General features: G+C 37.2%; 5 protein-coding genes and 3 long non-coding RNA genes across 24 annotated transcripts in view; 5 read left to right on the top strand and 3 right to left on the bottom strand.

Moving 5' to 3' along the window:
- The first annotated feature begins 17,155 nt into the window (after window positions 1–17,155).
- LOC136247988 (proteoglycan 4-like) lies at window positions 17,156–18,445 on the top strand. The gene has a single exon (XM_066039806.1). It carries the CDS (start codon window positions 17,156–17,158, stop codon window positions 18,443–18,445), a length of 1,290 nt encoding a protein of 429 aa, XP_065895878.1.
- A 26,962-nt stretch (window positions 18,446–45,407) lies between these two features.
- Window positions 45,408–63,519, bottom strand: LOC136247045 (uncharacterized). 17 transcript variants are annotated; one of them, XR_010697047.1, is made up of 9 exons: window positions 63,202–63,517; window positions 60,844–62,646; window positions 60,695–60,758; window positions 60,578–60,653; window positions 60,037–60,163; window positions 59,560–59,848; window positions 49,465–59,322; window positions 49,321–49,416; window positions 49,141–49,268 (listed from the first exon to the last, which is right to left on the bottom strand). It is a non-coding gene; the product is annotated as an uncharacterized lncRNA (long non-coding RNA). The 17 variants fall into 17 exon arrangements; XR_010697037.1 differs by adding an exon at window positions 45,408–45,497 and having other exon boundaries at window positions 45,560–49,268; window positions 60,561–62,646; window positions 63,202–63,519; XR_010697053.1 differs by having other exon boundaries at window positions 49,465–50,035; window positions 50,100–59,322; window positions 60,561–62,646.
- On the top strand, window positions 63,498–76,341 carry LOC136247044 (EKC/KEOPS complex subunit LAGE3-like). Its single transcript, XM_066038641.1, has 3 exons — window positions 63,498–63,608; window positions 70,217–70,345; window positions 76,162–76,341. Exons 1-3 carry the CDS (start codon window positions 63,562–63,564, stop codon window positions 76,289–76,291), a joined length of 306 nt encoding a protein of 101 aa, XP_065894713.1. The 5' UTR covers window positions 63,498–63,561; the 3' UTR covers window positions 76,292–76,341.
- A 6,379-nt stretch (window positions 76,342–82,720) lies between these two features.
- On the bottom strand, window positions 82,721–83,597 carry LOC136247043 (uncharacterized). Its single transcript, XR_010697036.1, has 3 exons — window positions 83,414–83,597; window positions 83,294–83,364; window positions 82,721–83,020 (listed from the first exon to the last, which is right to left on the bottom strand). It is a non-coding gene; the product is annotated as an uncharacterized lncRNA (long non-coding RNA).
- Window positions 83,598–85,021: 1,424 nt separating this feature from the next.
- On the top strand, window positions 85,022–103,103 carry LOC136247042 (uncharacterized). The gene is made up of 7 exons (XM_066038640.1): window positions 85,022–85,235; window positions 92,931–93,245; window positions 93,850–93,897; window positions 97,358–97,402; window positions 102,344–102,394; window positions 102,539–102,613; window positions 102,666–103,103. Exons 2-7 carry the CDS (start codon window positions 92,939–92,941, stop codon window positions 102,935–102,937), a joined length of 798 nt encoding a protein of 265 aa, XP_065894712.1. The 5' UTR covers window positions 85,022–85,235; window positions 92,931–92,938; the 3' UTR covers window positions 102,938–103,103.
- Window positions 103,104–111,617: 8,514 nt separating this feature from the next.
- Window positions 111,618–113,102, bottom strand: LOC136247046 (uncharacterized). Its single transcript, XR_010697054.1, has 3 exons — window positions 111,966–113,102; window positions 111,809–111,914; window positions 111,618–111,757 (listed from the first exon to the last, which is right to left on the bottom strand). It is a non-coding gene; the product is annotated as an uncharacterized lncRNA (long non-coding RNA).
- Window positions 113,103–128,220: 15,118 nt separating this feature from the next.
- On the top strand, window positions 128,221–132,255 carry LOC136247987 (EKC/KEOPS complex subunit LAGE3-like). Its single transcript, XM_066039805.1, has 5 exons — window positions 128,221–128,268; window positions 128,723–128,813; window positions 128,905–128,956; window positions 129,503–129,631; window positions 131,978–132,255. The coding sequence occupies exons 1-5, from the start codon at window positions 128,221–128,223 to the stop codon at window positions 132,150–132,152; spliced, it is 495 nt and encodes a 164-aa protein (XP_065895877.1). The 3' UTR covers window positions 132,153–132,255.
- Window positions 132,256–143,045: 10,790 nt separating this feature from the next.
- The window catches only part of LOC136247038 (death domain-containing ATP nucleosidase-like), a 103,871-nt gene continuing 102,737 nt past the window's right edge, over window positions 143,046–144,179 (top strand). Inside the window, exon 1 of the mRNA XM_066038637.1 lies at window positions 143,046–143,325. The gene's annotated coding sequence lies outside the window, so the exon portion shown is untranslated. The remainder of the gene's footprint in view (window positions 143,326–144,179) is intronic.

Below are 144,179 nucleotides of genomic sequence, written 5' to 3'. Positions count from 1 at the left end.
GAAGGTAAAACTTTGTATGATTTGGAATTATGGACAGCTAGCATGACTCCACCACCACGAGAGCCACGATCTTTGCGAATCAGTAAATAGTTCGAGGGTAGAATTTCATTATCATAAATTTTGCTAGACAGCCAGGTCTCAGTTATTCCTATAACATCAGGGGATCTTGAATAAACATAGTCCTGGAAAAATTTTAACTTATTTACTATACTACGTATGTTGATTAGACAGACATGATCTAGTCACTTGTCACTACTGACTTGGGTGGTGGTGGTTGACTGGGAGGGATCAGAGGTAACTAGATTTGGTGAACTGAGATTGATTAGTGGAGACTGGTCCATCTGTTGAGGATGGGAAGTTGTGTTTTGTGGAATTGGAATTGTCTGTGTAGAACATTGGAATTGGGAGTTGATAACTTTCCCATACATAATTTACTCAGTTATATTACATTGTAAGTTATTCTGTAGGGAATTCAGCTACATACAAGTCATCCTGTAGTCAGATCAGCTAGAAGAAGGTACCTAATAGAGAGTTCAGCTACAAAAAAAAACCATCATGTAGAGAGTTCAGCTCAAATAAATCGCCCTGTAGAGAATTCAGCTACAAACAAATTGCCCTGTAGAGAGATCAGCTAGAAGAAGTAACCTTGTAGAGAGTTCAGTTACAAAGAAACAATCATGCAAAGAGTTTAGCTGCAAACAAATCACCCAGTAGAAAGTTCCGCTATGAACAGATCACACTGTAGAGAGTTCAGTTAGAAACAAGTCATCCTGTAGATAGATCAGCTAGAAGAAGTCACTTTGTAGAGAGTTCAGCTACAAAGAAACTACCATGTAGAGAATTCAGCTGCAAACAAATCGCCCTGTAGAGAATTCAGCTACAAACAAATCACCCTGTAGAAAGATCAGCTAGAAGAAGTTACCTTGTAGAGAGTTCAGCTACAAACAAATCACCCTGTAGAGAGTTCAGCTACAAACAAGTCACCCTGTAGAGAGATCAGCTAGAAACAAGTCATCCTGTAGAGAGTTCAGCTAGAAGAAGTTACGTTGTAGAGAGTTCAGCTACAAATAAATCGCCCTGTAGAGAAATCAGCTACAAACAAATTACCCTGTAGAAAGATCAGCTAGAAGAAGTTACCTTGTAGAGAGTTCAGCTACAAACAAATCACCCTGTAGAGAGATCAGCTAGAAACAAGCCACCTGTAGAGAGTTTAGCTAGAAGAAGTTACATTGTAGAGAGTTCAGCTACAAAGAAACTACCATATAAAGAGTTCAGCTGCAAACAAATCGCCCTGTAGAGAATTCAGCAATTACCCTGTAAAATGATCAGCTAGAAGAAGTTACCTTGTAGAGAGTTCAGCTACAAACAAATCACCCTGTAGAGAGATCAGCTAGAAACAAGCCACCTGTAGAGAGTTCAGCTAGAAGAAGTTACATTGTAGAGAGTTCAGCTACAAAGAAACTACCATGTAGAGAGTTCAGCTACAAACAAATCGCCCTGTAGAGAATTCAGCTACAAACAAATTACCCTGTAGAAAGATAAGCTAGAAGTTACCTTGTAGAGAGTTCAGCTACAAACAAATCACCCTGTAGAGAGTTCAGCTACAAACAAGTCACCCTGTAGAGAGATCAGCTAGAAACAAGCCACCCGTAGAGAGTTCAGCTAGAAGAAGTTATACTGTAGAGAGTTCGGCTACAAAGAAACTACCATGTAGAGAGTTCAGCTGCAAACAAATCGCCCTGTAGAGAATTCAGCTACAAACAAATCACCCTGTAGAAAGATCAGCTAAAAGAAGTTACCTTGTAGAGAGTTCAGCTACAAACAAATCACCCTGTAGAAAGATCAGCTAAAAGAAGTTACCTTGTAGAGAGTTCGGCTACAAACAAATCACCCTGTAGAGAGTTCAGCTACAAACAAGTCACCCTGTAGAGAGATCAGCTAGAAACAAGTCATCCTGTAGAGAGTTCAGCTAGAAGAAGTTACATTGTAGAGAGTTCAGCTACAAAGAAACTACCATGTAAAGAGTTCAGCTGCAAACAAATCGCCTTGTAGAGAATTCAGCTACAAACAAATCACCCTGTAGAAAGATCAGCTAGAAGAAGTTACCTTGTAGAGAGTTCAGCTACAAACAAATCACCCTGTAGAGAGTTCAGCTAGAAACAAGTCACCCTGTAGAGAGATCAGCTAGAAACAAGCCACCCATAGAGAGTTCAGCTAGAAGAAGTTACATTGTAGAGAGTTCAGCAGTTTAGCTGCAAACAAATCGCCCTGTAGAGAATTCAGCTAGAAACAAATCACCCTGTAGAAAGATCAGCTAGAAGAAGCTACCTTGTAGAGAGTTTAGTTACAAACAAGTCATCTGGTAGAGGGATCAGCTAGGAGGATCACCTTGCAGAGAGGTCAGCTACAAAGAAATCATCCTGCTTCATCTTTTCTTCTTCCTGTAGTAAAGAAAAAAATGACAGGTTAAAAAGCCCTAAAGCCGGCCATAGGCTGGCTTTGGGGTATACAAATACAAAAAGAAGTGAAATCTAATCCAAAACAGTCAAGCTGTAAAAAAAGAGTGCGGCTCTGAGAAAGGCTATGGTGAAAAAAGATGTGAAATCCAAGGTGGCGGCCAAGAAATGGCTGTGGTGGTAGGTAGGGACCCACCGATTATGCTCATAATTTTACCTATTATGCTATGCTGCACTGCTCAAAAATCCACCTGTTATGCTTAAATTTATACTCAATATTTACCTATTATACTCGATTATGTTCAATGTTCATGCCTTAGTTCATATGCTTTGCTACTAGTAGGTATTCCAGTATCCGAGATCTTTTAATAAAAAAATTCTCCGTATATTCTCCAATAGAACCCTGGCACAAAATGACAACTCGTGTTTAACTTGGGATTGCTCCGTCGTCTGAGCTCCAATGAGGATGAAAATCGCTGTGGGGTTTGTCCACACGCTGATCATCATGCAAATCGTAGTTTTATCGTGCGCGTTACATATAAGTACGTTTTGTGTTGTTTTGTAATCTTTTCAAGCCTTGTAATGTATGTAGAATACTTTAAAACTTAAAAAAAACGTACTGTTGGGTGGAAGGTAGTCACTGGTGCTTACTTTAAAGTGCGTAGTTACTTCGCTCGGGTTAGCGATTTTCAGCTCCAGAGCAATTTTCTATTGGCTGAGTCATCAGCTCAAAAGTATGAACCACTTCAAAGTTGGCATAACAATGCCATAATTGAACCACAACTCCACCTTAGGTATTGTTGCATCATTGTGGCACCTCCACTTTAGTTGTTTACCTTTATAAGTTGTTAACGTGATGTTTTTACCAACTTGAGATAGCCACTTGCCTATATGGGTATACACCATTGTATTGAGAAGTGTGCAATAGGTGAAGCATATTTGCTCACCACAAAGTATACAAAGATCGCTGAGATCCAATAAGACCTGAAGTTACTCTCATTACATGTACAAACTTGCAGCTAGAAGCAACTGCAGTTTCAAGATAGTCCAGATTGTTAGATGGCTTCCTGGTTCAATTGTGCCATTTTCCCCTTTAAAATGTGTGGGGAGCCCTGGAGAAAAAATGTACCTTTTTTCAGTTTTTAAGCACTGTACATGCCAAAGTAGCTAATTCCAACCCAACAAACTATATATTTCTGAGATCGGCAATCGATCAATACTCTATCTATTGAGCATATAAAAAGCCCGTTTTTCCAAAATTTAAAAATCGGGCTGGAATGCCTACTGCTAGTTTAACACTATATAGAAACAAAAAAAATGAGCGGCTGGAACACAAATAATAAATTCTTGCTGCATGCCTGCATGTAAGAGACAAGATCGATATATACTCTAATAGAACAGTCAGTTTGATGATTGTTCTATTAGAGTTACTGACTGCTCTATTAGAGTATATCGATCTTATTTTGCAATTGTCATTTTTCCAGCAAGAGTTTACACTATCGTACAAATATTTAACCTATTATGCTGGCATTATGCTCAATGCTTTTATGTACCTATTATGCTCAAAATTATGCTAGCATAATCGGCGGGTCCCTAATGGTAGGTTAATGGTAAAAATTTTAATAACAACAATTCAGTGAATTTGGTGCCGCTTGGTCTTGGCACAAAATTCACCTGAATTGTCGTCATTAAAATTTTTACCATTAACCTACCATCACAGCCATTTCTTGGCCGCCACCTTGGATTTCACATCTTTTTTCACCATGGCCTTTCTCAGGGCCGCAGTCTTTTTTACAGCTTGACTGTTTTGGATTAGATATTATGACAGCAAATTATTGTAACACAAAAAGAAGTTAATATCCCTAGTGTGCATTTCAATTACGGAAATTCCACAGCACAGTATGGATATTCACTTCTTCTTGTGTTACAGTAATTTGCTGTCATATACTTGTTTCAGTACTTTTTTATTGGTGCACTATATTCTAAGGTTTCAATGCTGCCCTATTGTATTGTGCTGGATTTTGCTAAATGAATTTCACTACATGTATATCTGTGCAATAGTAAATCTCGTAATTGTTAACCTATTCATGTTAATTATTTGGTAAACAATTACTTACTTGTTTTTATTAGGGAAGCCATGGTTCTATAAGATATGTGTGATTGGAGCAGTGATCTGTTTAACAATGTATACAGGTAAGTCATTTTTTGACATATTATAGTACTATAATTTTGTAACTGGCCTGACACATTACTTAAAATTTTGAAGAAAGTAATTGAGGCTACTGAAAATCCATAAAAGTCTATACAATGCTTTTACATAGTTTGACAAAACTGAAGGCATAGGATGGGTTTTATTATGGAGTAGTCAGGGGTCAAAATATAAATGAGTTTTGCAGTGCAATTTTTGCTATCCAACTGAACAGTGTACTGTACAAAAAGTCAAAGCACTTCTACATCGGATAGAGCTCTGTATGATAAAAGCCTCAGTCCAGTATAATACTGCAATAGTGTGCCACATCATCAGCCTGCAATTGTAAACTTACTACCCTGCAACTTTCGCATTTCAACTGCAACTTTTGTATTACGTTGTAGCTGGTCATAAGTCATACCATTATTAAAATGTGATGCAGTATTCACGGGTTCACCAGTCATATTCATATTGATATTATTGTTGTATGGCTGTAACATAAAGTAGAATTTCACAGGCACCCCCAGAAGCTACAGGGTTTTTTCAATTTGAAAGCTTGAAAACAGCCTAAAATTTATGCTAAAATAACAATGCCAATCTATATTGCAACTTTTCCCCAAGATTTTTCAAAAGTTATTTGTGACCAAATTTGCAAAAAAAAACACATCCAATTTGCTGATTTTGGCAATTCATAACTTCCGTAAGGAATAAGCTATTCATTTAAAATTTGTGTAGTGGTGAGTACTAACATAGGTAAACCCATGGAGAAATTTCAGGGCTATGTGTTTTTTGAACACTAACTTCTAAGTTCATAGAATTGGATGTGTGTGGAAAACCCCTTTTCGCTTATCCGGTCACATTTTACAGCAGGGGCCATCCCCTCCCATATCGCCTATGCAACTCAGGAACCCCACCTTCCAAGCTGGCAATACGAGGCTCCTCGTAATTGCACATTCACTGTGCATAGAATGAACTGAATTCTCGTATGGGTGGTGCCAGCATGTGTGAATTCTGTTTATAAGCGTAAAATTGATTTAAATTTTGTAAATGCAGGCAGTGACATGACATTACAATCAAATTTTCTTGATTGATGGTAGCACATAATAACAGCTAAAATACAGATAAAACATTATGTTGTATACTATTGCAATAGTAGTGAACAGTTAAATAGGCTATAGTGCATGCAATGCTAGCATATTAGGTGAATATTTCAAAATAATTATTGAGCTTAACTCCTTGAAACTAGATCGATACTCCCTAACAGAGCAGTCAGCAGGAACTGCTAACTGCAATGGAGCACTCAAATGCATTGTTCATAGCTCCTTAGATCAATATTCTCTAATAGCCCAGTCTCTTTGCGGTAAATACTCTAATAGAGCAATCATTGATTAAAAAGGTTCCAAGACTATGGCAAGAAATGTTGTTAATCTAGGAGCATAATGCAAACATAACTGGGAACACTGAGCATAATTACAAGTAATATAGTTTTTGGATGCTGGCACAGGGTGCCAGTATTCCATCAGTGTAATTTTTACATTATGCAGTTAGTTTATTCCATTGTACAAACTTTCATCTGTCACTGCTTTTTACACTGTAAAGTCTTTAAATAAATGAATAAATATTTGACTCAGACCTAAGCATTAACTTCCTTCCATATGAATGTTTGGGTCATAATTTCTAAACTTTTATGTACTTATATACACTTGGCAAGGTATTAACTTCTGTGACAGCCTATGTATCATTGTGCATGCCTAGCTATCAAGTACTGATTCAAAAGTAAAGTGGCGATTCTGCTTAGCTTTCAGCTATGTTCAGCCTGTTATACAGTGCTACAACCAAAGAACAACAGGAAAAGCACCTCTGCTCATCATGACAAATATGGACGATTCGTGTGCTCCTATCAATTGCTGACTCAAAAGTTACACTTTGCTTTCAACTATTTTCAACCTGTTATGCAGCATTACAAACGAAGAACAGCATTAGAAGCACCTCTGCAACCAATCCAGTCACCACATAAAATATGGGTTATTCCCATACACAAATGTAGGGCATCGTGCTACTGTAAATTGACACCTTGGACAGTCAACAGAAAGAAATAGGACACAAAGGAGGACCATGATGCATGCATTGTATAAACTGCAGTATGCCAAAAGGCACATCTCGGGATGATATCGAACAGTGGAAAATCAAGCACGTAGGCTTTGCCGTTATTGTGTTAGGCTTGCCTGAAGGCATCAGTTAGTCAGTTTGAATAACCTTTAAAATGTCGTTACAATCTATTGGAAGAATTTAGGATCGTACTGGAGGCAATTTTTAGCTTAGTTGTACTTAACCAATACTGCGAAGGAGCCAGGATGGTATTATGAAGCTGTATTTTGGGTGATATTTTTGGTCAGAAAAACCCAAACCTCCTACATACCTGTTTTACCTTACTGTATCTCAAATCTTTTGTACTTTTAGCAACTTTGCACATAGAATGAGTAGTTAATTAGATAAGGGCTGCATATGTATATTAGGATACTGCATCTAGTTTTATCTTATGATGTGTTTTACTGTAATTCATAATTTGTGAGTGGGCCTGCGATAATAGGGCATGTGGGCACATAATTTTTGCCTACTTTTTCACACTTTTGTCACTCATAGCATTTTGTATCATTACGCTATGGCATTGCAATTTTCAGTTCTTAGTAAGCATTTAATTGGCATTATGATGCAAGTTACAGAATGGAAATACACTTTTCCAGTACTGAGATATGACCTGTAGAGTGATGGGGTGTAATTTGTGCCCACATTCCCTGTTTTCGCAGGCCCGGTCACATTTTATGTTGCAAAATAACTTTTGTTTACAAAAACTATACAACAATTTTGCAGAAGATCAAGATACTCCAAATAGAACAGTCATTCATGTAAATGATTCACAGGGCCTGCAAAAATGGCATGTGAGCACAAACTACATCCTGTCTATCAACTAGTGATATCTCAGCACTGGAATAGAATATTTACATTTTGTAACCTGTATCATATAAAGTCAATTAAATATAATATAGGCTAAAAATTACATGTCCATAGCATGATGGTATACAAATTAATGTTATGAGACATGAAGGTTTGAAAAAGTAGGCAGATTTTGCATGCACACATGCTCTGTTTTCGCAGGCTAAGTCATTTTTTTCCTCACAAGAAAATAAATCAAAATACTTGTCCACTTGCAGTTTTCTTGTAGTTATAGAATACATTGAGTGCATTGACGCATAATAATTATCTATTCAGTAATGCAATTTTATAGTATTTATTTTAAATGCAATGAGAATGGTATTTCAAATTTTACTGCTACTCATAATTTTCTTTGTTGATACCATTTCCTTTAGATTATCAAGGCAGTTTTACTATGATACAAATAGCAAAACAACCAAAGTAATTATTACCTTAGCAATGGTTGTTAGACAACCATCAACTTGTCATCACAATTGTTTCTAAGTTAATAAGCATTTTAGGCCATAGCAACTGCACATAGTAGCCATTGGTAAACAACCACAATAATTAAATAATGTGTAAATATGTAACATAGATTAATAAAATTGCAATTCCAATGCTTCACTGCTATCAGTGAAATTAAACATTAATTCCACAGCTGTAATAGAGATATAGTAAAGCATGATAATCAAACAGTACAGAGTGCTGTCTACGTAGGGATCGCCCAAAATGCCATCTTTTAAAAACCAACTTAGAAACATCTTATGCAATGAAAATCACTTTTACAGAATAATATTGGTCCATCTAATACCAAAATGTAGCATTAAAAACAAGAAAATGCTGACAGATGGCTGGATATAGGTTTTTGTCTTCTAAAAATCGTCAAAATTCAATTTCATCTGCCTCACTCACTCACTCACTGACCACAGTCACAAGTCTGGTGGCTAAATGAAGCAGCACACAGCCACAATTTTATGACACAATAACAAAAATTTTATGCCGCAATAACAAACTCACCAGTGGATGTACCTTTTGGGGTTCCAATGGGTGTGTGCCCTTTGCGCCTTGTCTTTTCTTCTATCTTCAATCAAGCTGCTTGTCTTCTTCATCCAATGAAACCATATCAAGGCATTAATTTTCCATATCACTACACATTATCCCTGCTGTTCATATTAAGAAAATGTGTAATAGCTACGTAATGGATTTTGGAAAAACAATCCACATAAGTTTTGAGATAAAAGGTTTAAAAGCCATAACAACTGGGCTAAGATAGAGAGTACTAGTATGAAATTTACACAAGAGATGTATCAATTTATTACCTTTCAGACATATCTTGAACCAGCTTTTCGGAGTGTGTCACTATTTTCATTGAGCTAGCATCATGAATGCATCTTGGCCATAATGAAGTGTGTCATCGTGATAGATTGGTAAGAAGTGTGGTCTTGGTATTAATCAATTAAGATTGTGTTAATAGACGTGGCATTGAACCTATCGTAAAACTACAAGTATCTATGAAGCGTAAGTGCTGAAATAAGTTTGCAGTATCTAAATAAACTGCTTAAAGAAAGTGTTGGTAAGGAAAATTAACACACCTCAATATGGCTTCATTGCATCAAGAAGATGACCAGTCCAATTAGGATAAAAAGATAGACAATGAAGAGCAGCGGCGGAAAGGGGGGGGGGGGGGGGGGGCTGAAGCCCCCCCTCAGAATGATATCACACCAAAATTATCTTTCTTGGAGTGGGGCTGAAAACTGTGATAAAGATCGAGATACTCTAATAGAGCAGTCACTCTAATAAAGTAGTCAATGTGTAGCGAGCTATGTAAGGATTTTTATGTAGTTTATCAGCTAGAAATGGTAGCTGGTGAGGTGGAAAACTCTTGTCAGTTGGTTGTGACCATTTTTTTTTTTGGTCTCACCTTACCAAACTACAGAAATAAGTCTGGGTCAGCCCAGCAGAGCCCCCCCTCATATCAACTACTTCCTAAGCCGCTGATGAAGAGGGAACACTCTCATCGGAACCCCAAAAGGCACATTCTACTGGTGAGTTTGATATTGTGGTGTAAAATGGTGGCCGTGTGCTACTTCATTTGGCCTCCAGCCTTATGACTGTGGTCAGACAGGCAGGTTGGCTGGCAGATGAAAATTTAGAGTTTCGGTCCCTAAATTTTATATCCAGCCACCTGTGTTTTCTTGTTCTTAATGCTGTATTTGATGTTAGATGGACTAATACTGTATTATTCCATAAAGGAGATTTTTGTCGTGTAAGATGTTTCTAGGATAATTATAAAGGCAGGCAGCGCATGTACAACCATACTATTTGATAGTGCAAGTTTGTCATACAGCTCTTTTGGCTACTTTTCAGATTTATCGTACATGATCAACAGTGCTGTATTTTCCATATGTAGTGCTGTATGGAAATAATAGCACTCTTATCAGTCTGATCTTTACCCACGAAAGTACATATATAGCACTTTACCAACTGCCTATACATACAAGCATTCTGAAGGTGTTCTGTACATCAATGTATCAATGAAATCCATAAAGACTAACTGCATTTACATACTCTAATAGAGCATTCACTGAAGTTGCAAAATTCTTCATGTTGTGACAATTGATAAGCTACTTTTGTATAATAACATAGATATATATAGCGTGTTTTACTTAAGAATGGTTACATCTATTTTAATATATACATTGATTATTTTTAGTAACAAACAACCAGTCTTTAATATATTCTGTGCCATTCTTCAAGCTGTGTCACCTAAAGCAAGTTATGTTGGAGACAATAAATGCCCCCTCTATTATGTCTGGTTATATGGGGATAGTATAAATATTTGTAGCAATATGGCTTCACTAATTCAGTATCATACGACTACAACCTTTTACACATTTCACTCTTGTGTCTTTCTTCAGGTTAAGTAATCCAAAGACTGCACAAATTGCTGTCAGACCTTCTGAATCAGTTCTGGTCACTATAAAGTAGGCACTAACAAGTTGTGCCACTGTAGAGCAAATCATGTGGGGGCAATCAAACTAGCCATTCTCAAATCATTCTCCACAAAATTTTTCACAAACCACACTGACCTTTATGCCAAGTGATGAGTTGCATAAAACAACTGTTAGGTTATCATATTTGGCCTCCAGGTTTACTGAAACTTTGTTTGGTACTCACAGTAAGACTGTATGGTAATGATGTTAAGTTGATTGTATGAATCTTGAGACAATTAAGCTAACATTGAACCGATGGCTGGGTATTGAATGTTCAGAATGCACAAATACACTGCAAGGTATGCATTACTGGTAACATGTAACCACATGTAATAAAAAAAAAACTACCCTGTCTTGATCTCAAAACAACTGCTTCATTGTGTAGTAGGGCTGTGCAAAAATAACGATAATGTGATTATTGTGACACCTACATATGTCATTACCATGATAAAGATAAGGAATTTTCTATTATCGTTATCTCAAGATAATAGTAAATCTCTGTAGACTATAGTACATTAAAAGCAGGCAAATGGTACTCTTGTAAGGTGATAATCAGCTGCTCAAATTTGTACTGCTGTACTGCTCAAATGTGCCAAGTACACATTGCTCAGGGAGTTGCCTCACCAATCAGTATGTTATTCATAAAGCTTGCCCCAAAAAACTGGACTACCAAATTATAATTTCAACACAAGCACTTAACAAGGACTGTAGAAGCAAATTTAAATTATAATTTTCATATGGTGCCTGCATCCATAAATGCCCAAATTTTAAAACACCCATAACTTTCTTCTAGATAAAGATTAGTACATCATTTTTGGACACCAAGTGGAAACTGACTTGACTTATAACATACTTTATATTTTTTATTATTTATTTATTAAGGCTTTACAGCATAAGTGCTGAAGGTCTGTAGGACACCTGGTCCTACAGCCCGTTCAAAGTTGTTATGTTTGAAAAGGTGGACAGGGTGAGGTCATGACACACACCCTGGAGGCGTGGTTGATTAAACATCAAATATACGTTTTGAGAATTTTCTGTGCTACAATTTATCTCAAGGTGCTATCCTTTCTTGCAGATTCCCACACAACTTTTCACAGAAGATATTTTACATACAGAACAGTAGCCTTGATTCAGTCGCATTTTTATAAAAAGAAATTTCAAGCAGCATACAAGAGCTATTGACTTATAATAAAGATTACAAGAATTTCAGTAGCTAAAATGCTCTTGAATCTCACACAAGATATTTATCTAACACAAAACAGTAGTATAGAAGTAATCCGATGAAGTTTGAAAGGTCTTTTTTCCTCTTCCATCACATGCGTAATTGACAAGATTCATTTTGCATCAATCAATCGCGTTTTCATCTCGCTCCACCATTTCATTAAGTTGCAATCACATGATACTACATACTGCATGATGTGCCATGACATGATGAGTCTTTTGATATTTATCCCAGTACTGTAGTGTAAACGGGGACGAAGTTACAGCAGGTTTTCTAAGTATAAATGTAGAATTTAGTTTTAAAGCGATCTTTTAACACCTTGCTACTGTTTAAGAAAGAAATCTCTGGTACCATCGCAATTGCCAATCTATAAGGAATAAAATGGCAGTTGATTCGTGGAAATAGAGCAAGTGAGTGGTGAGTTATAAGAATTTGAATGGAAAGGTGTAAAATCTAATGCGTAAGTCTTGGGCATTATATTATTTGTCTCACGTGAGCCTGATGGTTTATGCTAAAAACAGCCTGTATGTGATACAGCCAGTATTAGGTAGGTAAGCTACAGGAACATGCCACAGGATGGCGCTCCGTGTTGAATGTCTCCAACACTTCTGCCATTAATGTTGTATGTATTGTACACACATTACTGTGATTATGTTGTTTGTTTTAAATGAAGTCAAATCATTTTTAAAAGCTTTTGTTTTGAAGCTGTTTATTCCTTCTATCGTGAAATACCAGTGAAACTAGATCCTGAAGACATTGTGAATGCTTTGTACATAAGATACATGAGTGGAAAATGGTGTATAGAGCCTCATAGGCTACCGGAAACAACAAATTCCTTAGAGGTGAACAGAGGCTTGTCCCGCTTTTACTAGAACAAAATGGCCAAGGCTTTCTGTAAAGAATTTTGGTGATGAGAAAACATGATACACACAGTAAAGAAGATACTTCTCTGCATAACTTGTGGATTAAAGCAGTTTGCTTAAGTTATGCTAACAGGAATTTTTAACAAATTCCGAAAAATGAAATACGAAATACATTAATTTAAAAAGAAAATTAACGAGTATAAGTTCGATTAGGAATCATAAAAAAAAGTAGGGAAACAAGGGAGGTCATTAACACCTGCAGATATACTATAGTGGACATTTACTACTTACTACAGTCTATACCATGACTTTTCCCTGTACTTGCTTTTTTTGTAACATTATGACTACTGAACTCGTGCATACTGCACCCTAAGAACGGAATTTGTCTGAAAGCGAGCCCCAATTATCAATCACTGACTGGAAAGCATGAAGTGGCTTTTACTCTTCGCTTTTGGCTATGCTCAGCCTGTTACACAGTGCTACAAAGAACAATAGGAGAAATGTCCTGCAATCAATCCAGTCACCACAAAAAACACTCACAATCTGTGTGCCCCAATTATAAAATATTAAATTGAAAATGAAGTGGCCATTGCACTTTGCTTTCAGCTATGTTCAGCCCGTAACGCAATGTCACAAGTGAAGAACAATAGAAGCGCCTCTGCAATCAATCCACTCTCAATGGAAAATATGGATGATTCCTGTTAAAATACAAATATAGCCAGAAAGCCATTGTGATACTGCAAATCACCACCTTTACTTTTCAGCAAAAAGAAATGGACAGAAAGGAGCTGAAGACAAAGGTAAGTCGATGACAAGTGCATACTGCAGTACCTATAGGGCTGAAGTGATGTCAAACAGTGAAATAATCAAGCCTGTAACCTTAGCCAGTTTCAAGTTATGCACATCAGGCAGGCAGGCAGGCAGGCAGGCAGGCAGGCAGGCAGGCAGGCAGGCAGGCAGGCAGGCAGGCAGGCAGGCAGGCAGGCAGGCAGGCAGGCAGGCAGGCAGGCAGGCAGGCAGGCAGGCAGGCAGGCAGGCAGGCAGGCAGGCAGGCAGGCAGGCAGGCAGGCAGGCAGGCAGGCAGGCAGGCAGGCAGGCAGGCAGGCAGGCAGGCAGGCAGGCAGGCAGGCAGGCAGGCAGGCAGGCAGGCAGGCAGGCAGGTGCACGGCAGGCTGACTGGCAGCTAGTTACAGTAAATTATCAACTGCATGGCTTTTAGACATACTAAATGTCAAATAGTGTAAGCTACTGTTTACATACATTATACAGAGCCGAGCCTCCGGAAACACAACTTATAATCTGATTCAATAAAATTCATTTTGTGTGGCAATCAATCTTCTATGATTTTTCGCACAGTAGTGTAATGAAACTATTTATAGAACTATCAGGTAACTGGTAATGTTCACTTGTGTACCATCAACTATAGTTGGTTTTATTCCCATGCACACTCCTCACCTATAACTGATCCACCAGATTGTGGCACACTTTATCAGCAACAGGAATTAAATTAGATACAACTCTTCACCGATGAATGTGTATGTCAAACTCTATGAAACATGAAGACGTTTATTGAAATTTTAGTACCTCTTTTAGTGAAATAAAGCCATTGATTCTGTCACTGGTAAGAAACATGTGAAAAAATGTTCCCACTGGTCCTAATAAATTAGTACATAGTATCACCATACCACAAAAATGCCCAAATAGCCTACACACTTTCCTGTATGTGATGGAAATATACGTGACAGAGACAGCTGGAGTATGAATAATGTACCAGCTTAATGTGTCTACATTTTGGTTGTGTTTCATTTATCTCAAACTACACTGAATGTAGCTACTAACACAGCTCAACTCTCTACAGTTGCTTTTTTTTGTAGCTGGATTTTCTACAGGGTGATTTTTAACCATGGTGAAACTTAGCTGAGCTCTCTGTAAGAGATTTGCAATGTAGCTAAATTCTCTACGGGGTAATTTTGTTTTGTAACCGACTCTCGACAGTGACTTCCTGGCAGTTGAACTGGTGAATTGTAACATAACTGAACTCTCTACTAGTGGTTGGCAGTATTGAAATTTGATTACACAGTATTAGCAACAGGAAATTATCACGTTATATCAGTATAATATGGTTAGCTTGTTACAGTGACTATTGCATGTTTCTTGGACCTAACATAAAGTGGTATTGCATCATGAAAACCAAAGAATGTATTTCAGTGCAAGTAGACTGGTGCTTGGAATGTGGCAACCTCATTAATTAAACACCAAAGGCTGGGTTAAAAACAATCTGATACTGGTATTTTGATATACCGGTTATCTGTTACGGTATGACAACTCTAGTTATTACATAGATGACTGGTTATGGTACTAGTACAGAATTATTAAAAGATCCTTAAATCCTACAATATTTAAACTACACAAACACTGTTTACAACTAATGCTACAACAACATAACTATTATTAGGGGAATAACTACCACAGGGGAGTGTCATCATCACTTGTCCTGAAGAATCCATTACCTCAAGATCACTTTGGTGTTACTTAGCCACAGAGCAACACAAAGTTGCAAAGTACACATAGTTAAATATTACATTATAACTCAATTGCATTTCAGTGTGTCTTCATGGCCATTAACTCAAACCCACAATAGGTCTTAGGTTCGATAAGTAATTCAACTAAACAGCTTTCAGTTTTTTCTCCCAATTAATGATTAACCCTGTAAGTATCACAGATGTTATTTTTGTGAATAACTGAAAAGAATTCTGCAGGTGCTAATCATATTACACTAAAACTGGTACTAAAATTTGCATTTAAAACTTTCTTGAATGTGCCAAATTTAAAGACAATCAAATAACGTGTTTGCGTTTTACTGCAGCTTTAATTTTGTAAGGTACAAAAAAACATGAAAAAGTATTTACAGATTAAGCTGATTTTTGAAGGCTCACATTTTGAGAATAATTGTAGTGATTTGCTCAAATTTGGTATGCTGACTATTGAAGGGGGAGGACATTTCCATACTAAAAGAAATGATGTGAAAGTGTGAAAACTTTGCAAACGTAGCTGTAACCATTGTTGCGTTGGTTTTCAGCTGTCTTCATGGCTTTAACTCAAACCCACAAAAGGTCTCAGGTTCGATACTTCACTCAACTATACGACTTTCAGTTTATTCTCCCCCATTCACAGTATCATAGATGTTAATTTTTGTGAATAATAGTAAATAACTCCACAAGTGTACCAAAATTTGCATTTAAAGCCTTCTTGAATGTGCCAAATTTAAAGGCAATCAGATAAAGTGTTTGCATTTTATTGCAGTTTTAATTTGTATGGGTGCAACAAAAAGATGAAAAACTATTTACAAATAAAGCCGATTTTTACATTTTGGGAATGACTGTAGTGAATTTGGTATGTTGACTGAAGGTGGAGGACATTTCCATACTAAAGAAATCAAGTGTGAAAATTTTGCATATGTAGCTTTAACCATTGTTGTGGTACAACACACTAACTTCTTAAAACCAACATCTCTTGATCCACAATAAGACCGTTTCCCTAGAGACAGTAACATGTATGTATAAATAAAATAATGAATATTATTCTATCATGAACTCTGTAATCAATAAAAAAATAAAATAAAAATTAAAAAAAAGGTAACCAATAGCAATAATATTAAATGAACTATTAGCAATTTGCAGAAGAAGCACATCAATTTGTAGGTGGCTTGGGTAACAGAACACAACAGACTACATAGTGTGTGATCAATGTTGTCAGTGTGTGGGAGAATCAAATCAAGTTGTGTGTCAGCAATCAACAAGATGTATAAGAGAAAAGTTAATTCCATAACACATAATTAGATGCACCACTTATTTAATCAGTAATTATAAGTGTACTTAATACCACAATTGTCATTCTGTTCTAAAAATCGATTGATACTATTCTTTATTCAGATTACATTACTGATCCATTTGTCACATATTGTACCCTATTGATGTTAAGATATATACACTGCACAGTTTAAGAATTTGCTTTCGTTAAAAATTAGAAATGTACACAAGTTAATAAACAATTCAATTCATCATAGTGTACAAATAGAGTTCGTGACTGCAAACCATAAGCCTTGTAAAAGAAAAAAAGTAATATACACGGTACATTATTCAAACCATTTTTACCTCCTATATATGCAATGTAATTCTTCTGTGTTATTCAATTGAACCTACCACAACATCTCATGATGTACAGACAAACATCAGTTTACTACTTATCTAACCATTCATCCTGTACAACAGTTAGAACACATGTTTAAAATATTTCCAACTGAAGTTTTACCTCATAAAAATGTAATCAAACTTGTAGAGATGATACATCATTTGCTAGAGAATTTAAAAGAATGCAACATCAACTATCATGAGCTCCAGTAGAAATTCTCTTGTAAACTATATATGGGTGAATTATATTGAAACATGTGAAAGAAAGGAATGAACAAGAGAATTTCTACTGTAGCATTACACATACTGGTAACATACCACACTTCAATAGTAAAGCAAAAGCACCATTATTTTAGTAACTTGTTCACATTTACATTGATGCTCACCCTACAAAGCCAACCGAGCTCTATCCTACAAAGCCAACCACCCATCCACCACACCGAGCTCTACCCTACAAAGCCAACCGAGCTCTACCCTACAAAGCCAACCAAGCTCTATCCTACAAAGCCAACCGAACTCTACCCTACAAAGCCAACCGAGCTCTATCCTACAAAGCCAACCACCCATCCACCACACCGAGCTCTATCCTACAAAGCCAACCGAACTCTACCCTACAAAGCCAACCGAACTCTATCCTACAAAGCCAACCAAGCTCTACCCTACAAAGCCAACCACCCATCCACCACACCGAGCTCTATCCTACAAAGCCAACCAAGCTCTACCCTACAAAGCCAACCACCCATCCACCACACCGAGCTCTATCCTACAAAGCCAACCAAGCTCTATCCTACAAAGCCAACCGAACTCTACCCTACAAAGCCAACCGAACTCTACCCTACAAAGCCAACCACCCATCCACCACACCGAGCTCTATCCTACAAAGCCAACCAAGCTCTACCCTACAAAGCCAACCACCCATCCACCACACCGAGCTCTATCCTACAAAGCCAACCGAGCTCTATCCTACAAAGCCAACCACCCATCCACCACACCGAGCTCTCTATCCTACAAAGCCAACTACCCATCCACCACACCAAGCTCTATCCTACAAAGCCAACCGAACTCTACCCTACAAAGCCAACCGAGCTCTACCCTACAAAGCCAACTACCCATCCACCACACCAAGCTCTATCCTACAAAGCCAACCAAGCTCTACCCTACAAAGCCAACCACCCATCCACCACATCGAGCTCTATCCTACAAAGCCAACCGAGCTCTATCCTACAAAGCCAACCACCCATCCACCACACCGAGCTCTATCCTACAAAGCCAACCGAACTCTACCCTACAAAGCCAACCGAGCTCTATCCTACAAAGCCAACCACCCATCCACCACACCGAGCTCTCTATCCTACAAAGCCAACTACCCATCCACCACACCAAGCTCTATCCTACAAAGCCAACCGAACTCTACCCTACAAAGCCAACCGAGCTCTACCCTACAAAGCCAACCACCCATCCACCGTACCGAGCTCTACCCTAAAAAGCCAACCATCCATCCACCACACCAAACTCTATCCTACAAAGCTGCAAGACAATGATGATGATGATGACTCCTAAAGATTTTTTTATCATGCAATGCCATACAAATCTATTGAGAGATGTTGCATAATCCAGAACTACTATTGCAAAATCGACCCTACATGTAAAATAACTCACAGTAGTGGCGGCGTGTCTTTTATATGGGCGTGCGCTTTGTAGTTTCTTGGCCGCGCGACTTACTACCGTGAGTCTTGATATTGCATTTCCAAATATACAGGTTACACAGAGACCTTATCTCAATGTGTAAGTTGGAGTGACAATAACGGATTAAAATGTCACTACATGCCATGTGTCCTTGACTTACGTAGGAAAATCTCATGATTGTAAATGTCAAACTTCTGAATACATGCAGGAAATCTAACAACACGTCAAATTTTAGGCAGAGGAAATGTCCGGACACAATGTTTTAGGGAATGTCACAACATGTGACATTTACGGTATACAGGTTTACTCTAGGTTTGATATAGAAAATTCAACACTGACATTTCCTGTACATTTCCATACTGATTTTCAGTGTGGAAATGTACAGTAATATGTAACAGTTACTTTTTATTAAGTAACTAGTTACATATTACTTGTACCATGGTGTGTGGGTAGATCAAAGTGTGCCGCCATGGTATAACTAAGATACACCAATGGTTGATAGTTAAGCCATGCTTAGCTGGCAGTTTGAACACGAGTCAAAGTGAGGTGTCAATGAAACAGCGCCAGGTAAGCAAATATACGTAGTTGGCTTTGTGCTAAGTACTGTAGGAGCAAAGGAATGAATCTATGCTTCAACCATACCTTTAACTAGCTTCTATTGCTACAGCACACTACTAGTACCGGGTAGACTAGTACACATGGATACACGTGTGTACATATCTTTATTCTAACAAATTAGTGCATGCACAACTTGTGACTTGTAAGGAAGAGGAGTAGCAGCAGTAATACAAGAGAGAATGGGTTGAAGAAGCTATTTTCAGAACAACCCGTGAGTCCAGTCTGCCAGTGTGGTGAGTCATGGTACAAGCCAGTTATATCACATTTACTCGTATGATATCATACTCATACCGTGATATGACTAGAACTTGTAACAGAACTATTTAGTTACAGTTACATATTACCCAAAAATAAAGTAACTATAATAATATCTAATCCAAAACAGCCAAGCTGTAAAAAGAGTGCAACCGTCAAAAAGGCTATGGTGAAAAAAGATATGAAATCCAAGGCGGTGGCCAAGAAATGGCTGTGATGGTAGGTTAATGGTAAAAAAAATTTAATATCGACAATTTAGTTGAATTTTGTGCCAAGACCAAGTGGCACCAAATTCACCTGAATTGTCGTTATTAAAATTTTTACCATTAACCTACCATCACAGCCATTTCTTGGCCACCGCCTTGGATTTCATATCATTTTTCACCATAGCCTTTTTGAGGGTTGCACTCTTTTTTTACAGCTTTCATTTATTTTTGTATTTGTATACCCCAAAGCTGGCCTATGGCCGGCTTTGGGACTTTTTTAATTTATCTTTTTTTCTTTACCACAAGAAGAAGAAAAGATGAAGCAGATGTACTTTAAATATTTCTGATTTTATCAGTAAATGTACAAATTATATATATATATATATAATACACATATTTATTACAGAACTCTTCATGGTGGTTTCTTTGTAACTAAACACTCTATACAAGGTGACTTCTTCTAGCTGCTCTCTCTACAGGGTGAATTGTTTGTAGCTGAACGATCTACAAGGTAACTTCTTCTAGCTGATCTCTCTACAGGGTGATTTGTTGGTAGCTGAATTCTGTGCAGGTGATTTGTTTGCAGCTGAGCTCTTTACAGAATGGTTTTTTACAGAATGGTTTCTTTGTAGCTGAACTCTCCACAAGGTAACTTCTTCTAACTTATCTTTCTAGAGGGCAATTTGATTGTGGCTGAATTTTCTACAGGGTGATTTCTTTGCAGCTGAACTCTCTACATGGTGGTTTCATTGTAGCTGAACTCTCTACAAGGTAATTTCTTCTAGCTGATCTCTCTACAGGGAGATTTGTTTGTAGCTGAACTCTCTACAGGTGATTTGTTTGCAGCTGAACTCTCTACATGGTGGTTTCTATGTAGCTGAACTCTCTACATGGTAACTTCTTCTAGCTGAACTCTCTACATGGTGGTTTCTTTGTAGCTGAACTCTCTACAAGGTGACTTTTTCTAGCTGATCTTACTACAGGGTGATTTGTTTGTAGCTGAACTCTCTACAAGGTAACTTCTTCTAGTTGATCTCTCTATAGGGTGATTTGTTTGTTGCTGAATTCTCAACAGGTGATTTGTTTGCAGCTGAGCTCTTTACAGAATGGTTTCTTTGTATCTGAACTCTCTACAAGGTAACTTCTTCTAGCTGATGTCTCTACAGGGTCACTAGTTTGTAGCTGAATTCTCTACATGATGGTTTCTTTGTAACTGAACTCTCTACAAGGTGACTTCTTCTAGATGATGTCTCTACAAGGTCACTAGTTTGTAGCTCAACTCTCTACATGATGGTTTCTTTGTAACTGAACTCTCTACAAGGTGACTTCTTCTAGCTGATCTTTCTAATCATAACTAAGGGATTCTTGGGCCGCATGACAGGATATACAGTACTCACAAACAGAAAATTAGAATAGATTGACGATATGATAAGATTGAATACAGTATGCTAACAATTGGCTGTTTACAAGTGTTTAAATGCTGGGTTTGATAAGACTATTCTGTAAAGGTGATTTTCATTACGTGCGATATTTCCATGCAAATATATCCAATGTTGTTTTCCAATGATATATCAGAAAAAGTGGGTTGATGTAAACTATGCATTTTTTGTTGACAATGTCACACTTGATGACATCACTGATGCCTCACATAATCTAGCTACCATTACTTACAGTGTGTAGTTTGGCTATCACTGGCTCTGTTATTATAACCGTGGCTTGTGTTATCTCTACTACTAAAATTTCCACTTAAAATTGAAAATCCAGTGAGGTCTCGGTGTATCTGAAGATATAGGCTATTGTGATAGCAATACTGTATAAACTATAGGATTCTGCATTACAGTAGGACCTTGATTATCTGAACCCTCAAATATCTCCATCAACGTCAACCTACAGTATAGGTTTAATTTAAGCTTTACCGGCAGTTATTAGTGAAGCTATAAAAGCCCAATATACCAACCAACCAATGAATTACATTTGCAGCAAACACAGTTATTAGTCGCCTTGCCATATCAGCCCATGAGATTGATCACATAAAGGTTGTCTGGTAAAACATTAGTCCAACTATTACAAACATCAGAGGTACTTGATGTAACCTAGTGTTTTGGGACACTCTAAATGCATGTTTGGACCTAACCAATACTGCCAAGTTGTTGTTGTAAAAGGAAGGTATAGCTTCTTTCAATATATTGTGTAGAGGAAAACTTTGGCAGGGTAAACTTTGACGAATAGCAAACTAAACAGCACTTGATGAAATAAACTTTGGTGAATTCAAGCTCATTTTGAGAAACTAGTCTGGAATGGCCGCAAGAAGTGAGGAACGCTATCTTTAAAAGCCTATGAGTTTGTCCCCGAAGCTTACCGACAGAAATTCAGAGATTTCAGGAGGCAAGACGGCCAAACATATGTTGAATTTGCTTGAGAGAAGGAGGCTCTTTTTGACCGCTGGTGTACAGCTAAGTAAATAGACTATGGCTACCATAAAGTCAGACAGTTGCTCCTTGTTGAAGAGTTTAAGAAGTGTCTTCAGAACGATGTCAAGATGTACTTAGATGAACAGAAGGCAGACAACCAGCATCAAGCTGCTATACTAGCAGATTATTACTCTTTGACTCACAAGACTACATTTCCATCAAAATCTGAGCATTCTGGAACTTCTTCCGATCGTAAGAGTTTTGAGGTACGCAGGCAATCTCCACCAATTACTAGAAGCAGAAACCACAATCAAGGTAGAGGCCATTTTGACAATTTTCATGAGCTTGCAGGAGGACCTGCTTGTTATTATTGTAAGAAGCGTGGTCATGTGATGGCTGAATGCCCTCAAGACCTACTGTTCAATCTGCAAGTAGTGGAGACCAATACTATCCCTTCATTTCTAAAGGCTATACCTATTGACATCTTAAGGGACACAGGTGCAACCAAGTCTTAGTTAGTGATTGGCATTTTGCCCCTGTCAGACAGCATAGCTACCGGGTCTGTCAGATCCAGGGTATTGAACTGGGAGTTGTGAATGCGCCACTTCATGTTGTTTACCTCAACTATAATTTGGTGAATGGAGCAGTAAATGTTGGAATAAGGCCCACCATTCCTGTTGGAAGAATTTCACTAATCCTTGGCAATGATTTGACAGGCAGCAAGGTGATGCCAGATTTGTAGGTAATGAATGACCCTGATCCTGAACAAATATTAGATGATTGTGATGGCATTTCCCAGTGTGTGCTGTTACTAGAGCAGTGGCCAGGAGAGCAAGGACAGATGACAACAACAATCAACAGAATGACCGGATGCCTGATGTTACAACTAAAGATAGTGTAACCTACACGAGTAGTGTTACCAACACATTGACTGGCCCAATGATGGAAGACTGTCTCTCGATGACTTGAGAATGGCTTATTAAGGAACAGCAAGGTGATGCAGATCTGATGGAGGAAGCTGTTAATGAGGAGGAAGCAACCAGTATGCTAATTGTTTCTACAGTCTGTTGACCATTATGTGTAAAGCTACATGCTTCCCTAAGGCTATTCCGTTAAGAAATATAAAGCTCCGAAGATTTTAGAATCATTAGTGATAATCTTCACTTTGTTGGCTTGCCACATTCAGTTCAATCTGACCAGGGATCAAACTTTATGTCAGGACTCATGCAGCAAGCAATGTACCAACTTGGAATAAAACAATACAAGTCTTCTGCATACCACCCTGAGTCACAAGGTGCTCTGAAGTACTTTCATCATACTCTTAAGAGCATATTATGATTAAAATACTAGGTAAATGTAGAGCCTGTATACCAGGACTTATAAAGGCCTGCACTAAAGATGTTTATATTAACTTCAATAAGTATGTGTGAAAAGTAGGAGAATGAAGAAAAAATCCATGACTGGACCTTGGCAACATATTGTACAGAGAACAGCCGTGATTGGGATCAAGGTGTACATTTGCTTCTGATTGCTGCAAGAGAAAGTTTTCAGTTGTTGGGGTTTAGTCCCTTCGAATTGGTTTTGGCTGCACAGTTACAGTAGGGCCATAAAAAAAGTTTAAGCTCTGTTTGGTTTTAACAATAGTTAAAAGAATAGTGAAACATTGTCCATTTTAACAAAACACTTATGTAATTTGTCATAACAGTCTGTATTGTTATAATTCTGTTAATAATGATCTAATCCAAAACAGCCTGTAAAAAGAGTGCGGTCCTCAAAAAGGCTATGGTGAAAAAAGATGTGAAATCCAAGGTGGTGGCCAAGAAATGGCTGTGATGGTAAAAATTTTAATAACGACAATTCAGGTGAATTTTGGTGCCGCTTGGTCAATTGGCACAAAATTCACCTGAATTGTCATTATTAAAATTTTTACCATTAACCTACCATCACAGCCATTTCTTGGCCGCCACCTTGGATTTCACATCTTTTTTCACCATAGCCTTTTTGAGGGCCACACTCTTTTTTTACAGCTTGGCTGTTTTTAATTAGATTTCACTTCTTTTTGTATTTGTATACCCCAAAGCTAGCTTTGGGACTTTTTAAACATACCTTTTTATCTTTACCACAGGAAGAAGAAAAGATGAAGCAGATGTACTTTAAATATTTCTGATTTTATCAGTACATGTACAAATTATATATATATATATATAGTAGACAAAAAATTTGAATTTAAAAAAGGGAAGTAGGGATCTACGCCTCAAAAAGCACTGAAACAAGGGTAGTCTAGCTAAAATAGTGTAGCTAAAATGATAACATCAATCCATGATCAACTAATAAGACAGATGATCCCTACTGTGGTGAAGGCGCATATCATGTTGAAACTTTGCTAGGTATTTATACATTCACCACAGTAGGGATCATCTGTCTTATTAGTTGATCATGGATTGATGTTATCATTTTAGCTACACTATTTTAGCTAGACTACCCTTGTTTCAGTGCTTTTTGAGGCGTAGATCCCTACTTCCCTTTTTTAAATTCAAATTTTTTGTCTACTAGTGTGTTAACTTTTTTAGCTCAGCTATTATAGGTGGCTAGCTATGCCTACCTATAAGTGTATGTGTATCCCTGCATCTCTCAAATTAACTTGATGATTCATATTGTTATAATTTTTCTGTTTAGAGTAAGATGATATTAGCTGTGCTACTGGATAAGCCTTGATGGATCAGAAGACTGACGAGTCGCAATTAGTTAACTGAACACTTTAGAGTTACATTATGCATTGAACTTGTGTACCATTAAATATATACCGACTACCATGCATGCATGGCAGAAATTTATACTCAGTCCTAGAACATAAGTTATACCATATCATATAGTTTAGACCATAATAGGTGCTTATTCATTGTATGTATAGCACCTTCTCCTTTCCTTTGCATGTCACTTTATCCTTTGGAAAGTATGAGCGTCTAAGGACATAGCACTTAGTTTTCCAATGAATAAGCGCGTTGTGGATACCCTGCCTCATTCCACCAAGACTCTCCTGGTACAATCATGCAGCTGGCTCCTTTAGTGGAGATTGCAGCTGTGCCCCAACTTTTCTTCTTATGCCACTTGTAACTGCCCAAACATTTAGTAGACGTTGAGGCTTCAAAAATATCCCATACATTCAGGCATGCAAACATGTTTATAACACGAAAACATACTTGTTCCAGTACAAAAGCATTGGGAGTGAACACATGTTCACCTCTTTGATGTCAGTAGTTTTGGCGGGGGCTCAGGTGAACACATACAGACTATGGAAGGGATTTGTTATCACAACTTGTCCCCAGCCAGAGTTAGGGCATTCAATTTGCAACATGAATAAATTGCTAGTGATCCCCGGGGGCAAAATTTTCCCCAGGGGTCAGGAATTTGTTGCGCAGCAGTTACAAATCCCCATCTATGCCTAACCTGGGGTAGGTGGGGTGTGACTTTGACAGATGCATAATCATCAAGTGGCAACTTGACAGATAATTATACTTAAAAAAACACACTTACGTAGTCGCAGTGATGCTTAATCGAGCAACCGCATGGAATGAGCACCAACTATTCAATCCAGGGTATGGGTATTGTAACTATTTAATGCTTAGTTCTGGTGTTAAACTCAAGAAGAAAGTTCATTCAGCTTAGGAGTGGCAACTGCAACTTCAAATGCTGATAATTCACTGAACACTCAAACAAATATTGCCAATCAGTATTGAATATTTGGACGAACAAAACGATTCCTTAGGGTCGAGTATGAGCTCTCAGTACAGTAGTTCACGTAGTATAAGAGATAACCCTGCTTCGCGGACGCTGTTTCACTGTCAACTTCCAAATATACTTGAAAGCTCGATGAACAAAGAAACTCCTTCACTGAACACTCAAACAAATATTGCCAATCAGTACTGAATATTTGGACGAACAAAATGATTCCTTAGGGTCAAGTACAAGCTCTCAGTACAGTAGTCCACGTAGAGTATAAGAGATATCCCTGCTTTGCGGACGCTGTTTCACTGTCAACTTCCAAATATACTTGAAAGCTCGATGAACAAAGAAACTCCTTCACTGAACACTCAAACAAATATTGCCAATCAGTATTGAATATTTGGACGAACAAAATGATTCCTTAGGGTCGAGTACAAGCTCTCAGTACAGTAGTCCACGTAGAGTATAAGAGATATCCCTGCTTCGCGGACGCTGTTTCACTGTCAACTTCCAAATATACTTGAACGTTCAATGAACAAAGAAACTCCTTTTCCCAGAGTACTACCAGTCTGTATAAAGACTCAAATTATTCGCTGTTTCAGCAGCTTTCAAATATATTACGTTCACGTGAGAAAACATTTGATTTCAGTACTTCCCGTTTTATCTTGTAAAATTATTTCCGGTTACGTCAATTATCACCAATTACACAAGAAGACGGAAAGGCCAGTACTTGATGAAAGATAAAGGGAAAGAGCATAGCGCAGTCGCTGTATACCAACCAAATGGCCAAAAGGCACATGCCACCAGTGAGTTTATTGTTGTGACGTAAAATGAAACTGGCAGAACACTTCGTTTGGCCTGTAGCCTTGTGAATGTGGTCAGGCAAGCAGGCTGGCAGGCAGACGAAAATTTATGTTTTAACGATTTTTTAGAAATAGATTTTCAGCATTTTTCTGGTCATTTTCTGATATATAACGCTAGAAATAAAGTTAGAAACGTGAAGACTCTTTAGTTAAAAGTTTATTTGCTGCGTGAGATGTTTCTAGGATGATTTTTGAGCGATAGAAATTTGAGGCGCGCGCCAAATCCACCCCGATCCCTACTTAAACAGTACTATCGTACTGTTTGATATATAATGCATATGTTTTACAGAACTCTCCATGGTGGTTTCTTTGTATCTGAACACTCTACAAGGTGACTTCTTCTAGCTTCTCTCTCCACAGGATGAATTGTTTGTAGCTGAATGATCTACAAGGTAACTTCTTCTAGCTGATCTCTCTACAAGGTGATTTGTTTGTAACTGAACTATCTACAACGTAACTTCTTCTAGCTGATCTCTCTACAGGGTAATTTGTTTGTAGCTAACTTCTCTACAGGTGATTTGTTTGCAGCTGAGCTCTTTACAGAATGGTTTCTTTGTAGCTGAACTATCTACAAGGTAACTTCTTCTAACTGATCTTTCTACAGAGCAATTTGATTGTGGCTGAATTTTCTACAGGGTGATTTCTTTGCAGCTGAACTCTTTACAAGGTAATTTCTTCTAGCTGATCTCTCTACATGGTGGTTTGTTTGTAGTTGAACTCTCTACAAGGTGACTTCTTCTAGCTGATCTTTCTACAGGGTGATTTGTTTGTAGCTGAACTATCTACAAGGTAACATCTTATAGCTGATCTCTCTACAGGGTGATTTGTTTGTAGCTGAACTCTCTACAAGGTAACTTCTTCTAGCTGATCTCTCTACAGGGTGATTTGTTTGTAGCTGAATTCTGTATTTATTGGCGATTTGTTTGCAGCCGAGCTCTTTACAGAATGGTTTTTTTGTAGCTGAACTCTCTACAAGGTAACTTCTTCTAGCTGATGTCTCTACAAGGTCACTAGTTTGTAGTTGAACTCTCTACATGGTGGTTTCTTTGTAACTGAACTCTCTACAAGGTGACTTCTTCTAGCTGATCTTTCTACACGGTGATTTGTTTGTAGCTGAACTCTCTAAGAGGATACTTCTTCTAGCTGATCTCTCTACAGGGAGATTTGTTTGTAGCTGAACTCTCTTCATGATGGTTTTTTTGTAGCTGAACTCGCAACAAGGTAACTCTTTCTAGCTGATCTCTCTACAGGGCGATTTGTTTGTAGCTGAACTTTCTACATGATGGTTTCTTTGTAGCTGAACTCTCTGCAAGGTAACTTCTTCTAGCTGATCTCTCTACAGGGCGATTTGTTTGTAGCTGAACTCTCTACATGGTGGTTTCTTTGTAGCTGATCTCTATACAGATTAATTGTTTCTAGCTGATCTCTTGAATTCTCTTCAGGGTGACTGCTTTATTAGGATGACTGCTCTATTAGAGTATCTCGATCTCGCACTTGCTACACCAAGTTGGATTTCATGTTATAACTCCATGGCTTTATGTCTGATTCTTCTACACCATTGAAGAGCCTTTCTAAGATGATTACTCCATTTATACAGCGATTTTTAAAGCACTACCTCAAGCGGTTTATCTGGTAGGTGTGCCAAGCAGTCGTTTGTTATTAGCTAATCTCGATTGTGTAATTGTTACACACTATTGGTTTTTTCGTTGTATCTTCCAGGTTTTTAGCTCAATTTACAAAAGGTTTGAGGTTCAATAGTTAACCTATTCACCCACCGATTTTCAGCTTCTTCCATACGCGGTTTACCCTGTAGGCGTGACAACATATTGGTGTTATTTTTCGTGAATAATCGCTCATAACTCTTTGCCTGTTTATCGTATTCCTGCCAAAGTTGGTACTGAGATGCGCCTTTATACCCCCTTTCTGTGTGCCAAATCTCAAGGCAATCGGATATGGCGTTCGTGTTTTATAGCAGTTTTTGTAAGTGTGCGAAAAGAGGAAGAAAAAAACAACGAAGAAACTAAGCCAATTTTTTAAGTCGGATATCTCGGGAACGCTTGAAGCGATTTCGCTCAAATTTGGAATGTGTAGTGCTGAAGTTAGAGGGAGTGTCCACAGCAAATATTGTCTTGTTTCATCAAGGCAGCACAGAGCTGTTTTATCAAGGCAGCACAGAGCTACGGAGGTGCGAAAATTGCGTTTTCTTTCTTCCTGTCAATGTACTCACGGGTGTTGCATGCCGGCTTCTTGGGCCGCACCGTGTGTCTTGATATGAACTATTTTAACTCTCACAATTGTTTTGTTAAAACAATTATTTTAACAAATCCTATCATTAAAACAATTAGTTAAAACAATATTTTTAACAATTTGTATTGCTAAAACAGCCATTTTAACAAATCATATTGTAAAAACTATATACTTGATGTGCTATTTACTGCATGTCTATGGCTTTGCTATAAAGATAGTTACATTAAACTAATTGTACTTTTATAACCATTGAAATGGTTGAACTACTGTTAAAACCAAACAGAGTGTAAACTTTTTAATAGCGCCTACTGTAGAGGTCCTCTGAAGTTGCTGAAAGAGGCATGGCTTGCCGAGGAGTCCCCAATCAGTCTTTTAGAACAGGTAGCAGACCTGCATTACAGGCTTGTACATGTTAGACACTTTGCTCCAAAGAATTTGGAAGTTTCCCAACAGAAGATGAAGACTTGGTATGACAATAGAGCCAAGAGTAGAAGCTTTACAGGTGGTGAGAGAGTAATAGTTTTACTAACAACTTTTACAAACAAATATTTTGGTCCATATGCAGAACAAAGAAAGTTAGGGATGTCGGTTATATTATTGATACCAGCGTTGAAACTGGGTCGGGTCATCCGGGTCACATTTTCTCAGGGTCATCCGGGTCTGACCCGGTTTATAATTTATCCGGGTCTGACCTGGATTGGATGACGTGAGAAACGAAATTGTTCGTTTGACGACGTGGAACTTATAAACGCTATCGCGTAGCTCTTTTGTGAGCCACACCCACTTATCGCATTACCAACATATGCTCAGCCACGCCTATTTGTTAGTAAGTGCAGTATGTAGCACGAAACTGAGGGTATCTATGGTGAGGGATAGCTATTGTCAGTAGATAAAGACCTTTTTTTTTTTTTTTTTTGATCTTCAACCTACAGCTAGGCTGAAGTTGCAATATTTACTCAACACGAATCGAACGCTCAAAATGTAGACTCGTTCGCTCGCCCGAGACTAGCCGAAACACGTCTCGGCTTTAATTAATCCAGGTCAATCCGGGTCTGACCCGGATTGCTATCCGGGTCAGCAGTAGTGACCCGGTTTCAACGTTGATTGATACCCCAGACAGATGGAAGTCTCAACGGTTGTGCCACATCAATATGTTGAAAAAGTACCAGGGTAGAGAGTCTAAGTAAGCTTCTAACACTGCTGCTTGTTTGGTGCAGAGAGTGCACCAAGATGTCCAAGAGACTGTCTGTATGTGATACTGTGGTAAGCAATTTTGCGTTGTTGTGCAGCTCTGATGTCCAAGGCAAATTAGAGAAAGAACTGTGTCACTTAACTTCTCCAGAGAGGGAGGCCAGATGTGCCAGGCAGAAATAACTGTATGCTACACAATGATGTTGGTGATGCAGCCCCTATCAAACAGAATCTCTATCATGTAAACCCAAGGAAGCTGGAGTTTATATAAAGAAAGAAGTTGACTATATGTTAAAGCACAGAATCATAGAACTGAACTGGAACTCACCACGCCTATTGGTTCCCAAGAGCAATGGATCCTATAGCTTTTGTATGGATTACAGGAAGGTAAATTCAGTCACCAAGTCAGATTCATACCCAATTCCTACTGTTGAAGGCTGTATTGATAGGATTGGCTATGTGACCAAGCTGGACCTCCTGAAGGGATACTGGCAAGTGCTTTTGACTCCTGCTGCAAGAAATTTCAGCATTTGTGACACCAGAAGGGTTCTTCCAGTACAAGGTAATGCTGTTTGACATGAAGAATGCTTCAGCCATGTTCCAGCATATTATCAAGATAATAAGGGACCTGGATGGCTGAGAGGCTTTTATTGACAATGTTGTTGTGTTTGGGAGTACTTGGGAAGAACACTTATTTCTCCAGTCAAGAGCTGTTAACCTAACTGTGAATCTCATGAAAAGCGAGTTTGGTCATGCATACGTAACTTATCTTGGACACAATGTAGGCCAAGCCAAGTGTGACCAGTTACTGCCAAGGTGGATGTGATAGTCAACTATCCTGCACCAACTACTAAAAGGAAAGTAATGAGATTTTTAGGAATGGAAAGTTACTACCAAAAGTTCTGTCAAGACTTTGCTACATTGTGTGAGCCACTTACTAATCTCCTTAAGAACAGTGCCTTTGTTTGGAGTGATACTTGCCAGAGAGCTTTTGGCAGAGTTAAGACTTTGCTGATGTCAGCACCCATTTTAATAATGCCTGATTTTGGGAAACCATTCATCCTCACTATCAACGCTAGTAATTTTGATGCAGGCGCTTTGATGCTACAAGAAGATGCGAAAGGGATAGACCACCCTATTGGATATTTCTCTCACAAGTTTAGTGTAAGCCAGCGACTAGAAAAAAGAGGAAACTTTGGCTTTAGTGATGACTTTGCAACACTTTGACTTTTACCTTACCCCTGCCCAATTCCCAGTACAGGTGAAAACTGATCATAATCCTTTAGGGTTTTAAACAAGATCAAAGATAAGAACCAATGTCTTTGGGGATGGATGGAGCTTAGCACTCCAGTCATATGATCTTTGCATCAAGTATACATGTATTCCTGTTAAAGAGAATCTAATCCAAAATAACCAAGATGTAAAAAAGAGTGCGGCCCTCAAAAAGGCTATGGTGAAAAAAGATGTGAAATCCAAGGTGGCGGCCAAGAAATGGCTGTGATGGTAGGTTAATGATAAAAATTTTAATAACAACAATTCAGGTGAATTTGGTGCCACTTGGTCTTGGCACAAAATTCACCTGAATTGTCATTATTAAAATTTTTACCATTAACCTACCATCACAGCCATTTCTTGGCCGCCACCTTGGATTTCACATCTTTTTTCACCATAGCCTTTCTGAGGGCCGCACTTTTTTTACAGCTTGGCTGTTTTGGAACTTCTTTTTGTATTTGTATACCCTATGGCCGGCTTTGGGGCTTTTTTAACGTATTTCTTGTTCTTTACCACAGGAAGAAGTGAAAGATGAAGAAGTTTTTAAATACTTTAACTAATTCTGATTTTATCAGTAAATGTACAAATTATATATATAATAATACATTTATTACATGTTAATTATTCCCTACAGATAACTTGTTTGCAACTCTCTACAGGGTGATTTGTTTGTAGCTGAACTCCCTACAAGGTAACTTCTTCTAGCTGATCTTTCTACGGGCGATTTGTTTGTAGCTGAGTTCTCTACAGGGTGATTTATTTGCAGCTGAACTCTCTACATGATGGTTTCTTTGAGGCTGAACTCTCTACAAGGTGATTTTTTCTAGCTGATCTCTCTACAGGGTGATTTGTTTGCAGCTGAACTCTCTACAGGGTGATCTGTTTGTAGCTGAACTCTCTACAGGGTGATTTGTTTGCAGCTGAACTCTCTACATGGTTTCTTTGTAGCTGAACACTCTACAACGTGATACTTCTAGTTGATCTCTCTACAGGATGACTTGTTTCTAACTGAACTCTCTACAGGGTGATCTGTTCATAGCTGAACTTTCTACCGGGTGATTTGATTGCAGCTGAACTCTCTACATGGTAGCTTCTTTGTAGCTGAACTCTCTACAATGTGACTTCTTCTAGCTGAACTCTCTACAGGGTGACTTGTTTCTAGCTGATCTCTCTACAGGGTGACTTGTTTCTAGCTGAATGGTCTACAGGTGAATTGTTTACAGCTGAACTCTCTACATGGTGGTTTCTTTGTAGCTGAACTCTCTACAAGGTAACTTCTTCTAGCCGATCTTTCTACAGGGTGATTTGTTTGTAGCTGAATTCTCTACAGGGTGATTTATTTGCAGCTGAACTCTCTACATGATGGTTTCTTTGTAGCAGAACTCTCTACAAGGTGATTTCTTCTAGCTGATCTCTCTACAGGGTGATTTGTTTGCAGCTGAACTCTCTACAGGGTGATCTGTTTGTAGCTGAACTCTCTACAGGGTGATTTGTTTGCAGCTGAACTCTCTACATGATGGTTTCTTTGTAGCTGAACACTCTACAAGGTGATACTTCTAGCTGATCTCTCTACAAGGTAACTTCTTCTAGCTGATCTTTCTACAGGGTGATTTGTTTGTAGTTGAATTCTCTACAGGGTGATTTATTTGTAGCTGAACTCTCTACAAGGTGATTTCTTCTAGCTGATCTCTCTACAAGATGACTTGTTTCTAACTGAACTCTCTACAGGGTGATCTGTTCGTAGCTGAATTCTCTACAGGGTGATTTGTTTGCAGCTGAACTCTCTAAATGATGGTTTCTTTGTAGCTGAACACTCTACAAGGTGACTTCTTCTAGCTGATATCTCTCTACAGGGTGACTTGCATGTAGCTGGATTGTCTATAAGATTAACTGTTTGTAGCTGAATTCTGTACAGAATATCTTGCAATGTAATATAATTCAATAATGGAGTAAGTTATAAACGTAGCTGAATGCTCTATTAGGGTGACTGTTCTATTAGAGTAAATCGATCTCGCATTTGCTACACGTAGTTTCCTTTCAAATCATAACTCAGTGGTTTGTAAACCGATTCTTCTGTACTACTGCAAGGACTTTCTATGATGATTATTCCAGCTACATACTGATTTTCAGTTCGTTGCTCTAAGCGGTTTGCCTGGTATATGTGAAAACTAATAGTTTTCTTTATTCATAAAAATCGATCGCGTAATTTTGACACAGGTTGGGTTTTGTGTCATATCTCCATGGTCTTTATTTCAATTCCTTTCAAACCACAAAAAGGCACTCCTACGATGGTTACTACATCTACATATCAATTTTCAACTCATTCCTCCAAGGGGTTTACCCTGTAGGCGTGACAGACCTTCGACCTTATTTTACGCACATAATCGGTCATAACTCCGTAAATTTTCATCGGATTCCTACAAAAGTTGGTACTGAGATCCGTCTTAATGAACCCTTCAAGTGTGTCAAATTTCAGCCCTATCCGTGTACGCATTCGTGTTTTATGGCAGATTTTGCGAAATGAAGATGAAGAAGAAAACAAAGAACTTAAAATCAAATTTTGTTTGTCACTTACTCACTTATGGCGGATTTTGTTTATCACTTATGGCGGATTTTGTCAGTCACTTACTCTAGTACAGCAGTCAGGAAAATCTGATACCATACAAGTATGAGAAAAAATGGGGATTATACATTAGAGTAGGGACAGTGTATAGTGCTGCAATAAAAAGTACTGAAACAAGCTGGATTGTAGTACGTAATGTCCAAATACTGTAAAACAATAAGAAGTGAATATCCCTACTGTGCATTGAGTGTAGCACAGTAGGGATATTCACTTCTTCTAGCTGAACTCTCTACAGGATGACTTGTTTCTAGCTGAACTCTCTACAGGGTGAGCTTTTCGTAGCTGAACTCTCTACAGGGTAATTTGTTTGCAGCTGAACTCTCTACATGATGATTTCTTTGTAGTTGAACTCTCCACAAGGTGACGTATTTCTAGCTGATCTCTCTACAGGGTGAATTGTTTGTAGCTGAACTCTCTACAGGGTGATCTGCTCATAGCTGAACTCTCTACAGAGTGATTTGTTTGCAGCTGAACACTCTACAGGGTGGTTCTTTGTAGCTGAACCCTCTACAAGGTGACTTCTTCTAGCTGAATTGTCTATATAAGATTAACCGATTGTAGCTGAACTCCCTACAGAATAAATTGCAATGTAATATAATTTTTTTAATGGAGTAAGTTATAAACGTGTCTGAATGCTCTATTAGGGCGACTGTTCTATTAGAGTATCTCGACATCACATTTGCTACACGTAGTTGGCTTTCCAATCATAACTCAGTGGTTTGTACTCTGATTCTTCTGTACTACTGCAAGGATTTTCTACGATGATTACTCCATCTACACACTGATTTTCAGCCGATTGCTTTAAGCGGTTTTCCTGGTAGGTGTGAAAACTAAGTTTTTTATTCATAAAAATTGATTGCGGAATTGTGACACAGATTGGGTTTTGTATCATGTCTCCATGGTCTTTATCTCGATTCTTTTCAAACCACAAAAAGGCACTCCTACAACAGTTACTCCATCTACATAGCTATTTTCAACTCATTCCTTCAAGGGGTTTACCCTGTGGGCGTGACAGACCTTTGACCTTATTTTATGCGAATAATCGATCATAACTCCGTGAATGTTCATCGGATTCCTACCAAAGTTGGTAATGAGACCCGCCTTAATGAGCCCTTTAAGTGCATCAAATTTCAGTCCGATTTGGAGCACGGATTCATGTTTCATAGCGTATTTTGCAAAGTGTGCAAAATCAAGAAAAAAAAACAAAGAAATTAACCCCGATGGCCCAAGGCTGTAGCGTCCCGAGCGCGCTACTAAGGGCCAGAGGGGTGACTAAATCACTTAGTTCCCGTTGGTCGTGGTGTCTAACTTATTTAGACTATGGTTTAAGGGTGCTCTGTGCAGTTCAGCGTATGGCTTCTGAGGTTAGCACAGCTGGGGTTTACTAATGGATTCCCATGGTCTAGTGCTGTACACCAGTGTCCAATTAACCGGTTATTAACTGGTGTTGTCTAGGTCAGCCAATAACCGGTGAAGAAACCTTTAAACCAGTTATTGCCCACCCACTTGGTAAACCATAAATTACCCCTGCTGATAAGTGTTAACATCATAACATAACCTCAAAGAATGTGATTGTAATAACTGTTACTGCTAGACAAGATGTTGATGGTCACTTTGGTACCACCCTAAACCTTCCAGCAGGCTTGTTGACTCGCATTATGTCTGCCAATATACAAACAAACCAATTAACCGCCAATTATTGGTAGGCAATTAACTGGTGACAAAAATTTTGTAGGTGTACAGCACTACCATGGTCACCAGTAATTATCTAATTAGTCTGTGGCTTGTTTAACGCGTGGCGCGGCCAACGAGAAATGTATTTTATGATGAAATAACCTGCCACCAACGAAGAAAGAAGAGCGATATACATGAAGGAAGCGAAGTAAGTGTTGTATCTTCTTCATCGTGGTCTAATGAATATAGCGATCCGTAATTGAGCGATTATCTTCTGGTTATGCAATTAAGAAACAATAACTGTGGCCATAGAACAGCTGCGGGCGCTTCAGTTTCTACACCTTGATACTAAAATTAGAACTAGTTCGTCATTTTAGACCCGATAGGCATGAAAATTTCAGATTGGCAACCATGATATTTATGCAATAAAAGAGCGTTTGTCGTTTTTTGATAGCTCCTTCTGGCGAGGAATGGCGTGGAGGTAAAGAAGACTGATTAGTGCCAGCACAAAAGCGGAAGAAGAGTATCTGATGACTAAGAAGCCAGAGAACAAAAATAGAAACGCACGTTTGTTTGTACAGTTTTCAATAATATATTTTTAAAGAATCAAGTCTCTAGGGCATAAATTGTGGGACTAGTTCTGGTTTGAAGCAAAAATTTATAACTCGCCTTCTATAGTGAGTTAAGACATGGGATTTGGACTAAACTGTGCAGTAGTGATAGCTTATTGCAAATCAAAAGAGTTTAGCAGAATAGTTTAATCCGTTCATAAGTTATAGCAGAAATCATAATTTTACGGGAAGCCATATGCGCAACTGTACAGAGCACCCTTAAAGTACATACCTTTATAGCCAGAGCATTAGGATTGGGTGAAAGAGCAATGCAGAACGGAAGAACGGTTTTTCCTGAAGTCCTTACAGCACCCACAAAAATAATTATTCTACCGGTAACCAGAGTAACGGCTAGAGCTACAGTAGATACGCCGTTTAGTCTACTATTTGTCCAGAATTATTCACAGAACACGGAGAAGAATTGCATTACAGTATTATCAAGTACTCCAGTGTATCTTTCATGTTATAATTATTTTTCAAGTACAAAATTGCCTGAGGGCAGGCTACTAAATGAACATGTGTAGGTGACTAAATGAGCATGTCAGGTGACTAAGTGATTTAGTAACCCTCTAAATGAGCTGTACCATAGTCTAAAAAAATATGGACGATTTCTGTTACAAAGAAAAGCCATCACATGCTACCGCCAAATCGACACTTTTTCTGTCAGTAAAGATGAATAGGACACAAAGGAGGACAATGGTAAGTCCATTAAGAATGCATCGTATGTAGGGGTGGTAAGTATACTAACTTTTAGTTGGTGTTTTTTTAAAACCAAATTACTAAATGTTTACCGTTTAGTAATACCGCATACCGACCGGGAGAATACCAAAAATTACCGGTTTTCAAAAGCACTATAGCAGAACTTGTTAGCAAGAGTGGTAGCATGGGACTACTAGTAAGGTACTGATAGGAGACTTGTCAAATATGAGAGTGCTATTTGTTACCTCTGTCTAAAATATTTGTTGGTTCTGTCTAAAAAGCTTGTTGACTAATGCCCCCAATTTATTTTCCCACTTGAAGAGTAAGCACTGTATAGTCTACAATGAGGATATTGATGCAATGGAAGATTATACATATGTGACCGGATTTGTGAAAAGGTACCTTTTCCACACATTTGACATACCAGCAAACAAAATGATGTAACGCTTGACTCCTTATACTGATTAACTTGCTCTTAGTATCAAACTGTAGCCAGATACTGTAGCTACATGTATTGAAAAGTTCAAGAAATTATATGCCATGATCAAAAAGTTATGAAGCTTTAAAGTTCAAAAAATGGGTCAAATTTTGTGTGTGAAAAAGATACCTTTCCGCAAATCCGGTCACATATTTAGTGGGTATTTAGTAACACCACAATATTTATAATTAAAATACCGTGGTATAATATTGATCAATAGTGCCCACCCCTAATTGTACGTACTGTGGTATGCCAAAAGGCACCTCTCAAGTTGAAACGAAATTGAACAGTGAAAAAATCATACCCATTGCCTTAGCCGTTATCGAGTTACACTTGTCTGAAGGCATCAGTCAATCACTAGAAAATTCCATTTAAAAGTTCTATAGCAACTTGTTGAAAGCAATCTGAAGGCTGGTTTGGGCTAGTTTTACCTGTCTATCATTGTTTGGGAATTGTGAGGCTGGTTTTTGGATGATGTTTTGTCATGGGCCATACCTATACCTTTGTGGTCCTTACAATACAATACTATCATACTGTATGATGATCTCCTACTCAAATATAAAATTCTAGTTTCATAAGTTACATACTGTAGTACAAAATTCAGTTAAATAGAAATGTTTCACAATTTCAAAAACTTGTTTCAGTTGTTTGAAGGATTTTTGGGCTTGTTTATGTCTAACCAATACCATCAAGCTGTTATGAAGGAAGTGATAGGCTTCGCTCATGTATTTGTGCATTCCAAAGTTTGTGAGCTATGCATTCATTCCTTTTGGCTTATTGCAGTACTGTTATTGCAGCATATCACTACTTGCATGACTTTGCATGCATGCTCACTGTTGCATGTGTTGGCACGCATATGCGTGATGTTCTGCTATGAGTATGATCTGTTCACACCAGGGCTGGAGCAGTGAAATTATGTATTGTACCATACTCACAATGTTGGTTTCTACAAAATATTATGTCCTACAGAACACGTTGATTTCGCCGGCAACTTTTTGGCGCAATGGGTGGGTAAAAGCAATGAGCAAAATTCTGGCATAATAGGTGCAGTTTCTGTGAAGTGGACATAACAATTGCACAAAAGATCAAGACACTCTAACAGAACAGTCACAGGAGATAAAATAAACAATTCAAAGCTAATTGTTACAGGAAGAACAAGTAGTAATCGAGATACCCTAATAGAACAGTCACATATGTTAAACAATATTAGCTTTATGGTAAGCGCAAAACAGTCAATTTGAAGTGAAATTACAGTTTTGCACTTGAAAAAATAATCGGTTAAAAATAAAAGGTTAGGTTTGGTTAGGTAGTCCTAAGGCTGCATGCAGCACATGCTGCTGTCAGACCTTCAGTACTGGTCACTGTAAAGTGCTAATAACAATAACAATAATAAAAGAATTACTGATAAAAAAAAAAAAAGCTCATCCCTAACTGTAACTTAAAATCTAATCCAAAACAGCCAAGCTGTAAAAAATGAGTGCGGCCCTCAAAAAGGCTATGGTGAAAAAAGATGTGAAATCCAACGTGGCGGCCAAGAAATGGCTGTGATGGTAGGTTAATGGTAAAGACTGTAATAACGACAATTCTGGTGAATTTTGGTGCTGCTTGGTCTTGGCACAAAATCCACCTGAATTGCCATCATTAAAATTTTTACCATTAACCTACCATCACAGCCATTTCTTGGCCGCCACCTTGGATTTCACATCCTTTTTCACCATAGCCTTTTTGAGGGCCACACTCTTTTTTTACAGCTTAACTGCTTTGGATTACATTTCACTTCTTTTTGTATTTGTATACTCCATAGACGGCCTATGGCCAGCTTTGGGGCTTTTTTAACCAATCTTTTTTTTTCTTTACCACAGGTAGCAGAAATTGATAAAGCAGATATTAAATACTTTAAATATTTCTGATTTTATCAGTAAATGTACAAATTATACATATACATGTCAATTATTCCCTACAGATAACTTGTTTACAGCTGATCTCCCTACTGGGTGACTTGAAATGTAGCTAAATTCTCTACAGGGTGATTTGCTTGTAGATGAATTCTCTAAAGGTGATTTATTTCTAGCTAATCTCTCCTTTTTCTAGCTGATCTCTCTACAGGGTAACTTGTTTACACAGTAACTGAACTCTCTACAGGGTGGTTTGTTTCTGTCTGATCTCTCTACAGGGTTACTTTGTCTGGCTTTTGTCTCTAAAGGATGATTTGTTTTTGTAGCTGAACTCTCTACAAGTCACTGGTTTCTAGCTGATCTCTCTACAGGATAACTTGTTTGTAGCTGAACTATCTGCAGGGTGATTTGTTCGTAGCTAAAATCTCTACAGGGTAATCCTTCTAGCTGATCTCTCTACAGGGTGACTTATTTGTAGCTGAACTCACTGCATAATGGTTTCTTTGTGGCTGAACTCTCTACAAAATAAGTTCTAGTTGATCTTACTACAGGGCGATTTGTTTGCAGCTGAATTCTATATAGGGTTATCTGTTTGTAATTGAACTCTCTACAAGGTGACTTGTTTCTAGTTGAACTCTCTACAGGTGATTTGTTTGCAGCTGAACTCTCTACATGGTGTTTCTTTGTAGCTGAACTCTCTACAAGGTGACTTCTTCTGCTGATCTCTCTACAGGGTGATTTGCTTGTAGCTGAACTCTCTACATGATGGTTTCTTTGTATCCGAACTCTCTGCAGGATTGTTTCTTTGTAGCTGAACTCTCTACAGGATGGTTTCTTTGTTGCTGAACTCTCTGCAAAGTGATTTCTTCTAGCTGATCTCTCTCCAAGGTGACTTCTTCTAGCTGATTTCTCTAGTGGGTGACTTGTGTCTAGCTGAACTCTCTACGGTGTGATTTGTTTGTAGCTGAACTCTCTACAGTGTGATTTGTTTGTAGCTGAACTCTCTACAAGGTGACGTTTTCTAGCCAAGCTCTCTCTTGTTTCTAGCAGATCTCTCCACAGAGTAACTTGTTAGTAAAGCTGAATTCTTTACAGGGTGGATTTTGGTTGTTTAACGCTCTGCATGAACACTTGTTTGTAGCAGAATTCTCTACAGGGTGCATGACTTGTTGATAGCTGAACTCCCTTCAGTGTAACTTGTAATAATTATACAGCGATATATTTGTAACTGAACTCTCTACAGGGTGACTTGCTTGTAGCTGAACTGTCTACAATATTAACTGGTTGCTGCTGAACTCCTTACAGAATAACTTGCAATGTAATAGAAATCTATAGCGGAGTAAGTCATGAACTAGCAGAGTGCTCTATTAGGATGACTGTTCTATTAGAGTATCTTGATCTAGCATTTGCTATATACACGGAGTTTGCTTTACAATCATAACTCAGTGGTTTGTAATCCGATTCTTCTGTACTACTGCAAGTACTTGCTACCATGACTATTCCAGCTACATACCAATATTCAGCTCACTGCTCTAAGCGGTTTGGCTGATAGGCGTGAAATTATTGGTATTTTTATTCACGGATCTCGATTGCACAATTGTTACACACCTTTGGTTTCATGTCATATCTCCATAATCTTTATTTCGATTGCTTTCAAACCACCAAAAGGCACTTATACAATGGTTGATCTATCCACAAAGCGATTTTCAACTCATTCCATGAAGCGGTTTACCCTGTAGGTGTGACAACAAATTGATTTTGTTTTATGCAAATAATTGCTCATTGGATTTGCAATAAATTTGATACTATGATTCCCTTTCTGTGCGCCAAAATTTAAGGCGATCGGAATATGCATTTGCATTTTATAGCAATTTTTGCAAGTGTGCAAAGACGAAGAAAAAACACACCAAAACTTTGGCTGCTCATAACTCGGAAATGGCTTGAGCAATTTCCTTCAAATTTTGAATGTGGACTCCCCTAGCTGACAGTCTACTCTGCAGCAAATTTGGTTCCAATCAGATAAGGTATCACTGAGATACAATGGTGTGAAAATAATGTTTTCTTTCTTCCTGTCAGTATACCCACGATGTGGCATGCCAGCTTCTTGGGCCGCACGACATACTATCGTGTGTCTTGATGATGATTTGCTATATTGTTCACTGCACCAATAACAACAGAACCTAGTCCCAGACTTGGGCATCACTACATAAAATGCTCTAATAGAACAGTCACTGCAGTATAACAGGAAAGCAATAATGTTGGGGCACATCAAACCTATGGGCAAGGAACAGTGCACTATAAAAGTCACTATTAAAATAATTCTTTGTGAGAGTAAGGTACGACAGAAGAATGCTACCACAGGCATAGCAGGATAGCCATTCTACATTCTCTAGAGATACTAAGGTCCTCCGGCGGACAATTCCAAACTTTTCAACTCGAACACCCTTCTATCAAAAGTAGCTTTGCTGTGCCCCATTCTGTGTGTATCCCTATTGTGCATACGAATGATATAACCAGTGATATAACCAGTGATATAATATGTAAACTTCTTCAGTGACAGTAGTAAAGTGACAATACTACTTATCTGATCCATCTATTCATGAAAAGTTATGAAATCAAAGTGACCACAAATTTTAGGAGGCAAATTTTGTATAACAATACATAACACCTCACAACAGGATGTACTTTCCTTGTGTGTACCCACCATCCCATGGCGTTTATGAACAGTGTCTGGACAGTACTTAGTATACAAGTGCAATGAAAAATTAGGAATTTCAAGTTCGATCAGGGACCATAGAAATAAAAAGGAAACAAGGGAGGCTGCGGGTATACAAGTGGATTACTTCCTTACTTTTTATTTCTGTGATCCCTGATCGAACTTGAAATTCCTAATTTTTCATTGCACTTCTTTGTTTGCTTTTTTGGATTTTTTGTAACATAATTATTGACTGGTACACCTGCACATACCACATCAAAAGATTGAATGGCACCTGACATTAATAACGTCCAGATGTGCGCACCCCAACTATTAATTAACAAAAAGTAAAGTAGCTGTTACGCTTCGTGTCAAGCTATGTTCAACACGTTACACAGCGTTTCGAATGAAGAACAGTATGACAACTGCCTCTACAAGCAATCCACTCACTACGGCAAATACGGATGATTTTTGCGTAGCAAAGTATTGAGCGCATGCTACCACAAATTGACACCTTTCGCAGTGTCAGCGAAAAGAAATGGGACGCAAAGGAAGACAAAGGTAAGCCTTGATGTACTCATTGTAGCTACTGTGGTTGGCAAAAAGGCAAATCTCGGGAAGAAGCAACATCGAATAGTGAAGAAATTAAGCCTGTGGCTCTAACCAAAGTCAAGCTACGCTTGGCTGAAGGCATCAGTCAGTCAGTTAGCAGAAAATTTTGTCAAACACAAAATTTTAAAAATTTCATAGTAGCTTGCTGGAAGTGTGTCTGAAAACATTTTTGGGCTGGCTATGTCTACCCAATACTACCAAGCTGTTATGGAGGTAAAGTGAGGCTTGTTTTGGGGTGATATAATTGGGAAAAAAAACTTATTCTACATGATCCCAAACTTATTCTACATGATCCCTAATATACAGTACTATTGTACTGTATGATACTGTAGTGTTGCACCAATAATCAAATCGGTTATCGGAAAAACCATAATGTTACATCAGCTGTATTTTTGTGCATTAGTATTGGATCAGTATCACAATGTGAAAACCAGCAGTTACAGCTATACAGTTATGTGTTATACGTGGTCATGTGCACCAAATCATACACTGAGTTGCATCTCCTACACTACAAGATTGTCATTACTGCTTAGATGTACTGTCAGCTATAATTGTAGCACAATCAAAATTGGTCCTTACTTTGCAGGTAGGCTTGAGCCAATTATGCTTTTAAAAAATTGCCTATTATGTTTTGAGCAGTGCTCAAAAATTCATCCTATTATGCTCAAAATTATGCTTAAAAAATCAAGATTATGCTCTAGAGTTGGCTGTTTTATTAGAGTATATCAGTCTTTCCTTACTGTCGTATTAGAGTGACTGCTCTATTAGAGTTTCTTGATCTTATTTCCATGAAGTGTGATCAGTCGAGAAACAATAACAGTAATAACATTGCACATTTTCTTGATATACAATGCAGCATTAAGGCATGGTGTGTTCATGTTTTGCTGCATTTTTGGCATGTAAATTTAATTTAAAATCTTGAAAATGCCTCGCATAATGCTTTTGCTAGCCTATTGTACTCGAAGTTATGCTACCATAATTGGTGCAAACCTATTTGCAGGAAGATACACATGCAATACAGTATCGGATTGGCTACATTTATAGGCTTCAAAATATTATCCAATATTGGTTTTTGGAATATCGGTAAATTCTCACATCAATGCAACACTAGTAAAGTATCGATTTCAATGAAATTGGGACCAATGTTCTTAAGTGAAACAAGAGACATAATAACAGCTAGATAGCAAAATCTAACACTGTAGTAAGAGATTTTTCCACATAGCAGCTATATATGTTGTAATACAACCATATCTTGGTTTGTTTGCTTTTCAATTACACTAGTGGTATAGACACTTATCTCCACTATGAATGACTTTTGTATTAGGCGACTGCTTTATTAGAATATTCTATGCCACCTCATTCAATAAGGATATGGTCATATGGTATACTTTGTTTTGTGTAATGATTTTAAGTGTAGCTATTCACTCCCTTTTATAGTAGTGTGAGTGCTTCTGATAATTTTGAGGCATTTGCAATACAGTTGTAAGAAGGTAAAATGCATTTACAAAAGCAACCAAGCTTCAGTGTGGTTTGCTTGCATAAAGATGATAACAAGAAGAATCAGATATGAATGTTGTTACAGTACAGAATGGATATTTAAACTCCAAAAGCCAAATGCCACAAACATGTGTTACTGTAGGTTGCATAATGTGCTGTTGTTTAGTCTTTTGAAATTCAATATTTTTGTGCATCTGTGAAGGCTACCATGCTGAATTTGGTATCAAGAAGTTCTGTGAATGTTTTTATTTTTCTTGTGGTGCAAAATATTTTAACAGTGTATCTTGTCTTGTAAATGTCCATCATAGCAGACCTAACAACTAGAATTAGTTTGGTTATTTGTAGTGTAAAAATGTATAATGCCAAGCTCGTGCTCAGTGACTATTTCCATACATACTGTATAGAAAATACATACTCCTCCTATGCAAAGTACAATATTGTACATTTTGAGACCAGCCATTTAGCGTAAGCAACCATTTATCAGATGGGCTCAATTACCAGAAATACATGCTTCAATTATCAGACAAGTGTTATACTAATAAAAACGGTAAAATTCTGTGGTACAAAGAAGTGGCATGGTACATAAAGCATGTGTTATGTTTGTTAAAGGTTTTAATTGGACTGGACAAAGGTTAACAGTTCGTGTTACTCCCATATTGTAGATTTAGGGCTGTTTTTAGAAGCCAGTTCAGCCTGCACCATCAATGGGGCATTCTCTTCATCACTTTGAAAGCCCATGACAGTCTACTGTTAAACTCTACTTCACTGTTAGTCACCAAACAATAAAGGAAGCAAGCCAAGCCATGATCAAGGCAGCAGCCACTAAAACTTCCACAGAAAAACACGGTATGGCTAGTGTTGAACTTGGGAGTTGAACTGGCATAACCCAAGACAACGTGGCGGCTGCAATGAAGCTGAATATTAGTGAGAACATAGTCCAAAACAGTGTACTACCATCTAGCCAACTGTTGAGAAGCATACATATCAAAAAAGGCTACTGGAAATTGTAACATTTGGAAAATTTTACAAAGTACTAAATTTTATCCTTAATTCTTATAAAACTGCCTAAAAACTACTTCTTGTCCTTTTTGTAGCTTTATCTTGGTCCCACTGATCAGTTAAATTTTTTTTGAACCGCCATTGATTCTTGCCCAATAGAAAATACATGTATTTGCGTTATATACAAATAAGGCAAAAGTACCCCCATGAGAATCCATAATTTGCCCGACAAACCATACATAAACACAAAGCCCTTGAATTTCTCTATACAATGGCATCCGAACAATTGTTGTAACACTTTCATAGTGGCAGTTATTAACAGTTGACTCCACCATAATGCGCGCTCCATACAATTTTCTATGGGAGAAATTCGTTACTTCAGTACGCAAACCTTAAAAAGTACGGTGGGTTTCCCTTACCAAATTCGCTAAACTTGGTCTCATTCAATGAGTTGAATCGTACAGATTAAGAATCCACCCGAACAAATGGCTAAACTGACCATTCTACAAAGATACATCACGAAACATACGAAAAAACAAGGTTTTTCACAGTACAATTTCGTACCTGGATGCATAAATTCGCCATACAAGGCTCTCTCCTCTTTTCCATTGGTCGCTATACAAAATCTTACATATCACTTGATGCGCAATTTATCAATGACTCTGATAAATTCAACTCCATCTCCGTAAACTGAAGTATGCAGAAGTTACGATGCGTTGTTTAAAAGACAGTGTTATTTCCGTAATTTTAATTCGTAAAAAATTAAATGTACAGAAAATGCGACAAAGTTTTTGATATGAGGGAACCCAATTGTCACTATATACTGGAGTTCAAGTATGCCACTATAGTTTCCCTACAAAGCTTCTAGCTAGAAACAAAGAGAAGGATTTACAATTGGTTTGGAGCTGATTTAGTGTTGTAACTGTTAAACCCTTACTTGACCAGTGTGTTTAATTATCAAACAATTTATGTGCATTTTTACATCAAAAAATCGTAGCTCATACATTACACAATCTGACATGCTGAAATTTTGCATGGATGTCGGTCAGACCTTCATAAATATGCAGAATTTTTTCAGATTTTTGTGAGGTTCCAGTGCAAGGCCACAACCAATCATTGGACCAATGTCCAATAATTGAACTATGGAGTTCTGGTGATTGAGCCATGGTTCTGATAAACGATTACTTTGACTTTTCACGTTTTCAGCTGTTACTGGTCAGGGGAAGCATCTTTTCACACCAAACTTGATACACAGGAAGACAAAGTCAAGTGGAATACCTCTGCCAAAAATCGTGCTCCAGGAATGTTCACACGAGAAGGGACGTGTGGCAGGAATAAACATTCCGTTAATTGGTTGCTTATGCTATTGTGTGTACATTTTTGTACTGTTAAAAATGTGGTGTTTTCTTTCATTGATAAGACTGTACTGACACAGTTGGACTGTTGTATGTTTTCTGTACTGGCACATTTCAATAAACACTCATTGACTATACAATACAAGTTACTCAGTTCTATACACGTTGGTGATATGATCTGGTGTAGAGTTTGTCCATGTGGTCGGTTTTCACATAACTTATGATAAATGGTGTGGTCAAGAAAATGAATTGTGAAGTTGTAGTTTACTAACAGATATCCTGTGTATTGTAAAAATGAAATATTACTTTGTCTTGCAAAATTACATTCACGCTCAAAATCTAAGCAATTGAAAATAATTATTGTGCTAATTTGGTCACTACTCTGATTGCACGTGTCACTAACCTAGTGATCAAGACACCTGGTTGATTGTACCCCTCTCCAATTAACATGTTACATACAACTGAGGGGGATGTAATGTTTGCACAATACAGCTGGGCTTGTCTCGTTTTCACACTCTTTTGAATTTCCCGGTACATTTTACAAGGCATGCCAAATCACACTGTGTAAGCCTCACTGTACACTAAACCACTTGGCTACTATACCTCTACGTAAATGCTGTGGAATAACAATCTTTTCTAGGATGTTTTTGTTTACGTGAATAAAACCACAAAGTATTTACAAGACAACAAAATATGCTAAAAGTAGCCTTGAGAAACAGGCGGTCACAAATATACCATATACAAATAAGTGTTACAACATATGAAACTACTTTATAATGTCTCCTTACTGAATCATCCGTCTTCATGGCTGGTTTCTTTGAGTTTTATCACAAATCCAGTGTCACGCATATGCATGCGATTAAATCATGCCACATTTCTGAAAAACCATCAAAAGCCATTCGCCAGTTATTTTAACCTATCTATTACGATGTATCATTATTCAAAACGTAGCTATCAACTCAAATATAAACGAAACAGCCCTATATAAAATTAATTTGCAAAATTTGATTACACAGTATTAGTAACAGGAAATTATCGTGTTATATCGGTATAGATAGCTTGTTACAGTGACTATTGCATCATTTCTTGGACCTAACATGAAGTGGTGTGCATCCCGAAAACCAAGGAATGTAGTTCAGTACAAGTAGGCAGGCGCCTATAATGTGGTAGCCTCAGCGTTTGTTTAGGATATGGCTTGCTAAACCATTAATTAAACACCAACGACTGGGTTAAAAACAATTGGATACTGGTATAACCGGTATATTGCAAGCACTATTCTCTACATGGTGACCTGTAATGTAATACAGGCTGACATGTTTGCAGCTGAAGTCTCTCTGAACACTGACTTGTTGTATAGCTGATAGTTCTCAAGTTATTACATAAGTGACTGCTCTAATAGAGTTATGGTACTGCACAGAATTGTTATATGGTACTAGTACAGAAATAATAGATCCTTAAACCCCACAATATTTATACTACACAAACACTGTTTATAACTAATACCACAACTACATATTAACTACTAATAGGGGAATAACTACCACAAGGGAGTGTCATTAACACTTGTCCTGAAGAATCCATTACATCTAGTTTTACTTAGCCACAGAGCAACAGATGAAAGTTGCTGAAGTACACGTAGTTGAATATTACATTATAACTTAGTTGGTTTTCAGCTGTCCTTCATGGCTTTAACTCAAACCCACAAATGTCTCAGGTTTGATACTTCTCTCAACTATACGACTTTTAGTTTATTCTCTATTCACGGTTAATCCTGTAGGTATCATAGATGTTAATTTTTGTGAATAATAGTAAATAACTCCGCAAGTGTACAAAAATTTGCATTTAAAGCCTTCTTGAATGTGCCAAATTTAAAGGCAATCAGATAAAGTGTTTACATTTTATTGCAGTTTTAATTTTGTATGGGTGCAACAAAAAGATGAAAAACTATTTACAAATGAAGCCGATTTTTACATTTTGGGAATTACTGTAGTGAATTTGGTATGTTGACTGAAGGTGGAGGACATTTCCATACTAAAGAAATCAAGTGTGAAAATTTTGCAGATGTAGCTTTAACCATTATTGCGGTACAACACACTAACTTCTTAAAACCAACATCTCTTGATACACAATAAGACCGTTTCCCTAGAGACAGTAACGTGTATGTATAAATAAAATAATGAACATTATTCTATCATGAACTCTGTAATCAAATAAAAAAAATAAAAAAAATAAAAAAAACAGGTAAGTAACCAATAGCAATAATATTAAATGAACTATTAGCAATTTGCAGACAATTAAATATTGATTGACAATTAGTATCAATTGGACAAAATGTTTTTAGAAGGAGCACATCAATTAGCAGGTGGCTTGAGTAACAGAACACAACAGACTACATAGTGTATAAACTGATCAATGTTGTCAGTGTGTGTGAGCAATCAACAAGATGTGTAAGAGTTAGGAAAGTTAATTCCATAACACATAATTAGATGCACCACTTAAGTAATCAGTAATTATAAGTGTACTTAATACCACAATGATCATTCTGTTCTACAAATCAATTGATACTATTCTTTATTCAGATTACGTTACTGATCCATTTGTCACATATTGTACCCTATTGATGTTAAGATATATACACTGCACAGTTTAAGAATTTGCTTTCATTAAAATTAGAAATGTACACAAGTTTGTGTATTATTTTAATACACTACATTAATAAACAATTCAATTCATCAAAGTGTATAAATAGAGTCCGTGACTGCAAACCATAAGCCTTGTAAAAGAAAAGGTAATATACGTCAGTTTTATATTCAAACCATTTTTACCTCCTATATACACAATGTAATTCTTCAATTGAACCGACCACAACATCTCATGATGTACAGATAAACATCAGTTTACTACTGATCTAACCATTTATCCTGTACAGTTAGAACACATGTTTAAAATATTTCCAACTGAAGTTTTACCTCATAAAAATGTAATCAAACTTGTAGAGATGATACATCATTTGCTAAAGAATTTTAAAAGAATGCAACAGCAACTATCATGAGCTCCAGTAGAAATTCTCTTGTACACCATATATGGGTGAATTATAGTTATTATTGAAACATGTGAAATAAAGGAATGAACAAGAGAATTTCTACTGTAGCATTACAGATACTGATAACACACTACACTTCTATATTAAAGTTTTAAAAAATGCCATTTCATGTAACATGTTCACATTGCATCGATGCCTACCTTACAAGGCTCACCACAGAAAGTACAATGTCAATCTGTAAGCTCTATCCTACATATATAAAGCCAGACATCCTTCTAACACACCGAGCTCTACCCTACAAAGTCAACCAAGATTTGTCCTACAAAGTCAACCACCCATCACCAAATCGAGCTCTAACCTACAAAGCCAACCACCCATCCACCACACCGAGCTCTATCCTACAAAGCCCAACCGTGCTGTATCCTACAAAGCCAACCACCCATCCAGCTCACTGAGCTCTATCCTACAAAGCTCAACCGTGCTCTATCCTACAAAGCCTACCACCCATCCACCACACCGAGCTCTATCCTACAAAGCCAACTGAGATCTATCCTACAAAGCCAACCACCCATCCACCACATCGAGCTCTATTCCACAAAGCATACTGGCTGTGCTCTATCCTACAAAGCCAAACACCCATCTTCCGCACAGAGCTCTATCCTACAAAGCCAACCAAGCGCAATCCTACAAAGCCAACTATTCATCCACTACACCAACTTAAGTCGTCAAGATTGCCAAAAAGATGACATATTTAATGACATGGAGACAATATGAAAAATGCAATACACAAAATATTAAATCGAAAAGATTTATCAGCCCAATTATAGACAAACGTTGCGTACAAGTACTGTACTCTTTTACAAACCCCAATATAAAAACAACAACAGAATCAACGATCATATCTGTGAGTGTAGAAATACACAAATAAAACCAATACGTTACCACACAATCACATAGCTGAGAAGAGCTTGAAAGATTGTTGCATACGTTTGAAGGTTTATCTGATGAAGGAATGTGGTACACGTTCATATATACTTTCCAAGAAGCGACTGGAACATAAATCTGGCACATACCAATTTTGTTTCCACAACTAAACACCTTGGAGAAGACTTTTAATATATATATGCACACTAACTTGGATTACAGGGGATAAACTGATGACAATTATTACACTACAAATATCATACTATTCCACACACACACCAGAGTGACCACACAGGATCAAAACCCTTTAGAACTTGACCACAGAAATTGTACCGCAAAAAAATTCAGTAGCAAATTAATAATGACGCTGATGAAAAGCAAACATGCCATTAAGCAGTAAAATCACTTACGTCCACTATAATTCCCTTTCTGTTACCTGACCTTATACAAATAATTAATCGTCACCATTAGGTGTAACATAGACAAGACAAAACACTGTGACTGACATAGTAAACACAAGAGATACCATCTGAAGAGGCAATTGAAACAGCTCAACAGGTCAAGAAAGTCTCACAATCAATGAAACTAAGCATTTTCATCTTGCTAAAGGATGATAAGTACGCAAAAAAAAATATTAAAAATTACTTACAATAAAGGCCACTGTAGTAGATCGTGGAGAATATATGAGAATAATCCAATACTTTGGAACTTCATAAAGAACGCAATAAACAAATTCCAATATTTGGCCAACAACCTAAAATCTCATTAGATGTGTATGCATACAACTCACAGCAACCAGTAATAATAATAATAACAAGCATCACACATGAACTTGTTACACAAGGTGAGAACAAATACGCATTTCTTCCTTTTCCATAGCCAGACGCATTTCTTCCTTTTCCATTTCCTTTCCATTTTTGTGTATATCATGACACATGTTAACAGTGTAAGACAATGCTATGCTCTGTAAGATCTTGCAATCCTTGAAACAGCAAAATACCAATCTATACGATCACCTGTTATCCACACCTCTCAATGTAGAAATTTCACAACTGGATTTGATCACACTTTAAACTACGTATTTGAGCAATGAAGCAAAAAAATCAAACAAATTTACCTCAACCAAACCAGATCCTAACTGATTGTATCTTTACCGTTCTAACAAAACATCATCACTACAGGCCACATGTGTACTCTACGTGGAAACATAACATCTACTGTACAATACAAAATTTTCAATCTGGTTGTGTTAGATGACAATTTCAGCAATCCTAGAACATTTGCAATCATACACACAACGGAAATCACTCAAGGACATAAAATGCATAACAATTTCACATTAGTACGCAGTACTGAACAAGAGTGATGGAAAATCAACTAGAGGTGTACCGATATTGATTCACATTGATTCTCTAGTGTGTGTCTGTTCAGTGGATTATACAAACAAGCCTCAGACATCTCAAAGCAGGTACATCACGTTGGATCCTAGTAAACAAGCATGTAGCTGTCCACGAAAAGGCTTAATATACGAACAAAGAAACAGCACAAAAGGTCTGTTATGCAAAAAAAATGTGGATTAACATGAACGAGCATGATTAAACAATGAACAAAAGAACAAAAATGATGCTACAGCACGTCCAAAAAATCACGAGAAAACACAGTACATTGCAAATACACAGTTAATATTATATTTGCCAATATACAGGAGTCGCTTACTGAACACAAGTATTTTTTATAATTCGGTCAGTTAATCCTAGTGTTGATATCATTGAGGACGATAATTTCAAAAGCTGTTAAGTACTGAAGTACCACATTAAACAAATTTACCTCCATAAAACAAATCAGATTATGTATTATGAGACGAAACTATCACTTCACATGACTTTGGTTACTGTTGCAACATGTTAAACTGATCATCTTCCACTTCTAATAAGCACACCTAGAACCTTATACATGCACATACTGCTACATAAACACTCAATATTGATGCAAGATAAAACGTAACAAAGAATCACTACGCATAAGACATCTATTATTGTACAACAGTATACTCACACGTGAAAATGCACATTAGTATAGCGGAAGTATAACAGGTCGAACCATCAGTTTACTGGTGGATATCAAATGGTTTAACAATAAGATAACTTACAAACACCTGGCTGCTTGCTATAGTCAGCTAAAATCGCAATCGTTGGAGATGAACGTTGCCTTATACATACAGACACACGAACATATCAAAAGGTAATATTCCAGTAAAGATCGTTTTGCTTGTGAATGTAAATGTTTTATTTGTGGCAAAATTTAAAAAAAACAAAATGTTGGACATATCTCCATACCATGATCTTAAAGGTTAGCTCCATCATTCAAAAAAAATGGTAGATCCACATTTATAGACAAAATTAGGGTTGGAGATATTACTCACTGACATATTAAAAAGTGCTGCATTTCTACAAAGTCAGAGGAAGGATCACTATTCACACATAAAACTCACTCAATAACTGCTACTAATACCAGCCAGTGTGGTTGAGTTAACCACATAATGGTATGGAAATAATGGCTCTGGAATGTAGAACAGGAATTGAATACTGGTTAGGTTATTTCCCTACACTGAGGTATCTGCTATTAAAACATTTATCACATGTCTGACCATAATGGTCAATGGCTAGCCATATTTGTAGTAGTGGTTTGGTGATGTAGTTCACTGGTGTATCAAGTTGTCTTCAATAAACACCACAACAGTCTCCCAAGTATATCAGGTTGCCTTTAGTACATGATCACAAACACACAACACCTCACATGTTATATTTTAATAAACATGTATAGAACTGGTTCACTATATCTGATCTCACTAGTGACTTGCCACTGATCTGGAATACATGCACTACACAAAAGTTATAACCCTTACTCTCACACTTGGGGAACTACAGGATTAGTCTCTTTGTAGAAAAGTTCTCACAACTTGCTGAGGGCATACATCTCAGTAGTTTAACCTAATCATAAAGCAATGGTGTCCATGGTGTGTGTACTTACTCTTTCTGTAGCACTAGTTGATGAAGGCATTAGATCAAATATCAAGAGAACTTGTCACTACAAGTTTGGCTAGTAAACACCTAAGTATTACACCGAGTATGTATATGCAGTATATTTTATTATACAGATCAAGATTTACCAGGGACAACACTGTGACATTATGATTAGCATGCATTGTGCACTATAAGTAATAAATCAGTTAGGCTTAGAGTATGGAATAAAGATAGAGTTGTGTTGAACATTCCTAGAACTCTTACATCAACAAGGGCAAACAAATCATCCTACTTCATATATCACGGGCTGAACATCACACTAATCAAGGATGAATCTCAATGGTGGATACAGGATGGGGCATTTGGGGCAAATGTCCGGTAAACTGATTACATATAGATTGGTAATAGAAATCTTGTTTCAAAAAAAATTTTTTGAATACAAAGAATTGTATGATCCATTTGTTTTATGATTTCACCACATTGGTTATGAGCAGAAGATAACAATCACAACATTTTCACTACATCACATATCACAGTTACTACGACATCACTATCACGATCACAACCTCTCTAACACATAGAATAGCTGGTGAATCAAAGCTTGATACTAAGACACAGATCAAGAACTGCAAAATCAAATCTTCCTGTTGAACAACTCACATTCCATACAAGCTACAGCTACAAGAACATTTCTATGATGAATCCTTGGGAAGAGAATTGTATGAACGTGTGTATGTATTTTAACAAACAACAATGGCAAAATATGAAACTACATATGTAGGACAGAACAGGATCATATATGAAAATACTTTCAACACCAAACCAGTTGTACATTTTGTTGGGTATTTCCACTTGCTATAAACATTACCAGGAAATGGTGTAATGAAACCATATAGTATAGGTACAGTAGGATGGTTTAGATCATATTTGTTTATCAGTGAAGTGGCTTCACTTCATCCATATTCTATAGGTGAGATATGTACATGTACATCCTAACTATGACATAACAAGAGGAATCAAGGAAGTTAACACGTAGGTTAAAACTTTTTCCACTGTATCCACTCATTCCTTGCTATTTACTGATTAAAAATCTACCAATGTATATATCAAACTCAATGCATCTATATGATCACACTATCAAGACTTCCTGTTACACAACTCATATTCCATACAAACTGATATACTTACAACTACACCAATACAGCAGGTTATGGAGAATCACAAACAACCATTGACGTTTCTATTCTAGGTGGAAACCTTGGAAAGAGAATTCACATGCACACATACAATATGTGAACTGGGAACATAGAAGGCAAAACTATCTACCAATGTCGCAAGAACAATAATAAAGAATACATCAAGCTACAAGAACAAGAACAAGAAAACATGTATGGACATTGCTATAAACCTACACATAAAAATTGGCAGCCTAGCATGGTTTTGACAGAATTTATGATCATGGATTAAACTTCCAGCAGGTTGTAATCACTCCACACCTAGGCTTTAGTCATAGGAGCTTGCTTTTAACTAAATAGTTTCTTGGAAGATATCTACATCAAATGCATAACCACAGTTTCACTGTCTACACTTAACTTCTACACTAAAAATATCACTGGTACAATTACACATCAAACCTTGATACATCATAGATAGGAAGTGAATGAAAGCTTGAATTGAAGATGACATATAAAATTTCAAAGGCTTCCTGTTAAATAGCTCGTATTCCATACAGATTGATATACTTACAGTTATACTGATATGTTCAGAATCACAATTCTTAACTGAAAGAAACCTTGGAGAGAATTTCTGAAACCTTAATCATAACTGAAACCTTGGAGAGAATTTGCATGTATGCATACTATAGAGTGGGAACAAACCATAAGGTGATATGAAAGTCACAAGAATAACAAATTGAGTTATACAGCTACCAAAGATGTAAAAATGTAGTTCAGTGTTTCCATGAGTATAAAAACATTTACAGGAGATGGTACTTACAGTTGGCACAGGATATGTATTGCTGAATTTGGCCGTTCGTCATATTTTCTTTACTGATCTAGGGATTCTCATTAAGCATAGACGGACAACTGAGAATGTAAACATGCACATTGAAACAGACTGTATAGGTCTTTACAAATCAAACTTGGCCAGTACAATGTACATTTAACTTATCACTGATGAAAACTTGCTAGTAAAACAGGTTAGGTTAAACCAGTTTAAGATTAACCAGTTTAAGATTAAATTCTGCTAGAAAGTAAATACGTTAAAGTTCCTAATGTACACACAACCAGACCTGAGTCATACTACAGTGATCACTACTAATAATAGATATCACTCTTGCTAATAGGCAAATTCCTATATAGTTGATAACACACTTCCAACATGCAGGTAGAAAATGATCAATGGGACCAACAGATAGGCTAATACAATTTTACAGTATCCACACTTCACTGATCACAATTTCATTAACATGATCACAGATCAAACCTTGTTACCAACAAACTCTGTAAAATAGGTGATGAATCAAAACTGAATATCAGATCACGTATCAAAAAACTTGGGACAACTAATCAAGACTTCCTGTTAAACAACTCATATTCCATACAAACTGATATACTTACAACTATAGTGATATGTTGAGAACTACAAATCATCACTGATATTTCTATTCTATGAAGAAACCTTGGAAAGAGAACTTGCATGCACACATGGAACAGCGATGGAAATTATATAGATACAAGATGTCACAAGAACAATAAGGTGCTTACAGCAGGTACAGGATACGCATCCCTGACTTTAGGCACCCGTATTTCTTAACCAGATCAAGGGCTTCTCTTTGTGTATTGATACTATTCTATTGGACAGCTGAGAGAATGTAGTACACATTGACATTTGAAGGGATTTATCAAAAAATGGGCAGTAATATTATGTTGGTGAGGTCTTTTAACTTATCACTGAATGAAAACCTGCTAGTAGGACATGAGATAGTGTGGGACTAGTCTAAGGCTAAGCCAGTTTTAATTCCTTGTAATGTAAATAAAACTTGTTACCAATCATGTAAAATAGGTAGTGAATCAAAGCTGGACTTCTTCAGATCATGCATCAGAAACAAAGGATGACTCATCAAGACTTCCTGTTAAACAGCTCATATAAACTGATCTACTTACAACTGATATGGCGAGAACTACAAATCATCAATGATATTTCATCTCTATGAAGAAACCTTGCAAAGAGAGCTTGCATGCACACGTGTACATGATGATGATAAACTATGTACCAATTCACAAGAACAAGAGGTACACATCAGCTTACAGGCACAACAAAGTACACATACTTCTGAATAGGCTCAATCACTTTATATCACTTTAGTTGGATACTTCAAACTCTGACATGAGGTAGTATAGAAAAATGAAACAGGATGTGCATGGCTGGATTAGAGTTCTTTTTGTTTCTTTACCAGATCAAGGGCCTTTTGAGTTGGTATTCTGTTGGACAGCTAACATATACATATACGAGTTCCCTATACTTATACACTTTAGTGGATATTACATACTGACAGACACACTAAGTTGTGGTTGCTGTTGACTACAAGTCTCATGGAAGATCTATAATAGGTAGGTGATGAGATTCTCACGTATTATAGAATTTCTAATCACTCCAGTACTATACAACCACTATCAAATCTTGATACCAAACAATCTAAGTGAAGGCATAATTTCAGACCACACGTACATCACGTACAGAACTATGGAGATACTCTAAGGGAATTTGCATGCGCATAGATACAGGAAACAACACATCAAACTACATACTACAGCAAAAAGTACATACATACTGTACATATGCAGTTTGGTGATACCACAAGTATAAACATTCACAGAGATGGTGCTTACAAGTTGACACAGTATTGCATCACTGAATTTGATGACTCGTCATTTTTAAACAGCTCAAGGGGTTCTCTTTGTGCATTGATAGTATTCTCTTGGACAGCTGAGAATGTATGTAGATTTGCATGTTACGTGTTTGAAGGAATCGCTAAACTTGGCATGTAAATATGGGTTAAAGAGTAACCTATCACCGATGAAAATGTGCATGGATGTAGTTATCCAATACGTAGTTGGTTATCATGCTTTACAAAGATAGACAAAATGGGTTTACAAACAGGTTAAACAAACTTTCATAGTATCTAGTATCCACATTTAACTCGTACATACATGTATCACTATTTCACTTGATCAAACCTTGTTACCAATAAACCTTGTTACCAATAAACCTTGTAAAATAGACAGCAAACCAAAACTTGATATCAGATCGCGTATCAAAAACTTGGACAACTAATCAAGACTTCCTGTTACACAACTCATATTCCATACAAACTGATCTACTTACAACTATATTGATACGTTGAGAACTACAAATCATCACTGATATTTCTATGAAGAAACCTTGGAAAGAGAACTCGCATGCACACATACATACAATTGAAGTGGGAATAAACCACGATGGCAAAACTATACATAGATACAGTCACAGAACAAGAAAGAACACTTCAGGCTTATACAATACAGCCACAAATAAGTGAGTCGGTAAATGTGATCATAGATTAAACCTTGTTACCACGTAAATTGGTTGATGAATCAACAACTTGGTATATCACGTACATATTATGATGATAAATCAAACTCAAGACTTCCTGTTCAAAAGATTATTCCATACAAACTGATTTACTCACAACTATGCTGATACGTTTTTGAACTATGCATCATCACTGATATTACTCTATACTGTGAAGAAACCTTGGAAAGAGAACTTGCATGCACACACATGTAGTTGTTAAGTGGGAACAAATCAAGTTGGTACACTACATAGACACAGAAGTCACAAGAGAACAAGATCAGGCTTGCACACTACAGTCACAAATATGCATGATCACATACAGCTAAACACTTGATCACTACTACGCAGTAGTTTGATACTACAGGTATAAACAATCTCACAGGAGATGATGTGTACGGTTGGCACAGGATACATATCACTGACTTTTGACCACTCATCATATTTTCTTTACCACGTCAGCAGATTCCTTTGTGCACTGCTGGTATCTCTTGGACAACTGAGAATGTATGTGCCCGATCACACAGATTTATCAAACATGACTAAAAGTACTGCCTAGGATATAAGGCTAAGTCAGTTTTAACACCAAATGTAAACACATCGTAAGATTCAAGATCAGCAGGTTTAAGTCTCTAATGATACAGTGGAACCTCGATTATCTGAACTAATTGGGGGGAGAAAGGGTGTTCATATAACCAAAATGTACATAAAATTGAATATCCATTTATTTATATACAGAGCTTTGCTCAACTACTCTAATAAAGCATACACTTGTTGACAAAAATAGCCTAATTGAGCAGTCGATTTGGTGTTCGGATAATCAAAAGTTTGGTTTTATTGTTGTCAGTAACATCTGTATCTTCAACAATCACTAATATGTATCACTGTAATTCCTATGTAATTAGTTGGTTTTCACACTTCCAACATGCAGGTAGAGAAAGATCAATGGGATTTACGAACAGGTTAAAAACGCTTTCACAGTATCCACACTTCACACGTATATATACTGATCACAACTTCACTAACATGATAACAGATCAAGTCTAGTTACTAATAAAACATGGTAAACCAAAATTGGTATCAGATCGCATATCAAAATAACTTGAATCAATAATCAACATTCCTGTTCCAACAACTCATATTCCACACAAACTGATTTACTTACAACTATACTGTATAACGTTGAGAACTACAAATCATCACTGATATTTCTTCAATAAAGAAACCTTTGAAAGAGAACTTGCATGCACACAAACGTACATTCGGACAGGGAACAAATGACAATTGCAAACTATATACTGATTCACAAGAACAATGAAGAAACGTTGAGCAACAATACATACGGACATTACTTCAGAACACTTGATCACTATATATCACACTTCACTTGTATATTCCACGAATAACATTGATATGAGGTAGTATATAAGGATATGCATAGCCGGTCCTAGCTGTTTCTTTACCTGATCGAGGGCTTTTCTTTGTGACATAGTATTCTGCTGGACATTTGAGAATGTACACATGTACTGTGTCCTAACTATGTACGTATGTGGTCAACACAGATATGGGTTTACAAATGTGGGTCAACTTGGCCAGTAACTTGTGCATTTCAATTCTGAGTATACATCAGCTTCCTTACACCAGTTCCTACCAAGGATGGATCATTTCCGTGGCTACTACGTATTATCAGATAATCAACAGTTGATTTCAGATCATATATTTTATATATGATGCGTGATGAATCAAGATTTCCTGTAAACAAGCTCACATTCTATACAAACTAATGTACTTACATCTATACTGATATGTTGAGAACTACAGATGAAACCTTGGAAAGAGAATATGCAAGCACACACATACGTACATGTGGAGTGGGAACAGAAACATTATGTAGATACAGAAGTCACAAGAACAAGAAAGAATACATCGGGTTTACATACCACAGTGATGCCAGATATAAAAATTGTCGAGACTTAGCTTATACAGTTGGCACTTGCTGACTTAGGGCCACTCATCACATATTCTCTCTACTAGATCAACAGTTTCTCTTTGTACATTGATGGTCAGCTGAGAATGATGGATAAAACCATGATAAGGGCATTGTATTTATTGCAATGAAACTAGCTAGTAGTTCTACTAATACACTAGATCTAGCAATTTTAGGAACAAATTCCATTTCAGGATAAAGTTTCTCTATTAAATAGCATTTCATTTAGGATTGAGTCCCACATGTCAAGAATGTCAATACTGGGATGACCTTGATATCGATCAGACTCTTAATTTTTAGTCATATAAAATTATAAATATCTGCATCTAACAATCACTACTGAGTAATAGGCACCACTCTTGCTAAGAGGTAATTCCTATATAGGTGTTTATCTCACTTCCAACATGCAGGTAAAAAGAATCAATTGGGTTACAAACACTTTCACAGTATCCATGCTTCACTAACAATTTCACTAACATGATCACAGATCAAACCTTGTTACCAATAAACAGGTGGTGAATCAAAACTGAACATCAGAACACATATTAAAATAAATGGATAGATCACTTCCTATTAAAAAAGTTATACTCCATACAAACTGATTTACTTACAAACACTTCAAGCAATGGAGAACTACAGATCATCAATTTTCAACAAGGATCCATTGTTAAAGAACTAGCATGTATACATATACACTTTTGAGCTCCAAACAAACAACCACACCAAACAAAGTCACGAAACAGGAAAACACTGTACTTACATAATAGACTGAAACATGTGGCATGAACAGGATATGCATGATTGGTGCAGACACTTTACCAGGAGAGAATGGCTTCATTTCACTTTGTCATGTATTCTGTTTTGACAGGTGAGAATGTGGCACATGTACTAGCGATATATGGTATCATGACTGACTATATATGGTATTTCAGACTTATACACTAACATACATGTTGGCTACCATATGACTTTCATCATGAACTTCATCATATTGGAGCATTACATTTTCACACATCCAATGTTTACCAGAAGTATAGATCACCAGATACATGGGTCAGATTCTCTTTGACTCAATTGTCAGGTGTGGCACAACAGAGTAACTTTCGGATGGCTATCTCACTGGCTACAACAGATATTTTTGTGTGTGCATGGCACAATAGACACAGTGCACTGAAGGAAATAATATGGTCCATGAACAAGACATAACTATATGTACATACCAAATGAAGCAGAAACACTTCTAACCATTCATCGGGATCCTGTTTTGACTGGTTGAATATAGACGCATGTATGTATGTATGTATGTATGTATGCATGCAGTTTACAATAAGGGTTATTGTAACATCGTACTATAGTCTATTTTATATACCAATATGTAGTTACTTACACCAATGCAGGGCACATGTTAGTACTTTCACTATTGGTTGTTGTATGTACTATGGATGTTTGACTTGCTTGTCGGAGAGGCCAGCTTTTACTTCTCTACAACTTCAAGTGATAATAGATTCATTTTGTATTGCATTGATTCGTCCTGTATTATATTGTAGCATTGCAAAATTACCAATATATTTACCCATCTATAATAGAATTGTGCAGATTTGGGAAATCAGTGAGCACAAGTGTACTCGACACCACCTATATCGTAGTATTACATTCAACATTATTCAATTTTTTACCAGTTCTTTTTAGAAAGACATGATGAGAAACAAGTCATACAATCAGGTCAACAGTTTGTTGATCAGCGTTTGTCCTGTATAACACTACATTACCACATTGTCAATTTTTACCGTCTCAAAAAACTCAAGATCACAGGTACTAACGAAGAAGGCCAAAGGCTAGTCGTCCTCTGCAACAGCATTGCATCTATTCACCAGATCTAATACTTTACCACAGCATTCAACAATCAAGGACAAAATATCGAAGCATTCTTGTACCAAACAGGCTGGTGTATGCTATACCCATGAGGATTTTTTCTGTGGATATACTAATGTGGTTTACACAAATATTTACCAAATCAGGAACTAGAAAGATGTCATCGCATTTCAATCCTTGTTGGGGATTATATATTCTGATACTTCAAAGTTCGCACTATAGCGCTTCCTGGCATTTCCACGTTTGCATTATAGCACTTCCTGGCACTTCCATTATTGGGAAACAGATGCCATTTTCTACCCAAAACAAACAAAATATAACAAGGATGTAGACACCACATGGTAAACACTAAGGCACACCTGTATTATACTAATACTCAATTGTACAACTATATTATAATCCAATCTAAAACATAGTACGGTTCAGACAACACAAGAACACAAGAACTCTAGGCTGATGGATTAGCTTACAATATAATATACTAACTGATCTACCACATGGATATACATTGAATCCTAAGGAAAAATGTATATACTTGTGTACTAAGCTTTACCTACAAAGGTGAATCAGTGTTCGTGATATAATAATAGCATTAGATGATCACCACAACAGCTACACAACATGGCCTTACCTGACCATGGCTAACTCACCCACTTGTAAGTATGTCATACAACCCATGCATTTGAATAGCCTATAGGAATCAATACTACTTCATGATAGCATCTCTTATATATACACAGGGTGTGTGTCTGCATTTGCATGCTCAGCAACTACACATTACATCATCTACCACATAACTATAAATGGTTAACCACATTTCTTTGTCATTCCTTATATGTACATGCATTATCAACACTTAATGTACTGAGGTATGCTAACAGGATGATGCAACACATCATGAGGATGATGAAACATATCAAGTCATCATAATTTGATAACATTGTTGCTAAGTAACCGGAAATAGTATACACACATCAGGAACCATGCAGTCACAAAATTAGAAAAACCGCAAATAATTTTAACACCACCACAAAACTAGTCCAGCAAGTAAACAAAGACCACACCTAATTTTATACCTGTACACTCTTCATATTGCCAACTCTGCCAAAAAGCATTACATTAATTACTAAACTACACTATTTAGTAACACTACATCTTCCCTGGTGAAACAAAACAGCGAGATTTTCCCTTTCATAACGCTACTACCTACACTAACACGCTGTATACACACTCATTAGCTACTCACTTTATGCTGTGCCCGTTCCCACTATCTACCACCACAAAGAAGCGTTAACCAAGTCTGCGTGTCCACCAACCACGTCTCCGTATCCTTGCCACCGCGTCTTTTTAGTACACTTCCATTGACTCGCTCCCGTTCGCTCTGCCTTCACGCCGTCAGCACCAAATCTTTCCTCAGCCCTCGAGCGTTATCTCACTCGCCTTCACTCCACTTGTTCTGAACATCAGCAAGGTGACTGTTTTTATACAAGAAGACTGCGAACGTTAGCACCTGACGTCATGGTAACGATTACAGTAAACGTCCTAGTGACGTTGCAACTTTATTATTCTAATTAACACACCCTAACCAATGACTTAGAATACAACAATGGAGCAACGTGGTAAGGTAGAGACGCTGACAGACAGGCTCCACTGGTGAGTGTGTATATGTGTAAATTGTGTACTGCAGACACATATGAAGGGAAGGGGGGCCAATGTACACCCACACTGTGTAATGCGTCCATCAGTGTTATGCACTGATGCTGAGGGTGGTGAAAGGTCGGAGATGGTGGGGGAATTGATCGCTAAATTTCCCCGACAGTGGGAATTTGTCTTCACTAAAGAAATTCACTCTGACAGCAAAGATGTGTGCTTTCAGTTTAGGCCCCTATTTGGTGATTATTAGTTTCTCATCCACCGCTCGCATCCTTCTTAAGCTACCGCATGGTAAGCCATTATTTACTCTGCGCATGCTCAGAAGAACACGTGATACCAAACTGTTATAATTTTTTGTTGATGAACGCTACACTGCGCTATATATCGCCAGGAGAACTGTTGTTTTCCTTAACAAATTGCTGCAGTGTCAGTTGCAATCGTGCTCTATCAACTTCATCAAAGCAGGCTTTCAGTTGACTGTCGAAAAACAGTTGGCGATCACGAAAAGTAGAATCAGCTGGTGAAGGAAATGTTTGTAGAAGAAAGAAAGACAATTTGGACAAGGTCTGTACATTAGTGTGTTAATATTATAAAATAATGGCATAATGGTAATACCCTCCCGCCCGCATCACAATAATTAGAAAGGCTGGATGAGAAACTAATAATCACCGAATGGGAGCCTTAGGAAAGAGTGCCTCAGGTGCTAGCCACTACATTCATACTGGAATCTACTTGAACTAACTCATCACTAGACCAATGCCACATGACTGTACAAATTCCCTCCTACCCCCAGCATTCCCGGGGTTTGCAGGTTGAGACTTGATCAGGGTTTGCATCAACAATACTTCCCCAGTAGGTGGGGAATTGTAATTTTCAGTGATGCAAAATCCTCACCTTCCCCCACCTCAGTCCATATTAGTGGTAGTCAGGGATTACATTGATAGGTGCATTATGCTAAGTGCCACACAAGAGAGTTTAAGTGAAATGTATTCCACTGTACTTGTACAATACTGATGCCATGAAGTATATGCTTTGCAATGTATAAATGTCGTAAACTTATAGCAGTGCAGTGTACTCTTCATAATTATGCTACGTATCCTGATCATACTTATCTATAAGGTATTCTTGTTTATGATAATGACATTCATTACAAGTTATGTGAATCACAAGAGACTGGTAAAACCCATACGTAGTTGGTTACCATGTTGTGTTTAATGTGAAAATGCAGGGGTTACCTTTGGAATAATGATCCTTTAGTTTTGTAATCCATTGTAACTACCTGTAATACTTATAAGGTATCTGTTGAATTGGGAAGTTATTGACAAATCCTTTTCTGATATGATATGAAAGCCCCATTTGTAATGGTGGTATTGGGTGGATTTCCTTTTTCACATGTCATTAGAGAAAAAGGAACAACTGTTCATCTGTGAAACTGCAGTTTATAAGTGTCTACCTTTTAGCGTGCAAACTTTCAACAAAAGGAATAGAGACTGATTAGTGCCCTCAATGGTCCATAAACTCTCAAAGAATCCAAGTGTGATAATATACATGTATAGTCTGACTTTACTTTCTAAGAATTCAATAATACTTACATACATGTGGGAACCTTGGTTAAGTTTATTGTTTATTATAAGCATCTGGTATTCACAATAACAGCTGTGGGGGGCTACAGTACATGGATAGAAATTCTTGTACATGTTCATATACTGTAATATTGGGTCTGTAAACATGTTGCATGTCAGAGTTGCTGATAAAAATATTTTTACAGAAGAGTTGTCCGTAAAAGATATTTTATCACTTGTCCTTACTTGTATCAGCACATTTTGATAAGCAGTTTCAGTATTTTCAGGGCTTCACTGGACTCTAAATATTTGGTAGCCATTTCGTATATGTCCGGATTTGCGATTAATGTTAATTTTAGTTTTCTAGCTAATCCGACAGTCTACAGTATAGTTATTATGGAAGCTAACTGAAACACAAATGCACATGTACTCTGCATGTATGTATGTATGTCCCAGTCCAAATATGGCTCTGTTTTCCAACCCAGTCCATGTTTTATATCCTATTGAATGTAAAAGCCAGATGAAATTAACTGGCATTGATGTTAGAATGGTTTTAAAATTGAGTAAGCTTCATTGTGAGATGAGAGCTACACCACCAGTTAATACACAGTTCTCTTGTTATGAAACACTACTCCCTAGCTGGGCATGTTGTACTTTGGGATTAATGTTTACATTGTATGTGTATCATACACAATGACACTTATGAGATTGCTTGTGCCGTAAGACAGTAAGGAACACCTAACAATGTATGTTGGAAAATATGAAATGTCAGTCACACCACATGTGGTCATAGACATTACTGAAACCCTGTATGGCTGTGTTGTACTATATGTTCAACTACATCGCGCGTGTGTGTGTGTGTGTGTGTGTGTGTGTGTGTGTGTGTGTGTGTGTGTGTGTGTGTGTGTGTGTGTGTGTGTGTGTGTGTGTGTGTGTGTGTAATAAACAACAAGGAGCAGTTCAATGTAGCCAGTGTTGGAAATAGTTTAAGAGCAGAGGAGGACTGACTGTGCACAAATGTAGACCCAACCCGACTTCTTGATTTTTAACCTTTTTGGATTTGTTCCCGGCAGTGGTACAAAGGAGGAGGGTGTGTGTGCGTGCGTGCGTGTGTGTGTGTAGCAACTGCCTGCCACTGGTGTTATACCTACCATTGGCATTGATTAGTACAAGGGAGATATCAACACACATAACCCCACAATTAATTCTATCACTTCAAGGGTTGATTGAACTTTATTGCAGGGGTGAAGAGCTTTTAATGGGAATGTATTCATTTCAGTGATAAAATATTAACTTTCAATGGCACAAAGTTCATAGTGTACAAATACCTAGTCTAGTGCCTGGTAGTGCTAACAGTGTAAACACATCTGTGGATAATGCCCAGAAATCAGAGTACACGTATTGGCTGGCCAACAGAATCAACCCAATTTTTAAATGCAGGTACATGTATTGTTTGTTGTTTTTTTTAAACCCGGGGTTGATGGACTGCCCTTGCCTACCACCTCCAGCACAAAGAAAGGCACATGCTGGACAACTGTAAAAGACAATAGAAAAACAGAGTAACGCAGCCAGCATGTTACTCTGACAAGCGGGACTCCACTTACACTAAATCCATTGGTGGTGGAGCCCTGTATGTTGTAGAAGCCATTTTATTAGTACTTTTACACCTGTATGTTTGCTGCCAAGTCATCTCAAAATATCTTGACATGATTTGTGTATGTTGTCTGTAGTGCTGCATAACTTTATTCCAGGAATAGCCTTTTACCACTTTTGTCAACTTCTGATACATTCAACATAACTCCATGATTCTGATTGGCCAACCAATATTTTGATTGAATCACATTTCCAGGCTGAGCATAATTTTCACTTATAACTGCAGCCAGATTGACTGTACAACATTCAGTTACTGCAACATTAGTTTAAAGGTCACTGACAACCTCAGCACTAATCACAGCCAAATATGCTATGCTGAATTTAGACCCCACACAAAACATGCCACATTAACACATGCTGTGTACAAATCATGTATTGCATCATATATGGGCATCATTGCTGATCCAGGCCTAGAAACAAGGTGGACTGGCAGGGGTTGGCCAAGGATAAGATAATAAGGGACACTCAACTTTAATAATTTGCTCTCAGCCAGGATTTTGTAAGCTCAACAAGGCATTCTAGATACAATGTGACTACGACATACGCCACATCATTCTAGCAATGTATTCACATTTCTAGCAAAAAGAACACCCACCATGGGTTAAATATGGAGGATATTGTTCTACACATATTATTGCTGTAATTTTAAAAGCCTTTGATCAATCATTTCTGTGGCTCTTTTCTTCATACAACGAACCCTATTCCATTAACATGCATAGGACCAATAATTAGTCCTACAAGTGTTTCTGTCACATGTGAAAGTTTACAGTCTATTGTACTGAAAACTTATCCATTCCAATGAAACCATTACAATACTCATATTGGGGAACAACTATTGTAACACTGAAAGTAGCTCAAGTACAGTGTATCAATATGTGCATTACTACATAGTACATTATCAATGTGTAATTGAGTGAACTTCCTTTACAATGTATTGTGTCAAATGACAAAACATGTTATGTAATATGATGTCATGAAATGTTATGATAAGTGTTGATTAGGTCATCACTCTTAAATAGATTTTTTTTTATAGTATGTATACATTACAATATAGTGTTTTGGGCTTTTCTGGCCAAGAATATCACCAAACTAACCTCACAATATACCTTCATGGTGCCTTGGCAGTATTGGATTGGTGTAATCAAACCCAAATGTACTACACTGTACAACATATGTTAATGCTTTCAGACAAGCATAACTCAATTGCGGCTAATACTATGGGCTTGATTTTTATGTCACTTCAGCCCAACAGGTGCCTTTGGGCAGTACATGCAATGAATGCTTCATGGACTTTCCTCCTTTGTGTCCGTTTATCTTTAGTTTCAGTTGTGACTGGGAGGAACAACACTGCTTGTAGTGTTGTTTGTTTGTAATGTTGTGAACATAACTGAAAACAAAGTGTATTGACCACTTCACTAGTGATAATTGGGGCATACGTCCAGACAGAAACAATTAGCCTGGCACTATTCTTAGTTCTAATGTGGTATGCACAAGGTTCACCAGTCATAATATTGTTAACAAACAAGTACAGGGAAAAATCTTTTGTCCCTTAAAGCCTGTATGTAGGCAAATACCCATGGCTGTTAATGAAGCACTATATCTTTAGAAACATACTACCAATGGCTACTCAGTTTACTCATGGTGTAATAAGGAATAAAATGATACCTAGAGTTTTACCTCCGAGCTAATGCATGAGACCAAAATTTTCTGTGCAAGCAACTTATCATTAAATAAACACCCAAACCCTTGTGTGTTCATGAAAATATTCGTAACTCGATGGTGGGTGCTCCTATATCAACTGGCAATGGGTTCCATTCAATTCACCATTTTAATTTTATAAGACTCGTGTGGTCAAACCCACAGAACACGTGGTGAAAAGATTGAACCACGGAAAACTTGATCATTGTAGTTTATCACTTCATAACAAGTGAGCCTCTGTGGTTACAGCATTCATTTAAACTAGCCTAGTAATAGACTTTCAATTTATATGTAGTTTTAGGCTAAAGGAGTTAAGCTATGTACCCACCTAATGTCGTCATGTACATATTCCTGTATTGCACAAACACACATTACCACCCAAAAGTTTGTGCAACTTTACAAGTTAAGTTCAAAGAAATAAAAGAATTGGTGGAACAAGGGAGGTCACCTAGTTTCCTTTTGTTACATCTGTTGTACAAACCAACCGACTATACACTTGTAGTATTGTGAAGTCATTTAACTCCTTGTCAATACAGAAACACAACAGATAGTTATGTGAGTATGAACTTGTCATTGTTTTTAAATTCCCCTTACATTTAGTTTGGCCAGTTTAGTTAAATTGGGAATATTTCAGTGAAGTGAGTGGGTATAGATCTCACAGGATAGCACCTGTATGAAACAATAGGATATAAATTCTTTTTTTGTGTTGTACTTGGTTTCATGCAAGATTTCAGGTCAACCTAAACAGACTAACATATTGTCTTGACTTAAACATAGCCTATCATGTATGAACTCCGAACCCTGTTTAATCATTTTAAGGAAAACTAAGCATAGATACATACATAGTTAGTGTGCTTAAGGTAAATGCTGGTGTTGCACATAAATACTTTCCCGTCATACATTTGCCAGTTCCATTTAGTAGCCAGAATAAACAGTTGGTTGATAGTAATAAATTCTCTGACCATGATTTGAGGCAAAGTCCCATTGTGGGTTTAGATTGTATTGATACAATACATTGATGCTGCAAGTACATGTCCTGCTTTGTAATCATCTGGTACATGGTAGAGTACTATATGTACTGTATGATAGCTTATCCAGGAGTAGGAAGTTATTATGAAAAGATTATGATTCCTGGAAACCACCTAATGATTTGTTAGTCTTCCTGTATTGATGTGAAACATCATGGTCAAATTTCCTTGTAAGGAAATACATCCATGGTAGACATATCCCTAAGAGAGATACTATACATATTGTAGAAGGATCCATTACTTTAGAACATATTTTAGTAGTGCTAAGGACCTTACATAATTCCATTACTGATTAACGTGGGCTTGTAGTACTCCCCTGCTTTTCAGTGTTTAACCAAGGAAAAACTAAACACCAAGGAAATACGCTATATTTTTAAACTCTACACCAATTTACTGTGGGGAACATATACAGGTGTTCAGTACATAATTAAGTTGTATCCATGTATGGGTGCATGTGTTGTTTGGATGGAAAGTCCTCTTATATGTATGTAGCTTTTGTCATGTTGTATCATCCAGTGACTTGGTAACTTGGTTTTCCTCATCAAAATTGTTGACTATGAAGCTCTCCTGTACATGTTGGATATTTTAGTGGTACTAGTGGTGATATAATGTTTGCGCGCTATGTAACCTTTACTGTAAAGTACTTTTAAAACTGTTTGCCATATAGTGACATCACCATTCCATTCCCATCAACAGCGGAGGCGACTATTGCTTACAACTCACTCAGAGTAGATCCTGAACCAAGAAGATCTGTAGTGTCCAAGTTATTGTCAGTTAATCAACGTCAACTAACAGCGTAAGTTACTGTATAAATGTTACACATATCATGTGTACTGACTCTAGCACTCTCTGTGTACCTGTCTTTCTTCATCACTACTCAGTAATGGGCCTGAATAGTGATGGCTACAACAGACAGGGCTGGGTCCAGAAATTTAGTGTGGGACCTTAACTTGTGTATGTCAGAAGTGAATCTGTAGTAGTTGTTGAGTGGTAGTGGTGGCTATTTTATTTGAATGGTGGTGGTCGGTACTGACCACTGCCAACCACTACAGGAACATCCATGGCTATTATATGACCTTTTAATGTCGGTGTTATGTAGGAAATAACTGCAATTCCACAATTGATACAGTAGGGCCACGATTGGACCAAAATGTTTGCCTTAATAATTAGTTGGCCTTATAAACAACTCATGTAGTATATGTGACTGGATCTGCGAAAATCTGACACAATTACACATTTTCAAATTCCTGTTTATTAAATATTTACATATAATCTACTTAGCCAAGTGTATGCTCTGGCAAAGTTTCAGCCTCATACAGTATGCCAATAACTTGGTGATATGAAGTAGCAAAAGCAGAAAAATTGATTTGTACATCAAGTATAAGAAAAATAAATTACAGGTGCTTATGCTTAGTTATACTGTATACCAGTATGAGGGTGAGAACTAAGATAACAGTTTATTGCCCAAGTGTACTGGGTAAGTTTCTCCTTGTATGACTTACATACAAAGATGAACTAAGTACATAAAATTAATCACATACTATCATTTCGACATGATGTGAACAACCACGCATAACTTGTGTATCTTGGGTCTATTACAACAAAACAAAGATTTTTGAACTCCTCAAGTGGGCAAATAAGATGATATCTAGGTTTTGATGCTAGCCCTTTACTTCACTATGAACAAAGCATTATGTAATATGCAAGTACAAACAAACCATTAAAATTGTACAATTTGTTTTCACTATGCAAGTATTTTACTCATACTGTACATTTAGGCTTGCATGATTGCGTTGGGTTTTCGCAGATCCGTCACATGTAGTACCAACTATAGTTGGCCACCGTAATAGGGTGGTCTTGTTAAGAGGTGGTCAGTAGTTGCACTGTACCTGAACATTGATGAACTATTACCATAGTAATTTAGTACCTAGAGTTTGTAATTGGAGAGAGTATTTAATGCCATATAGTCCTGTAAAGAATGTAGCTTCCTTTCTGTGTAACATGTAGACTTTGAGCAAGGATATACAATGAACAGTGCTTTTTGATTACAGAATGCTTGAAGGTAAAGTAGGTTTTGTCTGTTAATATGGCAATACAGTTAAAAAATTCTGACCACCTTCTGTTACTTGTTTCTCAGACACACTTCTCATGTCTCAAGATTATCAGCCGTGATCTGTAATACAACAACTACTCTTGCTGGCTAAGCTGTGAACACACACCCTCATGTCTGGGATGATCTTTGTACACTAACCAGTCTATAGTGTACATTACAGAGAAATGAAGCTATTTCACTTCCATGCAATTACTTGTTAGAGGACTATGCGGCATTAGGTACTTTCCTCTCCATCTTGTTAGTACCCAGAGGAGATACGACACGAATTAAGCACTATTGAAAAGAATTTGCAGTAATTGCATTCTTCAAATGGTTAAATCGCGAAAATCAATCCGTAGACAAGATTTGATGAACTGCAAAGCTACTTAGACACTTGTGCAGTTGATTTTCACTGGTTTTCTCTTCCCAACTTGCTGCTTGGCCTTATTTTGTACAGTTAGTTATTCATCACGTGATTGTTCCGCCAATAGGCTGTGTATATCGAAACTGAACCACTGGGGTTGAATGGGGTAGACTGCACCATTGAATTAAGCATAAGAAAAGAGTTCGGTTGGCACATATTTTTTGTTAATAACCCCACGAAATAGCTTCCGTGTACAAAACATATGCGCTCACGTGTGCGTGTTGTACCTCCTCTGTATGTATGTTGTTCATATACAAGTACTATCTGTTCCCATCTATCGTGTAGTGTATCTGTCCATACAAAAAAAATTGCTAGTGCCTTTTCATGTGCTAAAAAGGTTACACCTTTATTGAAATACAGTACATAAGTACTGGTGGTCCTGTTTACTGGCCAGGCTGAAAACTTCCTTGATTGTTATCATTCAAGATAGTACACATAGTAGTTGTAACTGTGTTGTGTGGTCAGGGAGTTGGGGTATCAGGGTCAACTGGACTGCCTTTTATATAATACTAGCATTATTACCTGCTCTACGAGCAGGACTATTTCCAGATTACTGCTCTATGAGCAGGACTATTTCCAGATTAACTAAAATTCACACATTGATAATCACACATTCAACATTATACATGGCTAGTGCTATCACTTTATACATAGCATTGGTAGCTACCTGCCCTATGTGCAGTACCATCTATGCAATATGAAGTTTTTAAAATGGGAACCAAGATATCTATTTACAGTGCTAATTTCATGTACAGTATAATGTATAGCATATGCAAGCATTATTTTGTCACATTTAAAGTAGATATATTCTAGTACACTGAAATTATGCATGTGAACATGCACATATGTTGAACAGGCAATTTTATTGCTAGTACGTACTTTACCACTTGGTGTTTGAAGCTAGTGCAGAAGAGAGAACTGTGACATTAAGGAAACTCGATCTTATCATATACATGTGTGACTATTATAATACTGCTCTAGTCAGTAGCTATACTTTTTAACATGAGACTTTGAGACTTTGTATTAAAAAGTTTGGTAGCTATTTGTGCCATCTTAAATGAATCAATATTACATGTACGTGCAATGGACACAGCTATTATGTACAGTGACATAAAACTTACAAACACTGAAAACTGAAATGATGATGCAACGTTACAAGGTGTCAGTAATGCCATCATTATAGTACGTTCACGTTGAGCTGAACCCTCAAAAACATTTAATAACTCATGGATGCAATTACACACGATCTTGAAATTTGGCTCATTTGTAGTACTGCTTGACCCGCTAAAAATATTTCAAAATCTTTTTGTTCAAATGTTTGACATAATATTTATGGCCAGTCAAAATTTTCAAATACATTTCCTATGGGGAAGCCATATAAATGCAATGTCCATTACAGCCATTTGCCGAACTTGCAATGGAGCCAAACCACACGTGTCTGTTGTTGACACCTTTGCTGTTATCAATAATCATCTGGTTGGCTGAAATGTTAACTCTGCTGAGAAAAATCCACTTTCAATTTTTAGCTGTTTTTTCAGGATTCAGCTCAACGTGAACATACTATAGTAATGGTGAAGTACTGGTTTTATAGTGCATCAAGTGTGGCATTAAAGGTATTTCACTACATATATAGCATGATGGGTTGTTTACTTAATCAGTGCATGTGCACATTACATAGACTCACATCCATCCCTAGTCAGTGAACATGTTACATATCCAAGTACGGTGATAGAATGTCACCTGTGCATATCAATTTTATTGCCCATATAGTTAGTAGCACTGTGAACCTGCAGAGTTTACTAAAACCAGTTGTTGGATATTGACTGGTTATTGTCTGATGTAAATTTACAGACATTATGGTACTAAACATGCCTGTTGGGAGCCTTAGGGTGGTACCAAAGTGACCATCAACATCCTGCCTTACAATAACAGCTATTACAATCACATGTTTATACATTCTTTGGGGTTATGTTATGATGTTAACACTTGTGAGCAAGGGTAATTTATGGTTTACCAAGTAGGTGGGCAAAACCGGTTTAAAGGCTTCTTAGCCAATAATTGGCTTGACCTAGACAATACTGGCAGTTTTTCCATACTGGTTCACAACGCTAATAGTTAGTAGTTAACTATTTTAGTATACTAAGCAAACATACTAAAAAGCATGTGTACAGCACTGAACCATGTAAACTCCAGCTAATGCACTAAGGAATACTTATACAGTTCCCTACGCCCTACAACTGTAATGTCATCATCTTTCACCTGTATGCCACCATAAAAGCACTTGGTGAAAATGTTGGTATTTAGCCATAGTTACACAAACATGAAAAAGTACACATAACAATGCTGCTTCAAAGAAGGTGCATCAAAAAGCACAGATTAAAAGTTGTAGCCAAAAGCAATGAAGAAAAAAGGAGTAGCTAAAAAGATTGCTAAAGTAAAAAAAAAAAAAAAAAGAAAGTTGTTCCATCTGGGGGGTGTCTGTATTTAGCGGATCACGGATTGGCGGATCACGTGATATGCATGCTCAACTCGATTTTGAGCACTGGGAAATATTTATACCTAGTGTAACATACAGCATACTGTAGAATTTATATTTTATCCACAGGTAGGGAGCCCGAAGAGATTTCAATCGATACTATATAACTATAATAATTAGAGCGCGCGTGTATTAAAAATTTAACACACGTACAGAGTAAGATTATTTTAATTCACCTTAAAACTGAATCACTGATGTATTCTTTACACCAACACAATATTCAATAGACTAGTTCTGTATTGCAAAAACAAACGACAAAGGATACGCTAGCGCACTCACTTGTGAATAGGCTTCTAATATGTTGGCGTGTATCCTTTGTCGTTTGTTTTTGCAATACAGAACTAGTCTATTGAGTATTGTGTTGGTGTAAAGAATACATCAGTGATTCAGTTTTAAGGTGAATTAAAATAATCTTACTCTGTACGTGTGTTAAATTTTTAATACACGCGCGCTCTAATTATTATAGTTATATAGTATCGATTGAAATCTCTTCAGGCTCCTTCCTGTGGATAAAATATAAATTCTACAGTATGCTGTATGTTACACTAGGGTATAAATATTTCCCAGTGCTCAAAATCGAGTTGAGCATGCATATCACGTGATCCGCCGATCCGTAATCCGTGATCCGCTAAATACAGACGCCCTCCATCTGGGACTTGAACTCACTACCTAACTGTTATGAAGCATACGCCTTACCCATTTAACCAAACAACACTTGGGATGAAAGTTGAGTAAAACCTGGTTACAAAGGTGTGCTTAAGTTGAATGGCTTAGTTGTTCACCATGCAGTTTATAAAAAAATTACAGTGAGTTTTGCTCTATAGCCCTGCATTCAACGCGCTGTAGATGGCAAACGGTAGCAGTTACAAATGCCTTTTAACAAACTTGGTGAAGCTAGATGATGAGCGCTTCGTGAAGCAAACAAACCACTTTGATACGTGTGGTGGTTAGCGAGATAACTGACTGACCCGAATGGAATGTAGACAGATGGACGGATGGCTTTTCAGCTTTATATAGATAGATCCTGTAGATTGAAGCCTGATTTAAATGTAAGCACTGGAAATGCATAATCCAGAAAACTGGATTTTATGCAAGCCTTTTAAACAAACTCCTAAAGTACAAGAAGCATTAAAGCTATCTAACACTATGTTACTCACCGTTAAATTTTGGCCCAAATGGTGCTACAGTGTATCCTTTGTCGCATCCTTCCATCCCAGAACTTCACTTTGTGCCTTTAAAATACTAAAGAACTATAAAGACCATAATTCGACTATAGTTCATCGTATCATCCTTCTCTGTGCTTCATCTTGCTCGTCACGTGATGGTGATTCAGTTGATATACAAATATCATGTGATTGACAAAATGGCCGACAAGAATACTAACAAACAAATGTGAAAGGAAACAAAATGTTTCAATACATCGTAGCGGGTGACTTCCTTGTTGTTTGTTGTTTGTTTGTTTTACTTTGCTTGTTCATCCAGGTCAGCAGCACTGACCTAGTTTCAACCTTGGTAGAAACTTCACCTTATCTTTGTTTTTTTGTTTTTTTGTACCTGCAGGAATTTCACAGCCACAGAAGCCAGACTACTGAGGGTTGCAGTTGGATCATTTCTTGATCACCTTATATTGGTCGTTGACACTATGAACAGATTTGGACAGACTACATCAGTTACTGAACACATGTCATAAATACTGTTTTAGCATACTGTACTATATACATAGTATGGGCTGTGACTGAATTGGTTGTGATGGTTGTTGCTGAGGATGATTAAACGTAGGCCTATAACTGACTTTGACGTGACCACTTCTATTCCATGATCCAAGCATGCAGCTGTGCCAGACTGTTAGTATTATCATTGAATATATGTATAGTGTAGCAAATATAATATCTCATCTTCCACCAGGGGGTATTTTTCATCAATAATCAATAATTATACATATGTGTGCACGCAGTTCAGAAATTCATGTTAAACATAAAGTGTATAATCATATCCCAAAGTCAGCAATCTTTTTTAAACAGTAGTCCATAACAACAGTTGCTTATAGTTAATAAAATAAAATATTTAACCTGCTTTTATGCTGTTTGCGGTTGCTTAGCAACCACTGTCATACAGTCTCAGTAGGAGCCATAATATTATTTTGCTGGACAAAGGATTATCATGTAACCTGGAATCCAACATTGTACAATATCTAGTATTATTCAATGAATTACAGTTAAAATAAAGCACAAAACATTCACTAACTTTTGAAATTACAGCTCTTGTATGCTTTGGTTGCTTAAACGTTAATTTCTGTGATTGTGTTTAACACTGCTATTATTCTTTCGTTGGATTACAAAGATAAAAACAATGCATTTCCATATCTAGGGAATTAAATATTATAGAGTACAGCGGTATCAGATTACAGAGGTTGTTTAAAGTGTTAGTAAATGATAATCTGGTAGAGGATCTGGCCATGACTGTAATCATTTTGGTACATAACAAGAGTTACCTAGTAACATTCACTAGGCATACTATGGCACTACTAATTGTCAAGTCGGACTTGACTACTTGGGTGCATTGACTAATGCTATTAGAATATTTCAGCCAATCAAATGTGTAATATTATATCAAAATAAAATGTTTGTAGCTAACAATTAGCTATACCATATATGTGTTGGTATTAGAGATTTTGTACAGGACATATACCTTTATTTGAAGCAGGGCTGTGTGATTGTATTGCATGTTATGCCAGTTGTCAATTGCAATACTAATAATATGTAATAATCACAAAAATTTGAAAATAGTAGATTCTCCTTATTCAATCACCCGGCAGTGGTGATTCTAGACCTGACCTACAGGGGGACCAAGTATGGAACAGCGTGACTATTGTTGTATGGCTGTAATATAAGGTAGAATTTTTGGGGGTCTGGGATGCAACCCCCAAAAGGTACAGAATTTTTTTCAGTTTAATGGTTTATGCTAAAAACATGAAAATGCCAATACTTTTCTAAACTTATTTTTCAGCAGGGGGAGCCATGGCCCTCACTGTCCCCCCTGACAGCCTATGGCTATCACCCTATAGAACCAACCTGTAACGTAAGTAATGCTAGCCTCATGTCATAAAATAAAGACTAGTGACCATTAAACCTTTCTACATAAATGAAAGTATTCAGCTCAGAATATATATGTATACACTCAGAATACAAATCAATCATGACATCATGATTACTGGACAGTAATCACTTGCATTTGTAGTTACAATCATGAAGCCTTAACATTTACCATTGCAGGTCATAGAAATCAAATTTTCCTGTGTACAGTGTAGCTATAGCTAGTACCCAATTAGTATTATACTGTTCTTTGTAGAAGCACCCCCTGCAAACACGTTTAATTGCATACAGAAGCTGAAAGAAGATGAGAAGGACTAAGAAATTTTTGATGTACTCATACAAATATAATATTGCTTAAAATAGAATAATGTTGATACACATGTATGTGATTTAATGGAGGCCTAGACTCAGGGGTACCAAGTTAAGCCCTATATACAGCGAGACCTAAAACAAACATTCACAAACAATACAAAAATTTAGTCCAATAGATTGACAACGTCTACAGTCTAGCATTAAAATATGAATAGGGGATTGTATCTTTAGCCACTTGTTGAAAGATAAAATTAAGCAGACAGACCTTTTTGGTAGATTTTTAACTTTGATATTGTTGCTATCATAAAATGGCCTAAAACATCCAAGTCACAGATTCAGTGAATAGCATAGTAGCTATGTTGGAGGTTTTACAACAGAGGACCTCAATAATCTTGTTTCCTATGACTGACAGCTTTAAAATCATGCTTAGCATTAGTAAACACTGAGAGCTCTAAATATATATATATATATATTTGTGATGGAATCAGAGGAAACCAAAACCTAGTCATGTCTGCTTAACGATGATGAGAGATTAGATAGAAAGGTATACTTGCATGGTGGACTAACACTAGAGGGTAGCCAGAAAACTCAACATAAAGCTTATAACAATAATGAGGTTAAAGCTTTCTGAATATTGTGAACGAACACCTGCAAAACTGAATCATCAACAACCTTTTCTACTGAGGACAAGCCTGTCCCTGAAGTCAATTATATCCAGGAATTTATTCTACAGTAACACTGTCAGCGATTAAGCCTGGAATTCCAATAACCTACATAAAATGACTGCAGATTGTTGTGTGCAGCCTTAGCAAAAGTGACAGAGGGATTCTTAGATAGCAACAGATAGTACAGCATCACAAACAGCCTCAGACATCTTGAGAATCAAGGGCAAAAAGGAATGACACAATTCAACAATCAATGTCTGCAGAAAAATGTGAAAATTTCATTTTATATTGCTTTACAGCACAAGTACTAAATGTCTATAGGCCTCCTGGTCCTACAGCCTGTGTAAATATGTTATATATACATATATATATATATATATATATATATTAAGTATGTTTGAAAAGGTGCAGAAAGGAGTAAAATATCCATGACTGGACCTGGGCAACCTCAAACCTGCAGCCATCTGATTTTTGCTTGAATGCTTACAGGAGTCTACCAGGCTGCAGCTGTCAGGATGTTTTCTCTCCTGTTGTATCTACATATATTCATAGGAACTCTATAGAGTGACTTTGTTCTCAAAGTACCTCTTGTGGTACCAAATTAAATTTCAGCACTTGTGCTGTAAAGCCTTAATAAATAAACTAAGGGGTTCCACATGGGGTACTTTGAGATATAACAAGTCACTCTCTATAGAGTTGCTTGGATACATATATATATATATAGATACATGAAATAGACAAGGAGAAAACATCCTTACCACCTGGCAGACTCCTGTAAGCGTTCAAGAGTTAATCAGATGGCTGCAAGTTGGAGGCTGCCTAGGTCCTGTCATGGATTTTTTCTCCTTTCTCCACCTTTTCAAACACACTTTCTGTAACAACTTCAAACAGGCTGTAGGACCAGGTGTCCTACAAACCCTTCAGCACTTGCAATTGTGCTGTAAAGCCTTAATATAATAATAAATAAATTTAATGGACATTATTTTATTTATAATTGCTTTAATTTACAGCAGAAGTGCTGAAGGTCTGTAGGACCCCCCTGTGTAAATGTTGTGTGGACTACGTATTTAAAATAAGGTAGAAAAGGAAGCTGATCATGATCAAATACACTAAGATGATACTTCAATTGAACAGTCAATTACTGCAAAAATGTAACATAATGATCAGTGTGTGACAAGGTTGAAATTTCACATAATTGTTTGCATTGATCTATATGGATCGATTATGCTTTAACAGTGCTTCTGTCTTGTGGCTGCATATTGTGTGTGAAATGCCATCTGGAGTTATTTGATCAATCTCAAGCCATACCACCCTAATCTCTGTCACACCAAAAAACCTTCAATATATGTATACACTACAACTGCAATCATTCTTGTTAAACGTTTTCCAGTTATGGTGTTTTCTTGCTTGTTTAGGACCTAATGTGTCGTACAGGCACTTTTAAACAACGCATACTATATACGTGCAAGGACTTGTTTTTATAAACATCCATGTGAATGGTTACAGCACATGCAGGCCTATACTGATGAGTCTCATGCATGCATGCAATTGCTTTTCAAATTAAAAAAAAATACACCCTGTTTGAAGTCTGTAGCTTAAGCAGATTGTCAGTGTGTTATAGTTTCAGCCAAACATTAGCCAATGCAATCACTCATGCCCTTATCTATGTATATAGTCTTACATGAGAGGATGTAACAATACATACCATGTATGTATGCAATTTTAAGGAATATTTGATGTGTAAAGCATTGCAATAATATTAACTATTTTTATATCCCAATGAAGTCATGATTCAAACATAACAGTATGATAGTTATTGTCCAGTGACATGATCAGACCAAGTAAATTTACTGTTAATAGTATTAATTTTGATGGATGACATAATTATGTTTAATTTAGTGACCGTTTTAACTGTACTGTACACTTCTATCAAATGATCAGTGAGCATACAATGACAACAGCAGAGTAGCTAGCAGCAGAAAGATTCTTGTGATAGCAGTAGCCATACAAGCTTGGGCTAGTGACATGATCCACTGAAACACAGTAACAACTACATTAGCCACCTGAATTGGCTGCATGGTAGTATAGCTTGATTTAAAACCACACAAAGTATCCTAGCTTTATGTTTACAAATTTATATAAAACTGAACCTATATCACTGGACAAAGAATAGAAAAAGAAAACTGTAGTACAACTGAAGCTGGAGCATGACCCCTTAAAAGGATGACTATATAGAAATGAGAAGGAACAATTGCAAGAACCTATGATTCACAAGATGGCATGCAGAGTAGCTACTGTGATTAAAAAAAGGAAAAAAGACAAGTAAATACACTGTCACATGCGAGAATGTTTACACATGCAGATGACTTGCATATAAATCTACTAGACTTACCATATATAGATACAGTACATGCATCCTTGACATGTATGGGCAGTATGTCACGTAGCAAGTGTGCTGGACACTGTATAGTAGAGGTGTACCGATAATCGGATCGGCTACAATATCGGCCACCGATATGGCATTTTTTACCAATATCCGTATCGGTACAGAACAGCAGGAGGACCGATATCACTACCGATATTTATACAGTAGCAATGGTTTGTACATAAACGAATTGTGCATTGGTTTTCTACGTTATTCATGTGGCTCATTAGTGCCAGTGGCTTATTGTTCACTCTGCAACAAGCGCTACGCTACGAGAAGCCATATAAATGCACGCGATTCTTAGTGTTCAGTCTTTACAAATGAAGCAGTTATAGAGTACCTTTGTAATAAAAGAAGGGTCACAGGATAACCAAGGAAACTTACTGTATCAGCTTCCTCACAAGCCATTAGAATGCGGAGTAATGCAGAAATATCCGTTTTAGGCTTCATGGGAGTATACATAAAAATATTTGTGGGTGCCTAATTGTCTGGATTGCACAACAGAAACTCAAGCTGTATACCACCACAGGTACAGTATAGCAATGAATACATGCACATGTTGTACATAGGGTAGGTAATTGTACATTTTCGTGTACTTAAAATATTAATTCAAATATCGGATCGACTATCGGTTATCGGCTTCTTTGGTTGCATCAATATCGGATATCGGTACATGCCAAAAACCCATATCGGTACACCTCTACTGTATAGTGTACAAAATGCTCTTAAAAAGCAATCACCACAGGTTACTCCAGTTGCTTGTTACATGCCAGATGTTAGCTATGCCACATTCATGGGACCAAATTTAACAGCCCTCACCAAAATTATGTTGATCAAAATAAATTGTGCAACTTTTCAATTCATTAGACTGCCCTCACAAATATTCATTGCCCTATCAAAAATTAATCAGTGCGCAGTTTTAATTTATTTATACTGCCCTCATAAATATTCCACCACTTCTATCAAAAAAATAATTGAGCAACTCATTATAATTTCAGCACCCAGCTTCACCCACATCACCTTCACTAAAAATTACACCGTATACCATAAAAATATACTGTATATTTTGACACAAATACTATACCATAGTGAAGCTGCACAATGCTCCCGTAACAATTCAATTACACAGAGTTTATATAAACCACTAATGGTCTACTAGCCTCATCCAATTAACCTCTGGATGACTGGCTGTATAGCACCTACCCTATTGCTCTTGGATCCCCGGCGTTACCACTGGACCCATGAATTTAGTTATTGTTGATATTTTATTTAATGCCTTTTTGTTTGAAAAAATACTGTACTTGTGTGCACTAACCACTAGTTCCAAGAGTTACCATGCTTCTTACATTGTTTCTGTAGTTCTTGAAGTTTCCTACAAAGTAAGATGACATACCAACTTTCACCAATCACTACAGTTTACCACACTTGCTAGTAATTCCAAGATGTTTTCCCGAAATGTTGTGAGGGAGGTCCGTATGGAACTGTAATTCACACTGACTAGGAAAATTGGCAGGAATATTCCTACAAACAAGAGTATATACAAGTAAAGAAGCACAATAACAAAAAGCATGCAGTGCACGTACTATAAATCTTTTAGCTTACTTGGCTAGCTAGTGGCATATCAAGGAGATGCATCCCAGGAAAAAACAAAACTCTAAGTTTTTTGATTTGTCTGGTACACACAGGCCATGATGTTTATCTTGTGCACACAGAGTTGTCAATGCTTCTAAACGGGGGCATTAACATCTAATACAAGAACAATGTACAGTACAGTGAAAATACCTGTTTAATATCTTCTTTTCAAACCATTGTAAACTTCCACATTGTTATTATGAAAGGTGACCTTCAGAAAATTCAGCAGAAATTAGAATCTGTGTTGTGCTGCAGAATCATCAATATCTGTATCCAAGCAGTCCCTTAGAGTGCTGAACATGGCACAAAAATGATATTTGTGAAGAATGAGAGTCTAATTCAAATTATCAACCAAAAAAAAAAATTCCTTGATATGCCTAGAGTTTAACTTAACTACACCGTACACTGGCCAGTGCCCAAGAAGTTTAGCCAAAAGCTACACACTTTTCAGCAGCTTGACTTTAAACATAAATTATGTAAGTGCTGTCACCAAATATATACGTACATGCAGGTAAAGATCAAATTCACTCACAACCCATTAACAATAATATTGCATGACCACTAACCTGAAGATTTACAAGTTCTCTCTTGTAGTTCATTGTGGCTACTGATCTTGTTTTATCAAACTACTAGATCCCTAGAAATCATCAATTTAAAGTAGATCTTAGCACATAACCGATATGTACCTCAGGCATACTGGATGACAGCCAGCTAGACTCCAATGTTACCTAACCTATGTACTCCTTTATTGGTCTGCTTTCGATCTCTTGCAGATTCCAAATGTTTGATAGAGTCCAAAGGACACGTCAGCCCTAACAGCACCACTGTTTTAGTTGATTTTTTGTGAATCACTATATCAGAACGATAAGGAGTTAGCTATGTGATAAGTGATGGAGGGATGGTTGCCTGTGGAGACACACTACAAGATTTGAACTGCAGTGGTCAATGCGTTCCTCTATAGTCTGCGCTCCTTCATTATGCCACCCAGTAGGTCTAACGGCCCTCCAAGTGTAGTCAGCATTCAGTCTCTGGCTGCTTCTTTGTTCTTCACACTCACTTCCATAGACTGCAGTAAATTAACATGTACAAAAACCAATAGCGCAATGATGCGCTAATTACGTGGCTAAGCAATGTTGCTAATGGGTTTACACCAACACATAGGCTATTCTGGGCTACTGTGTGGTTACTGGTTAGCATGGAAGCTTTATGGGCTTGCAGCTGTCATCCAGTTTGTGTATCACCAGTGTAATTACCAGTCATATAGAATCCGTATTAGCTAGTGGTAAGCAGTGTTGACTGTAAAATAACACCGGCACCATTGGAAGATCACGGACACCTAAATTCTCTGTAGTCTTGGCAGCAGTTTGCTGAGTTTGTTTCTTCTCTTTTTGGGGGGGGGGGGGGGGGGGGTTTGTGGAATGTTAGGATTTGGCAAGTTAACCCCCACGCAGAACTACAATAGCCAATCAAAATTAAATTATGGCCGTTGTTATTGCCACTGGTGAGCTAAAAAAAAAAAAAACTTTGACAAAAAAGGTACTGTAAAACAAAAAAAAAAGTTGGGTGAAAGCGGATCCCCAACCCCAGACCCTCCACACTTGATTCAAGGGGCCTAGCTACCACTCAGCCACCGCTGCCAGCTACTGCCTTCCTTTGTTTTCTAGCTACATTATAAATGCAACTATAGTAGCAAACCACAAGGGTGTACCGACAAGGAACCAAAACACTAGTTGCTATTGTTATTATCTACTTTACCAGTTAGGCACTGGAGGGTGTACACAGAAGGCAGAGCCTGTTCGAGGTGTTTACCCATAGCCTAGGAGCCTAAGCGAAAATCTTTGAGCTAAATATCCTAAAGTGAAACGGGACAAATACCTAGAAGTTTTCGCATCCCCTAAAGTCGAATGCTCAGGGAACTAGACGAGTGCCCTAAAGTCGAATGCTTGGGGCATACACATCGGTGTCAATAGCTAGTGGGTGGTTCTTATTGCCACCGGTATACCGGTGGATATAGACACTCCGTTACAGTCGATTGCACGTGCGTTTGAACATTGCGTAGTGCGTAAATTCGTCTGATCTGCCTACAAGATCTACACAGTCACGCAAACAGCACTAGACAAGTTCAAATTCATAAAACAAAGAATAGCAAGTGTTCCGTAACATTTCAGTTATATACACCTATGAACAACACGGAACCACTTTTGCCTACGCAAAGTTCAAACGCACGTGCAATCGACTGTAAATTGGGCATGCGTTGGATCACGGGATGCGCGGTTTGCGTTTAAGGGGCGTTTAAGGGGCGTTCCAGTGCGGGTAAACACGAGAGTGAGCAGCACTGTATCCTGTTGCACATCGGAGTAGTTTAAAGGACATCGCTACAGACTATAGCTAGCTACGTAACTATCCAGTGTTCCCACGAAAGTGTCCATCAGCCCTGAGCTACAGTTCAATTAAGCCGACACTGAGAAAGTGACTCGAATCATTTATATCAGTACAATCAGTGGATTGGTGAGTTGTGTGAAACTGTATAACTTGTTAAATCGAGTGCTAATTATATAAATAGTGCAATTGTTTAATCAATCTCTGAGATTGGAGACAAGTCAATACGTGTATAGCTGCTCAAATTAGACTTATAGCTAGCCTTTGGTACAACATGCAGTAGTGGTGTGGCTCCATTTTTCAATAAGCGGTACATTAGGCCCCTATTCGGTGATTATTAGTTTCTCATCCAGCCTTTCTAATTATTATGATGCGGGCGGGAGGGTATTACCATTATGCCATTATTTTATAATATTAACACACTGATGTATAGACCTTGTCCAACTTGTCTTTCTTTCTTACTACAAACATTTCCTTCACCAGCTGATTCTACTTTTCGTGATCGCCAACTGTTTTTCGACAGTCAACTGAAAGCCTGCTTTGATGAAGTTGATAGAGCACGATTGCAACTGGCACTGCAGCAATTTGCTAAGGAAAACAACAGTTCTCCTGGTGATATATAGCGAATTGTAGCGTTCATCAACAAAAATTATAACAGTTTGGTATCACGTGTTCTGAGCATGCGCAGAGCAAATAATGGCTTACCATGCGGTAGCTTAAGGAGGATGCGGGCGGTGGATGAGAAACTAATAATCACCAAATAGGGGCCTTACATAAAGGCCAAGTAGGGGGTAAGTACTACATTTATCAATAGTGCGTCCCCCACAACTTATATGGGGTAACTTCTGGCAGTAAGCCAATAAGACCACCATGCAGTCTTGCTTCAATGCAAGAAATAACAATCTTGCTTTGTTAGAAAACATGCTAGAGAAGATCAGTCCTTAACTCAGCTGCAGGAGTGTTAATTATGCACCTATCAATGTAATCCCAGACTACCACTGATACGGGCTGAGGGTGGGGGATGGTGGGGGGATTGATCGCTAAATTTCCCCGACATAGTGGGGATATGTCTTCACTAAAGAAATTCACTCAGGCAGCAAAAGTGTGTGCTTTCAATTTGTCTGGGGCGCTAACTACTACATTCATTAGAATCCACTCGCACCAACTCATCACTAGACCAACGCCACATGACCGTTCAAATCCCCTCCTAGCCCCAGTTTCCCGGGGTTTGCAAGTTGAGGCTTGAAGGAGCTTGGTCAGGGTTTGCATCACCATACTTCCCCCAATTGCAGTGATATCCAACCTCGTATTTTTAGTACAGAGCTGTATAATATTCTTTAACAACCAATACTTACTTTCAACAAGTTATCAATAAGCGAAATTTCGTTCCTGGATGCTTGCGCTTCTAAATAAAGTTTAATTCAACTTAGTTTGTTTTATAATTACGAAGTTATTGTATTTCAAAGTCAAAAATACATTAAAATTTAGTCTTCGGATAATTAGGGACAAAATGTATTACGGCGATGGCACTAGCTAGTTGTTTCAGTATGATGGTATTTCCGCAACATTACAGCTGGATTTGAGGGGCCTACATGGTTTCGTAGGCTTTCAATAGTGCTGATTTCAAATCTGACAAGCGTACAAGCCAAAAATTCAAGGTACAGTTAGTATAGCAGCCGTTTATACCCAATTTTACTGTCTGTATGCAATATAACGCTATATTTTTCTCATGTACGGACTTCAATCGAGTGTATTAAGTTGTTTTTAATATATTTGTAATGTAGTTGAGCTGAGCATTGTGCATACTAACTCCGCAATCCAGTTTATGTGCTTTGTAGTGTTATTGAATGGATAGAATATTGGCATTGGACAGTTGTGTGATAAGATAAGGCTGTATGCTGAAATGATACAATAAATTTTAATGGAAATTATTGGTCTAAATGGGATTACTGAAGGTATTTCCCTAGAATTAAGGAAGCAGCAATTTTCCCTGTTTTAAGTTTGATACATGGTTGAAAGCACTATGTCCAGCTTTTTACCTGTAGATATATTAAGAATGGTATAAGTAGCTTATACAAACAATTTGAATCAGTATAGTTTTATTTAAAATGTAGAAATCACTAGCTAATTTTCCCTTCGGTGCCATTTTTCCTATGTAAAATGGACCTAATTTTTAATGACATTGTAGTAGCTGTAACTTCACTATAGAATACAGTATTGATCTGAAATTTTCAGTAGAGGTTGCATGTTAGTAGTGCTTTATATGGTGTGTGTCATATGTGCTAATTGAGAGGTGTCGGTTTTTTGTAGGACATCACTACCAATAGGTGGGGAATTGTAATTTTCAGTGATGAAAATCCCCACCTTCCCCCACCTCAGTCTGTATCAGTGGTAGTCGGGGATTACATAGAGAGGTGCATTATTATAAGTCACTATCCCACTAGTGACCTTTAAAGAAGGCTACTGAAAGCCTGTGTAGCAGGGAGTCAGAAACGTGATACTAAAACTCTGTTCATATCAAACCTTGCTATTGGGAATTGTAAACTGAAGTGGTCAAATAAAATCTTGCGTAACATCAAGTTTTACTATGGATTATATATTAGGTATTATCGACCAGCTAACCGTTTATCTGTTATAACTTCGTCACGCAACATCGTAGAATCACGAAATTTGAAAGGTGAATGGTACCACTCTTTACCATCCTTGCTATCAAAATACAAACCCACCATCAAAAGTAGCATAAAATGATTGGTTGTGGAGCATTGCGTAGCGATCCAGCGATTATCGACGGTCTCAATGTATTATCGACTTCTATGTATAAATTGATTATCAATTATCGACCATTATCAATAAACGGGGAATTTCACTAACCAAAGTTTGAAGTACCACTGATTCAATATAAACACTCTAATCAGCTGCACAAGAAAATTGTCTACAAGAAAAATGAATAAAATTGAATGTTCACACACAGAGTTATGCATACAAATATAGCTAGCTATCAATTAACATAAAAGCATTTTACAAAGTCCACACACATACATATCACTCAAACAATCATAGTGCATCCATTTCTTGCATGTCACCCTTGTGCACTGTATCCACTCTCTCTGTAACCTTCCTGTTGCTGAAAAATTATCATCATATAAACCGAAACAAAATGCACATTCATTATTAGAAATTTCATGGCTTTGTAGCCCACTGTCACTAGACTCTGGTTCTGCATCTGATTCATCAATGACAGGATCAGGATGTTCTACATCAGTTTGTTTCTTTCTAGTTTTCTTCTTTAAAGCCTTGTCTGTCTGCTTCTTTTGCCTAATTTCATCCTTCCGAGCCTTTTCTTCTTGTTTTTCAATTTTCTTTCGCTCTCGTTCTTCCCGTCTCTTCTGTTTAGCCTCCTCTTCTTCTTTTTTCTTTTCTTTCTCAATGAGTTCCTTTAAAGCTTCATGACTGGTCAACACTCAAGCTTTTCCTTTGCCTTTCCTATTTACATTAACTTTTGGAATTACAAGTCCTTTTAACTCAGATATAAGTTCTTTGGTTGATGACAAACTCGAAAAAAGAGAAGTTGACGAACCCTCAAGACTTTGATCTCACTGCTAATGAATTACCAGTAAGTCAAGAAGCAGCTACTGATGTAATTGACACTTCAGTGGCTAGTGGGTCGACATGTTGATTAAGGTGTTCCGGGGCCGGTAGACTGTCTGGATGTTCTTGCCTTAACCAATCTAAATACAATGGATCATCATAAATATCATATCCATTATTGAATCTCCATTGAAATAATTTTATGCGAGCATCCTCATCATGGTGCACTAGACCCTCCACATTACCCAGATACTGATTGGGAATGCCATTATCATCATGATTAAATGACCCACCACTGCTGGAAGATGGAATTTCATCTGATGCATCACCTACATCTATGTAAGGTTTGGTGGTGGTAGCATTGAAAGGGCACACTCCAACTTTACGAAAGCCAGATATAATTGTTGCTGGATTGATTGTCTGAAACCAAAAGAGTACAGAAAACTGAAATTTTGTCACTAGCCTTCCAGGGTTGTCACTCATGTAATCATTACACACCTTTGCCCAAAGCTGTTTAAGTGGGCCAAAAAAACTTACATCAAGTGGCTGTGCTACATGAGTTGTGTGTGGTGGAAGACAAAATATAATAATCTTTTCTTCAGCAGCTATTGCAATGGCTTCAGGATTATAATGGGAAGAGTGTCCATCTAAGAGGAGTATGACTGGTCGTGCTGGTGAAATACTGGGAATGAACAGTTTCTGCAGCCACTAGGTAAATAAATCCTGGTCAATCCATCCATTTGGTGACATCCCGAATACAGTGTCTGGCACCTCTCCTTTCATAAAATCATAGTTAAAGCGCTCCCCTTTAAATATTACCATAGATGGCAACATTGTTCCCACAGCATTTGCACAGGACAAAACAGTTATTTGTGTTTTGTTACCAAATGATGGACCATACACTTTCTTCAATCCCTTTGGAGCAATTCTCTTAAGCTGTTTGCTGTCCAGTGGCATCTCCGTTTCATCCATATTGTAAATGCATGTACTCTTATTCAACAAGCCATTTTTCTTCAATGTCTCCTTCAACAGTGAGTAATAGTAGTCAAGGGAAGCCTTTGTTACAGCATTTGATCGACAATTAGAGAGTGGGTCAGAGCATCGGAGTGACAATTCATTGTGTCTTTTCATAAAACCTTGCCACAATCCTTCTCCTTTAAAGCCATCCATATTATTATCAGGATTCTTTTTCTCCACAATTCATTTCACAATACGAAGAACTTCTTGCTTGGTTTTCTCATGCCCCATTTTGCAAGCAGTGATCAAAAAACTAGCTAAGCTACTTTCCTCATCGTTGGTTAGATATGGCTCAGGTCCTGGGTTCCTTCCGTGCCTTACTCGACCTGAAATCCTGTCTTTCAAGCGCAAAACTCCCTGGCAGCTTGATTCACCTTCAATTCACCTGACTTCACAGTGTCCATAGCATGAATCATCGAGGTTTCATCCCACTGCTTACGCTTCTTAGGCGGACCAGTCTCAGTGTAGTCACAGGAATGTCTACTTGAGGACTCATTGAATCACTAGCGTTCAACCTCGCCTTCCTGGTCTTCCACCCTTGTTTAGCAGCATCGCTTCGGGATCTAAATCCGTGAGATCGTTTCGGCATTGTAGCATGTATCAGCTAAACGTACGTGAATTTTTGATTCTCCGGAAAAGCTTCATCAATTAAATAGGCGATAATAAGTTAAATGTTTTGGTCGATAATAACTGATGGTCGATAATTGCTGAGTTATGCTATAACAGCTAAAAATTAACTCCATGTCATTTTGGCAGTCTTAGCTTAGTCAAATCAGTTGGTTGAAAAATGTTGTTGACAGCTGTCATTTCTTGTAAAATGCATGCATTTGTGCTCAATACAAAAAATGCAAAAAAGCAAGCATTAGCACCCATAATCTTTAGATTACATGATACAAAAATTGAAGCCCTTGAATCGCTCTACATGATTCCACACAAAGTAATGCTCTAGTGTTACCTGTTACCATAGTAACATTTATTTACTATTGATTACAACATAATTATTATTATGTATCCCCATGTAATTTATGTTGGAGAATTTAATTACTTGAGTGGGAAAATCCCACCCTAAACCGAATTAGCTAAACTTGGTATCATTCTACTGTATGTGTCAACACTTGCTGATTAAGAATCCACCCGAAGTAAGTGCCTAACCAATTATTATACCGAATTACATTGTAAAACATACGAATAAACAGGATTTTCCCGTTGTTTTATTACGTATCTGAATTCAGATTTTGGCAATACAAGGTTCTATCCTGCCTTTTCTCTTGGTCACTTCACAAACTCCTACAGTATATATCACTCAATTCACCATATTGATCGAGGGTTCTGATGAGCCATATCAGATCTCTGTAAATTAAAGTATGCGGAAGTTGTGGAGCCGTATTTACTAGGTGTCATTTCAACGTGTATTTTACATTAAAGATTTTTATATTGTACGGTAAAAGTTGACAAATGTTTTGATATGTCACATCAAAAACTTTGTCGCAGTTATTGTACATTTAATTTTATGAATCAAAAATTACGGAAAAATAACACTCTCTCAAACAATGCATCACAACTTCCGCATACTTCAGTTTATAAAGATGGGGTTGCATTTATCAGAATCATTAATTGTGTGTCAAGTGAATACGACCAATGGAGAAGAGTGAGCTTTGTATGGCAAATTTACACATCCAAGTACAATATTTTATTATGAAGAAACATTGTTTTTTTCATATGTTTTGTGTGTATATTTTTGTAGAATGGCCAGTTAAGCCATTCGTTCAGGTGGTTTCTTAATCTGTATAATTCAACTCATCTAATGAGACCAAGTTTAGTGAATTTGGGTAAGGGCAACCCACTGCACCTTTGAGGTTTGCGTACTGAGGTATATTAGTTTAACAGTACATAGAGTTGACATTAATATCAATACCAATATCATATGTGACCGGATTTCATATAACAAGGCTTCCACACACACAAAATCAAACTTACGTTTTTACCAGAAATGGATTGCTGGTCTAATACACTATCATATTCCACACTGTACTTCCTTCAGGACTGGCAAGTCTGGTTTCTGTAGCAGCTTTCTTCCGACCCTGTCAAAGCCACGAGTGGGAGATTTGCGCCATTAAATGGCCATGGCTTTGTGATAATGGTGTGTAGTGAGCTGGGACTTCACAGAGAACTCGCCAATAGTGTTCTCAGTCAATTTGGAGTGATTTGAGGGCCATGGAGAGCCCAAACTTGGCCTCTGGATTCCAATCGTCTTCTTATTTCATTCTATACCCCTATATTAAGCCCACCCACCACCCTCCCACCCTATTACTGCCACCTGTGATATTATTACCTGCTCGAAAAAAGCTTCCCAAAACAGGGCAAATTTTGGGTATCAGAGATGTATACACCCACTCAGTGATAGCTAGTAAATAGATGAATAATTGGTACAAATTTTGTTTGCACAGCTGTAGGCACTGGGAAGTTATTACACAATGATTCCTTAAAATCGCCATATCTTCTAACGAGGCTTTGTGCATCGAAGCCTTGTTTTGTCAAATTCAGTCACATATAATATCAATCAATCATACAGTATGATAGTAACTGTATAGTAGGGACCACAAAGGAGTAGGCGTAGCCCACAGATAAATATCACCGAAAAACAACTTCAATTTTCCCTGACGATGATGAGGCAGTATTACTAAGCCCAAACCAGCTTTCAGATCGACCCGAAACGCTTTCAACAAGTTGCTACAGAATTTTAAAAATTATTTATTTAACGGAATTTTCTACTGACTGACTGACTGATTGCCTGATGCCTTCAGACAAGTGTAACTCGATAACGGCTAAAGCTATGGGCTTGAATTTTTCACTGTTCAACGTCACTTTGGCCCGACTGGTGCCTTTTGGCATACCGCAGTACGTACAATGCATTCTTCATGGACCTACCAGTGTCCTCCTTTGTGTCCCATTCATCTTTGCTGACAGCGAAAAGTGTCGATTTGGTGGTAGCATTCCTTTCCCTGCAATTTCCTAATTTTCTCTTGTACTTGTGGAAACAGTACTTGTTAGGAACATTACAGTGTACCAAGAAACCATTAAAGGATTTCAATTAGAATGCAGAGTTACTTACGTACTACTTACGTACAAAGCATTCAAAACACAGTGTTTGTTTATGCATGCATGTGTACTGTATTTCATAATCTTTTTGTTACCATGGTTTGTTTCACTCCTACATAGATTAGAAAATGGCAGGAATGTCTGCAGAAAAAGCTTTTCGAAAATTTCAACCAGACCTATTGGATTTGCCAATGAATGTTGCAAAATTTGTGAGTAAGCTGGAATCAGAAAATTTCTTTGCTGGAAATCAAAAGGCTTCAATGATAGCAGAAAAGACAGAGCCAGACAAGGCATTGTATTTCCTTGATGATGTAGTGAAACGCAACATCGATATGTACTTTGAGAGACTTCTCAAAGTAATGAATGAATATGACAAGGAGATTGGTGGTCCAATGTCTAAACTGGCCTTAAAGATATGGGCAGCAATGGGAAAATGTAAGGGATATGTGTAAATCATAAGTTAGCTCATGTTACCGTGTAATAAGATTAATCATGGTAGATTAATCATGGTACAGCATTCTGTACGGCTTTTTTTGAGTTACTTGTTTGCCCCATGGAGAAGACAACTTTTCACAAAAAGCATATGAGAGGGAACTCAATCTGACCTACAGTTGTATGGATTACAATTGTTATTAACAACTGAACTGAACTGAATTAATTCATGCATACACATATTAGCTGCATCGCATTTGTAAACTTTGAACAAGGGAAAGTATGTAATAATTTAAATTTTAGTTTGTATTCTATAGTACACACGCACTCACTCACACACACCTATGCACACTCATATACACACATACGGACACACACACACATGCTCACACACTGTATTTCGGTGGATGTTTTCTTTAATATTACGTAGCAAATTTCTTTTTATTACATAAAAAATAAGTCTTAGCAAGCATAACAGCTATTTTAATTATTGTGCAAACACACATGATGCAATAAATCTGCAAATTAAAGTTTTATTAATAAAAGATAGTTACAGTTTACCTTTAATTTGATTGTGTAAATGTGTTGTTTTTATCTCATTCTGCAGCAGGTGAACCTGGGGAATCATCATCAAATCCTCCTACTCCTGAGCCAGGTATGATATTCCATGCAATATGGGTGATTGTACGTCTTGGTAAGCATGCAACTTTTACCAAGAATATGATTTGGCAATATGAAGAAAATTTGTAAATTCTGCTACCAATAAACTTTTCCATATTGGTACTTTGATCAGTGAATTTTTCCTGCATTGAATAATTAATATTTATAACGTACTTTTTGTACATTAGCACCGTGTGAGTACAATAATGTTATTACCAGGAAAATTTTTAGGCACAGATGTGCTACTTTGTCCATATTGCATGAACGTGTGGCTAACCTATTGGCTACAAATGAGGTGATGCCTGAGCTGGAGATACGTAAGTGCATATAGCTGCTTAAGTTTGAGGCCTCACTTGTGACTATGTTTCCCATTGCTTTATCCATACTGCACATATTAGTGTTGTAAAGTGCATAATTAACTTTAATTACATACTACTCCAATCCAGCTTGTTTCAGTACTTTTTATTGCAGCACTATACACTGTCCCTACTCTAATTTAAAATTCCTAATTTTTTTCTTATATGAGTAAACATTTTTTGCAAGCTCATGACCACTTAATAGCCTGCTTTTCACAAAGCCTATATACAATTATAGAGTTAATCACAGTACTATATACAATAACAACTGATTAGTGGGCACGGCTCTACATAAGCCTGCAAGCAGATGTTGATTCATGCATACCTACAGACTGATAAGCGGGTGTGGCTACCATATGCCTACAGACAGGTATTTACATAAGTGGGCGTGGCTCACGAAAGAATCAGGGCTATGTTATGATGTGTTACAACACATACACATCGTTACACTAGCACGTGATCCAATCCAGGTCAGACCAGCTTAATCTGCACCTACATACCAACTTTCTTCATTTTTGGTGTTGCCTAGGTGATACGTATGTACGATGTCATGTAGTATGTGACACTGTTTCAGCAAAACCCATACCATCGTAGCATTTCCAAACTCTCTTTATTGTGTATCTGCAATATTAGAAATTATAGTGTCCATTAACAGGTTTCAGCTTGTTGTATAACAGAAGTTTTTCAATTAATGTGCTGGATTTCAAGGAAATTAATTTGTACAGCAACTAAAATTTTAAACCAGCAGCTGTAACTTGCATGTGAATTGGTCTACAGAATTAAGACTTGGGTCAATGTATTCTTCATGATCAACAAATTAGGGATCAAATGAATAGTAGTTTACTGTATTGGAATATATGCTCAGCCCTTATGAAATTAGTCAAAACTGTAAGGTTTCATTGCTATGATTGCAATTCAGTAATTAAGGTGACCACTATTAAGAAACCTATAAATAACCACAAACAGATTTGTTGCTTCATATGAATAACTTACTGAGATAAAAGATACCACAGTACCTTTTCCATCACAGTGATACTGTGATGGAAAGTGTTTATAACAAAGTAGAAGTACCTGGAGTAAGCCACAAATCTATACGGAGTCTTGTATCCTTTCCTTTTTGTTGTTTTCATTAGCAACATCTTCTGCTTTGTTAATTGCTGACAGCCAATCATGTGTCACCACATAAACGATCACAACTACTGTTACCCACTGTTGCTTGTAGTTTCCTACTGTTACCTACTGTTGCCTGTAGTTACCTACTGTTTCCCAATTTACCCACTATTAACTACTGATACGTACTGTCACCCACTATTATGCACTGTTACCTACTGTTGTCTACTATTACCCACTGTTACCTATACTGTTGTTGTTATATTGTACTTAGCCCTGATCCTCTATACTTCTATGAGTAAAATATTGCTCACTTTAAATGTAAGATATCTGTTACCCTGTGATCACTGTAACCAGTACAAATAGATTGAATTTACATTATGAATACTAGAGGTGTACCGATAATCGGATCGGCTACAATATCGGCCATCGATATGGTAATTTTTACCAATATCGGTAACAGTACAGAATAGTAGGAGGACCGATATCGCTACCGATACTTATACAGTAGCAATAATTTGTACATAAACAGATTATGCATTGGTTTTCTACGTTATCTATGTGGCTCTTTAGTGCCAGTGGCTTACTGTCAAGCTTATTGTTCACTATGAAACAAGCACTACACTACGAGAAGCCATACAAATACACATGATTCTAGTGTTTGTTGCTGGAAAGCTTATCACAGTCTTTACAAATGAAGCAGTTATAGAGTACCTTTGTAATAAAAGAAGAGTCACAGGATAACCAAGGAAACTTGCTGTTCCAGCTTTCTCACAAGCCTTTAGAATGCAGAGTAATACAGAAATATCCGCTTAAGGCTTCATGGGAGTATACATAAAATGTTTGTGGGTGCCTAATTGTCTGGATTGCACAATAGAAACCCAAGCTGTATACCACCACAGGCAGGGTATAGCAATGAATACATACACATGTTGTTGTAGAGTAGGTAAATGTACACTTTTGTTTGCTTAAAATATTACTGCAAATATCAGATCGACTATCAGTTATCGGCTTCTTTTGGTTGCATCAATATCGGATATCTGTACATGCCAAAAACTCATATTGGTACACCTCTAATGAATACCTCATTTTAAGCCACATATGAATTTCTGCATTAGTGCTAGAACATACTATCCAATCTGTAAACTCAATCACAGCTCTTGCTGTTCTTGTTTTTTTTTCTGTAGTTGCTTTGTGTTGTCCTGCTTACATGAACATTTTGCTGATTGTTGAGTGGTTAAAATTATAATCAATCAATCAATCAATAGGTTTGAGCCAATTACGCTTTGAAGATAACCTATTATGCTTTTGAGCAGTGCTCAAAAATCCAGCCTATTATGGTTAAAAGTATGCTAGCTCCCAATAATCAAGATTATGCTCTAGAGTTGGCTGTTTTATTAGAGTATATCAGCCTTTACTGATGACTGTTGTATTAGAGTAAGTGACTGCTTTATTAGAGTATCTCAATCTTATTTCCACGAAGGGTGAATAATCAGCCAAAGAAACAGTCAAGTAATAGCATCATACAATTTCTTGGTATGAAATGCAGCATCAAAGTGTAACGTACTCACGTTTTGCTGCATTTTTGGCATGCATATTGCACATTTAATTAAAAATCTTGAAAATTGTCCTATTATGCTGGAATTATGCTTGATGCTTTTGTCAGCCTATTATGCTTGAAATAATGCTGGCATAATTGGTGCAAGCCTCTCAATCAATCAATCAATCCTTTATCACAATATTTTAAACTATTTATATTTATAAGATCCATATTCATACGTAACCTATTCAGATTCAACAACATAATATACATCTATTCATCTAACACATTTATTTGTACAATATAACAGTTTGATCATAATCACGTTACATTGATCTATGTACCTAATATTGTAAATTAAGAAAATATTTTTGCTTTGATCTAATTAAAGCTTAACTTGATATATTTCATACACATATGTACATAATTTTGCGCTTCAATTTCTGTAGAAAGAGAACCAAGGAAAAGAAAAATATCGAAATCTGATAGTCCTAGTAAGTATATATGATTGTTGTACATACAGTTTACTTACACACCTAATAAACTATTTATTATATTATACAACTGCAGGTGTTTGCCAGCATTGAAACTGGGTTGATGGTGCTTGCCCGAATAACCCACTAACCTACGCAATTTATGCAATATAGCAATTTGAGTCAGACCCTGATTTTACCTAGATGTGACCCACTTTGCTAAATACTTATGTGTACACCAATATCTACATTTTGGGTTCACCACTAGCATACATATTTAGTTTTAAGCAAACAGGTATATAGCTATATGGAGTGATGGGGTCAATACTGTTTATAACTTGTTACTACCAGCCAAAGTAATACGTTAGAGGTACATACATAGTACTGTAAAATAAAAGTAACTAGTAATAAAGTAAGGTACATAATTTTTGCAAGTATGTAAGGTAATTACAACTTAAAACAAAATTATCATTGGGGCTGTAAAAGAAGGGTGCTGCCAAGCAAAGTAGGATCAACCAAACAAGCTTATTCAACACGACTGGTAAGAACAAGGACTGATATCAAGTTGCAGCCAAGTAAATGCAGTATTACCCATTTTCTTTGTATCTAGCTATAGCTATATGTGACTGTCTCAGTGAAAACCCATCTAGTTCACACAAGCATGCGTATTGAGAAAACAAGATTTTGTAAAAAATAGATGAAGTTATACGTGCTACAAAGAAAATTTTACACAAGTTTTAATTGTGCCATTACTCAGGAAAGGAAGTGTTTAAATTGATTAAACCTATTATATGTCTTATTTGCATACTCATGGGGAGTTTGAAAATCTTTGTTTCATTTCTGTATAGCTCCAATGGTTTGCATGTCATGTGCGTTTGTTTATGATGCGATAGGCGTAAACAAAATCATTGCCATATCTTCAATAAAACCGCCTTAATACGCCTATGCGCAAATACTGCAAGGCTAAAAATATACCTTGGCTGATCTGCCAATCTATGGTGATGCTGTAAGCCAAATCCCAACTTTGTAGACTAATCCAAACGGAAGTTATGGCTGCTAATGTAAGCTCCTGTAGTTTATTTTTAGTATAGTCACTGTACAAATCAATTTCCTTGCTTTTTCTACTTTCTATCGTAATTTCAAAACTACTCACCATAATTGATCGAAATTTTGGTAAACCATTCCTTGGACTATGCAGATAATGTTGAGAAAATAAAGAAATTCGGAAGTTGTGTGAACTAGACGGTTCTTTGTTGAGATGGTCACTTATCACAAAACTAGAGCAAATACACAAGCAACTGTTATTAAATTGTTATTTGGCTGCTTTTTAAAATCACACACTACAAAAAAAGCAGCCAATTAAATGACAATTTAATAATAGTTGCTCTAGTTTTATTATATAGCTATAGCTAGATACAAAGAGAATAGGTATAATACTGCATTTACTTGGCCGCAACTTGATATCAGTCCTCGTTCTTACCAGTCATGTTGAATAAACTTGTTTGATTGATCCTATTGTGCTTGGCAGTGCCCTTTGTTACAGCACAAGGCTGTTTTTGTATTAGGATATCACACATATTCATTACTGAGCAAGACAAAAAAAGTATTGCATAAAGCTAATAGTTTCATACAAGCCATCTTTGGTTATCACAAAAGCTTCCAGAGTTATTGTGTGTATTGCACCATAGCTTGGGACATGAAGTGGCACAACCAAAGATTGTAGTTTGGTACAAGTAGGCAGGTACATTTTGGTGTTCCAACCTCAATAGGCTATGGCTTCTATAGAAAAACCATCAGTGAACAGATTGAGTAAAGGACATTTCCGGCAGGTGAGAATGTGTACTGGATTGTCCCTTGAAATGCACAAACAAAGCTCTATTGTGGGGTGTGTTACTGCTACTTCAGAGCCATAAATAACAAGTGAATAACTAACACTTGCAAGAATAGCACGTGATAGCAAGTTCATTAAGCTCACCATACTGATCATGTTCACTGAGCGTTGACGCTTACATCCAAATTTGCACCGAATTCACCGACTGTAAATTGATGCTACTGTAAGTAGAGGTGTCTTAAATTTATGATAGAGTTCTAAAACACTGCAAAATTAATCAGCAATTAGCATAGGCGACGTTATTATCCTATGAACACACTTATGGAAATTAACTCACCACTTCCCAGAAAAACAGCAGGTCATAATCGAGCAAACCTACTCCATATGTTTAATTACGTATCAAAGATTGTTCCATGAAGCACAAGAGTGAATGAATCAAACTTTGAGAAAATCACTAATGGTGGCTCTTGCAAGAGAGGTGGAGTTCCAAGATTTGTACTGAAGAAACTTAACTAGCCAAAGAACTTGAGATAGTAAATCCGAGGCTATGAAACTATCACAGTCTAAGATATGAGTCAAGTGGCTTGCACTAACAAGTATGCAAAGGAGAAGGATTCAACATTTTCAGCAAAATTTCATGCTGTGTTACTAAAACATAACAGGGATTACTTACTTAGTAATACGCTTATTATAATTATAACAATATACCAAAGGTTTTGTTGCATCGCAAGGTTATTATTATTATTTTTTTTACAAAATAATAATTTTAATGGTTTTAGGTATGTGTTTTATTCGAGTTAGTCGTTCATGTAAATAACTGAGGTGCCCTACTTTCCTTGGCTGTGGACTCACCACCGTGAGTCTTGATGTACATACTGATGAATGCAGAATGAAAATATTCCATCCCAATACTGAGATATGACATGTTAGGTGATGGGGTGTAGTTTGTTCCCACATGTCCTATATATAGAATAAAACTTGTGAAGTCTATGTAATAGTTAGACTTCAGACCACAGGGGTCTAAGTAATTTAGTAACCCGATGGCCCTGTGTCGTGGCGCCTGAGCGAAGCGAAGGCGCTACTACAGGGCCTGAGGGTTACTAAATTACTTAGACCCCTGTGGTCTGAAGTCTAAGTTATTTAGACCCTTTATGTAGTTGTTGTACCTTAACATTGTTGACAGCTGCTTGTAACAGAGAAATGTAGCGTTCATTAGTAGAAACAAGCCATTACTGCACCCGTAACAACAGTTACGGGTTTAAAATTAATTTTCAGGTGGCGATGCGTTGCCAACGCTATCAGTCCGGGTGCGCGTAATAAACATGAAAAGGGTCTAAGTAAACATGAAAGGGTCTAAGTAAACATGAAAAGGGTCTAATAAGTGTTTAGTATGTTATTGGACCATAGCATAATGGCATGGAAATGTATGAGTCATGAAATATGAAACACACACAAACCACATAGCGTAAGCGATCGAATGTCGACTGGTATCTTATGTCGACCACAGGTGTATCTAAAGTCGAATACTGGAATTAAAAGAAATTGTCTGGATAATTACTACGGTAAGGATAGTTGGTGAGAAGTGCTCCAAGAAGAAACCCAAAAAGTGTGACAAGCCCTCAGGAATACCCGTATATCCAAATAAGGCAAATGGCGACCGAGAAGGCAACAACACTCAGAATGAACCTGAAATCACACTCTGGATGCGAAAGTAAAGAAATTGTATCAAGCAATAATACTTGGGTCAGCTAAAACACTAAACAAGTCTTCTTTGTCCTCCATTTCACTCGCATTATACGAAAATTATAGAATACAGTGTTACCGTGGCATCGTATAAACATTACCATATATGGATATTAACCTTACAATTGTGGCATCCGATAGTATACATTACTATTCTCCTCCGTAATTTAATTACCATGGCAAAGGGAAAAACCGAGGGTGGTCGACTTTAAGATATTGAAGAATGTATTGCAGTCGAGTTAGAATACATATGGTCGACTTACGATATGGATGGGACGAAAAGGGAATTGTCTTTACTTCTTCTTAACACGCACTGAGGGTTAGTTAAGTACATACACGGAATCTGCTTGTACTTAAGATGTTGCTAAACTAATAAGCTTTGGCGTGCGTTGAATGGTGTTGGCTTGGTGGAATATAATTGAAAAGCGGTCGACAATCGATCGCTTACGCTACATAGTTTTTGCATGGCTGTAAACATTTAAGTTATAGTTAAAGCACTGCCATGTGTGTGTACAGAAAATACAGCATGAGGAGACATGTCGAGAGGCTAATACTGCAATTTGCTTTTTTTTGTTGTAAAATAATTTTCATATGCAAAATTGGAAAATTTCTTGCATGAAAATATTTATACAAGATCAAACTACTCTAAAAGGGCAGTCATTCATGTAAATCATATGAAATATTTTTTTACACACAAATTTTTTTGCACGAAAATAAAGTGAATTATGGTACAGCACAAGGTGAAGCCGAGTGCTGTGACTTTATGCATAAATATTTGGCAGACTGTGCATACAAGACAGTGTACTGTATAATTATTTGATACGTACAACACCAACTTGTATGTGTACAAAAGCACAGCACGAGCTAGGGGAGAACTGAGGGACTAATACAGCACAAAGTTAAGATGAGTACTGTATTAGTCATAAGACACCCCAATTCCCTAGTGCTGTTTCTTTTACAGATAGAAATACACTAGCATTTTGTGAGTCCTGAGTGGTCTCAAGCTGCTTCAGTTCTTCACCATCAGACCATTAAAAACTGCCCATAATATCCGTTTCAAGTCATAGAACTAGCAAATAGAATTAGTTTTGCTAGTTTTAGCAATTTAAAATGCAACATGATATCAGACAAGTTAGGTATTGCTTTTGTACATGTAAGTGAATTAGCATACTTTTCATAGCTGTACAGCATTGTTAGTCATAAAGAACACCATATGGCTAATAAAGCACTCTTTAATATTTTGATCCTACCATATGAATACATAAAGTAGCATACAAAACAGTAAATAAATGCATATATGATTTATTACACTATGAAATTGATACCACAATACATTGTTACATTGCAGCTTTTAAATGTTCTGCTATTTACATTTAATTTTACCGCAGATGAAGACCCTGATACAAGAAAGAAGTTTTTAAAAAAAAGAAAAAGATCTGGTAAGTGTGAGTATCATGGCTGCCTTATGTATTAGTTTGTTTTGATCTGTGTGAATATTGACTTTGTGAAAGTGACAACTTATTATACGCAAGTGTCCTCTGTAAATTACTGGTTTATGTACGTATAATAATTATTTACAAAAGGTGCTGCTGGCAGTAACTTTGATGCTCCTAGTACTTCAAAAAGTGTCCTATTAACTGATAAAATATTATCATCTAGTAAGTCTAGTAAAATAATGTGATACATTTTCAGTGAATAAATTTACTGTAGAGCCAGAATTCCCTGCACTACTGAAGGAATTAGAATCTGTTGCTGAGTGGGAGACAGTGGGTGCATATCTCTTAAATGACAAAGATGGGTCAAAAATTGAGCAGATAGAAAGTTCATGCAATGGTGATGTTAAAAAATGTCGCAGTCGGATGATCCGGGAATACTTGAAAAGTGGTGATGTATCCTGGCAAAATGTTTTGACATCTTTGAGAGAAGCTGGTTACAAAAACTTGGCTGATCGCTTGGAGAAATCCCTTTTATCAAAGAGATGATTGTAGCTTTATTACAATTAATATAATAAACTAAGTCAAAAGTATTGAATGTATACAAGTAGCTACATTTATATGAATTTACAGCTATGTTTGAATGGCTTGCTTTGTAGACACTGATACCTGTATTCTGAAACAACTGATTTAATTAAATGATTTATACATCTTATATGATTTAAGACAAGTGTACAGGAAATAAATAAGCAATCTAGATACAGGGGTAACAAACTTTAAAGCATCTGGAGCCCTGGCAAGACAAACACACACACACACACACACAAGAAACAAAACACACACATACATCAATACTTAATTAGATCCCACAAATCTGAGGAGTGAGCAGTGAGCACTGAAAATTCTGTCTGTATGAGCAAGATATTGCAATTCTGGCAGTTTGATCAAACAATGGCTTAATGGTAACTTGTGTACATGAGACAGGTTGGTCAGCATCACAGGTGTAAAGTGCCCTGAGCAACCAATCTCACTATTGTAACAAGCTTGGCATACAGGCCAGTATATCCGTGTTCGTACAATGAAATAGCTTAGTACAAAGAACATACACAGCAAAGCAGCACGAAACCGTGCCAACTAATCAGCACCAGGCATGGGGCGAAGTACTTTGCTACTTGTACTTAAGGACACTTAAGTACACCTTCTTGAGTACTTGTACTTATACTTAAATACTTTTTGTACAAATGTAATGTAATGTACTTGTACTTATACTTAAGTTCTAAGTGATGTACTTAAGGTACTTAAAGTACTTTGAAGTACAATGAAGTCCTTCACATATGTATAAGTGAAATAAGTTGTAGCTATATATATATATATCTAATCCAAAACAGCCAAGCTGTAAAAAAAGAGTGCGGCCCTGAGAAAGGTTATGGTGAAAAAAGATGTGAAATCCAAGGTGGCGGCCAAGAAATGGCTGTGATGGTAGGTTAATGGTAAAAATTTTAATAACGACAATTCAGGTGAATTTTGTGCCAAGACCAAGCGGCACCAAATTCACCTGAATTGTTGTTATTAAAATTTTTACCATTAACCTACCATTACAGCCATTTCTTGGCCGCCACCTTGGATTTCACATCTTTTTTCACCATAGCCTTTCTCAGGGCCGCACTCTTTTTTTACAGCTTGGCTGTTTTGGATTAGATTTCACTTCTTTTTGTATTTGTATACCCCAAAGCCGGCCTATGGCTGGCTTTAGGGCTTTTTACCTGTCATTTTTTCTTTACTACAGGAAGAAGAAAAGATGAAGCAGGGTGATTTCTTTGTAGCTGACCTCTCTGCAAGGTGATCCTTCTAGCTGATCTCTCTACCGGATGACTTGTTTGTAGCTGAACTCTCTACAGGGTGATTTGTTTGTAGCTGAACTCTCTACAAGGTAACTTCTTCTAGCTGATCTTTCTACAGGGTGATTTGTTTGTAGCTGAATTCTCTACAGGGCGATTTGTTTGCAGCTAAACTGCTGAACTCTCTACAACGTAACTTCTTCTAGCTGAACTCTCTACGGGTGGCTTGTTTCTAGCTGATCTCTCTACAGGGTGACTTGTTTCTAGCCGAACTCTCTGCAGGGTGATTTGTTTCTAGCTGAACTCTCTACAAGGTAACTTCTTCTAGCTGATCTTTCTACAGGGTGATTTGTTTGTAGCTGAATTCTCTACAGGGAAATTTGTTTGCAGCTGAACTCTCTACATGGTGGTTTCTTTGTAGCTGAACTCTCTACAATGTACCTTCTTCTAGCTGAACTCTCTACAGGGTGACTTGTTTGTAGTTGAATCCTCTACAGGGTGATTTGTTTCTAGCTGAACTCTCTACAAGGTAACTTCTTCTGGCTGATCTTTCTACAGGGTGATTTGGTTGTCTCTACAGGGCAATTTGTTTGCAGCTGAACTCTCTACATGGTAGTTTCTTTGTAGCTGAACTCTCTACAATGTAACTTCTTCTAGCTGAACTCTCTACAGGGTAACTTTTTTCTAGCTGAACTCTCTACTGGGTGATTTGTTTGTAGCTGAATTCTCTACAGGGCAATTTGTTTGCAGCTGAACTCTCTACATGGTAGTTTCTTTGTAGCTGAACTCTCTACAATGTAACTTCTTCTAGCTGAACTCTCTACAGGGTAACTTGTTTCTATGTAGCTGATCTCTCTACTGAGAGAATTTTTTATAGCTGATCTCTCCACAGAGTGGCTTGTTTCTAGCTGAAAAACTCTGGCTGAAGTTTCTATAGAGTGAATTGTTTCTAATTGATCCTTCTACAGGGTGACATGTTTCCAGCTGAAACTTGTTTCTAGTTGATCTCTTGGCAAGGTTATTTATTTCTAGCTGAAATCTCTACAAGGTGACCTGGTCTCTAGTTGAACTCTCTACAGGGTGACTTGAAATGTAGTTGAACTCTCTACAGGGTGACTTGAAATGTAGCTGAACTCTCTACTGGGTGACTTGATCAAGCTGATCTCTCTATAGGGTGATTTATTTCTAACTTATCTCTGCAGGGCAATTTGTTTCCAGCTGATCTCTCTCCATGGCGACTTGCTTATAGCTGCATGAACTCTCCATACACAGTGACTTGTTTCTATCTTATCTCTCTACAGGGAAGCTTGCTTCTACTGAACTCTCTATAGGGTGACTTGAAATGTAGCTGAACACCCTGCAAGGTAATTTGTTTTCTAGCTGATCTCTCTACAGGGTGACTTGTTTCTAGCTGATCCCTCTACCAAGTGATTTGTTTCTAACTGATCTTTCTACAGGGTGATTTGTTTATAGCAAATCTCTCTTTGTTTTTAGTTGATTTTTCCACAGGGTGACTAGCTCTACAAGGTGATTTGTGTCCAGTTAATCTCTCTACAGGATGATTACGTAGCTGATCTCTCTACAAGGTATCTTGTTTCTAGCTGAACTCTCTATAGGGTGATCTGGTCTGTGACCTGTTTCTAGCTGAACTCTCTACAGGATGACTTGAAATGTAGTTGAACTCTTAGTGGGTGACTTGATTAAGCTGATCTCTCTACAGAGTGATTTCTGGCTGATGATCTCTCCATAGGGCGATTTGTTTCTAGCTGATCTCTCTTCATGGCATATTAGCAAACATCAGACCTGGCAGTATTTTAAAAATTAACATGCTCTAAAAAGTGCATACAAGTTATGGAGCAAAGTTAATCAGCAAAGCTAAGCTTATAAAGAGTGAACTACTCTGACTTCTTTCTTACATTACTTTGTTTTGTATATTAATTACAGACCTTGTTAGTGTCCAGGAGTATTTTAATAACTTTAGTATACAGTGTATGGAGCAAGTACAGCTTGTAAAGATTGAACAACTTATATCTTTTCCACATTACTTTGTTCTATATGTTGGTGCATCATAGAAATTATCAGACCTGTTCAATGTCTGGAAGAATTTTAAAACTTAACATGCTCTAATACAGCATACAGTGTATGGAGCAAAGTTGAGTTTCTCTTCAAAGGGTGAAAAATGCTAATTTCTTTCAACTTAAAAAAAAAAATAGTTTTTTTCTTTTTATTTTATTACCACATTACTTGCTTATAGCTGCATGAACTCTCTCTACAGAGTGATTTTTTTCTAGCTGATCTCTCAACTGCATGAGATTTGTTTCTAGCTGATATCTCTACTGTGTGAATTGTTTATAGCTGATCTCTCTACAGGGCAACTTGTTTCTACTGAACTCTCTAAAGGGTAACTTGTTTCTAGCTGATCTTCCTACAGGGTGATTTGTTTATAGCTAATCTCTCTTTGTTTCTACAAGGTGATTTGTTTCCAGCTGATCTCTCTACAGGATGACTTGCTTCTATATAGCTGGTCTCTGTACAAGGTGATTTGTGTCTCTACAGGTGACTTTATTATAGTTTAGTTCTGTATCACAATGGCTTATAACTGAGTTTAATTCTCTACAGGACATAGTTGAATGCTTAAATAGAGTAATATATTTTTTTAGCTGACTGCTTTATTAGAGTATCTCGATCTCTCACTTGCTACACTGAGTTGGATCTCGTGCTATAACTCTGTTGCTTTAAGTCTGATTCTTCTACACTGTTGAAGGACCTTTCTAAGATGAATATTCGACCTGTACACCAATTTTCAAATGATTCCCCTGAACATTTTTTAGTTGGTGTGGCAAGCGAACATTTTTTTGGTAGCTAATCTTGATTGCATCATTGTAACACACTGTTGTTTTTTTGTTGTATATTCATGGTCTTTAACTCAATTGTTTTCAAACAACAAAAGGTTTGAGGTTCAATAGTTAACCTATTCACCTCAGATTCTCCCCATAAGCGGTTTACCCTGTAGGAAAGACAACATATTGGTGTTATTTTTGTGAATAATTGCTAATAACTCCTTGACAGTTATCCTATTGCAGCCAGATGTTGGTGAAGCAAAAAATCGTCTTGTTTTGTAAAGGCAGCACAGAGCTGTGGAGGTGCAAAAATCGCATTTTCTTTCTTCCTGTAAATATACTCACGGTGTTGTGTGCTGGCTTCTTGACCAGGGCATGACACACTACCATGTGTCTTGATACATATTGTCTTCCCTATTTGCTGACTTCCCTATACATATTGTAATTTAGTACATTACTTTTGACTTCCTTATTTGCTGGCAAAGCTTAGAAGGGGCATCTTGTTTCATCGTCTACATTGTGTACACTTGCATTTACTGTTACATATTTTGAGTGTAAAAGTTAAATTTGTACATTGGACATCCTGTGAAAAGAGGCACTTGGGTGTAAATATCTTGTACATAGAGCTATTTCCTGGTAGTACATACAATGCTCACAGGGTGTTTGTGCAATGAAACAGATTTTTACTTCCAGTAGCTTAGCATAGTTCACCATTAGGGGGGTTGACATGCTGGCTAAGACTTGGACACAGCAAGTCCAAAGATTCAAGAGGGTGTTTAAATTATTGCTAATGTTTAAGCAAGCTGCAACTAAGCACTTGGATGAACACGGTCTGTCATATGTTAGGACAACATAAATTGAAATCAAAAGATGAATATAATTAAGTATGATAGTACTTAATAAGTAGGGATTGGTAAGAAATCATAAGGCTTCATAACTTTTTTGCTCCTTAAAAACATCCTTGCAATAAGTTTTACCCCAAAAAAATACCTGGAATACATTAGCACTGTTGTAATAATGCTGTACCTTGGCTAAACTAAGCAAAAAGTCCAATGTTTTGATGTACAGTAATTTTTAAAAATTTTGAAATTCACCAGGATTTCGTCCTGTCTGCTATAAAGACCCAGTTAAGCTAGGTGTAAGGCTCCAGAAATTTCAGACAGCCAAGTTAATGACTGCGGATTCACGAATCTGTTCTGATTACATTCTGTCTGCTGCACAATGCTGTTTGCTTTCATCATTCATTCGCTTCTTTGTTCTTCTCAAAGGATAATTAATAGTTGCGGCACTCAATTGCTGTGGCACACACCCCAACTCAAACAGATGACTTTAACGAAGTGTGAGTACGTGTGCATAAGACGAGGGTGGACGAGTGTAGTACCCAAACAGTTGTCACTAGCATTTTTGACCATCTCAGTGAAAACCCATCTAGTTCGCACAACCTCCGATTTAAAAAAAAAATTCTCAGCATTATCTGCATTTGTCCAAGGAATGGTTCACCAAAGTTTCGGTCTTCTGTGGTGAGTAGCTCTGGAATTACAGCACTAGAAAGTAGGAAGAATAAGGAAATTGATTTGTACAGTGACTATGCCAAAAATAAACTATAGGTGCTTACATTAGTAGCCATAAATTCCCCTTAGTCTACATAATTGGAATTTGGCTTACAATGTTCACCATGGATTGGCAGATCAACCAAGGTATAGTTTTAGCCCTGGAGTCACTTGTGCATAGGCGTATGAAGACGGTTTTCTTGAAGAAACAGCAACAATTTGTTTACGTCTACCGCATCCTAAACAAACATACGTGACACGCAAACCATCGGGGCCGCAGAAATGAAACCAAGATTTTCAAACTCCCCATGAGTAGGCGAATAAGATGGTGTATAGTTTTAATCGATTTGAGTCTTCCTTCTTTGAGTACTGGCCCGATAAATACTTGCATATTTTTCTTGTAGCATGTGTAATTTTACGAATTATTTTTAAATTTCGATTTTCTCAATATGCATGCTTGTGTGAACTAGACAGGTTTTTGCTGAGACAGTCACATTTATTAATGCTGGGTAGTCGCTCAACTTTAAAATAGATTATGCCATTTAATTTTTTTTGTCGCGCATCCAAAAATGCTTTCACTGGTCCTAATGAATTAGTACATAGTATCACTATGACACAAAAATGTCCAGAGTCTACAGACCTTGTGATGAAAAATACATGCCAGTGACACTACAGTGTGAATGATGTAAAGGTTTGATGTGTCTACAACTTGGTAGTGTTGCATCTGGAAAGTGCCTCAAACTACACTATACGTAGCTACTACAGCTCAACTATATAGAGTCACTTTTTATAGCTGAATTGAGGGTGACTTCTAAACTTCTGCAGGATGACTTGCAACATAGCTGAACCCTCTGTAAGAGATTTGCCATGAATTCTCTACAGGGTCATTTGTTCCATTCAACAGAGTGACAGTTGAATTCTCTGTGAATTGTAGCATAACTGAACTCTCTACATGATGACTTGTAATGTAACTGAACTCTCTACAGGGTGACTTGTTTGCAGGTGAAGTCTCTTTACAGGATGACTAGCTGAACTGCACTTAGGGTTATACTTGAACATTGACTTGTTGCTGAAGTTACTACATAGGTGACTGCTCTAATAGGGTTATGAACTCTTAAATCTTGCACGTATTAGCACAGAATTGTTAAATGATGGATCCTTAAATCCCACAATATTTTGTACACAAACATTGTTTATAAATAATGCTACAACTAGATAACTACTATTAGGAGAATACACCAAATAAGAGTGGAGGCAAGAATTATCATCACTGTCCTAAGGAATTCATTACCTCAAGATTAACTTAGTGTTACTTAGCCACAGGAAGTTGCTGAAGTACACATAGTTGACAACTACATTATCACTCAGTTTTCACAGTGTGTCTTCATGGCAACCCACAAATGGTGTCAAGTTCAATAGTTCTATAATGACTTTCAGTTTTTTCCATTAACAGTTAACCCTGTAGGTATCATAGTTGGCCTGCACCAATTACACCAGCATAATTGGGGCATAATAGGTAGCGAAAAGCATTGAGCATATAGGCACAATTTCTGTGTATTGGTTATCAGAGAAGCTGAAAATCTGCTTATTTTGAATGGGATAGTGTACAAACATGGCAAAAATCAGATTTACAGCTACGTTGTGAAGAAAAGATTAGTTAAAGATTGATATGCTCTAATAGAACAGTCATCGCATGTTGAAATATCCTAATAGAACGTTCACAGATGTATTAGTTACTCTAATAAAGCAGTCAAGACACAATTTTATATGAGCATATTTGGAGCATAATGGGACACAACTGGTCATAATTGGAGCATACTAGGGGAAATTTTGGCTCAGAAACATAATAGGCTCAGGCCTATATCAAGTTATTTTTGCAAACAATTGTAAATAACCCTGCAAGTGCTAATCATATTACTGGTACCAATTTTATTAATTATCATTTGAAAAGTGGAGTATCCATTATGCTTCGCTGTTGGCTATGTTCAACCCATTACACAGCAATACAAATCAAGAACTATTTGAAAAGCACCTTTGCAATTAAAACAGGCACTATGAAAAATACGGACGATTTGCATTTCGAAGGGAAGCCGCACCAATTTTGTGCTCGCACCAAATTGACACCTTTCCCTGTCAGCAAAGATGAATGGTACACAAAAGAGGACACTGGTAAGTCCAATGCATTGTACGTACTGTGGTATGCCAAAAGGCACCTGTCGGGCTGAAGCGATGTCGAACAGTGAAAAAACCAAGCCCGTAGCCTTAGTTGTTATTGAATTACACTTGTCTGAAGGCATCAGTCAGTCAGTTACTTACATAGTCAGTCAGTCAATCAGTAGAAAATTCTGTCGAATAAATTTTTTTTAAATCCCGTAGCAATTTGTTGAAAACATTTCGGGTCAATCTGAAAGCTTGTTTGGGCTTAGTTTTACCTTACCAATACTGCCTCATTGTCATAAGGGAAAATCGAGGCTGGTTTTTGGGTGATATTATTTTGTGGGCCACGCCTACTCCTTTGTGGTCCCTACTATACAGTTACTATCGTACTGTATGATTATTCTATAACAAACTTCATAACCAAAAACAAAACAAAACAAAAAAAAAGGATTTTAGGTAACCAATAGCAATAATAATTAAATGAACTAATTAGTAATTTCCAGACAATTAAATATTGATTGACAATTAGTATCAATTGGACAAAATGTTTTTAGGAGCACATCAATTAGCAGGTGGCTTGAGTAACAGAACACAACAGACTATATAATGCATAAACTGATCAATGTTGTCAGTGTGTGTGAGCAATCAACAATTGTGTGTAAGAGCTAAGAAAGTTACTTCCATAACACATAACTAGATGCACCACTTAAGTAATCAGTAATTATAAGTGTACTTAATACCACAAGGTTCATTCTGTTCTACAAATCGATTAGTACTATTCTTTATTCAGATTACGTTACTGATCCATTTGTCACATATTGTACCCTATTGATGTTAAGATATATACACTGCACAGTTTAAGAATTTGCTTTCATTAAAATTAGAAATGTATACAAGTTTGTGTATTATTTTAATACACTACATTAATAAACAATTTAATTCATCAAAGTGTATGAATAGAGTCCATTACTGCTAACCATAAGCCTTGTAAAAGAAAAGGTAATATACGTCAGTTTATATTCAAACCATTTTTACCTCCTATATACACAATGTAATTCTTCAGTGTTATTCAAGTGAACTGACCACAACATCTCATGATGTACAGATAAACATCAGTGTACTACAGATCTAACCATTCATCCTGTACAACAGTTAGAATACATGTTTAAAATATTTCCAACTGAAGTTTTACCTCATAAAAATGTAATCAAACTTGTACAGATGATACATCATTTGCTAAAGAATTTAAAAGAATGTAACAGCTACTATCATGAGCTCCAGTAGAAATTCTCTTGTACACTATATATGGGTGAATTATAGTTATTATTGAAACATGTGAAGGAACAAACAAGAGAATTTCTACTGTAGCACTGATAACACACTACACTTCTATATTAAAGTAAAAACACCATTTCATGTAACATGTTCACATTTGCATTAACGTCTACCCTACAAAGCCAACCACCCATCCACCACAATGAGCTCTATCCTACAAAGCCAACCACAATACCCAACTTCAGACAAACATTGTGTACAGTATTAAAAAGCCAATGCCAATCATACGCATATCGCTAAATAAAAATTGTAGATGCAAGGAATTAATTTACACACTGATACTAATTAATTGCAGACATGAAACACAGGGATAGAAAAGATGCTTGTACAAATCCCAATACAACAATAGAATCAATCAACGATCAAATCTGTGATGTAGAAATATGCAATTAAAACGTTACCACGTATTCACATATAGCTGAGAAGAGCATGAAACAGATCGTTACATGAAGGTTTATTTGATAAAGGAATGTGGTACAAGTACATATATATAACTGGAACATGAACCTGGCACATACCAACTTTCATTTCCACAACTTGCTAATTACTAAACACCGTGGAGAAGGCTATTAATATGCACATTACATTAACTTGGATTACAGGGGTTAAACTAACGACAATTATTACATTAACTATTATAAAGCTCTAAACATTGCAATACGCTAGCATTACCAGTTGAAGATTACACAGAACTGGTGTTGTTTGGGAATCAATCCATATAAGATAGATGATAGGGAATATGTAAATTATCTTTTATAATGTTCTCTTGCTAATCTAGAATTTCACTAATATGTTGTTGTGTGTGTACATACAATATCAGGGTAACAAACACAAGTCATAATAAACACAAACAATTGATCGACACTGTGACACAGTAAACATAGAGATACCATCTGAAGAGGCAATCAAAACAGCTTAACAGAAATAGTCTCAAAGTCAATAAAGCAATTTCATCTTGCTAAAGGATGATAACCATGCAAAAATAGTTAAAGTCACTTACAAGATACTGTAGGCCACTGTAGTAGATTGTAGAGACCATATGACAATACTCCAATACTTTGGAAACTCCATGAAGAACACAAATAAACAAATTCCAATATTTGGACAACAACCTAAAATCTCATTATGTACATACGCACACATCTTACAACGAGTAATAATAATAAACATCAAACATGAACTTGTTACACAAGGAGAGAACACGCATGTATTTCTTCCTTTTACTTTTCTTTAGGACCAGTAACCTATGGGTGGTACTAATGTGTACATCCTACAATAACACGAACACAATGAACAAGTCAAATGTGTATATCACGATATAGATAACGCTGTGCTCTGTAAGATCTTGCTTTCCAAAAATTTATACAATCACCTGTTACCCACACATCAAACAGATATCAAAATAGAAATTTCACAACTGGATTTGATCACACTTTAAACTATTTGAGCAATGAAGCAACAAATCAAACAAATTTACCTCACAGATCCTAACTGCTAGCATCTTTACCGTTCTAACAAATATCTTTGCTAGAGGCACACATGTGTACACCACGTGGAAACGTAAACATCTATTGGACAACACAAATTTTTTAATCCGGTTTTGTAGGATGTCGATCTTCAGCAATCATAGAACATTTGCAATCATCACACAATGGAAATCAGGAAGAACATAAAACGCATCACAATTTCACGCAGTACTGAACAAGAGTGATGGAAAATAACAATGATTCTCCAACGTATGACTGTTCAGTGGACATGCCAAACTCAGGAGTAATCACAACCATGACAGAAGTAGGCTAGTTACTCGATAGTATGCATGAGGTACTACTATTCATTGACATAGTAAACAAAGTACTGCATTCTACTAAGTCTCCTTAACCGAGGAAGAAACACTATTCACACATTTAATACATAAAACTCACTCAATAACTGTCACTATTACAAGTGTGGCTTGAGTTAACCATATAATGGTATGGAAATAATGGCCCTGGAATCTGGATCAGGAATTGAACACTGGTTAGGTTATTTCCCCACACTGAGGTATCTCCCATTAAAACATTTATCACATGTCTGACCATAATGGTCAATGGCTAGCAATATTTATAGTACTGGTTTGGTGATGTAGTTCACTGGTGTATCAAGTTGTCTTCAATAAACACCACAACAGTCTCCAGAGTATATCAGGTTGTCTTCAGTACATGATCACAAACACACAACACCTAACATGCTATATTGTACCTGTAGAACTGGTTCACTATATCTGATCTCACTAGCAGTAATTTAAACTTGCTGGAATACAAGCACTACACAGGTTATAACCCTTAGTCTCAGACTTGGTGCATTACAGAATTGCAGATTCTTTATAGTAAATTCTCACAACTTGCTGAGGGCATACATCTCAGTAGCTTAACCTAATCACAAAGCAATGGTGTCCATCGTCTGTGTACTTACTCTTTCTGTAGCACTAGTTGATGAAGGCATTAGACCAAATATCAAGAGAACATGTCATTACAAGTTAGCCAAGCTTGGCTAGTAGATACTAAGGATTGCATTAAGTACGTATGTGATGTGTATATCATATGGACCAAGATTTGCTACCATGCCAGGGACAATGCTACGACATTTCGGACAAGCAATAAATCGATAGGCTAAGAGTATGGAATGAAGATAGATAGTTGAACATTCCTAGGATTCTTACATCAACAAGGTCAAACAAAATCATCCTACTTCATATATCAAGGGATGAACATCACACACTAATCTTGGAAAATGGTACGTTAGCAATACTTTGAAGTTTCATTAAAATAGAAGTTTCTTATTCACAAAGAGACTCCACCATAAGTCTCTTAGTACTAACAGACTTGCAGCTAACCATGTTAATTAGTTATCCACACAAGAATTTATTGTTAACCACTAAAATATTGTCAACAACAATAGAACAACTGACCAAACCAGCATGTTCTTCACCACCCTATTATGGTGCTGGAAGGCAAACTGGAGTGCCAAGGCAGGTAGCTTTGGTGTCTTAGTCATAGAAAATGGGCTGTGTCGCCACGACAAGACAAGCCAGTGCCAATATACAGCAATTGCTAGCTGTATTCAAATTTGTCCACTTTAACTGCCAATCGATTGATTATCCCTCATGGTATAGACTTGCCTTGAATAGTTGTGAGGATACTCCAGCATCTAGTCAAGCGTCTTACACCAATCGCGATACTACTACTTACACTATACTGTCACTAATTTTTCACAGATTTCTCAAACTGATGCAATTCAGTGCCAGTATAAAGGATTGTGTAGGATCAATTTCACACATTGACTATAGGCAAATGTAGTGATCACAACATTTTTACTACATCACATATCATGTTAAGTTACTAAAACATCACTATCATGATCACATCAAAACCTCTCTACCACATAGAATAGCTAGTGAATCAAACCTTGATATTAAGCCACAGATCAAGAACTGCAAAATCAAATCTTCCTGTTGAACAACTCACCTTCAATACAAGCTAGTTGTTCACTTACAACTACAAGTTAGATGAACATTCAATGATGAAACCTTGAGAAGAGAATTGTATGCACACATGTATGTATATGAGCCAGGAACAAACAACAATGGCAAAGTACAAACTGTACATATGTAGGACAGAACAGGATCATGTATGAATATACTTTAAACACCAAACCAGTTGTACCTCTCTCTAGGTGGGTATTTCCACTTTGTATAAACATTACCAGGAAATGGTGTAATGAAACCATATGGACATGCATTGATGAGTTTAGATCATATTTGTTTATCAGTAAAACGGCTTCACTTTATCCATATTCTGTAACTATGACATAGTCAGCGTGTAGGGTTTGTGACAAGAAGAATAAACAGGTTAAAACTTTTCACTGTATCCACTCATTCCTTGCTATTTACTGATTAAAAATCTACCAACGAATACATCAAACTCGATGTAGCTATATGATCACAATCAAGACTTCCTTTTACACATTCCATACAAACTGATATACTTACTACTACACCAATACAGCAGGTTATGGAGAACTACAAACAACCATTGACAATTCTATTCTAGGTAGAAACCTTGCAAAGAGAATTCACATGCACACATACAATATGTGAACTGGGAACATAGAAGGCAAAACTATCTACCAATGTCGCAAGAACAACAATAAAGAATACATCAAGCTACAAGAACAAGAAATCATTACCAAGAGTTAATAATAAGAGAGGCTCTTGATATTACTATAACCCTGTATATAAAAATTGGTAGCCTAGCAAGGTTTTGACAAGATTTATGATCATACTCCACATCTAGGCTTTAGCCATAGGAGCTTGCTATTGACTAAACAGCCTCTTGGAAGATATTTAGGTCAAAGGCATAGCTGTTGACAATTGGCTAGGTTTTCACACAGGTACAGCAGTAACAACACAGTTCCTCTGTCCACACACATTTCACTTCTACACTTTCACGGGTACAATCACACATCAAACCGTGATACAATTAAACCGCAGGAGATAGGTAGTGAATCGAAACTTGAATTTAACATGACGTATGTAAAACGTCAAACACTGATGAATCAAGACTTTCTGTTCAACAGCTAATATTCCGTACAGATTAATATACTTACAATTTGTACTGATACGCTCAGAATCACGAATCATAACTGATATTTCTATTAACCTTGGAGAGAATTTGCATGCATGCATACATATAGAGTGGGAACAAGCCATAAGGCAATACGGGGAGGTCACAAGAATAACAAATTGAGTTATACAGCTACCAAAAATGTATATATGTAGTTAGGTGTTTCCACAGGTATAAACATTCACAGGAGATGGTACCTACAGTTGGCACAGGATATGCATCACTAAGTTTGGCTGCTTGTCATATTTTTTTACCAATCAAGGGCTTCTCACTGAACATTGATGAACAACTGAGAAAGCAAACATGCACATTGAAACAGATGCTATAGATCTCCTTATCACTGATGAAAACTTGCTAGTAAAATATCTAAGGTTAAGCCAGTTTTGAGATCAAATTCTGTCGAAACGTAATATGTTGCTAAATTCAAGAACAGGATAAGTTCCTAATGTACACACTTCCAACATGCAGGTAGAAAATGATCAATGAGGTCAACAAATAGACTAATACATTCTCACAGTATTCACACTTCACTGATCACAATTTCATTAACATGATCACAGATCAAACCTTGAAACTCTGTAAAATAGGTGATGAATCAAAACTGAATATCAGATCACGTATCAAAAACTTTAGACAACTAATCAAGACTTCCTGTTAAACAACTCATATTCCATACAAACTGATCTACTTACAACTATAGTGATATGTTGAGAACTACAAATCATCACTGATATTTCTATTCTATGAAGAAACCTTGGAAAGAGAACTTGCATGCACACATACGTAGAATGGACAGGGAACAGATCACAGTGGCAACATTACACAGATACAGAAGTCACAGAATAACAAGAAAGAACACTTCAGGGTTACACACTACAGTTACAAATAAGTAAGTTGGTTAACATGATCACATGAGATCAAACCTCGTTACCATGTAAATTAGGTGGTGAATCAAAACTTGGCATCACGTACCAAAAAAAGAACTTGAAACACGATGATAAAATCAAACTCAAGGCTTCCTGTTCAAAAATTTATTCCATACAAACTGATTTACTTACAACATGATACGTTTTGAACTATAAATCATCACTGATAATCGCTGATATTTCTATGCTACGAAGAAACCTTGGAGAGAGAACTTGTATGCACACTTTTAAGTGGGAACAAATCAAGATGGCATGCTACATAGATACAAGATAACAAGGTCAGGCTTGTTGATAAAAAAGATCAGGCTTGCACACTACAGCCACAATTAGGTACTCACTTATACAGCTGAACACTTAATCTTCACCAGACAGTAGTTTGATTAGTTCACATCTAGGAGAGGTTGGCACAGGATACGCATCACTGACTTTTGACCACATCATATTTTCTTTACCAGGTCATTGTCAAAAGTACTAACAATGGTGGAGAGTACTGAAATAAGGACATTCAACTTATCAACTTGCTAGTAGAATAGAGCAGATAATGTGGGGCTAGACATAATGCTAACTAACATCAAATTCTCTTGGAATGTAAATACACTGTTAGATTCAAGAACAACAGGATAAAGTCTCTAATAATACACACGTCGCAGAATTTGAGTCATTATACATACTGATCACAATTTCACTAACATGAAACCTTGTTACCAATAACCCATGTAAAAGAGATGGTGAATCAAAACTTGATATCAGGTCTCATATCAAATAACTTGAAACATAATTATAGGATGACTAATCAAGACTTTCTGCTCAACAACTCAACTCAATCTATACAACTAGTTCACTTACAACTATACTGATGCATTTTGAACTATGAATACTCACTGATATTCCTATTCTATGTAGAAACCTTGGAAAGAGAACTTGCATGCAGACATGTGTACACACGTACTGGGAACAAATCACGATGATAAACAATGTACTGAATCACAAGAACAATGAAGAACACGTTGAGCTTACAGTCACAACAAACACATATGGACTGAAAACTCGATGTATCACTTTAGTTGAACAACTCCACTATAAACATTACATGAAGTGGTATAGAAGATTCTTACAATTGAAACAGGAAATGCTGTGATTGCTGATCATCTTTTTATCAGGTTAATTGTGTTATAGTATTCTGTTGAACAGATGAGAATGTACACATGTACTAACTATATATGTGGTCAAGTGGGATAAACTTCAGCCTATTGTGGTTTATAATAAATGATAACACAAAACTCTGAATAGATACGATGCATGATGAATTACAACTTCCTGCTAAACAACAAACTGATACACTTACATGTATACTGATATGATGGATAAGAAGAAACCTTGGATGGAAAATATGCAAGCACACATACGTACTGAGGACTGGGAACAACGTTCACGATGGCAACACATAGATAGATACAAAAGTCGCAAGAACAAGAACACATACTACAGCTACAAATATGTAACACTTCAATAATATCATAGGCATAATAAAAGATGCTTAAATATGGCACTAGCTGACTTTAGCCACTCATTTTCTTTTACAAGAGCAAGGGCTTCTGATGGACAGCTGAGATGTACTGATCAAACTTGGCCAGTAGCACATATATCGAGTACAGAAATTTTATTTATCAAAATGAAAATAGAACAAAAAAGATCCAAGTCTAAGCCAATTTCACAATCAAAATCTCTTATGATGTAAATACATTGAGTTCCTATGCCCACACTAGTAATTGATCAATTTTAATTATTGTTAGTAAATATCTGTATCTTCAACAATCACTAATATGTATCACTCTTGTATTCCCATGTAATTAGTTATCACACTTCCAATGTAGGTAAAAAAAATCTGTGATTTACAAACAGGTTAAAATCATCTTCAAAGTATCCACACACTGATCACAATTTCACTAACATGATAACAGATCAAATCTTGTTACCAATAAAAAGTAGCAAACCAAAATTGGTATCAGATCACATATCAAAATAACTCAATAATCAACATTCCTGTTCCAACAACTCATATTCCATACAAAACTGATTAACCTACTACTATACTGTATAACGTTCAGAACTACCAATCATCACTGATATTTCTATTTTATGAAGAAACTTTTGAAAGGGAATTTGCATGCGTACACATGGACTGTAAGTAAAATCACAATGGCAAACTATGTACTGATTCACAAGAACAATGAAGAAAATGTTGAGCAACAAATACATACGGATGGACATACTTCAGAACACTTGATTACTATGCATCACACTCAGTTGGATATTCCACAAATAACATTGCCATGAGGTAACATACAAAAGCCCTTGTAGGATATACATGGCTGGCTCTGGCTGTTTGTGTTTCTTTACCAGATCGAGGGCTTCTTCGTGACAAGTATTCTGTTGGACATTCAAGAATGTACACTTATACTGTGTCCTAACTATGCATGTATGTGGTCAAGCAGATATGGATTTACAAATGCAGATCAACTTGTAACTTGTGCATTTCAATTCCAAGTATATATCAGTTTCCTTAGACTAATATATCCTAGGCTTGAGCTCCTACCAAGGATGGATCATTTCTGTGGCTATTACATATTGTCAGATAATCAGTGCTTGATTCCAGATCATATAATTTTATATAGGATTCAAGACTTCCTGTTAAACAACTCACATTCTATACAAACTAATGTACTTACATCTATACTGATATGTGGAGAACTACCAGATGAAACCTTGAATAGAGAATATGCAAGCACACACATACGTACATGTGGAGTGGGAACAGATTACAATGGCAACATTACGTAGGTACAGAAGTGACAAGAACAAGAAAGAATAACATACCACATGCAGTTTAGTGACACCAGATAAATATTGTTGAGACTAGATCAACAGCTTCTCTTTGTATATTGATGGTCAGCTGAGAATGATGGATGAAACCATGATAAAGGCATTATCTATATCGCAATGAAACTAGTTAGTAGTATTACTAATAAAGCTAAAACAATACACTAACAGATCTAACAATTTCATTGGAATACTTTGCGTGAGCATTCAGGTTAAATTTTCTATCATTTAGACTTGAGTCCCACAGATCAAGGATAGGGTGACCTTGATATCAATCAGACTCTTTATTTTTGTCATATAAATATCTGTATCTTCAACAATCACTACTGAGTAATAGGTACCACTCTTGCTAAGAGGTAATTCCTATATAGGTGTTTATCTCACTTCCAACATGCAGGTAAAAAAGAAAAGAATCTACTGGCAAATACTTTCACAGTATCCACACTTCACTAACAATTTCACTAACATGATCACAGATCAAACCTTGTTACCAATAAACAGGTGGTGAATCAAAACTGAACATCAGAACATGTATCAAAATAAATGGATAGATCACTTCCTATTAAACAAGTCATACTCCATACAAACTGATTTACTTACAAACACTTCAAGCAATGGAGACGCACAGATCACCGGTTTTCAACAAGGATCCATTGTTAAAGAGCTAGCATGTATACATTTACTTTTGAGCTCCAAACAAACAGCCATTGCAAACAAAGTAAAGATACAGAAGTCTCGAAACAAGATAACACTGTACTTACATAATACAGACTGACCCTTATACCAACTTACCAAGTATGAATAAACATATGGCATGAATAGGATGTGCATGACCAGTGGTGTTAGCTTGATCACAATATTTACCAGGAGAAGGGTTTCATTTGCAATTTGTCATATACATATTCTGTTTTGACAGGTGAGAATGTGCACATGTACAGCCTAGCTATATAATGGTATCATGTCTGACTATATATGGTATTGCAGACTTGTACACTAACATACAACAGTTTTACATGTTGGCTACCATATGACTCTCATCATGGACTTTATCATATAGGAGCATTACATTTTCACCAGAGGTTTAGATTACCAGATACATAGGTCAGATTCTCTTTGACTCAACTGTCAGGTGTTTGTGGCACAACAGAGCAACTTTCGGATGGCTATCTTGTTGGCTACAACAGCTACTGTGTGTGTGTGTGTGTGTGTGTGTGTGTGTGTGTGTGTGTGTGTGTGTGTGTGTGTGTGTGTGTGTGTGTGTGTGTGTGTGTGTGTGTGTGTGTGTGTGTGTGTGTGTGTGTGTGTGTGTGTGTGTGTGTGTGTGTGTGTGTGTGTGTGCATGGCACAATAGACACAGTGCACTGAAGCAAATAATATGGTTCGTGGATAAGACATAACTATATGTACATACCAAATGAAGCAGAAACACTTCTAACCATTCATCGAGATTCTGTTTTGACTGGTTGAGTATTGATGGCTTGTATGTATGTATCTAAGCAGTTCACAATATGGGTTATTGTAACATCATTGTATGGTCTATTTTATATATATCAACACATACTTACACCAATACAATGCAGGGCACACGTTATTTCACTTCCACTATTGGATGTACTATGAATGTTTGACCTGCTTGTCAGAGACCAGCTTTTGATTTCTCCAAAATTTAACATGATGTATCGATTCATTTTGTAGTGTGTTGATTCATCCTATATTATATTACAGCACTACACAATTATCAATGTATTTACCCATTAATAATAGGAAACTGTACTGGGATGAATTTTGATTTGGGAGATCAGCGAGCATAAATACACTCAACACCACCTATATCGTAGTATTACACATTCAACATTATTCAATTTGTTTACCAGTTCTTTTTTGAAAGATATGATGTAAAACAAGTCATACAATCAGGTCAATGTTTTGTTGATCAGTGTTTGTCCTGTATATAGCACTACATTACCACATTGTTAATTTTTAGAGAACTTAAGATCGCAGGATACGTAGTAATGACAAAATCTTAAGAAGGCCCAAGGCTAGTTGTCTTCTGTAACAGCATCGCATCTATTCACCAGATCAAATACTTTACCATACACTCTTGGACTAAGATCAACAGTAGTCAACAATCAAGGACAAAATACTGAAACATTCCTGTACCAAACAGACTGATGTATGCTACACCCATGAGGACATTTTTCTGTGGATACACTAATGTGGTTTACACAAATATTTACCGAATCAGGAATTAAAAAGATGTCATCGTATTTCCTTAAGTTGGGGATAAAGGCATATCCTGAAATTGGCACTACAGCGCTTCTTACAATTTCCACATTTGCATTGCAGCACTTCCTGCACTTCCAAGGTGTATTGTTGGGAAACAGATATCACTTTCTATCCAAAACATACAAAAACACAACAGGGATGTAGACACTGAAAGGTAAACATAAGGCACACCTGGGTACTCAATTATACAACTATATTATAATCCAATCAAATAGCAGACTCAAACAATACAAGAACTCCAGGCTGACGACTAACTTAGAATATAATACACTAACTAACCTACACACAGATATATACATTGAATCCTAAGGAACAATGTATATACTTGTGTAGTAAGGTTTACTTATAAGGTGAAACAGTTTTAGTGATATCAATCATATCATAGTAGCATTAAACGATCACTACAATGGCTACACAACATGGCCTTACCTGACCATGGCTAACTCACCCTCTTGTAAGTATACCATACAACCCATACAATTGAATACCCTGTAAGAGTCAATACTGCTTCATGATAACATCTCTTATATATGCCGGGTGTATGAGTCTGCATTTATATGCTTAGCAAGAACACACTATACCATCTACCACATAAATATAAATAGTAAACCACATTTCTGTCATTCCTTCTAAAAAAAGTGGCTAAACTACCGTTAACTATTACACTACTGGTGGCACAAAACAGTATGATATTCTCTTGTTGCTACAAACTACTGTACACTAACACGCTATATACACACTCAATAGCTACTCACTTTATGCTGTGCCCATTCCCACTATCCACCACCACGACAGAGTAACGCTAACCAAGCCCTGTGTGTCCACCAACCGCGTCTCCGTAGCCTTGTCACCGCGTTTTTTAATACTTTCATTGACTCGCTCCCGTTCGCCCCCCGTCAGCACCAAATCTCTCTTCGAACATTAACTCACTCGCCTTCACTCCACACATTGATCTGAACATCAGCAAGGCGGCTATTTTTATACAAGAAGACTGTGGACGTTGCACCTAGACGTCAATGTAACGATTACAATTACGTCATAGTGACGTTGTAATGTTATTATTCTAATTAACACACCCTAACCAATAACCTCGAGTACAGGAATGGAGCAACGTGGCAATGAAGCAAAGGGAGAGAAGTTAACAGACAGGCTCCACTGACAGACTGGTGAGTGTGTATATGTGTACACCTCTTTATTGAAAACTGCAGACTCATGCACACATTGTATGAAGGGAGGAGGGGTGGGGGGCAACCCTAATAGTGTACACCCACACTATGTAATAATATCATACTAACTCCTACACAAAGGAGTTTAAGTAATATGTACTCCACTGTACTTGTACGATACTGATGCCAGAAAGCATATGCTGTGCAATGTATGAATGTTGTAAATTTATAGCAGTGCAGTGTACTGTTCATAATTATACTACGTACATGATCCTGATCATGCTTATCTATAATGACATTTATTACAAGTTGCGTGAATCGCAAGAAAGTGGTAAAACCCATACATAGTTGGTTACCATGGTTTTTTTATTGTGAAAATGCAGTGGTTAATTTTGGAACAGTGACCCTTCAGTTTAGCAAGCCATTGTAACTACCTATAATACTTATAAGGTATCTGTTGAATTGGGAAGTTATCGATAAATCCTTTTCTAACATGATACGATAGCCCCAGTTGTAATGGTGGTATTGAGTGGATTTCCTTTTTCACATGTCATTAGAGAAAAAGGAACAACCATTCATCTGTGAAACTGAAGTTTATAAGTGTCTACCTTTTAGTGTGGAAACTTTCAACAAAAGGAGCAGAGACTGATTAGTGCCTTCAATGGTCCATAAAAACCAAGTGTGATGATGTGTATATAGTCTGACTAGACTTTCTAAGAGTTCAATAATAGTTACATACATGTGGGAACCTTGGTTAAGTTTATTATAAGCATCTGGTATTCACAATAACAGTTGGGGGTACATGGGTAGAAATTCTTGTACATGTTAATATTGGGTCTGTAAACATGTTGCATGTCTGAGTTATTGGTAAGTGAAACCACAAATTGACATGTACTGTGCACTTTTGTATGTCCTAGTCCATTTGTGGCTATGCTTTCCAACATACTCATGTTTTTTACCTTGTTGAATGTAAAAGCCAGACAAAAAATCAACTGGCATTGACGTTACACACTGACTGTAAAATCAAGTAAGCTTCATTGTGAGGTAAGGACATTACCACCAGCCAGTACATAGTTCTCTATATATGGTCCACGTTATACCTGATGTGAAAACACTACTCCTTAGCTGGTCATGTAACTCATGTTGTGCTTTTGGATTAATGTTTACAGACCTCACAATGACACTTTTATGAGATTACATGACTTTAAGGCACACATCAATGCAAGCTGGAAAACCGCAAAAATATCAGAGTTCAACAACACACCACATATGGTCATAAACATTACCTGAAACCCTATAAGGGATGTTTGGTAACTCATTTCTCTAACAAAGTCTGAAAAATGTTTCTGTGTTGTATATGGTATAATAATGTTCAACTATATATTGCAGGAATCTGTGTGGTAGGCATGCACGTACATGCATGCATGCATGCATGCATGTACGTATATGTGTGTGTAGATGTGTGTATCTGATACATTCAACATAACTCCACGATTCTGATTGGCCAGCCAATATTTTGTTTGAATCACATTTCCAGGCTGAGCATAATTTTCACTTATAACTCCAACTGGATTGACTGCACAAAATCAGTGCAACATTAGTTCAAAGGTCACTGACAACTTCAGCACTAATCATGGCCTTATATGCTATATGCTGATGTGTGCTCCCCACAAAAATATGCTGCATTAACACATGCTGTGCAAATCATGTATTGTACCATATATGGACATCATTGCTGATCCAGCCCCAACCTGGCACAACAAGATGAGGTGGACTGGCATGGGTTGGCCGGGGATAAGATACATAATTGTCTCTCAGCCAGGAGTTTCTATGCTCTAAAACATAAAAGTGGCTACAGCGTATTGTGTGATCATATCGTTCTAGCAATGCATTCACTTTTCTAGCAAAAGGAACATCCACCATGTATATGAGTTGAATATGGATCTACACATTATATCATTGCTGTAATTTTATTAGAAGCCTTTGATCAATGGCTCATGGGACCAATACTTAGGCCTATTAGTACAGTAATTCATAAAACTGTGTACAGTGAAACGTCTATAGTCGATGCTCATTGGGATAAGAAAATTGTATCAGATTAGCAAGGATGTCAGATTATTGAAGTGTATAATCATAGAAAAAGTCTTTTTGGTATACAAAATAATGTCAGATTATAGAGGTGCATACATATTCTGGATTACAGAGGTATCGGTTTCAGTGTAGTACAGTAGCACACGTCACTTGATCCTATAATTGTGTAAGTGTTTCTGTCACATGTGAAAGTTTACAGTCTGTCGTACTGAAAACTTTTCCATTCAGACTGTTTCCAATGAAACCATTCCAATGTTCATATTGGGGAACAACTATTGTAACATAGTCTCATGTGGCCAGCCCCTTCCATGCAGCCGCTTATTGATTGGGAATTATAAGCACCACACTACGGGTTGTACAAGGGTCTGGAATTACGCATTTATCTACAATCCCAGTGGTTGGGGAGTGTAAATTGGCTCACGCAATCCCTTTATTGCAAAAGTAGTCTAATTACTGAAGAACGAGCTGAAGAAGGCCTTTGGGGATGACGAGTATTGATCCATGTGGGTTCTTCCTTCTACCTGCTACTGAATTTTCAACATGTACAGTTGAATAAAGGCGGACAAGCTCAGTTCATTTTGAGTTACAGGGAAAGTAGGCAAAATGTTTTAAGTGGATTTGTCGATCAGAACAGAATAAAGATTCAAGGGAACATCAGTTGTATTTTGTACCTTTGTATTTTTGGTGTTACTGAGTCAACAAATTGTCACCAATAACATGTTGAAAAGTTTTATCTTCACGAGCTATTTCAGGCCCTTGTAGCAGTGCTTATAATTTCCAATCGATAAGTGGCTATGTGGAAAGGGTCTGGCCACGTGAGACTAATTGTAACACTGAAAGTTATGTAATTCACGTGTCACTTTCCTGTCCATTTATAAGAATTCATAACAATTGAATGACAGAATTGTAGAATCAAAGCGTTGTGTAAAAGGATGTGATTGCAACTCTGTTAATGGAGTGCATTACTACATAGTGCATTAACTGTAATTGAGTGAACTTTACCATGTGTTGTGTCAAATGACAAAACATGTTATGTAAAATGATGTCATGATAAGTGTTGATCAGGTCATCACTCTTAATTAAGAGTGATGATGTTTTGAGGGTCATGATGTTTTGGGCTTTCTGGCCAATGTAACCAACCGCATGACAGTGTGCATTGGTAGTATTGGTTAGGTGTAACCAAGCCCAAAAAAGTATCTTCAGTAGAACATGGAACACTTCCAATGGTGCTACAAAATATTTTAAAAGTGAAATTTCTAATAACTAACTGACTGACTACCGTACACAAGGAAATTTTGACGTCAAAAAAATTTGACGAATCGGTTTAATTCGTCAAATTTAAATTCGTCTAATGTTTATAAGTGCCCTTAAAAGTACAGGTTTTGCCTACAATTTCTTGATTTTCGTCAACATTTTATTCGTCAAATCTGCCAAGCCTGAATTCGTCAAATTTTTTTGACGTCAAAATTTCCTTGCGTACGGTAATGCCTTAGACAAGTCTGACTCAATAAGGCTAATGCTATGGGCTTGATTTTTCACTATTTCATGTCACTTCAGCCCAACAGGTGCCTTTTGGCAGTACATACAATACACACTTCATGGACTCTCCTTTTTGTGTCCATTTATCTTGACTGACAATACAGGGTGTCAATTTGTGGTAGTACCACATGATATCTTCCCATGTCAATCATTCAGTTTTGGTTGTGACTGGGAGGAACAATACAGCTTGTAGTGTTGTTTGTTTGTAATGCTGTGAACATAACTGAAAACAAAGTGTATTGGCCACTTCACTATTGATAATTGGGGCATACGTTCAGACAATAACAATTAACCAGTCATAATATTGTTAACAAACGAGTAGAAGGAAAAATCTTTATCCCTTAAAGCCTGTATGTAGGCAAGTACCCATGGCTGTTAATGAAGTACTATATCTTTGGAAGCATATACCACCTATAAATATAATAAAATGATATGATAATAAAATGATACCTGGAGTTTTACCTCTGGGCTCGTGCATGAGACCAAAACTTTCTGTGCAAGCAACTTTTCAATAAACAAACACCCAAACACTTTACATACAGGAAAATATTCATAACTCGATGATGGGTGCTCCTACAGCTGTTTATCAACTGGCGATGGGTTTCATTCAAGTCACCATTTAAATTTTATCAGGCCATTATAATACTCATGTAATCAAACCCACAATTGAAGTTGAACACATGGTGAAAAGATGAAAACTTGATTGTTGTTTATTACCTGTACTTCATAACAAGTGAGCCTTTGTGGTTACAGCATTCATAAACTAGCCTAGTAAATAGACTTTGTACAGTATAGTTTTAGGCTAAAGGAGTTAAGCTATGTACCCACCTAATGTCGTCATGTACATATTCCTGTATTGTGCAAACACACATCACTACCCAAAAGTTTTGTGCAGCTTCACAAGTTAAGTTCTATTTAGGGTCAAAGAAATATAAGGTAGTGGAACAAGGGAGGTCACCTACGTAGTTTCCTATTGTTACATCTGTTGCATAAACCAACCGACTATACACTTGTAGTATTGTGAAGTCATTTAACTCCTTGTCAATACAGAAACACAACAGATAGTTATGTGAGTATGAACTTGTCATTGTTTTTAAATTCCCCTTACATTTAGTTTGGCCAATTTACTTAAATTGGGAATATTTCAGTGAACATGGTAAGTGAGTATGCAGTAGTTCTCATGGGATAGCATCTGTATGAAACAATAGGATAAAAATTATTTTTGTGTTGTACTTGATTTCATGCAGGATTTCAGGTCAACCTGAAAGATCATGATTCCTGGAAACCACCTAATGATTTGTTAGTCTTCCTGTATAGATGTAAAACACCATGGTCATATTTTCCTGTAAAGAAATACAACCATGGTGGATATATCCCTATAATATAGAGAGATACTGTACATATTGTAGAAGAATCCATTACTTTAGAAAATATTTTAGTAGTGCTAAGGACCTTACATAATTCCATTACTGATTCACGTGGACTTGTACTACACTGCTATTGGGTGTTTAATCAAGGATGTAATTTTTGTAAACACCACACCGATTTACCGTGAGGGGGCAGGGGGACATATACGTAGTTCAGTACATAATTAAGTAAACCCCGATGTATTATCCATATATGAGTGTATTGTTTGGATGGAAAGTCCTCTTATATGTATGTAGCTTTTGTCTTGTTGTATCATCCAGTAACTTGGTAACTTGGTTTTCCTCATCAAAATTGTTGACTATGAAGCACACATGTACATGTTGTATATTTTAGTGGTACTAGTGGTGATGTAATGTTTGTGTGCTACGTACACCTTTGCAGTAAAATATAAACTTTTAAAACTGTTTTCCATTATAGTGGCATCACCATTCCATTCCCATCGACAGCGGAGGAAACTATTGCTTACAACTCACTCAGAGTAGATCCTGAACCAAGAAGATCTGTAGTGTCCAAGTTATTGTCAGTTAATCATCATCAACTAACAGCGTAAGTTACTGTATAAATGTTACACATATCATGTGTACTGACTCTAGTACTCTCTCTGTGCCTGTCTTTCTTCATCGCTACTCATTGATGAGCCCAGGTTTAGTGACTACAACAGACAGGGCTGGGTCCAGAAATTTAGTGTGGGGCCTTAACTTGTGTATGTCAGAAGTGAATCTGTAGTAGTTGCTGAGTGGTAGTGATGGCTATTTTATTTGAGTGGCCGACCACTGCCAACCACTGTGGGCACATGCATGCATCCATAGCTATTATATGATCTTTTAATGTCATGTTATACATAGGAAATGTAACTGCAATTCCACAATTGATACAGTAGGGCCATGACTGGACCAAAATGTTTGCCTTAATAATTTGTTGGCCTTGTAAACAACTCATGTAGTATATGTGACTGAAAATGCATAATCCTGAAAACTGGATTATACACATATACACCTTTTAAACAAACTCCTAAAGTACAAGAGAACAGTTGAAGCTGTCTAAAAACTACAAACACCATGTTACTCACCGTTAAAGTTTGGCCCAAATGATGCTATCCATCATCGCATCCTTTCATCCCAGAATTTGATTTTGTGCTTTTAACCCATTCCTACCGAAGTTATTTCGTAAAACCGCAGAAAAACCTCAGGAAATGAAATTTTATGGCTTGTGTGATCTTTGCGCAATACGTGAGGACCCCACCCATTAATTAACACGGAACGCTATATACCATATGAAAGCCATCTTTCCCTTCTACCCAAACATCTAAAAATCTTACAACAAAACACATAACTCACGCGCTTTGAAGTGAAGAAAGGCGCATTGTTATTCTTCGCCATAGCAGCGAAAGATGGACGCCGCCATCTTGTTATAACCCCCAGTTACATCATACTGTATATTTTTAGAATCCTTATCACGTGAGGAGTAGTTTTATTCTTAGTAGAACACACCATGATGCTCAGAGCGAAAGTTATCGAAATTTAAACAGGTACAACTATTTTTGATGCGTGTTTGTGTGTTTATAAGTATTGATAGTTCCCCATACTTGTTCTTATCGCTTTGCGTTAAACTTTATTAGAAACGCCTGGGCCTACTCAGCAAATTGGTGGTTATTTCAACTTCATAGCCCTTAGGACGAAAGAGTTATGGGTCCATTTATAAAGGGCACCCGTAACACGCATTTTTTGGCAATATATTAGCCATTCGGTAATAAAGGGTTAAGGTACAAAAGAACTACAGTATCTCTTTGTCTTCTTCCTTTGCATATCGATACATAAAAGGCTATAACTAGGCCATAGTTTGTCATATCATCTTTCTGTATGTCATCTTGCTCATCGCGTGATGGCGATTCAGTTGATATACAAATATCACATGATTAACAAAATAACACTAACGATACGGATGTGAAAGGAAACACAATGCTTCATAGCAGGTGAGTTCCTTTTTAAACTGTTACAAAGGGAAACGAAAGGGTAGGCCTTCCCAAGTAAGAAAATTTCTAAGATATTGGATAAATCCCTGTTTAAAACCATGTATGTAAAAAGTATTGTGCTTTTTTCGTTTGTGTTTTATCAAATCCAGTTTTCTGTTGATTATGCAGGTTTAAGGATTAATCATCTAGCTACCTATGTGTTAGATTTGCTTAATACAGTGGAACCTGTCTATAATGGTCACCTTGGGACCAGATATATCTGGCCTTTATATACAGGTGGCTGTTATAGAGAAAACCTGTATAAGGTGGTCAGCAGCATTTTAGTGGCTATGGCCGTTATTAATGAGTGATTATTATTAAGAGGCTCACGCCAACCGCAATGTAGTAATTTTGTAGTACAGAAAGGACAAGGTGAGCTTGTTATGAATGTTGGTTATAGCTATTGAATACGTTTAAGCAATGAAGCCTGATAGATTATATAGTATTCATTGAAAGGTAGGAAGTGTGATAATTGTGCATTAATTGAAACGGTGCCATGGTGCCAGGCAGTTGGCTTAACAAGCCACCATAAAAGGTAGCGACCGCTATATGAAGGAGAAAGTTATGTATACAGTGATTCATAGGCGGATTCTTGGTTGGCCGTTACACGCGTTAGACAGGTGACCGCTTAATGCAGACAACAATACATACATTTGTATGAGAAAATATTTGGGACCTCGTGTCCATGGCCGTTATGCAGAGGTGACCGCTTAATCCAGGTGACCGTAACACAGGTTCCACTGTAATATAGTAGAGTGCTCTAAATGTAGTCTTAACAATTAACAGACACCTCTGTATTAAAGCCCAGGTCAGCAGTACTGACCCTGTTTCAATCCTAGTGGGGAAAACTTCACGTTACTTTTTTTTTTAAATACCTGCAGGAACTTCACAGCCACAGAAGCCAGACTACTGAGAGTTGCAGTCGGATCTTTTCTTGATCACCTTATATTGGCTGTTGACACTATGAATAGATTTGGACAGACACTATCAGTTAATGAACACACATGTCATAAAATACTGTTAGCACACTTTACTTTAGTATGGGGCTGTGACTGAATTGGTTGTGATGATTGTTGCTGAGGATGATTAAAAATAGGCCTGTAACTGTGACCATGTCATTGTACATTGTGTACACCAAAAGTTTATGAGAAGACTTTAGTCCCTTCCATGTCATACATAGGCGGTGGAAACATGCCCCCCTCCTCCAATTTTTTTGGACAATATATTCTTCCAAGAAAAGGTCAAGATACTCTAATAGAGCAGTCACCTTTACGTTTCCTTTAAAACCTGTAAGTTACTAGCTAGTAGCTACTTAATGAGCTCAAAAGTAAAAACATAGTAAGATAGAAATTTATGCCCCCAAGAATAACATCTTATATTCTTCAAATTCCAAACTTCGGTCAAAGTTGGTCCCTTATTCCTTGGATTGCTCCACCACCCTTGTTCCACACAGGTCAATTTAGTCTCCAAATGATAAGCAGCTATACAGAAAGCATCTGGTCACATAATAGCAGTCAGCAGGTATAATTAGGTTAACTGTGATCGGGGAATGAGAATAAGACAATATTAAATAATTTAACAAAACATATCAATAGAGTAAAACATTAAACTGATCAGACAAGACAATGGATGTATGTGATGGGAATGATGAAGTTGCAAACTTAGTCAATTAGTTTGGTGTAATTGAGGTTGGCTTTACATTCATACTATACGTAGATTGCACAACATTGTCAATCAAAAGAATTGATTTGTACGTCTACACATCAAAGAAAATCCTAGCTTCACAACAATGTGGATTTTTCATTGTCACAGCTGGCCACACTTCATTGGGAAGATCTACAACTTTCATCTCTGATGCATCCCGTCCTCTTGTCCTCACAGTGCAGATCCTAGTGTCCATGTCCAAGTCAAAAATACACTCCAATCCAGACTTTCTAAAAAACTTGTCAAACAAAGGGTAAGCAGTAAAGTCATCACCAAATTGTTTCACTGATATCAGTTGTTTTTCTTCAGAAGAGATTAGGCCAAATCCACAGTATGTTATATCACGACTTAAACAACATCGCCACTTGTGTCTTCCAGAGGTAAATGAAACACTGCCACACAATACTGGCATTGACACTTCACTCATACTAGAGGTTGCAGCACAAGTGTTATTCTCCGTAAGTTTAAATTTACAATACTTAGCGTTCACATCAGGATCCCAGTGCCAGGTAATTTTTGATGGTGGCTGTACCAATTCTGAAGCTGTGAAAGTTCCCTGCCACACAGGCTGCAGTCGCAGTGTCAATTTCGTCCCGGAGGGCAACACGTCAGGAACAAACACCACGGGGTCGCCGTCTTCATCTAGAAATATCGACTGATGTTTGATCTCTTCCAACTTTGCTTTGTCTGTTGGAAACATGTTGAACATTTTGAGAACCAGTTCTAAGACTTCATCCTTTGGTGTTGCCGGATAGAATTTTAGTCGCTGACACGAACCTTCGTAATACACGTCTAGCACTTTTGCCATGAAGAAAGGCTCTCACTGAGTCTCGTGACTCCTTCTCCAAATAAGCCCCCCCCCCCGTCTTTAAAATTGGGAGCGCAATCCTCATTTCTATTTATTTATTATTTGTACTGTCAGAGCAGTCAGCCCTGCTGGTGTGCTCGGGAAGCTATCTCTACAGGCTACAGTATCGTTTTGAATGACGCTAGGGCGATGAGTCAAGATCGATTTGCTTGTGCAATCCCAGCCAGGAAGAATATACCGAACTAAAAGTGAGTTCATAGACAGTCGTGACAGTGTATAGTGTGGCTCTGGCTAGTATGCATTGATGCATAGATTATGCTATTATCTATGATGGATATCTCACATACTTAATATTTATGTACCTATTACAAGGGGTAGTCACTTCCATACCGCCAGTTGATACACTTGCGACCGGGATCAAGAATTTTGATCGTCGAAATTTTGCCTTGATCGCTTGATTTCACCTATAAAATGGCCTTGATTCTTGATCGTCTACCGTAAAAGCCTAGTAAATCCTCGTGTCACTGCAAGTTAGCTTTCGAAGGTGCTTGATCGTCACTTTTGCGGATGTCTTGATTGCTTGATTCACTGTGCAAAATTACCTTGATCATTTGGTTGAATCTTGATCCCGGTCATAAGTGTTTCAACAGACAGTATTGAAGTGACTACCCCTTGTATTAATTTTAAGCCCCACCAGGCCCCGCCACCAGTACGGGGAGGGTGCGGATTTGACCTGGTAGAAAGTCAAATTCTCCAATTTGGGGGAATTCTCGCTGTATTTAGAGTCACGGGACATTTTGCTGTTAAAGTCACGGCGTAGTTACCCAGAATTCACACTATAGTTGTATGAAGGTAAGAGTTTGAGGCGAGCTAGCCAGCATGCCCTGAGCATTTGACGTTTGGGCATACGCCTAGTAGTATGACCCGAGCATTCGACCTTAGGGGACTTTAGAGGTAGGGTTAGGTCGGTTTCTTTACTGGTATTCTTCATGAATGACATATACTTTTTTGTTAAATTTTTTTTTTTATTCACGTGACTGCCATGACTGGGCACAACCTTAATAGCCTAAATTGTTAGAGCACCTATGATGTGTGGGATTTGACATGGAGCTTCAATTTTATTACATGCCACTTTTCACCACTTGTTCAACTTCCTCACCCTCGGGAATATTATAAACTTCGAATCCCTTCTGAAAGCCTGACATTGCCCATACTGCAGGAAGTGGAGCATGACATTGATTGGTACGTTATAAATACTCAAGACATATATTAGTTAAGCAATAGAGACATTCCATCTCCATAGTAACTAAAAATTGGCAGTTTTTTTATCATTTATTATTCCATAAGTTGGCTATATTGCTGTGCAACTCTATCGAGCATTCTACAACTTGATATTTCACTGGACTGACATTTTTTGGTTTTACACATTTTTAAGGGTAGGGCTATTGTACATTTGGGTGACTTGTGACAATATTTCACCGCTGAGTTATGAATACGATACTTCAATCCTAAAAAGTAACTGTGATAAGCCAAATGGGTTCAATTAAATGCATTCTAATCACTGCGTGACAGTATCTACTCTACTGTATAGCAGATATGCCGACATGTTGGTTATGTCCAAAAATGTTTCTCTCACTGTTAGGCACACATGATTATCGAGATACAACTTTTTAATAACATATACCCTGTATGATGTGTCTGAACACACAAACTAGATGCTATCGCGTAACTGGTTGTATTTCATTACTAGAATGAAATGTCTGCATTCTGTTAGTATAATTACAGTATGTTAAAGTATTGCCGCAAGTGTTACGTATATATGAAAAATAAGGCACGGGGCGCACGGCCAAGATGCTAATAAAGCACGAGGCGAAGATGCTAATAAAGCACGAGGCGAAGCCGAGTGCTTTATTAGCATCAAGGCCAAACACCGACTACTTTATTTTTCATATAGCACGAGCAAGGAAATGCCTTAAATGATTTATGGAACTTTTTAGTGTAGCTTTACCATACACTAGGACATGTAATTAGCACACATTTCACAGCAGCCTGAATACACACAAACTAGTTTAACAAAGTAACTCACACACAGCTCACCATAGTTTGGTGTGGTTGATGTTCATCGCATATTTTGGCAGGTTTTGTTCACAACCCACAATCGATTCTATTGTGACGCATGGTGAAGTACTTTTGTAATATCTCCAGGACTTGTCTGTTTACATTAACAAACATAACAGCAACGTTACTTTCTCCCACCCATCATTGAAGCATTTAGATATGTGTATAAAAGCAATCCAGTAGTAGCGCTATGGGGTGATTGACCACTCAGCACGCTGCAGGCTTCACCGGCTTGTTTGATTAGTCATACTAGCATGGCACTGCAGGCTATTATCCTGCACTAGGGCACGTGGGCAGCTGTGCTTTATTGCCCACAAAGAATGCTGTATTGCACCGCAATACGTGCTTTAATCGCACTCTTTGGCAATAAAGCACTGTTTACCCTAAAGTGTACTTTATGTACACTGTTTCCTTTGATCTCACCCACGCAAAGTTCTATAGATTGTATTACAATGCCATTTAGCTATTAATAGAGTAGAAAATTGCATGATCATAGCACAATGGCATACAAAATGTACAAGTGTTAAAAGTAGCTAAATTTAATGTGCCCCCATTACACATAGTTACATATCATGGACTCCAGTGACTAGTCACCAATTCGCTATATGTGACCGGGCCTGTGAAAACAGGGCGTATGGGCACAAACTACATCCTATCACTCTACTCAGTACTGGAATAGTATTCCTGCATTCTGTAACTTGCATCATGATGCCAAGTAAATGCTTACTAAGAGCTGAAAATTGCAATGCCATAGCACAATGGTACAAAAAGTTATGAGGGATGAAAGTGTGAAAAAGTAGGCAAAAATCACGTGCCCACATGCTCTATTATCACAGGCCCAGTCACATATACGTATTTTATAATAAGTTGTATCACTATTATCATGTGACCCTAAGAGTGAGAGAAATGTTTTTTGGGAAAGCCATAGGGCGAAAAGAGTTTATGGAAGATTTCTGCCAAGCAAAGTGGTTTATAAGTGACTTGTCACGTATCTAGTTTTGGAGGGCGCGTAGTACTGGATGCTACCTCCTTGTGATTCAAATAGTAATCTTGAAGGAAACGGTAGAAATTATCAGACAAGGATTCATGGACAAGCCAACCGCTGAACTGGAAGCGGATGTGATACCTGGCGACATGGATGATAATAAAAAGGAAGGTAGTGATTCTTGCTATAGCCACGTCACTATGGTAGTAATACAATATACCTCAGCCAGGTGTGGCTACTATCAAAGCTATGACGTTTAACGTAGTACACCCTATATAGAGTCATAACTCATGAGTGAGCTAACTATTTTATACACTATAGTATACACAATATAAATGCACACATTTTTGATTAATAAAGTGTAGTAGGAGCCCATATGAAAATGGGCTCCTAAAATGTATGTTGTGAAGTCAGAAATGTTTCTAGGTGTTACATGTGTTGGTGATTTCACAGCAGTGCAAATGAAGGATTGCTCCTGGTGTCCACTAGTATCCTGACTGTCACTGAAACTCATCAGGTACTGTAACTTTCATACACACTGTAAAGGGTATTCACAATGATGCAGGATGACCAATCAAAACTGGAGCAAATTGGTCTTGCTAGGACATACGGCCACTCAATACCAAATGTTTATTTTTGGCACTGACAGAAGAGTACGTAGATACTGTCAAGCAGTAAATAGAATACATTTAATTGAACCCATTTGGCTTATCACAGCTATTCACCACTCAGTGCTGAAATGTTGTCACTAGTCACCCAAATGTGCAGTAACCACACCCTTAAAAATGTGTTAAACCAAAAAAAAAAAAAAAAAATGTACAGTAGTCCAGTCCAGTGGTTAGACACTACCAAAACAAAATGGGATGAATGCTCGCAAGCAAAATGGGTGCCATACCCTTTAATTAGTGAGTTTTTTAATTACTCGTACTCTCGTGAGATGACATTACATTTGAGCGGTACTGTACACCTATACAACTTTTTGCCAGTATTCCAGCAGCCAGTATAGAATAACTTTATCTAATAATTAAGTTTATCGGTACCATTTTTCCTTGTTTTTCTGTTGTGTGCTGTAAAATGAACACTATGAGAAGCACCTCTGCAATGAATCCACACATCAGTTTTGAATGAAGTAGGAATAGTACAAGATGGTTTCTGTTTTGCTCTTGATAGGCCAGCTAATCACACACTACTGCGATTTGGCACCTTAAGAAAAGAAATGGGACGTAAAGGAGTACAAAGGTATGCATGTACTGTAGCTACTGGTAGTTGCATGGATGGATGGACACAGACATTTTCAAAATACTCTTTTACATTTATATAATAGTTACTGTAATTTTCACGCCTAATATTGCTCTGTACAGTAGTCTTCATTTTGCATATAGTGCTTATCCGTTTATAAGCACATGTGCGGAGGATTGACTAGAATGCTACAGAGTACTATAGACTGTAACACTGTTGTACACACATTCTAGTAATCTAATATAAACTCACAGAGATTCAGCTGGCACGTCCCAACTTAGTCTCACAGGCCAGGCTCTTAGAACATTATTGCTTACATAAAATGTTTACATGTATAATTATTGTGATTGTGGTATAACTGTTTTCATATTGTGATATTATGATTATGATTATAATCAGTATATATAAGTCATTACTTTATTGCCATAGTTTCATGCTGATTTATGTATCACAGTAATTTGTTGTATCATGCTTAAAGGTGCAATAATCATGTGTGCTATACGAAATATATTCTATACCACCACACATTAATCACATACATTTGTGCATTCATTAAATCATTTATTGAGTGATATATGAAAAGTTCAAGCATTGTTTGGTTGAACCAAAACATTAAATAAAAGGTCAATTTCAGTTTTGTTAGTTTTCTCACAGCCTACCATTTACCTTGTTAAAATAAATTGCCTACCGTATGTAGTACATATGCACAGTAATACACTTGATAGAATTTAACAACCAGTTATTTTCACATGCAGGAACTTCAAAAGCTAGTATTGAGAGTTACAGTCCGATCATTCCTTGGTCACTTTCTAGTGGCCACTGATGCTATTGGACAGATAACAATAACATCAACTAATGAATGTATGTGTGTCACAACTACTGTATTAGCATAATATGATAAATGTATAGACTATCAACAATATTTGAATGGATCATGTGACCTTGAGATTATGATGGTAGTATATGTACATCAAAGTACTCATAGTCTCACATTTATTTTTAGTACAGTGTTCAACTTCATGCTTTCACCACATGTTCCCTCATATACATAATGGTGATTTGATCTGGATGATAGCTGGTTGAGCCAAAATATATATAATCCCCTTCCACTCTTATGGAACAATGCAGGAGATATTCTAGAGTATGTACTGTATGTCCCTATATACCTCCTATAAAATATTTTCATTGATATAGATTTTTTTTTTTTTTTGATTTATATCAACCTCCAGGCAATTTACTACAGTACAGCCATTCTTCCCAGATAAGTAAATTATGATATGTCAACAACTGCATGCATGTGTGGAATTGCCTGGCTATGATTAGTACTGACAGCTAGGCATTATACAATAATGTTGAATGTCAAAGAGCATGATGGCTGATTGAGAGAGAAAAACAATGCCGAAGAACTAAAGTAGAGTAACCAAAAGCAAATGTACCATCTTCTCAACAATGATATTACCATGAATTGTCTGAAATTTCCCCTGTAATCACTACTAGAGGGGCAAATGTTTAAACTAAGTATCATGCAACCAGAGTGTATCACCACAGCAAATGTTTGGAACCACATGCACTATCCCCATTGCAGCATGCATGGTTTTGTAAAAGACTTTATAGCTAATGAATTTAGACAAAAGTCAGAAAAATTGAGAAAAAAAAAACTGTGGGGTTCTTGGCACAATCATGCAGCTTGCAGCACATACTTTGCCTAGTGAGTCTACTGAGTCATTAAATTGAATGATAATTAGGCTTGTGTACATTTGACGAGGCATTTTACTTTAGTGATTGTATGTCTATGTTGTAACTATGACAATGAAAAATGTTGTATCCTGTTTAGGGGTGAAACGATATCAAATTTCAGGTATTCGAATATTCTTCAAGTTAACGAACGAATTAATGAATTGTTCTTTAATTTTCTGTATAATTAAGTGCTTGAAAGGGACAAAATCACTTTGATTACTACTAAAACTTTAAATGTTAACAAAGAAAAGTCTTTTACATGTATTATTAAGATGAAAAATTATAGTTTTAAATGACAGCTTTCAGTTGCCAAAATGTTTGCAAGGTTAAATGTGTACATTATCCAATTAACAAAGATTTAACGAACAATGAATATTTCTTAACAAATACGAATATTTCTTAATGAACAAATAATGAATATTCGTACTATTCGTTTCAGCCTTAATCCTGTTACACAGTGGAGTAGTCGAGAAACTAGAATACCACTACATCATTGTCTCCTCAAGTTTTTGATCATAGGTACCACTTACAGTTACTCCATGGCTAACAGGCAACCCGGCAGCTTTCGGTCAACTAAGACACCTTCATTATTAATACCTTCATTAGTACAAATTGTCACTTCCGCATCATCCATGCATGGTAGCCATATCCAACTCCCAGACCCTATAGAACCATGGTAGGTTGGGGTTATCACAAGTGTTACCAGTAGGACAGTTAGGACCAACCCACAAAGGATCGCCTAGATATAATAAGATTGGGTACCTCATTAGCAGTACCAGCCTCACAATAATAGTTGAAGCATGCCAGGATTGGAATGGAAGTACATGGACAATTAGAATGATAAAAGTTTGTTGGATTTTTACATTACTGTATATCCAGCGACGTATGACCATATAATTGTGTAGACGAGGATTGTCATAAGTTATGGATAATCCATCCGACTTGTTCTAGTGTTAAATGCATCACAGTAAAAACAAACTAGTAAAGGTCACTACTAATGTCTGCCGCAATACTCACAACTAATTTTGTAGTGACTGTTGTGAAGGTCACTACAAAAGAGTAGTGAACATCACTACACAAAAATAGTGGGTATTGTGGCAGAAATTAGTAGTGAAATTCACTACTAATTTTTTATTTATTTTTTACAGCGATCAATTTGAACTTTCATGTAGCTAACCTCTAGCCATTCCACACACTTTTGGTAACTTATTCCTTTAGAGGAGAATAATACAGGATAACACCCAGCATCATCACTTGGTGATCTATAGAAACTGATGCCATCATGCATACGTGCTCTTGTTCCATGCTGATCCAGTTGGATACTAATGATCGTCTCCTCTGGTAATGTTAACACTAGAAATTCTAGTCCATCCACCAATATTACCACATACTACTTGTTGCTCCATATCACAATAATTATACTGGCAGTAGACTACTTGACGAGTTAATTGGTAAGCCAAAAGTATAATATCCTGACTTGTTGCAGGTTACAGCCGTCATAGATCGCCTTACAAGACTCTCCAGAGTAGAAAGGATAGCTGAAAACATTACACTACCAGTTGTTCAGCAACAGCTTGTCAGTTACTAACTTGCTGTTGAAGTACATTATTATCACTAGTGCTAACATTTTACATAATAGCTAGCTATAGCTAGGACGGGGCTAACAATTCACACCAACCTCAGTCTCTTTAGTGTTAAAACGTGCGTAACATTGTAAATTGCTACAACTAGCCTAACTAACCCATTAGCTCATTCTATAGTCTAATCACTTTAACACTGTTGATGACTTTGCTGAAGCAGTAGATAAGAAACTCCAAGTGGATGTAGGCATTCTAGATTTTTCAAAAGCTTTTGACAAAGTATCACACCCCAGACTATTACACAAATTGAACCATTGTGGGATCCAAGGGAAAATATTAAACTGGCTAAGAACATTTTAATCTGACCGAACACAACGAGTAATAGTGAATGGCTCACTGTCCTGCATTGTAATGTAATGTCAGGTTTACCCCAAGGCTCTGTTTTTTAGTTTATATTAATGACATTGTTGCAGATATTCAAAGCCAAATTAGACTGTTTGCTGATGACTGTTTTATCTATAGAACTATTCATTCTCATGAAGATCATGTAATCTTACAAGACTTGAATACCTTAACACAGTGGCAAACAGATGGAAGATGATATTCAATGTTTCAAAATGTACTATAATGCAAATCAGTACAGCTCTTCACAAAAGCATTTTTTGTCTACGCAACTGATGAATGGCAACCCACTAAGTCTTGTTACAGAACATAGATACCTTGGGATACTGACAAACTATCATGGCATCCCCACATCAATTAACTGTGTCACAAAACCAACCAGCTACTAGGGTTTCTGCAATGTAATCTACGAGGCTGCTCAAGAACACTTAAGGAACATAGCTACAAACAACTGATTTACCTACTAAGTATATATACTGTTCAACCATCTGGGACCCCCACCATCAGAATGTTATCCACCAACTGGAAATGATTCAACACCGTGCTGCAAGATTTGTGTTAAATAATCCTTGGAGAAGAAACAATCAAGACAGTATAGCTATCAAAGATGTTCAGTAATGAACTTGAAGTGGCCTTCCCTTCAAGATCGAAGAAAACAATATCACCTTCTTTTACTTTATAAAATAGTTAGAAGTCACCTCTAAGTCCTGTTAAATTACCTACCCTGCCAGTCATATTATAGTCTCGCGTAGCCAGACCCACTCTTAGCGCGGCGCTTATCGATTGATAATTATAAGCGCCTAGCTGCGAGAGGATCTGGTATAGTTTGAATACTCTGGTTCGAATAGCAAAGTTGTTCTGAGTTCTGACACCCTGAGCTTTTTCAGGGTGATAATGAAATACTTGATTAACTTTCATCGCGCCACGTCATTTTGTGGGTTGTTAACAAATTCCTTTCTCTGTTGACAAGTCCGCAATGTGACGTGGCGTAATGAAACTTAACCAGGTGTTTCATTATCACCCCTGAAAAAGCTCAGGGTGTCAGAACAACTTTGCTATTCGAACTATACCAGACCCTCTCGCAGCTAGGCGCTTATAATTATCAATCGATAAGCGCCGCGCGAAGAGTGGGTCTGGCCACGCCAGACTACCAGTCATACTCTAGTATTCAATCTCAACACCCTCTTAGTATCTGCTGACGTATATCGCGTTATTCCTTTTCCCCATAAACTATCCCCCAATGGAACAATCTCCCTATTTAGCAACATTACTGGTTTGACCCTTGAACAATTTAAAGAATCTCTGTCTACTTTAGGCCACTCCACTAATAAATTCTCTGTTTCCCGTCCTGGACTCAGCAGGCGGGCGGGCGGCCCATTTCAGTCCATTATGAGCTGGTGCAGAATATTTCAGCGAACCGGCAGAGCGTAGGCGTTTGATTGAACATTATTAGTAACCAAGAAACTGAGTAGTATTTGTATCCTATTACACACTGAGTAAAGTAGTCTCGGGAGTAGTCGAGAACTGAGATAACTATATCCAGGACCCCACTTCGTGCCCCCGGATAGCCAACGTGACTGCCAGTAGAAGCTAGGAAGCTGACTTACTAAGAGTTGACAAGAAATCACTTCGATAATTCCTCAGCCGGACTGATTGGTGAGTTGTGTGAAACTTTAGCTAGATCATACTGAGATGTTATATAGTCAAGCCACCTATGCCAGTTCGCCGGGCCAACAACACTTTTCGGACTCGCGCAGCCGTATAAACTGCCAATTATCGACAACGACTTTTCCATGGCTGTGTAACGCTGTAAGAAAAAACGCTGCACGCTTGCCGCTTCCACAGTGGCGTAGACAGGAAATTTTTTTACCGAGGCCGCGGCAAAGTTTATACATTGACCTAGCTAATTGCCGAGAGAGTCTGACTCAACTGATTCACAAACACTCAGTTTCAAGTTTGGCATTTGCAGGTTGACTAGTTGGATGGAAGAAACTGTTTCAGAAGACTCAGCGTTTTTCTACATGTCATAAGTAATGCTCCAGCTTAGTTAATGCTACAGTATACCATGCTTCAATTATTAGACCAGAGTCAACTATCGATTAACGGACAATACTATGTTCGGACAGCTGCCACTCACTTCATAGAAATCCTGCAGCTTAAGTTATTGTACCAAAAGGTAGGCTACACTAAGCAGTAATTATCCTCCAATAATCAGCAATGCATCATTAATTGCTTGAGAGTTGTAGGCAATAGTATGCTTGGTCTGATAAATTCTACATTCGGACAAAACTATCGGTTTTCGGACTTTGATTTTTACTACCAATAAACAATGTCCAATTTATTTCATATTTGTATACAATATACCTGTAGTCATTAGCTATTGATAGCCTAAAAATGGTTTCGTTATCTTTAGTATAGAGGGAGTAGCATGCAGCCTTACAATTTTCAGTGGTAAATTTGGACGCATTTTATTTTTAATTTAGCCATGCCCACCAGTAAAGTTAATGTTT

Source organism: Dysidea avara, chromosome 2 (genome assembly GCF_963678975.1).
Source record: "Dysidea avara chromosome 2, odDysAvar1.4, whole genome shotgun sequence".
Lineage (NCBI taxonomy): Eukaryota > Metazoa > Porifera > Demospongiae > Dictyoceratida > Dysideidae > Dysidea > Dysidea avara.
This window is presented reverse-complemented; position numbering and strand designations above follow the sequence as displayed.

Coding starts and splice junctions, on each gene's coding strand:
- LOC136247044 (XM_066038641.1), top strand. CDS start 63,562: ATGGAGCAACGTGGTAAGGTAGAGACGCTGACAGACAGGCTCCACTG. Junction 63,609..70,216: donor CTGACAGACAGGCTCCACTG/GTGAGTGTGTAT, acceptor TTTGCCATATAG/TGACATCACCATTCCATTCC. Junction 70,346..76,161: donor AATCAACGTCAACTAACAGC/GTAAGTTACTGT, acceptor TTGTACCTGCAG/GAATTTCACAGCCACAGAAG.
- LOC136247988 (XM_066039806.1), top strand. CDS start 17,156: ATGAACAAGAGAATTTCTACTGTAGCATTACACATACTGGTAACATAC.
- LOC136247987 (XM_066039805.1), top strand. CDS start 128,221: ATGGGTGCTCCTACAGCTGTTTATCAACTGGCGATGGGTTTCATTCAA. Junction 128,814..128,904: donor GGAATATTTCAGTGAACATG/GTAAGTGAGTAT, acceptor GATTTCATGCAG/GATTTCAGGTCAACCTGAAA. Junction 129,632..131,977: donor AATCATCATCAACTAACAGC/GTAAGTTACTGT, acceptor AAATACCTGCAG/GAACTTCACAGCCACAGAAG.
- LOC136247042 (XM_066038640.1), top strand. CDS start 92,939: ATGGCAGGAATGTCTGCAGAAAAAGCTTTTCGAAAATTTCAACCAGAC. Junction 93,898..97,357: donor TCCTCCTACTCCTGAGCCAG/GTATGATATTCC, acceptor CAATTTCTGTAG/AAAGAGAACCAAGGAAAAGA. Junction 102,614..102,665: donor TGATAAAATATTATCATCTA/GTAAGTCTAGTA, acceptor AATTTACTGTAG/AGCCAGAATTCCCTGCACTA.